General features: G+C 36.7%; 1 protein-coding gene and 1 pseudogene across 1 annotated transcript; both read left to right on the top strand.

Annotated features, from left to right (window-relative positions):
* The first annotated feature begins 9,361 nt into the window (after positions 1–9,361).
* Positions 9,362–11,071, top strand: dand5 (DAN domain family, member 5). Its single transcript, XM_051111002.1, has 2 exons — positions 9,362–9,841; positions 10,796–11,071. The coding sequence occupies exons 1-2, from the start codon at positions 9,362–9,364 to the stop codon at positions 11,069–11,071; spliced, it is 756 nt and encodes a 251-aa protein (XP_050966959.1).
* A 26,940-nt stretch (positions 11,072–38,011) lies between these two features.
* LOC127170305 (nuclear factor 1 X-type-like) lies at positions 38,012–143,188 on the top strand (annotated as a pseudogene).
* Positions 143,189–144,179: the final 991 nt, after the last annotated feature.

The following is a 144,179-nucleotide window of genomic DNA, read 5'->3' as shown; positions in this document are numbered from 1 at the left end:
GCCCTTGCAAATCTTGTTTTAGCGTTCTTATGACCTCATGTCTAGGAAAGGGTTGTTTTCTGCTGTCTGTTTCGCTCTCTCGCACACACACACACACACACGTACACACACATTGATCTAATCTTACGGCCATGTGTCATGTACGGTAATACGTGGGCACACTGGCACAGTTCCAGGCTGCTTGTTTCGTATTTATGCAGAATACCAGAGAAACAGTTGGATGTACCTACTTATTCTTTTTATTTATTTATTTATTTTTACAATTTTCAACATTTTAGAAAGTGAAAACTGCGAAGCACAAGTAGTCAGTCTCAGAGTTGTGGCCAGTAATGTTACACAAAAAACTCAAATAATTATTATTATATATTATATATCATGCATAAGTTGTAAAATGTTATTTATTCCTGTGATGCAAAGTTGAATTTTCAGCATCATTACCCCAGTCTTCAGTGTCACATGATCCTTCAGAAATCATTCAAATGTGGTGATTTAATATGCTTAATGTTACATTTTTTTATGAACTATTTAATAAACATAAGTTTTAAAAACAGCATTTATTTGAAATGGCAATCATTAGTAACGCTTTTATCGATTAAATGCGTCCTTGCTGAATATTTTAAGATTATGCAGAAAATAAATATTCGGTCAAGCGTGTCGAGATTTTAAGGGGTGCTGTATGTAATGTGTTTATATGAGTGTGCGCACTGAAGTGTGCTACGCCTACTCCCTCTTTGTTTTCTGTTTTGACTGTTGACAGTAAGCTGTCAGTAAACAGTAGGTGATGAACAGAAAGCAATTTGCTCGACAATGAAACCTCTTGAGCGTCATTAGGAATTACATAGCAGCCAACCTGTGTAAAATGAAGTATGAGTATGAGTAATAAAAGATGACATGTAGAAAACACACAACACTGCTAATTTAATGCTAACTGTCTTCACTCAATACCTGTTAGCATTACAGATGCAGTGCTTGCTGTAACCAGTAACTTGTTGACAGGAGAAGTCCGATGTTATGTAAAGTCAGCATTAAATCTTTTATTTTCTTTGTCTTGTTACACATATAAAATAATTTTCTTTTTTGCCTTAAAAGAGACCTATTATGCCCCTTTTTACAAGATGTAATATAAGTCTCAGGTGTTGCCAGAATGTGTCTGTGAAGTTTCAGCTCAAAATACCCCACAGAGGAGTTATTATATCATTTTGAAAATGTCAATTTTGAGTGAAAGCAGAAACACACTGTTTTCGTGCATGGCTCTTTAAATGCGAATGAGCTGCTGCTTCCTGCCCCATTTTCCAGAATAGGACTGCGCCTTTACGGTTCATACCATCTGTTTGGTTCTGATTGTCATGTTTGTCGTGCTGAAATCATGCTTAAAGCCATATTAGTTTAAACTTCTGATTAGGTTTGGGTACCATTCACATTTTAACCGGGTATTGGTATCGGTACCTGAAATTTGGTGCTGGTACCCAATTGTACCTTTTTTCGGTACTTCACTCTCGGTGTAATAAAAAAAACGTATATTTCATTGAAAAACTAAGCCCAAAACAGGTTAGTTCTTTTGAGTTTTCCCTCTTTTCCTCCCTTTCCTTCTCTTTTAAATAGCTTGTAAAAGTGCCATGCGCATTTTACTTTCACTTTCAAATAAGAAACAACAAAATACGTCAAACTCATGGAACTTTTTTAACAAAAAAATAAAATAAAATACACCAGTTATATGCCTAATATAAAAAATGACTTAGGCTACACAAAGTTTAAATAGCCTAGGTATAAAAAATGGAAAATCAGCAAACACTGTGGAATCAAATAAAAAACACATAGAACGTTTATTAGCAAAACAAATAAGAAAGCTTTGAGGCATGCCATACATGTTGACGTAAAATAAAATAAAATAAAATAAAAATAAGTTTAAATAAAGTAAAAAGCAGCAAACACTGTGAAACCAAATAAATAAGAAACGAATGTTTAAAAAAAAAACTTCCAAAATCACCTTAGATAAACGGCAAACAACAACAGCCTTTTCAAAATCCAAGCAGGTGCTTTTGCATTTTGTTTCTTATGCACCATCTTTCTTGCTCTTCTTGTCAGTCAGCTCGACTTGCTCAACTCAGTTGATAAATTAAATCAGACTCCTGCTGCTGTTCTGTGATATAAACAAAACCGCGTCTCCACCATTCATATATACAGAGGCAAGCGGAACATGTAGGATTCATATTTAAAACGTCTTTTTGTGCTTTAATGTTCACTGACCTACTTTTACCATATAGCCCTAGAAATGTAACCACGCTTCAGAACAATTTGGTTAGTACCCTTAAAAGTACCAAATTTGGTACACAACCCTACTTCTGATATATGTTTTTCTGAGCGTACACATCTGAAGTGCGCACACAGAAAGCAGCTGTCACACGACATGTGAGTACGAAAAATAAGAAAATTAAAATAAGAATAAAAATAAGAAAACTAAAAAAACTCTTTCATGTCTTATTGCGCTTGAACTGTCAAATACACACAAGTTGATGTTAAAAGCACACAAGTTACAAAAACAGTCGGTTATGTCTGTGAAACTAAACAGCTGAAATCAATCACATGTTTAGATTAGATCTGTGTGGCTGCAGTATAATATACAGTAAATAAATAAAGAAAGAAAGAACAGCCACACCACTGTTGCTTGCGAAAAAATGTTGATGCCATGGGTGAAAACGTGCAGATTTAGGGACGGTAATATTATAATAAGATGCTCTTCCTACATCATGGGGGGGCAAAATCTGTGTGACTCGTTTTTCACATGCTTCCAGAGAAAGGCTTACCAAAACAAAGTTACTGGGTTGTCCTTTTTTACATTTTCTGTGTTGGTGCATGCACTGCAAACCTGATTATAGCACTTAAACACAGAAAAACACAGAATTTCATGTCTCCTTTTACAAGCATATTTGCTAGTATGTAGAACATTCTGTTTTATAGACAGAAACAGAATTGTTCAGGACCTATCTTTCGTAGTTTTTAAAATATAAACTGATTGTCTTTGCATGTATGTGATGTTGTCTCTTTCAAACTTCACAACCCGTTTTTCACCGTTTTTTTCTGGGAATATTTGGTGGAGAGGTCAAAGGTCAGGCATGCTGAGGGAGTCAGTGACACTCCATCTCAAAAACCACAGTGGGCCTTACTGATAATTTTCTGCCTCCTCCCTGTATTGTCTATAAAAGAGACAGAGAGAGAAGTACCACTTTTATTTTCAGGAAGGAAACACATCTGTGGAACTGTAACAGAGACAGAAAAGCGGAATCTGTCAGGAACATTTAAATATAGATGCCCTTCGCTCCCAAAACACGCACATACGCCCACGTCTATGCCATTTCTTCAAAACATCAGTCTCCTCGAAATTACTCAATTAAAATACTACAACAACTACTATGATTACATCAGGGTACAAGACCTCAAACAATTAAACATAATGAGCTCTCTTTAAATCATAATACATAATAATCATCATCAGTGTTATAATCATGCAATAATTTTCAAGTGGGCTGTGCTCCAAAACAAAAAAGAAAAACAAAAAATGATCTGAATAAACCGGTGTAAAACCAGTATAAATCCAAAGAGAACTGTTATTTTTCCATCAATATAATATAAAACGATCTGAATTGGGTTGTTTTAAACAGGACTTAAGTGGTAGTTAGACAGTTTTTTCCATTAATTTTCTTGGTTTGTATTTCAAAACATTACTATATAGAGTACTAAACCATGAAACAAACCAACCAGCCTTTATTGCAGTATTCATTTATATGCACATTTGATAGTGTATATCATTTAGCTTATGGCAGGGTTGCCTTAAAACTTAATTATTGTTAATATAGAGATAAAGAAATAAAAATAATTCATAAAATGAATGATTTTTACTTCTGGAACCCTGTTGTTGCACTCTATGTGCAGTTGATCTCTCAATTAAAACTGATGCAAATCACAATAGGTTTTTATTGATGTGGTTATGCCAGACCCCAAGTGACACAGACTTTCTTTGTTGAATCACAACATCAAACCATAGAAAACCAGGCTACATGCCACCACAGAATTCCCCCTTGCTGCGTGTGAAGAGTCAGACGTCTAATGGCTTGTTGTGTCTGAATCCATCTGATAGACAGTTACAGTCTGTTTACTCTACAGCGCTGATAAGAGCAGTCCAGCACACAGACTGTAAAAACGAGACCGTACTCAAGTGTGTATTGATAAGAGAGACTGAGACGGGACAGGAAAGTGTGTGTGAAAGCAAGCACTTGGCTGAAATTGAAGCTGTAATTGCTGGCTGACTGGCTGGCTGACTGACAGATAGACAGACAGGTACACAAAGAGTCAGCGTTGTTCGGGGTTGTTTGCAGACAAACAGGTGTAGTTTCGACTAGACACCTTGCAGACTGTCTCGTCTGGTGGGGCTGGACGATGGTTAAACACGACAGTGGAGAGAAAGTGTAATGCTCAGGTCCGCATACACAGACACACCCGCGGCCACATCCACACAGACACACGCACATCCACATGCCAACACTTAGATACACCCATTTATCCAAAAACAATTACATGCATTGGTACTCTCACATGTAAACAGTACAATAATAGAAAAGAAGAAGTGCCAGTGTTTCTGTGCGAAAAAAAAAGGAGATACGGGTAAGATGTTTACTTGCACAAAAAACCACTCTTAAATCACTGTGTGGAAACAATGATGTAGTGTTTATGTAGGATTATGTGAGTTGCTGCATTTATAATGGCTAGCTTGGGTAGCAACACCACACACAGATTAAAGACAGCCGTGGAAAACACTCAAATTTCCGTAGAAACAAAGGGGAGTTGAGAGACCTTCACTCAGGGTCCTTCCTCGCTAATGAAACTGATGTTTTGTAAAACAGCAAAACCACACTCTGGCTTAAGGGTAATTCTCACATTGCTCAGATATGCATTGTAACCCATCAGGTATGTAGCTGTTTGGTGTGACTGAACCAATGCATCTCTGTGGTGAGCGAATGTAGTAATTTAGTCATTTTCCCATTCATTTTCATTTATAGGGCACAGTAGGCTATTTTTGTTTTTAACAAGAAGAAAAGAAATGATACCACTTCTTTTGTGCTTTTTATAGACATATCAAATCCCTAGTTGTTAATTAAACGTGTAGTAGCAGTACAAAAAAAACAGTAATGATTCAGTCTTTAATTTTTCAAAAATCGCTCCCTGTGTTGAGGAAATTGGCGGGATTCGTCGTGTGAGAACATCTTTCAAAACCTCCATTGTTTTTCTTGTCTCTAAGACAAAATGTGTTTATCTTCTCAATTCAAACTCTAAAAGCTCTTATGTATAAAAGGATACTTGATTTTAAAACTATTTTTAACTTCTCTCGAACGTTTGAATGAAACGCGTCAACTTGGTTCAGCACCGCACCCTAGTGGTAGCGTCTAGTAACAGCTCGTCTTCACATTCGCCTCAGTTTTAAAAAATCGAATAAATATTTGTGAATTGATATTTCTTAATACAGCTCTCAGTGAAATTTAATCTAATTCACAATAAGAGTATCTACAGACCACAAATGCTGGTTGAAAAGTCGTCTCTAGTACTTAATCTACTCATCTCTTAAAGCTTTTACTCATTTGAAAACATTCACTTTGACTCATTCAGTAGTATGTGTTTATTGTGTTCTGGTCATAAAAAGTTGTTCTCCTATGGTAACTGCCAGTTGCGTGTTCTATATGCAAGATATAGGCCACTGATAATGTGAAATCTTGATTTTCCTACCACAGAAAAAGACGGTGGGGTCTTGTGTTGTTTGTTGTCAAACAAATATCTGTATGTTTTATTGTTAAAAGAAGAAGAAGAAGAAAAAAAAAACAGTTTCCGCTAAGGGTTATGTCTTCATGCAATTATTTGGACGGTTGTCATCACAGATGGGTTTGAATGAAGTCTCTTCTTCATGAGTCCCAGATTCGCTGAGTTCCAAGAAGTGTGTCTGTAAACCTCAACTCATTTCCCCCCCTCATCTGATACACACGCACAGACACAAATACTCAAACATAGTCTGCACTCTGTGGTTTGTGGTCAGTTGATAAATAAATGCGCTGCAGCCTACAGACGAACTGGGGAGAGTTGCACACACCTAACACACATATTGACATGAAAAGCCATTCCTAAGAACACCCAGTTTTTTTTCTCATCTCTCCGGTGAGGTTCTTAGAATTGCCAAACCAGCCACAAACACACACACAGCTTTCACACACCACGCTCTAATAAAAAACATTTGACCTCAGATGTTTTCCTGCCCAGCATATTCACTCTGAAATGCATCACTAGGCCTAGTGTATGTACTTACTTATTTATAGGCTTCATTTTCATATGCAGAATATAATTTTGATTTTTGTTATTTTTGATGACCTGAACATGTTTTTGAGAACATACCAATTGCTTTAAATGTCTATGCTCTCAAAAATACAGGTTCCAATAGAGTTTTTTGCAGCGATGCCATGGAAGGGCCAATAACGTGATTTTTTCTTAGTGTAACTATAAAGTGCAATTGCATGGATTTTAGGAGCATGTGTGAGTTTTCATGAATACATGCATGTGTTTGTGTTGTGGCGTGTGTATGCGCTCTGATCAGCATCTCTTCTGTTCTCTAAATCCTCTTCTGTGTTTTGCTCTCTCTAACACAATACCAGCACCAGTTGCCTTCCTGACTCACAGACACATAAAAAGATTTTTACTCTGTGGATACTGGAAAATGTGTTCAGAACACAGAACACAGGAGAACAGAACAGTGTGGTAAGCGAAGAGAAAAATCTATACTTATTGTGTGAAATTGCTATATGCAACCTGGTACATTGCAGACAGGTAAACAAAGGTATTGTTTTGTCAGAATATATGGCTAGTTTTTAATGGCAGACGCTAGACCTCCAGTGAAATAATGGATGAAGATGGAGAAAATGTCTTCTTTCCTCCACAGATAAGACATTTACAGACATTGACCCCTTGTTCCGAATGGCTACCCAAGTGAAAAACAAGTGCACTTCTATAATGGATGTTAAAAAATGGATTTAGTTACCACTTACAGTACGCTTGACCCATCTTTCATACATTAGTGTACTACAAGTGGTAACTTAACATATTTTTAAATACAGAGATAGTATATTAAAAGCACGTATTTGTTCATATTCATGGAGTCCTAAAATAGCACATTTGAGTACACTTACATGTTCTTAAGATTATCGTAAGAAGTACTAAAGAATATTTTTAGTATATGAAGTACAAAATTAGTATGTGTAAATAGTGCACTTTTTTTTCGCCTGGGTATGATTTTGGTTCTTTTAGCCATTGGTGTAACTGCGTTTTATTCTGTTGTAGGTCTCTGGCTCCACCTCGAGGCACCCTCTGTAACTGCATTAGAAAAGTACTATGGCATCTAAACTCAGTTTAGGGGGATTTGAGTGAGTTGCGTGAATAAATAAAATGTTTATTACAAGAAATTTCGTAACACAAATAAAAGAGCACACCTATCTTTTTACCAGTTCTCAGAAACCAAACTTGGACGTCATCAGAGATCACAAGGACGAAAATGATAGAACAAATGCATGGCATAGCATGGTCAGTGCGTGCCATTTGTGAGTCTCTGTGTACTATATCAACCATTTGACCTTCATTCTTAGATCACAGCGTTCCATCAAATATCAGATAATGAAGCCAGAGATCCCAACCATCCTCATTCATTTCTCGGCCAACAGAGAATGTCTGCTGCACTCAGGAGGGTCCAAACCAAGATGAAATTATGAACTTGGTTCCATATTAGGAGCCCTACACACAGGGCAATGGTGAGACACAAAGTCACTGGCTCCACCTGCTGGACACTGAATGCGTGTACACGCAGAATTAGGCTGATAGACTGTAGTTGTTACATATAAAAAAGCCGACAGCTGTTTAAGCCTATCGGGTTTTTGTGTTATCTTTCTCCCACCAGTTTCAAAAGTCATAACATAAATAGAAATGTGCGTAAGATCGGTAATGACTTTCAGTAGCCCATATCTTCTTATTCTTCATGTATAACTGCATTGAGTAAACATGCAGATCAGTAAATGTCAGAAGAAACCTTCAATCACTGACCAAACCAAGTTTTTCCAGATGCATTGTTCTGGTGTTATTTGATCAATATATTTCTTCACATTTCAGTCTTATGTAAACATGCACATAGACTCCACATGTGTCTTATTTTGTTGTATTCAAAACAGCTTTCATCTTATTTTATTCCATGCTGAGAATTTGTTTATTCATTTGTTTTATTTTATGTTCAAAAACAACCAATAACTTTTCAGTGTTTATGTCCAGCTAAAACTGGATTTGTAGTTTGGATTGTGCAGTTGTAAAGGAACACTTTGTTTACGATTCATGAAGTGCGTTGGAAATGAAATTATACGGATATTTGATGAAAGATTTATTTCTAATGAGCATTATTTGGTTTAGTCCAAAATCAGAGTTGCAAATGGAAGTTCAAGTTCATCTGGAGAATCCAGAGAAAAATTAACATCAGATGTGGTTGATCCGCTTCTTAAATTAAATTAATCCCCTTTTTGCTCCGGTTCCGCTTGTTCCCTTGGGAAAGTTTTTTCCAAAGGGATTTTTAAAGGTCGTAAATATGATTCAGACTATGTGTCATGTACAGTGGACCTGAAGGTAGGAAACACTTAACACCTGAGCTCAACATCTCAGTGTTTGAACTTAAGGTGAGCAAGAGCTTCAGTACCCGTGAGAAAGAATCTATTTATTTAGCCATAAACACATAAGTAAGTGATTATTGTGCATAATGTTTTTTTTTTTCGTTGCGAAAACAACGAACAATTGTGTAACCATGTTAGTATTAATGTTCTTGTTTGACTATGGAAAAAATGGTTTGGCTTTTTTTCTTATAACGAATTAAAAAAAGACCGCATAAATGCTGCTTCAGTTGAAAAATAAAGAATAAAATAAAAATGTACTGATATCATGTCAAAAAACTGAAAAGCACACAGCAAAGCTTTTCAGTTCCCACGGCGTGATGTGAGGAGATGAGATGAAAGGTGCACTTGTCACTACCTCACGAAAACTCACCTGTCACTCGCAGCCATTATTCAGACAGGTACAATAGCTATATTCACCCCTATAATAAAGCAATGATGAGCAGTCATCAAAGAACCCGTTGAGAGTATATATTTGTGAGCTCTGGCTTCATGTCTACAACGACAGCAAGGTGACCATACGGAACCTTGGACCACGAGATTCTGCAGCAAGCGACTTTTTTAAACGACAGTGAAAGAAATCGATTTTCGAACTTGTATAGTGTTTAATGTTCTCTAGTTTGGTAAAAATGGCGTTTCAAATTAGCCTTTTTGTTCTGTTGTCAACGGTCACTTTGGTCGGCGCTTTCCCTCGCAGCGCCTTTCAGCGGGACTTTCACCGACACGTCGCGAAAGATTTTGAATCTTCCGGGAACGGACCAGACGAACCTATTCGGGGATCTGTCAGAGTTGTCAAACTAAGCCCTCACTTTCTGCGACGGGCCGCCGGTAGCCACGTGCCGTCCAAAAACTCACCAAGTCGAGGCGCGTTTCCCGCTTTCTTGGCTCTCGGACGTCCCGGTCCGTCAGTCCTGGCCCATAACAAACCTGCGGCCCTGCTGCCTCAGGTGAGCGCAAGCAGCACCAGTGCGGACGCCAGGAGGAAACAGGGTCTGGAGATGTGGCAGAAAGTGATGCACAAAAGCGAGCGAAGCAAAGAGGCCGTGGCGCTACGCATCGATCCCAAAGACATGACCAAACAGAGCTGTGCAGCAGTGCCCTTCACACAGGTAGGCATTCATTCATTCATGCATGCTTTCCATAAAAATCAGCAATGTCAGACGCGTTTTATTTCTAGTCGATTTTGTATATGCGTGAGAGAACGAAAGTTTTTTTTTTTCGTAAGAATGGCGCAGCCATTTGTAAATGTTATGGGTCACGCTTCCAGTCTCATCCACGCCCGGCTATTTTTAGCTGTATAAAACAGCTCGTTTTGCTGCTTGATGTTGTAAATTGGTGTGTGTTATGTATTTTAATGTATTATCTTAATTATGAACACAGTTTGTAGTGCAAACAGTTTTACCATGCACCTTGTTACTCATCTTCTCATTAATTCCCTATACCGGATAATGAACCAGAAGTCTTACCCATAGGCTTTTTTTCCGCATTGAAGAAAAAGGTGTATACTTGATGAGAACCACTTGATTATTAGATATTCTTACATATATTTTTATAACAAATTATATATTATATATCTATAAGTGCTCCCATATAACAGGATACATTTAAGATAGCAATTAAGTAAAATAATAATGTAAATCCTGCAACGATACACTCATTTCACTTGTTTGATCTCTTTCAATTAAATTTCTAATGGAAATTCTCAAAGAAAAATCTCAAACAAAAAAACACACACACATAAAAATTAAAGAAATTATTTTAAAAAGTTCATGTTGCGACCAAAGGAAAAATATAAACAAGAAATTTTGTAGCCTAAATATATTTATAGCTATATAAAATTAAAAATGAAACGTTAAATATTAAGAACGACAACTGAACTGATCATGTTTTAGTCTTCTTTAGAACAGCCATACAAGGTGTTATTATTGTTATTATTAGCATTCAGTATTAAGATGTCTGAAACTGCTTGCTTTAGTTTAAATGGGTATTATATGTAGTTGCTTGTGTATTCATTTATTGTTCGTTTTTGAGTCATATTTTTCTAAACGCTTTTCTGTTCGCAGCGCATAACGGAGGACGGCTGTGAGACGGTGACCGTTCACAATAATCTCTGCTACGGTCAGTGCAGCTCTATGTTCGTCCCCTCCAGCGGAGAGTCTCGTGGACAGCAAAGAGCGCCGTGCACGCGCTGCGGGCCCTCTAAATCGCGATTTGTGCTCGTGCCCTTGCGCTGCGGGACAGAGGTGCGCGAAAGGCGCGTCATGATCGTTGAGGAGTGCAAATGCGAAACTAGCAGTGAAGAGGTCAAAGTTCAGAACACGGAAATGTTTCATTTATAACAGACATTTTAAATTTTTATTTTAAACGTTGTAATATTTGAGTGCACCAATGGTGTGTGTATTTGAGGATTACCAAGCCACATATAATGTGGAAGATTTGTGTTGTGTGTCTGAAGAGTGACCGAAATACGATTCGATTCAGAATGTGTTAAACACGAGTCCTTGGGAATACAGGGAAAATGCTTCTGTGAACTGCCGTCTGATATTCAGCGGTATCTTTGTGTTAAATGTAATGACGATGTTGCTCTTGAGTTCATTTTTTTTAATAAAGACTCCAGGAATTTTATGGTTACCTGTCATTTCATAGCTTTACCGATAAGTGTCAATATTGCATGAAAATGATTTAATTAAAAAAAGGTTCGGTTTGCTCTGTTTATGCCCACCTTTTTCTTCAACGTGGAAGTAAGTCTATTAGTGAGATTTTCAATTTATTATCCACTACAGGGTAATAATGAGAAGAATAACAGCGTGCAGTAAACGGAGAAGCAAAAGGAGCTGTTTTGTACAGTTAAAAACAGCTGGACGCAAATGAGTACGGAAGCCACACCCATACAATTTACAAACGGCCGGGCCCGTTTTTACGGAAAAAGGTGCGGATAAAGAATAATGTGAACTGGTCAAACCTGGCCTTGTTTACTTGACTTCTTCACACCAATAATATTGCGATAAAAGTATATTTGTTGTATTTTGTTGTTGTATTATGGTAATATCAGAGAATTTAATTCTTTAATTTTTGAAGAATGTAATCAGTTAAACTGTACAAAGCAACAAATATCACAAAACATGGCACATTATTAAAATAAAACGTTGTGAAATCAATAAAACATCTGAAAGAAAACCCACAAGCCTGCATGTGTCTGTTTAAATGTCTCCTAATTGAGGAAAATAAGCAGTTCTTTGTAGTTGCTGTTGTATTTATTTAGATGTATTGTCTGCTATTATATTGGCTATATAATGGAAATTCATTAACAAATGGGTGCAATCTAACCTGGGGTATAGAAAATATGAATTGATCGTCATTCAGCTTAGGAAAACAATATAAGCCTAATTTGCTGCTTTAATGAGACTATAGTTTAACATCAAAATGCACTTTAAGTGTTGTTAGACTCTGTTGCTGCCTAATCACTCTTTTCAATACTGTGGGAATCGACATCTCCCTATAGGACAGCTGCACTTGAACGTGTCAGAGACAAATAAAAGTTTTATTCATCGATTTTCCGCCACCTGGCTGGAAAAAAGGTCGAGTTTGCTCATCCTATACGAAAAATCGCCCGAGGGAGAACAAGGGGTGCTTTACATCGGCTTGGCAGTCTGTCAAAACGGCTTCTTACTGCAATTTAAGGACGATGACACCCCCTCTTATGGGATCAGCGATCAACTCCTCGTGTGTGTTGTGGATTTTGCTAGCAGTTCTGGTCTACGTCAGTCTCTGCTTTGGTTAATGAGGTAAATTTAAGTAAATGAATATTTTATTTAACCCAAAGTGGTTCCTCGCGCAACAGATGTTGAGCTTTTTATTTCAGTCGCGAAAACGCTTTAGAGGGCGCTGTTGCCATGACAGCGCTGAAAAAGGCGGGGGATTTTTTTCTTATTTCACTCCTGCCAAGAACCAGAGCTTCGGGAAATCCAACCACCGTCGGTAAGCTCGTTAAAGGTAGACAATGACAACAACGCGAAGCCGCGAGCTGCCTAGTAGTATTTGTGCAAGGCTGATCAAGCAAAGAACGGCGGGAAAATACGCCAGAGAAACGCGCCATTAAAACTGCATTAGAGGAAAGTGGTGTGTGGTTAGTGCGATCGCAACGGTGACAGGAACAGCGTCGTGGGGGATCGGTTCACGGGTTAGATTAAGATGATAATGCAACCCGGGGTGGCATATTGGTGTGATAGGCAACAAGGGAAATTTGGTTAAGGTTTGAAGCTGATATTAATAGAGCATGAACAGCAGTGCAAAAACTAGTAGCCTGCAACTTGTCACTAAGCCCATCTTATTGTGTTTGTTAAGCCTGGTTTAATATGCAGTCGCCCCACACATGCCCAGCACCACATATCTCCTGAGAGTGGACCAGTTGGACTTTTGCATATTGAACCTTTTTAATAACATGGCACTGATTGAGGCCTTTGAAATGCGGACATGGGTCTGAAGCCGGTCCATGGGTGGATGGTGAATTGGTTGGACCTGACAGCTCTAAGCATGGTGAGAGGGGCCACGTTCCTGCATGCCTCAGGGTCTTTAGTGTGAAATGCCAGGGTAAACTTAGAGATGGTACGGTTGCAATGACATGGATGTGGCACGGATGCCCAGGAGCAGCTGGGCAAGGTTGGCACATGATTGCCATTGGGAGTTTGTGCCGCAGGGCACCGCCAGCTTCCAGTGCTTCAGTTGAATCCTACAATTCTCCATTACAATTGTACATTGAGTTGCCTTCAATTCGCGTCCAACCTGCAATATCTACAAAACCCAAAGCAGCTGTAGGGCCAGGGTTTTTATAGATGACATTAATTTGCAGTCCATGGTAGCAAGTTAGCTAACTGTATCTAACTCTGAAGGTCGTGCAAAGAAATACTCTTTATCTTTAGTAGAAGTTAAAGGAATGGTTCATTTAAATGAGAACTGTGTATTTACTTACCCGCATGTTGTTCCATTTCCAATGTTCTTTTTTTCAAAAACGAAACACAAAAGGAAAAATGGTGCTTTTGATTTTTATGCATCTGTCAAGCTTCAAAATAAATAAATCACTACTAAAGTGTCATAAAGGATAGACAATACACTTAGACATCATATTCTGAAGCGAATATGCAGGATCTCAAGATTGCAACTCAAAGCAAGTTTATTTATGTGGCACATTTTATACGCAGTTTTAATTTAAGTACTTATATGGTTGAGGTCAAAAGTTTACATACACCTTGCAGAGTCCACAAAATGTTAATTATTTTTCCAAAATAAGATGGATCATACCAATTTTTTTTTTTTTTTAATTTAGTACTGACCTAAATAAGTCAATAAGTTTAGGGCCTACATTTAGTCCTGTTAGATCGCTGTCTCCATGCCTATAAGATCCAGTATCAGTTTATCCGGTAACAGAACAACTCATCAGCAGGTAGTCTAATACCCAAACCCTGTTAACAGGGGGTCTTGTCTGGTACCCCAAATACCCAAAAACTATTAACAGTCTTCTGTCAGCCAAGAAGTTGACTGAGGAAAAAGCCAGTGAAAGTGAAGAGCAAAGAACTATAGTATAATATAAATGACTATTCAATGAATGAATTAATAAAATGAATATATAAATGAAAAATAAAAGTTGTTCACGAGTCACTTGTTTGTTCTCAACAGTTAAACTGTCTGCTGTTTTCTTTGGGTTTTCAGCAATTTTATGTATTTGAACCCTTTCGAACAACGACTGTATGATTTTGAGATCCATCTTTTCACACTGAGGACAACTGAGGGACTCATGTGTAACTATTACAGAAGGTAATTCAGAGGCAAACACATGCATTAAGAGCCAGGGAGTGAAAACTTTTGAACAGAATTAAGTTTTTTTTTTTTCATTTAGTGCTGCCCTTTAGAAGCTACAGAAGATACTTACACGTTTCCCAGAAGACAAAATAAGTTAAATTTACCCTGATCTTCAAATTCAAAGCATTTTCACCCCCCTCAGTTGTCCTCGGAGTGAAAAGATGGGTCTTAAAATCATACGGTCATTGTTCATTGTTCAAATACACAAAAACGCTGAAAAACCAAAGAATTTGTGGGACTTGAAGGATTTTCTGAAGAACAGCAGGCAGTTTAACTGTTCAGGACAAACAAGGGACTCATAAACAACTATCACAAAAAAAAAAAAAAAAAAAGCAGTATTAAGAATCAAGTGTATGTAAACTTTTGAACCAGGTTATTTTTTATAAATTCAACTATTATTTTCTCTTGTGGACTACAGTACAGTACTAAATAAAAAAAAAAAAAAAAACATGCATTTTGTATAATCCCTCTTGTTTTGGTAAAATAATTAACATTTTGCTAATTCTGCAAGTTGTATGTCAATTTTTGGCCTCAACTGTAGGCATAATAAAGAAGAAACAAAATAGTAAGAAACGCTGCATGTTAAAATTGAAATTATTTAAACAAAAGCCCATAATTCCAGTTTATGTTCATTGCTGTAAAAGCCTCACTTTCACTTCTCATTCACTTTCATGCACATGTACAAAATGCGTGCAATTTTCGGTCTTGGCCTTTGACCTGTGGGATGTGCAAACATATTAATTAGACATTATAGATTAAAGCCTGTGAGATGCAGGTGATGTCACATAACAAGTCTAATTGCATTAATTAGGGTAATTAAGGCTAGACATTTGGCGAAAGCATCTTGTGTAGCCCTGCCTGATGTCATATTTTCCTGTCGTCTGCTTCGCCGTGCCATGTTTCCGAGCTCAGCGTCCATGTGTGCCGGTGTCTGCTGGCATCAGGATAACTGTGTTCATTTACCCTGAGAGAGCAGGAGACATACGCTCTGTTACGGCACCTAGTGAGCTGCCTACGTAGCCCGCGTTTTAAGCCATCATATGTGCGTTCCCAACACGCAGTGTAATTCTTCTGACTTCCTAGATAAGTATTGTTCACAGGGCAGTCCTACAATGCACCGTGATGAACACAAAAAATTAATACAACAAACTGTTGATAGAAAATGTACATTTATGTGTATTTTTATGCTTGATAGAGTATTAAATCCATTGATTGACATCTGTGGTTCCTTGAAGAACCATTATCATCCATGGAACATTTCCATTCCACAAAAGGTTCTTCAGATTATTTTAAATGTTTAATGTTTAAATGTTTATAAAATGGTTCTTTTAAGAACTTATCGCTGGAAGGTTCTTTGGAGAACCAAAAATGATTCTCCCATGGCATTGCTACAAAAATCCCATTTTGGAACCATTATTTTTCAGTGTGGGCACTAAACAGCACAATGTTTTGGAACAGATGCATATAAATGAATTGTATAACATTAGATTTCAGTGTCCAGGAGAGAAACTGTAGAGAAAGAAGATACAAAGTGGAGAAACGATGACTTTCTTCCAGGAACGTAAGCCAGGTTTTAATGGGGAGAAGCTTATTCTTTGTCTTTTCCTCAGCGTTTGCCACATGGCTTTTGAGTGCACGAGGGAAAAGAGGAAGAGGAAATGGAATTCTCTTTAAGAATTCATCACTCTCAGAGATGCAGGAAGTGCCCGCGGGAGCCATTTTGTTTCTCAAATTGTGCTGAGCGGAGTGCAGCGAAGAGAGAAAATCTGGGCACAGATGAGTGTGCATTCTGAATGTCACTCAGACTCCAGAGAGGCTCTAATTGATTTGGGACTTTGATTCTTCGCTCATTGCGAGATCACAATGCTCTGAGAGTGGTAGTGAGCGACACAGCCGTAAGCCTTTAAATGTCTTGTGTTAAACACGGCACAGATGCCGTGCAAAACGTTTTTAAAAGAGCTGTGAGAATGTGGCAGTGGTTGGAATAGCATACTAACATGCTACTCTTACTGTGTTTGCAGTGGTACACACACTCTTAAAAAAAAAGGTTCTTTATTGGCATCTGTGGTTCCATGAAGAACCTTTAACATTCTGCAACCGTTCATAAACAACATTTCCTTAATTGGAAATTTAGCAACACATTCTTAGAACATATTTATTAGTTATCGGAAATGCTAGTATTCCATTCCGAACACAATCTGTGACTTTAAATCTAAAGACAAGTCACTTTGAGTGACGGAAGTGAAGGGCTGGATGTGATTTTCCTACTAGATAGAAAGAAAATAAAAGGTCTGAATGTTTAAAAATAAAATGTTTGAGAGATTTTGGCCTGCTTTATTGCTGGATTTCATCCGCCCGCTGTGCCTAACTCTGCTGGCCAGGCTGGAGCAATCGCTCCACCAGACTTGCAGTGTCTGCATGAAGATAAATGAGACAATTAGAGCTTCTCTGTTATCAATTAAACATCCAGGACGGCTGTTTTACATCAAACACTGCAATTGTGATTCACTGTGAATCCAGATTCTTTTGTTCAGACTCCCATCGGGCACCAGACTAAACTGAGAATGCCAGTTTGAGGTAAATTGTTTTTTTGGACATTGTTATTCGATTTTCATGGCCAATTTCAAATGTTTTGGGATTTTTTTTGTGCTTTGTTTTGGTTTTGCTACTGTGATTGCCTGGAATTCAAGCTCTCGCACACACACATGCACACAGAAAGCGTATATACGGAAGTGGGAGAGGGGTCTCGGGCTACAATTTAGGGGGTGCAGGTGGCGCTAAGCCGGTATGGGCTCTGCCCGCTGTCCCTGCACGATGCCAGCGTGCTGCACGCATACACACACATACACAGATGATGCCAATACCATCTGTCATCGGTGAGAACATCTGCAGCTCAAGGTGCCCTTGTCACCCATAGTTAAAATAACGAGAGGGAGAGAGAAAATACAACTACAGATCTTATTAGGATCAACCAAAATGCAACTCAGCTGAAATAAACCTACATCATGTTTTGGGAATTAAAATTTTAATTGTAGTGTTGATCGCGTTCATCAAGCTGGCCAATTCAACGCTGTTACAAAAGTTATTGTAAGAAACATGACCAAACTATTTTATTTTATTTATGGGAAATATTTTATCCATTTTAAAAATGTTATCAATAAACCAAACAAACCAAAATGCTGTCCCATTTTCTTCTTCTTCTTCTTCTTTTTTTTTTTTTTACATGTTATTAGAGTGTTTGCAGTGTTTGTTGAATATTTGTGGATCATTCTACAGAAATGTCCAATTTTGGTATGGCAAGATAACTTAGACCACATTATTAGATTACTTTGTACACATAAATGACAGCTTAATGACTTTTAATCTTTTTTGTGCATTTATTTACCTGTAAGGAAGGTAACACCAGTGACAATTTTCATAATTTTTTTTTTTCAAAATGGCTACTGCTAGGTAACCAACCACGTGTTGTCAGTCTTGGTATACTCACCAAATTAAGTAGATTAATCCATTTGTATTTTATTTTATTTATTATTTATTTTTTTTACAATTCCCTAACAATAAAGCAGGTCATACCAGTGACTTCGACTAAAAGCTTCATATGAAATCATGAAATAAACGATAAAATTTCTGATAACTGAAAAGACACAGTGGACTTATCATGGGCCTTTCTTCATGGATCTTCAGGAAAGTCAAATGATGTCATCAGTGTGATTTTCTATTTCAAAATAAACAATTTTTGTTAAACGGTCACATTAGTGACACAATTCCAGGAAACCACTATTCATTATATATTTTATATTATTTATTCAGCATTTTGTATGCCATTTTCATTATATATTTGATAGTTATGGATACATATTTGTATTTTAAATGGTAGAAAAACTTGTTTTTGACTTCAAAGCACTTTCCCTCTGTACATCGCTGTGGGGATGAGCAGTTTTTGTGGTGCTTGGAATTCAAAATAATTAATTAAAAAACAAATATTGCTACATTGATAGCTCAAGAAAGTGTAATTGTTCGAAAAACATTATTGTTTCATTTTAAACTTTAAGACAGATATAAAATGTATGCTGATGTGAAATAAAACTAGATTATTTTCTTCCTTTTAAAAAGGAGTCAATAAAAGTTTATTAACGTTCATTAAGTTCATTCACGTTTATTGTCATATATTACCTTACCTAGATATAACACGGCAAGTCTATAATACTGATTTCTGATTTAGAGCTGTCGAGACGGATTTCCCGGCAAACGGAATACTTCCGTCCAGTGTTGCCAAGTCGGCGGTTTTCCCGCGAAATTTGGGCTACTGTTGCCGCGGGTTGTTTTTTATGCGAATTAACCAGGGGAACATAAAAAACGTGTATTTTATCACCCGGAATGAGATTTTTAACGCCATTGGGCTAGTTTTGAGTAGTAATTGGGCGGGTTTTGTTGTGAAAACCTGGCAACCCTGCTTCAGTCATTCGTCAGCTACGTCATGATTCTGTCCACCTTATGCTGCCTTACAGACAACTCCAAATTCGTTTTTTTCCCCTACCTCCTACTTGGAAATAACGTATAGAAATCCGCTTGAAATTGGATATCCGACTTGTGAACTCAGGGCAATTCGGATTTAAGCTAGACGTGTCATTTGAGGTCACTGCTTTAAACGAGCACAATGTGGCGCCACCTTTAAAAACCTAAAAACTTGAAAACTTTACACATTTGGTTTATAATAGCATTTCATGTTAATTTTTCCCAATTTTTGCCATAATTGACACGAAACACTAAATCAGGGGTCACCAAACTTGTTCCTGGAGGGCCAGTGTCCTGCAGAGTTTACCTCCAACTTTTCTCAAAACACCTGCCTGGAAGTTTCAAGTATACCTAGTAAGACCTTGATTACCTGGTTCAGGTGTGTTTAATTAGGGTTGGAACTAAACTCTGCAGGGACACCGGCCCTCCAGGACCGGATCTGGTGACCCCTGCACTAAATGCTCTCTTTTTGTCATGGCCACGTCATGAAGTCAATATGTTAATATGACGTGACTGACTGGAATTCACTAAAGTTTGAAGTGGGACATTTGGGACATTGAAGTGCGACCTCGTCTGGAACGCGGCATGGTCGAGACTTCTGGTTCATTAGCGCTATAGGGAAATAACAGAAGAATAACAACGTGCAGTAAACGGTAAAAGTGTTTGCACTACAAACTAGTGTGATTAATTAAGACAATACATTAAATAATATGGTAAGGCACACCAATTTAAAACCATCAAAATTATCCGCAGAACAGCAAAACTAAAGCCGTAATATTCCACCGTAAGCAAACCGCATTAACTCTTTGACCGCCAGAGGGCTATACATTACATAGTGTCGCTTAAAGCAATTAATGTCTTTAAATTGCATTAAAAATACTATAGCCTAATTAAGATGAATGAATTACAAATGAATAAGTTATGCTTTGTTTAATACATAACTCACTTCTGGGGACAGTTTATCTAATCAAAACAACTAAAATATACACGCTTGACTTTGTCAGTGCATTCTTTTTAAAGGTTCTTAGATATTTTTTGTTCTGTTTCTGTTTTTTGTCCCTTTTAGAAACACAGATGGTTTCTTTTTCATCTCTCTATCTCACACACTGCCTCCCACCATCCGACAGGTGCAGAATAAACACTCACACACACACAGACATTATCAATGACATACGTCTCGTGAGAATGACAGTAGTCCGAGGCATTAAGACTCTGCCAGGCTGAGTTTGGCTCTGTAGGGCGAGTCTTTTGATAGAAACACCTGCAAGATGGCTGAGTTTATCTGTCTTTAACGCCTCTCCTGTCTTTGGCACGGACTCTATAACATGTTGGAGACAAGGAAAACAGAGGAGAGGGGGCTTTTATTCTGCTTAAGGTTAAGTGATTGGTAGGACTGTGTATGCGTGTGATGGGGGTTTTAGGCCTGAATACATCCGCTCTCGTATACGCACCTCCTGATTAAGTGTTTATATGTTTTTGTAAGTGGATATGTGTATATATGACGTGTGTGTGAAGCAGATGGCATGGCTGGGTAACTATGCCAGTCTCTCAAATATATTCAGTGTTGTGCTCCATCTGTGACCCTGCATGCCAAGACCTGGCCTGACCCTAAATCTATCCATCTAGGTGTATGTAAATGGGACTTATATGTTCAAAAAAATCATATTTCTTTTTTCTATTACAAATTTCTTCATAATTGTTTTAATTAACTTTAAACAAAGTTATACTTTTTATTTTGTTGTCTAAGACCTAGACTTAAAGGCATAAACTATGGAAATCTATTATAAAATAAATTACATGTTAAAAAACTGTGATGCTCTTAATAAAGAGTAAAATAAAAACAAACCATAAAAAATGCTGGGTTAAAAACAACCCAGTGCTGGGTGAAATATGGTCAAACCCAGCGAATGGGTTGTTTTGACCCAGCGATTAGGTTAAATGTTTAACCTTTTAAGTCAACTATTGCTTAAAATGACTGTATTTCTTGCATGAAATGAACCTAAAAGGTTAGAAATCAACATTTATTATTATGTTCGATAAGTTAACATTTATTAATAAGTTGAATAAATAATAATTAAATAATAAACCGTTTTTCATATTGCTTACAAATAAATGTTCACATTTTGATTAATGCTCTAGTAATTACATGTCTGATTTTTAATTTACAACCTATTTAGGGTTATTTTAAGCCAGCCATTTAGTAATTTATTTATTTATTTATTTTTTTTTTTTATAAAATTTGAGTTAAATAAAACTACCAAGAGGGTTGGGTTAAACATTTAAGAACCCAGTTGCTGGATTTGTCCATATTTCACCCAGCACTGGGTTGTATTTAACCCAGCATTTTTGGAGAGTAATATTTTTTTATTTGTGTGTGTGTGTGTGTGTGTGTGTGTGTGTTTTAATGAATTAACTTATATTTTCAAATTACTGTCCATAAATTGTGCCCTAATTTCCACCACAAGGAATAATGTCCCCTAATTAAGATTAATTCTTCAGTCATTATGTTGTTGGTTTACTTGTTTAAAAAAATCACTCTTGAATGTCATTCTTGAACGAAATATTTTTTATTATGTGTAATTTGCAATCAAATTGTCAATTTGCTAAACTAAATAATGTGAAAATATTACAACCTACATGAAATATGAGCTAAAAGACCAGCCTTATGTCATCATTTCATTAAAAAATGAAAAGATAATAAAAAAGTTATTACCATCACAGAATTTTACGAAGCATAATTCGTAATCTTAAATTGAAATCAAAGTGGAAATGTTCATGACAAAAATTACTGTTGTACATTGTTATTAAAGTTAAACTAGTGTGAGTGTGAAGAAGAATGTATTTATTTATTTATTAATGGTATTTAATTAACTATTAATAAATGGTCCTTAAAAAGAACCTCTAAATATGAAACGAATCAGCACATACGAACAATTTGACTTCTAGGAGCTTTATGGAAGGTAGTCGATATAACGCCATTTATGTAGCACCTTACACGATTTGCTCCTAAGGAGTTATTCGCCATTAAACAAGAAGAAGAAGAAGAACCTTACACGATGTAGAATAATACCACATATGTGACTTTTCTTAAAACGAGGGGGTTATTTAAAATAATTAAAATAGTAGGTTCATATTTAAAAAAAAAAAAAAAAATTCCTGTTAAAACACTTTTATTTATTAGTTCATATAAAACAGTCAAATATTGTGTTAAATTCTTGAGTCCACTAGAGGGCGCCAAATACTATTTTGAAAAGAAAAGAATCGTCACTGATTACCTAGGCTACTAATAAGGAGCTGCAAAACAAGCAGAAATATCACCCCGTCTCCATTTAGGATTTATGATACTCTGACAAGTGAGTATATGTTGTGAGAACACGACTATACTTCTGAGGGACAATTTAAAAAAAAAAAAAAAACTTTTTAAAGCTCGTAAATCTGTCAAACCAGGTGTTGCTTTTTATCTGCTGATGTCAGTGATAAATATATTCTTCAAAAATGCAATAAAACAGTACAAAATTTGATAAATGTAAGAAGATATTGGAGAAATCTTCTTAAGCCTTTGAGCTGAAATGACTGTTAAGTCTTTCAGACAGTAAACGACGTGGAGTATGTATAGGCAAACAGGGTTATGAAAGTAGATGAAAGATTAATGTAATCTGTAAAAGTTGAAAAAGCATAAATTTGAAGGCTTTTTGACGTTTTAGGGTGCTGTTGTTTGTGTGGTAGCTAATATAATGCGGCCTAGTATTTTCAACATTCTGGGCATCTAGAGTGCCTGAGACTTAAAGGAACCTGGCATCGGTTTTTACAACACACACACACACACACACACAATAGTCTGCTTTATAAGGTGCCCACGATACCATGGCAACCCCCATGTTCTCAGCGAGAAAGGATACCGTATGCCAAATAAATGCCATGGTAACTTAAAAAAGAACAACATGTTGCCCGGCAACCTTTGAAAGTTATTAAGGGAAATAAGTGGGTACAGAGAAATTGATAGGGTGTTAAAAAGAGACGGGGGAGGGGGGAAGAGAAACAAACACGGGGAAAGAAATCTGACATTTTAGTGTATCCTTTTTTTCAGGCCCAAATTGCATCATTGTATCAAATACAGAACGCTGTGATTCTGTAATCAGGCCATGATTAAATGTGTGTGTGTGGACACAATTACTCATTTGTGGTAATCAGCAAAATGATTGTATATGGACATATATTTTGTTGGAGTTTCAAAAGTTTCCCAACAGAGTGTCCCAGAGGTTGTGATACAAAATGTTTACGACTGTGAGTATGGTTGTAAAATTAGGGATTTTCAAACTTTTTTTTAATGCTGATGCGCCTATTGTAATGGGACAGCCTAGTATATGTTTTATTGTATAGAGATCCATTTATAATATGCAGAATACATTTTGTGATATCACAAAAAAAACATGTTTCCAAAATTCAGTTTTTGGCTTTTGGTTTCCATTATACTCCATCAACACAAACTCAGCACACCTGAAAAAAACGATAGGAAGTTAGTCCAACACCACTGTTGAATCAAAAATATAAAAAGATGTAATCGTGCACACTATCAGTACTTGCTAAATATTAAAGTTTATTGTCACAAGCAACGTTTCGGTCCAGTGACCTTCTCCAGGCATATGTATGCTATTAAAGACAAGACAATTTTAAAATATGTTCCCAACCAATGAATGTCGAATGTCAATAAACTCCAGTATTTAGCAAGTACTGATAATGTGCGGGATTGCATCTTTTTATAGTTGCTGTTATATAAAATCCAAGACATGTTAATAAATATTTTATCTAGAAAATATTAAATTTGCATTAAATTAACAATAAACTGCATGTTTTTTCCACCCAAAAAGTTACCTTTTTTTCTACCCGATATTACATTAGACAATTTTTTGTTCAGCGTAATTTTTGTATTTATCTTTCTACAACAAACAGTTCATAGAAACTCTGAACTATGTATTTGAACTATATACAATCATGCTTTTTATGTACACTTTTATTTATTAAGGAGGCATTAAATTGACTGAGTAATTCCATATAATATATGTAATTTAAAATGTTACAAAAGATGTCTATTTCAAATAAATGCTGTTCATTTGAACTTTCTGTTTATCAAAAAAATGTATAATGGTTGTCACAAAAATGCAGCATTTATAAATGATTCACCATTTATAATGATAAACATTTCCTAAACAGCAAATCAGCATATTAGAATTTCTGAAGGATCATGGGACACTAAAGACTGGAGTAATGAGGCTAAAAATTCAGCTTTGTGTCACAGGAATAAATTACATCTTACAACATTTTTAACAGAAAACAATTATTTGAAATTGCAATAATATTTCTCTTTTTTTAAAATCAAATGCAGCCTAGGTAAGAATTAGAGACTTTTTTTTTAAATTAAAATCTTAACACCTTTTAAACTAGTTTATGTGAATTTCAATAAAGAGGGGGTTATTTAAAATAATTAAAATAGTAGGTTCATATTTTAATTTTTTTTTTTTTTTCCTGTTAAAACACATTTTCATTTTTTTAATTTTTCACACCCCTTTCAGTCCCCTGGGGGTCTGCTGACAAGAGTTTGCAAACCCTTTATGAAAGAAACTTCATTACGCTGTGTTGGTGAAAGTTGGTGTGTATTTACATTTATGTGCTTGCCAGACACTTTCTTACCAATGCTCTGGTGAAGGAAAAGTGCATTGTTGTGGTGTGATGATTGCTTGAGCTGATAGCTGGGGGAGCAATTTGAGCAGTAAGACAAAACCACAGCATGCTAATAAGAATGTAATTCCAACAAGACTGTAACACGGCACAATAAAGAAAGTGTCATGTTTTGTTGGTAAGATTAGAGAGTGTGTATTTCGAAAATATATGTTTGCGTCTCCATCTCTCTCTCTCTGTGTGCCTGTGGTTGTAGCTTTCCATATAGCCTGGAGTGATATGGGCCTGGTGCCCGCTCTCAGCTCTCTCAGTATGTGTGTGTGTCCGCTGAGGCGCGGGCAGATTAGACCAGGAACTGCTGCCACAAAAGCGCCCTGTCTAGTGCTCTTTAATTCCTCTAAATTAGCACCTCGCGCCAGGCACTTTACACACTCGCGCACACACTGAGGCAGTGCCATGCTTTTAACTGCCTTGATAATCACAGCGTCAACTAATAGTCTTTCTCTCACACTTTTCTTGCTCGCGCACACACAGACCTTCTCACACGTTTTCACTAACTCTTGGCGTCACAAGGAGTTTTTTCTGTCCTGTGAGACGCGGCTCTCAGTTAGCGCGGCTAATGTGAAGCTGAGAGCGCCGTACGCTCTGATGCCCTTTAATTCACTTACCAGCGCTGAACTAACACAATACCTCAGTAGCTACAACGAGCCAAAGTCTCAAATCCTTTTAACGCATACATTGTGTTACGTGACGATAAAATACAATCTGCCCCGCAGCTGAAAGGCGTCCCGCTGCAAGGTGGATTTTGAAGAAGGCCGGTGAATTAGTTTCTTTGTACTAATACTTCCAGACCATAGAGGGCGCTAGTTTTATCAATCTATCTATCTATCTATTTATCTTACAAATGATGCAGTTAATGCTTAAAGGCTTAGTTCACTTCCTGAATAAACATTTCCTGATAATTTACTCAACCCATGTGATCCAAGATGATCATATCTTTCTTTCTTCAGTTGAAAAGAAATTAAGGTTTTTGAGGAAAACATTCCAGGATTTTTCTCCACATAGTGGACTTCAATGGTGCCCAGTGGGTTGAAGGTCCAAATTGCAGTTGCAATGCAGCTTCAAAGGGTTCTACACAATCCTAGATGATGAATAAAGGTCTCATCTAGCGAAACGATCAACAATTTTCTAAGATAAATATAAATGTATACTTGTCTTAGAAAATTATTGATCGTTTCGTGAAGTCATGGATGCACAAGACGAGCATTTGTGGTTAAAAAGTATATAAATTTAAATTGTTTTTAGCAAATGACAGATAGTTTCGCTAGATAAGACCCTTATTCCTCGGCTGGGATTGTGTAGAGCCCTTTGAAGCTGCACTGAAACTGCAATTTGGACCTTCAACCCATTGATCTCTATTGAAGTCCACTATATGAAGAAAAATCCTGGAATGTTTTCCTCAAAAACCTTAATTTCTTTTCAAATGGGTTAAGTAAATTATCAGGAAATGTTTATTCAGGAAGTGAACTAAGCCTTTAAGCAGTCAGGGTTTTTGCATTATGTGAAAAGGGTCATTGTCCAGGTAAATGGATTAAATTAGAAATGGATAAACAAATACATTTCAAATTGTTTGGAAGAATAAGCAAGACATCATCTGTATGTGCAATGACCATCTTGTAGATAAATCATGTAGATAAAGTTGTTGTCAGGAAGTTTTTGATTTGTTTAACCTTCTTTTTGGACATTTTGTTGGACATTCTTAACCTGTCCTTAAAGGAGAAGTTTGTGATGTTCATGTCTTTCTTTCTTCACTCGTTAAGAAATTATGTTTCTTGAAGGAAAACTTTTCAGGATTTTTCTCCATATAGTGGACTTCGCCCACGAGTTTGAACTTCCAAAATACAGTTTAAACGCAGCTTCAAAGGGCTCTAAACGATCCCAGCCGAGGAAGAAGCGTAACAATCGATTATTTTCTTAAAAAAATAGAAAAAGAAAAAGTACAATAGGTATACTTCTTAACCTCAAATGCTCGTCTTGTCTGTTCTCCAGGTCAATACAGTTAGGGAATGTTGAAAAACTCCCATCTCATTTTCTCCTCCAACTTCAAAATCGTCTGACATTGCTGTTTTACCTTTGTTTGTAAGGGTGTTTGACCCTCTTTTGCACATTCACTTTGTAAACACTGGGTTGGTACTTTTGAAGCAATCTAGGAGGATTTTGAAGTTTGTGGAGAAAACGAGATGGGAGTTTTTCAACATTCCCTAACTGTATTGACCCTTGAGTTTGCGTCGCAGATCTAGACAAGATGAGCATTTGAGGTAATAAAGTATATCAGTTGTAAATAACCGACCATTTCACTAGATAAGACCCTTCTTCCACAGCTGGGAAGCCATTTGAAGCCGCATTTAAACTGGATTTTGAAAGTTCAAACTTGCGGGCACCATAGAAGTCCACTATATGGAGAGAAATCCTGAAATGTTTTCCTCAAGAAGCATAATTTCTATACGACTGAAGAAAGAAGACACAAACATCTTGGATGACAAGGGGGTGACTACATTATCTGAAAATTTTTGTTCTGGAAGTGAACTTCTCCTTTAACTGCTTGTTTGCTGTGTGTAGTGTTATATTGTGTTGTATAAATTTATATGTGAAGCTCAGCTGGTAAAGTCTGGCTCTTCCAATTTTATGGGTTTGATTCCCAGAAAAAATACAGCTGATAACATGCATATGCTGAATGGATTGCAACTCGCTTTGGATAGCATCACCTGCCAGGTGAATAAATGTTTATTGTTGTATTGTTTGATTATCTTTTTTCATGCTTATATAATTTATGTTCATAAAATCTTCTGGAGCATTGGAAAAACACTATATAAACTATTGTACTATTGTTACAGTATTTTAAATCGCAAGACATGTGACCTCAACACAGTGACCCCATGGACGTTCATGCATTTAGAAGATGCTTTTAACCTAAGCGAACCTAATGCATTGCATTCAAATCATATATCAAAATATCTTTTTTTATTATTAAATTATAAATAAAATAACATTAAACTTGCTCCTAAGAAACATGCTTGACTGTGTGTGTGTGTTTGTGTGTGTGTGTGTGAAGCAGGCTGCATGTAGAGATCTATTCACTAATCCCCACTGTCCTCTGCATCTGCACACACACACAGTGCGCTATCTGGGGCAGCAGAAGGTCTGGGCATGAGTTTTGCACTGTTGGCATCACAGCCTGGGCACTGGCACTCATGAGACTGAGAGAAAGCTGGGTGTGGTGTGTGTGCGTCTTTAGTATACTCATGAAATTAAAGGAAGTGGCAAGGAAACTATTGACAGTTAGCATATATATATACAGTAGATGCATTAAATACACACTAAATCACTGTTCATGACTGAGACAAGAAAGAAACACAGAGAAATGCAGAAAAAGGTAGAGTAATTGATTGTTTGGTTGAGAGACAAAGTAATAAAACAACACCAGTCATTTCTGTCACAGTTCTACTGATATTTGTAATCTCTCTCTTTCTCAGAGAGGGCAGATGCCCAGGTCATCCAGCAACAGCTGGCTCTCCATGTGCTGTGACCAAGTGTTGGAGGGCCTGTGTGTGTGTGTGCGTGGTTTCAGCAAGTCATCATAAATATTCATTGTCTCAGTGAAATTTTATTGCCAAATGATTCTCACTAATGCCAAAAAATTAACTCTTTGTTACTTTTGTCCTCATGTTCTCCTCTCTAGCTCTTTCTGTCTTTATATTATAAGCTTCTTTCGAATACATACATTTATAAATATTTTTACTGTTTAAAATAACTGTTTTCTGTTTGAACGTATTTTAAAATGTAATTTGTTCCTGCGATTTGAAAGCTGAATTTTTAGCATCATTACTCCAGTCACATGATCCTTCAGAAATCATTTCAATATTCTGATTTGCTGCTCAAAAAAACATTTATTATTATTGTGTTGAAAACAGCTCAGTAGAATTTTCGATTACTAAAAGTTCAGAAGAACAACATTTATCTAAAAGAGAGAAATCTTTTGTAACATTATAAATGTCTTTATCATCACTTTTTTATCAATTTAAAGCATCCATGCTAAATAAAAGCGTTAATTTTTATAATTTCTTTAAAAAAAAATTTAATTAAATATTATATTGACTCCAAGCTTTTGGTATAATGTGACAAAAGCTTTTTATTTCAGATAAACTTTGGATCTTTCTATTTATCAAAGAATCCTGATAAAAATGTACTCTACTATTTTAAATATTGATAATGAAGGGTCATGTGATACTGAAGATGAGTAATGATGCTGAAAATTTACCTTTGATCACAGGAATAAATTAGATTAGTTAGCAGTTATTTTAAATGGTAAAACATTTCACAATATTGCTGCTTTTGCTGTATTTTGGTTTAAATAAAAGCATACTTGGTGAGCAGAGGAGAATTCTTTAAAAAACAAAAATCTTACTGTTTAAAAACTTTTGACTGGTATGTATAAGAAAAGGGGAAAATACAGAAGCTTTGGATTGCACGTTTTCATATAGGTAAGTTAATGTATTTATTTGTGTAATATTGTACCTTATTGTCTTACTGTTGTTGTTCTAGATCATAAGTTACAGCCTTTTATACCCTTAAATAGAAAGTTAATTCGGTACCTCTACTGCAGTTTGATTAAAGTCCAAAATAAATGCCTGTTGCTCAATGTTCCTTCTAATGATCTTTGACTCTTCAGACATCTTGGAAGATTTTTTTCCTTTGCCTACAGCTGCTGTCAGGAATTCATAAGGTAGAGACCGTAATGGCAGTTGGGACTGTTGACCTAACAACAGCAGATCAATACAGGTATGGCTTATGCAGAAATGAATTCTGATTGATATGATTCACTTACTCACTTAATCAGGCCCAGATGGAGAGCTGAAAAGAAAAACAGCTGAAGCTCACAAAATAGAGATGAAAAATGGAGTAAGAACGAAGAGAAGACAACAGAATCTAAACCTGCAGAAGACAGATGGGGAGAGAGAACAGAAGGGCAAAACAAAACGAAAGATGTAAAGGCCAGGAATTTTAAGAGAAGAGAGACTGGTAAGAATAAGAGTCAAAAGAAAAACAGGCAGCAGAAAAAAAAAAAAAACATACACGGAATTCATCAGGCTTGAATTAAACAGGACGTCATCCAAAAAATGAAAAAAAGAAAAGCGTTTAGAACAAAAGCCTCCCAGTCAGGAGTCGCAAACTCAACAAAACTTTAGCTATAAAATGCGTTTATTAAACTAATTCTTGCATTGTTGCACACCAAGTACTGTGCTTCAGAGCTACAGTCAGCCAAGAGTAAAACAGCCATGTTTACACTGTATGCCCTTGAGTAAAATCTGAATAATGGTTGACAGTGTGCCACCAGAAAGTAAAACAGGACATAAAGTGAAAGAACATGGAAAAATGTCTTTCAGTGTCTTTTGTTTGTACATAATTGAAATTGCTTTATTCGCCTGAGACTTTTGAAGAGTGTCAAACAACATTCAGTATCAGTTTTTATTTAATAAAGATTTGACGTTAATATATTTTATCCTGATGAAAATAGCAATGGAAGCAGACATTCTGTTAAATTGCACAAAATCACTCATGTTTGTAATGAAGGTCATTTTATTTGTATTATAGCATTGTAAGTGTGTGTATGAATCCCTCGCCTCAATCTGTCTTTCTACAGTCCTTTCCATCTCCACATAAATCTGCCCCCCAGAATGCACACCCCCCAGTACAGTTGCTGTCCCGCATCCAGCGATCCTCTTTCACACGCCAATGACCCCCAGCATCTGCCTGAATGCCCTCGGGCTGAGCTCCGAAAGACCCTAAAGAGCCAAAGTCAACGCCCTCGACTGTTCTACAGTGACCGGAACGGTGGCGTCCACCCAGGAGCCCGACCTCTTGCCCCGCAGATGCTTCCAGAAATGAGGTAACGAGGGCCAACCGAGACAATGAGGACGCTCGCTGTCATCAAACAACTGGTTTGTTGATCAACCCCATGCGGCTGACCAGTAGGAGGCAAGAAAATTCATAGGCGTTGGAACAGAAAAATCTTGAACTAAATGAATTGTTCGCAGTGGCAATGTTGTGGTTTTAGCTGTAAGCAAAGGACAGGAGTTAGTCTGTCGCCTGAAGAACAGCCAGGCGTATGCGGTGACCCTAGGCGGATATCAGGGCCAAACACCACGGGCAGTGTGCTCAGCTGATAAGGTCACTTTGTGGTGATCCAGTACAACAGAACATGATTTGGCTTTTAAGGAACGTCCTTTGTGTGGAGTTACTTGGTCCCAGGCTTACCTAATCACAGACAGGCCTCGGGTTAAGATTGAACTTCACCATGATTTTCACCATGAGATGCACCTGGTTTTTGTCGAAGATGCTGTGGTGATGACAAATTTTTCAGCCAACCTTTTTCCTACCTGATCTCATGGTGAAAACATACCAGCAGGAGCTTTTTGCAAGGCGCAAAATACGTACCAATATGTACATATCACTGCAGTTTCCAACAGAAATGAACACTAGAGGTGGTAAAACAGCAAGCACTTGTAAGCGCTTTCGTACACAGTTATGATTACAGCTCCATATGTTTCACTTTCCAGACGTAACAAGCTTGTTTGGTAGCTCAGGCGGCACAGAACTGGACTTAGGATGCAGAATCCTTGGGTACGAATCTCGTGAAAAATCTCACTTGTGATGAATTTCCACCCAGTGGAAATCTCACATCGAATATGTTACGAAATGTACATGGTGGTATGTATTTGGCATCTTGCGAAAAAGTTCTCACAGGTACGTTTTCGTCATGACATCAGGTCGGATTTTTCAGGTTGCTTTTGGGTTATTGCAGAACTTTTTCACAAGATGCAAAATACGTACCAATACGTACATATCACTGCAGTTTCCAGAAGAAATTAACTCTAGAGGCGCTAGAACAGTGAGCACTTGTTATCGCTTTCGTACACAGTTATGATTACAACTCCATATGTTTCGCTTTCCAGACATAACAAGTTTGCTCAGTCGCTCATCTGGAATGAAACTGGATTTAGGATGTGGAATCCTTGGGTGCGAATCCCGTGCAAACATGACTGAAAAATGAGAGATCAAAAACAAGCTAAAACGGCATGCTTGTGATTGCGTTTGTACGCCGCATTTGCTTTTATTATCGGGTAGGTTTAAGTGTAGTGCAGATGGTATGTTATTTTAAAAGCGTCACAGAGCATTGGAGTTATAGTGCAACTCAACGGACATTTCAAAGTCAGAACTGCGGTGACGCGTATGAAACCAACTCTTTTAGCGTCACCCACTGGATATTTCACATTGAACAAGTCACAAAATGTACATTTCGCATCTTGCGAAAAAGTTCCCACAGGTGTGTTTTCGTCATGAGATCAGGTTGGATTTTTCAGGTTGCTCTTGGGTTATTGCAGAATGTGAAAATATCTCGAGCTTGTATTCGCAACAGACCTTATTTCAGGCTTTCAACTAAAAACCCATTCATAATACTCACTGATTTGAGATGATGCAACTGGAATTAGGTTTTGGCCTAAAAAAAAAAAGTACGTCATCCCTGTGGCACACTATATCTGTCCCACCTTTTTAGACGTCAGATACTCTATTAAAGGTTAAGTGAGTGCAAATATTCAGTGCACTACAGTGGCCATGTTATACATTTAACCAAAAAGCTATGCAACAATAACAATGTCCTCGTTGTTCATGGAGCATTATTTCAGTAGTTGCTTACGTAATTGCACTGGAACATGGACACTGTAATGGAAAGTGACACAAATTGAAACACAAATTGAAACATTATGCCCTCACACAGGCATTTTTTGGAAAATGTACCCTGTGGTTATAATGCAGGCTGTGTGGGGAAACCGACGTGTGAAAGGAAAGAGAGATTATTAGTGCGAATTAAAGAATGTGTGAGTGGAGAAAACATTCAGTGTCTTTGTAGCTCTGCTATGAGAGAAATATAAAGAGGTTTGGGTACAAATGTTGGTCATTTTACAAACAAGACTATGCATGTATTCTAGGAGGCTTGTACAGTTGAAGTCAAAAGCTTCAAAACAATCAAAATGTTAATTATTTTACCAGCATAAGAGAGATCATACAAAATGCATGTTATTTTTTTATTTAGTACTGACCTGAATAAGATATTTCACATAAAATATGTTTACATATAATCCACAAGAGAAAATAATAGGTGAATTTATAAAAATGTTCAAAAGTTTACATACACTTGATTCTTCTGTGTTCTTACCTGAATGATTCACAGCTGTTTTTTTTTTGTTTTTTTTTGTGTGATAGTTGTTCATGAGTCCCTTGTTTGTCCAGAACAGTTAAGCTGCCCACTGTTCTTCAGAAAAATCCTTCAGGTCCCACAAATTCTTTGATTTTTCAGCATTTTTGTGTATTTGAACCCTTTCTAACAATGACTGTGTGATTATAAGATCCATCTTTTCACGCACATGAACAACTACTGAACGAAAAATAACATGCATTTTGTATGATCGTTCTTATTTTGGTAAAATAATGAACATTTTGCAGATTCTGCAAAGTGTATGTAAACTTTTGACTTCAACTGTATATTTTCATTTTGCAGTAGTTTGGTGCATGAAATTAAGCCAGTAAGGCAAAAAAAAATGTGTGTTGAGTCACAGCACTAAACCTTCATTGGCATATAATACTGAAAAAGTCTAGTGTTTTTTGAGGTCTACGTTGACGTTTGAACAAACAGCACTTGTGCACGTTGAGGCTGAGGTCACGTATGTCGAAAGCACTTTGTTTCAGATTGCTGTAGACCTGGATTCTGCATAAAGATAGGTTATCCGGACCAAAGCGCCTTCGCTGTGGTCTGTGGCTTTGCCAGAGTCTGTGGGCTGCCGGGCAAATCTACAGCTATCAGACCACGAGGCCTGTGGTGGTGAACTAGAGATAAACGAACCGCTCACCACACCCCTCACTAAAATTACCACACACACTGCCTTAAACTGCTGGCTGTCACCTGAGGTGATCCTTTGTGTAGAAAGGCAAAGTGTAATCCTTTTTCTAAAGGTTTGTTGTGCCTTTAAGGCACCTTTTAAAAAATATATATATATTAATATGATGTGGCTGAATCCTTTGCATTAAATGCGTCCCACTAGAATTGAACTGTTTTTAAAAATTATGTTCTTTCCCGTGTCGTTTCCATTTCCCACAATAGCAACGTAACAGGATGTATCCGCATGTCCTGCAGTGAATTATAATCTAATTTGTGTCGAAGCTGTCTTAAATCCATTTGCACTTTCTGAAAACGTCCTCTTTTAGATGAGAAAATGTTAAGAGCAGTGGTCGAAGCCAAGACTTGCATTCTTGCCACTTTGTTGCTTGGGAGTAACTGTGTTTTTCTTGGGTTTTCTGGCTCACCCTCTCTCTCTGACTTCCATTTCTCCTCAAAGTGAACAGCAGAAGACCGTTACAGAATACCAAGAAAAGAAGCGGCGGGGAAAGAAAAAAAAAAGGAGAATGTTTTGTAATTCAAAACTGCACTTAGCGAGCCAGATTAAAACAAGAGAGGAGGCTCTTATGGCAGTTTTCCTGTATGTATCACAAATTAAAAAAAGGTTACACATCAGGAGCCAGCAGCTGAAGTCATTGTAGCTGAAGGGTTTTTTTTGGGTGGGGAGTGGGATAGATATTTTTCAGCAATTATTTGCCCTGTCTGAGTGCTGCATTGAAAGGTTTATTACAAAAAAAAGTAGTAATTTTAAATTATTTTTACTTATAGTTTTCATTAAGAGTAATAATTATTATTTTTTTAAATAAATGTAAATACATTTGAAAAAAAACAATTTTGCAAACTGAGTTTTTTTTCATAATATCAATTTATCTTTGGTTTGCTTGTCATCAAATAGGCACATTATAAAATTAAAAATAATATTAATAATATAGTTGTATAACAGTATTTTTTTTTTACATATTCTGCCAATAAAAATGATTCTAATTTAAGGAAAAAAAACATTTGTAGGATTTTTTAAGGGCTGTTTATGATTTATTTTGTGTTGTTTAAGTCATATCTATAGCATTATTTTACTGTGAAGTGTTACACTGGTGGTATTTAGCATGTAGACACTTGCTGTTTTTTTTTTTTAGTTGTTTATTACCTCAGTCGTCATGTGGTCATAGTAACAAAATTTAATGGTTCAAGTAGGAGTTAGGATATTAGTATTAAATAATTAAATGACACCTACAGTTAGTAATTCTATAATGGAAACTCCTAATGCTTGTGACAACATCACTGTTTTACAGTGAAGTTCTGGCAACCACTGCTGCCATTTTTTGCGCAGTGTTAAACAGACCAAATTTTAGTGACCCGTCTTACGTATAAAAACTGTTGATGTCCCTTCAGGTCAGATGCACAGTACAGGTTCGTACAGCCGCCTGTGCTGCACTGAGAGGCTTTTTAACTGTAGTTTATTAGCGCTGATGTCTTGTCTTCTGCCAGGTATTAAAACAGCATGACTCAGCCTACGCTGCATTGCGGTCACATTAAGAAGTCCTGTGGTGAGCAGGGCAGCGCTAGACTCTCATTAACTTGAGCCGTGATTTCAGTGATGCTGAACCCGCACCGGTCTTACTCTCGCTCGCGCTGTGCGAGCGCAATTAACGGCGAGCTCGGTTCGCTCCAAACTCGACCTGGAACGCATTATTCGATCGTTAAAAAACGAAGTTTACTGTTGGTTCTAATTGTTCCGTGTGAAATAGAGCCAACGGGGAAGGTTTCTCACAGAAGTTGCAGTGAGAAGTTTTGTTTTCGGCTCCGTCAGACGGTCGTCGGCCACTCATTGCAATAAACTCACACCGGGCATTTAACATTTCCACAGAATTCGATTATAAAGTGATAAACGCACCTTTTGATGATCAAAACAGAGGCTGAATTATCTTCTCGTTAGCAGTGCATGTCCATTTTATATTTCCACTGTAGACGTCATAATTGTTGCTGAAAATTATTGGGCTTATTCCTCATTTAAATCCCCAGCACAATTTTAAAAAACGACCAAATGATATTGGCCTGTATATGACAATATTTTCGAAGAGATGCACTTCAACTCTGCAGAACTCTTTGTATTTGAGCCATTTTATGTTATGCCTGAAGTTATACTAAATGCTTTATTTTTAGTCATATTTTACTCAATGCATTAAAATATATAGCATATATTTTCCACGAAATTTAAGCCGTTGTCCTTTGGTATAAACTTTTTGGTAAAATACATTAATATATAAAATACATAAAAATGTAGGCTGTTGGATTTAATCAGGTGATTAAATCGTTCCTTCTTCAGTAATAATAATTATCGATAAAATGCGCAACATTAGGTTGCTATAGCATTATTTTGTATAATCAATTTCCATATTTGTTATAGGCTACACTATTTTAAGTGAGAAATTCCAGCTGTACAGAATGGGAATTTTAGAATTTTAGATTATAATTATGGTTCTAAAAATCATCTATTTTGCAATACGATATTTGTTTTGCTTTGTTAAACCTGTGCTTAATTAAAATTAATTAAAAAGATGATCAGCTTTAAAAATTCGTTAAAGCTCTTTAGAAATGTTTTAAAACACAGTACTTAGGCTATGCTTAAAAAAACGAACGAAATCAATGTTGGCCAATAACGAAGGATAAAACAAATCAGTAAATTAGTAATCAGTAAACTAAATTTATATGAAAATACCTTGGCGCCAAATTAATGCAATTTAATTTACATTTTATTTTTTACAAAGGCGTTTTGTTTGTCGTTTCATACTACACAATGAAAGAAGTGCATTAAAAAAGTATGAAATGCCAAATAGTTTTTATTTTGATAAGTTCAGTTTAACTGAATTTAGCTAACGAATATCTGGTAGTGGCTAAAAATAAAAAAGAAATATATCACCAATAAAGTGTGTGAGAGGCTTGTTTAAATATTCTAAGAATTTTAATAATATTGTTTTATTATACCACATAAGCAAATATTAGCATACATTAAGATATAGTCTGTATCGTCATTTGGCCAAATAACAAGAACTAACAACCTGTAATATCCACAAAAACATAGCACATGTACAAAATAAATACAAGTTCTTAAACATCTTGACTGCTTGTCACAGAGGTTGAAGCAATGCTTATCTAAAATCCGTGTCTTTATAGATCATTCAGTTTTCACAAATTTGATCAGAAAACGTTTAAAAAGATAATAATCATTATAAACTATATCAACAAGAGCTATACAAATACAAAGTAAAAACCTGCTGGTATTGTGTTAATTGTAAGTGTAGATTTGTAAGTGAAGAGTCATAGGCCTAATAACCTACTACTACATTTTTATATCAGGTCGTTAGTATTTAGCTAAATAATTTAGAAAACCACAATAGCATTTTATAATTATCTTGTAAACTGAATTAGGCATGTAATGCACAATATCGCTCATATGCAGCACAGGTTTTTCCTTTGATCTGATTGAGGGCGCATGGGAGGAGAGGACTTTTCGTACGCTGTGAAATTACATTGCTGTGAAGAAACTTACTGTTCAAAATGTATCATAAAATGTGTTCATCTAGACTTAAATTTCTGTCAGTGTTCCACTGCTTAAGCACAAGTCCAAAGGACAATAACAGGTCTACTTTGAACCATTAGTGCAATCCTTTTATTTAAAATAAGCAGTGATCTGATGCTGCACCTGTTGGGCGGTTTTCTATTGGAAGGTTATGATGATGCACTTTATTATATTATTGATGAGCTGTTGGTGCTTGTTTGTGGCGTTTCAGAAGTAACAGAATCTGACTGATGGCACGACACACCGGCACTCAGCGGGACACCGGCTGAACGGGACCGTACCTCATGATACACGTGTAGGATACTCGCTGTGTAGGTAGCGAGAACTTAAACCTTCTGCTATTTTTTTGTCTTTTAAATTTGTAAAAAAAAAAAAAAATAAAAAAAAAACACAATTTCACATCGTTTGAAACAACTGGTTACGGTCAGTAACCAAAAAACGTTATCAGTTTAGTCATTATACGCTAAATCTGTACTGTTGCGAACAATTTGCAGTCGCTTGAAGAGGTAACCATAGCAACAGCTGATTGATCGTTAAGTCTCACTATAGCGGATCGTACATCAACATAACCAACAAAAGCTGGCATTATCACGTTGTTGATTTTACACGTCACAAATGTATCTCAAAAAATCTACCGTGTTTTGTTTCAAACGTCTTAAAGATAGTTGACGGTTGGACAACTGCGCTAGGGGCGCCAAAAGACAATTTGGGTTGCGCTAGCCGAACCTCAGCCGATTGCGCCCAGAAAATTACTGACAGAAAGTCTTTCTAAAATGTCGACCCCCCCGAAACTCGATGAATAATTCGCGCACTGATCATCAGCAGGCTAGAGCAGGCAAGCTAGAAGTCTTGGTATTTGTGTACTTCCCGCACTTTTGGTCGTGTTCTGTTTGAGTGCTTTTTTTACCCGTCTATCCCTGTGTGTACAGTCTGGCTTGGTGTTCAGTAATCCGCGCCGTCCATGATTTTCCCACAGCCCTACTAATGCCCCAAAGCTGCAGCTGCCACACCGGCCGGCCGCGGAGCGCCACACGCTGCCAGTTGCTACATTGATCAATAATTTACCAGCTCGACGCCTCCCCGACCCGCTACCCCGGTGCAGCTTCGGGTCGACTGAGGCGACGACCGACATTTACTCACGCGGAGGGGACGTTTATTCTCCCGTGCTTTAAATGCAGCGTCAGTAAGCTTTAGCCAACAGGCAAGATCCCTTCGGTGCGTCTACGGATTAGACTGTCGCAATGTGCACTACTCGTAGCGGTGACTGACTGCAACGGCATTTGAGGACGCCTCTCGCGTTCATCTGTCCGGGAACAGCGGGGGTCCCGTTATGGTGCGGACAGTCGGAGTATCGAAAGAGGGAGATGCAGTCGAGACAACTAGGAACTGACTTCAGGACATAAAGACGAAGAAAATCACTCACTGTCACGCAGAACGTCTTCGCACAAGCAGTTCTGCGTACACCGGCGCTCGCGGAGAATTTCAACCGAGCTTGTGAATTCCCCGGTCGGTGCCGACAGCGAGGATCCATCGCTCGGCCGATGACAGCAGGAGAAATCTATTTTTAACGGAACAGTTCACATTATACGAACAGTGCCCGGGGACGGCGATAATCCATCGTTCCGTAAAGCGCCGGAGAAAGCTTTACTTTTACAGACGGAACAAACTCTGGGAAACAGCCCGACTTGTTGAGTTCTTTTTTCGCTTCCGGTATCACCGAAGAAACCGACTGGTGCACCCGCTCCCTCTCCTCTTTTTTGGACGCTGAAGGTTTTAAAGAAAAATGGGTCTTTGAGGAGAGCTGGCAAATTCCCCTCAACTACAATGGTACGTGCTATGAGAATCAATATCTTTCCCACTGTTTGCCGAAATCGAAGCCAACAGATTTCAAACGCCAAAGCAGCGCTTTTAAGAAATTAATAAACGCAATCTAACTACTCGTCGCGCAGCGATAAAAATTTACTTTCGCCTCTCTTTTATACAACTTTTAGTTTTTACAATAATGTTGTTATGTAGCTGTTTGGAAAGTGCTGTGAAACACTAAATACTTAATTTAGTTTATATATTCTATCTAGCAGGGAAATAATTAATAATAATAATAATTATTATTATTATGATTAATAATAATAACGATTTTATTACTATCAATAATAATAATGGTGATTATGGTTTCTTAAGATACAAAAACATTACGGTCTGTATTAGTCTATAAGACAGTCTCAACAGTCTCATCTAAATTAATGTAAAAAGTAATTGTTTTTTGAATGTCATGAGATTTGGTTGTTTTTTTTTTTTTTGTTTTAGCGTAATTTTAGGTGTACTTAAATGTTAATATTTTATTCAGATGGCATTATCTCTCCAAAAGCAACAGCTAAACTGAAGTAGTCTGAAGGTCTAAATCCACAAGTTCAGTTATACATGCAGTTATGTACATCATATGGCAAAACTGTCTGGCCTATTTAAATTGATATTAAAGAGATGGAGATGTAAAAGACCAACTAACTGTAGCAGAAAGGTTTATATATATATATATATAATTATTTATTTTGCAAGACAATTTCATGTAGGCTATCTATAGTAGACATTTTTGAGGGTTCCTTTATTAGAGTTTGTATTCAGGGGTTTTGCATGTACAGTAGGCCAATGTTGTGATGAACCTTTTTAAGATACTTTTTAAGATACTACTTTACAAGTAGTTTATACTGTCTATATATATGTATATATATATATATATATATATATAAAATAACTATGAGGATGATCTTTTGAGTCAGCGTAGTTTATCTTGAGAGATTTTCAGTTACACATTTTCTTGTAAATGAGCTGTATAGTTCGTGTTATAAAATATAGTGAGCCAGTTGTGTTCTATATAATGAAATTAAAAGAAAACAGTACTTGTGATCCGTTTTTTAAATCTACAGTGTTAGACTTCAGTTTCTGTCTCACACCTGTGTATGTGTTCAGAGGAGCAACTTATTTCCAGTTATTTGTTAGTTTAGGACGTACATGCACTAGTAATTTTGTCTGAATAAATATTTGCACAGCAAGCACATCAGGCTGTGTTTAAATAGGGAATTTTGTGCTTTAAGTCAGACCTTAAATGTGAGATTGACAGGCCTTTGCAGGCTGAAGAGGCTGGATCTGAATATGAAACGCCACATTTGCCTGCAGCAAGCATTTTTTCATCATGACAAATCTTTTCAAAGCGCTGAACATCCTCTTCAGCCAAGCACACCTGTGAGATCCACGCAAGTAAAGAAATGCAAACTAATTCTCCACAAGCGAGGTCAAGCACTCGAGTCAGAATTAAAGCATCTGGACGGTGTGAAGTGCATTCTCACACGCCGAACTCGGTCAAATTAACGGTTTAAATGCGTTTCGCAAACCTGCTCGAAATCCCTTTGGCCCAACTCTGCAGACTTAGTTATGGAGACTCGGCTCAGCCTGTGAATTCCAGAACCGTCTTTTCTAGATTGACTGGTAGTCACAGTGCCAGGGTTGCCATGGATGCAGTGCCCTGCGGTGATTGGTGGACGGCTGCATGAACTTGTTTCTGGGTGTAAACTTCTTATGGGAGGACGTTTTGTGTTTGTGGCATCTGTGTTGGCACATGAGATGCCGTAATGCAAAGCCACCTACCCGCTTTTATTCAGCCCATTAACAGTGATGAACATGTGCAAACGAACACTGCAACACCACTGCACACCTGCATGCACAAATGCTCATGTGTACGTGCTCATAAACTCCTAGTGAATGTGTGCATGCATAGATACACCTGGAACGCTCGCAGAGGCCTTCACAAGCAGAAGACAAGCCGTGAAAGTGGAGATCAGAGGTGCCGGGTGCAAACTGGGGTTGGCGTGAGCCAGAAAACTCATGTCAAAACCCCAAACAGAGCTTTAATAATTAGCAGGCTCTCGTTCATTCCAGATTCTCTCTATCGGTCTGTCTCTCCATCTCTCTCTTTCTCCTTCTGCTATTGCCTCTGAGATGCTGGTGTGAAAAATCACATTTTTCCAACAGTTCTCCCCGAGGTGCTACTGGCAGACACACAGAGAAAGGACGCTTCATCCTTTTATATAGCACTCGTTCTCTCATTCCTCCTCCTTTCTCCTCTCTCTCTTTTTTTTAAAACTCTCTCTGTCTCTCTTTGATGCGGTTGCCATAGAGGACAGGTTTATATGCAGGCTGATTTGGCTCGGTGTTGCCAGCTAGTAAATCATAATGATAAAAAACAATAGTGCTAATAGTAATTGCTGTGTCGTTTGGAGACAAACAAAAGACAAAGAAAAAGGGGTGAAAAAGGGAAAATCAGTGGGACCTGTGCTGATTGTTCTCGGGCCAGCTGGTTTTTGAATGTGTGGAGGATGGCCAGGTGTGTGTGTTTGTGAGTGGGAATGTTCTTTGTAAAGTTAGCAGATACATATAGACCCTGGGTTGGAGGGGATGAATAACTGTTTCTGTACCTGTGTGAATTATTGTGGTTTTGTCTTTTAAAATTGTGTGAAAGGAGTTTTTTGATTAGAAGAGGCTAGAAGTGCTATTGCTCATATTTTGGGGATTTTCCAAACTCCTAACTGTATTAAACTTTGGTGTGTAATTTCGATGTGTTGTTACGTTTCTAAGAGGCTCCAAAAAGCCTTAAAGCAATAAACAATAAATTATAAACTTGAGGGGACCCCTACGCTATAAAACAAATTCAGGAAACATATTACTTATAAATGCATGGATGTAAGTTAAAAATTCTAATACTGATTTAATTAAACCTTAGAAATTGCAGTTATTTTGATGTTGATTATTATGTCATCTTAATACCATGTGTAATTTAAACTCAAATTTCTGTGTTAATTGTTTTTTTTTTTAAGTTGTAGTAACTTCATGAAATTGTCAGTGGCTTATGTTGAAGTTAGTTTTTATTTTTAATTATTTAAAGTAATTTTACATTTTTGAGTAATGCTTTACATCGTTTTTTGTTTTTATATATATATGCCAGTTATCAAGTCACTCTAACTCAGTGTAGTTTGTTGGTTGAACATAATTTTATTAGCAATTATTTGTAATGCAAAAAAAAAGAAGAAGAAAAAAGTTGCATAAGTGGTTTTTGTTTAACCAAAACATTTTTTTGAGTGTAGGGCCCAAGAGCCATTTGCCAACAGCTTAAAGGGATAGTTCACCCAAAAATTAAAATTCTGTCATGATTTACTCACTTTCATGTTGTTCCAAACATGTTGGATTTTATATGTTCTGAAGAACATGAAAGAGGATATATTTTAGGGGGAAAAAAGCCTTTTGGTTTTGTCAATACAGTGGAAACCAATGAGATCTAATGTTGTTTACAGGTTTGGAATAACATTAGAGTAACTGATAAGCAAATTTCCATTTTTAGGTGAACTATTCCTTTAAGTGACCACCCAACTGCATAGCAATGCATTAACCAGTTTAACACGGACGTTAACCCCTCAAATTTCCTGTGTTGATTTTCAAATAGCATTGGCTCGTCCAATGACATGAGTTTGGTTCCGGGACCACCGGTTTGTCCGAACAATAGTCAATGAGGGCTTGAAAGTAGTTTGAAACAGTCATTAATTTTGCAGTTCTGTTTGGCGCTGAAATTACACACTTCACTCTTAAACTCCAGACCACAAAAGTGTGTGTCTGTGTGTGTGTGTGAGAGAGAAACTTCAGATTTCAGGAATTTAACCACTTAAGCATTCCACTAAACCACAAACGTATTGCCATATGCCTCCAACCCATATACACCTCTCTCTCGCTCTCTCTCTCTCTCGCGCTCTCCCTCTCTTTACCCCATAAGGACCTATGGAGGAACCCCCTCATTTGATTCCGTTATTCCCACCAATTAAACATTTTAAACAAAGAGCTCTATTTATCAGTGAGAGCGAGGAAACTTGTCGTAATTAACACATTTACATACATCTCCATTGACTCCAATTAGGTCAGAGGCTCCCAGAGCCGCTTTGAAATGTCCCTCTTTTCTCTGTGCGCTTCGCCTCTAAAATGTTAATTAAGAAGAGGCTTGAGATTCTGGCTGAGGGCTGGCCATATGGGCCCTGCATATGCTCCATATGCATACAGCCCATATATAATTAATAGGCCACTACAGAAAATAGGAGCTGGAGATTCCTCCTCTCGAAATAAGGATAATAGTGAAATTCAGAGTTCCTTCAGGCGCCAACGTAGACTTCTGTTCTCCATCTGTGGACAAGACAAATGAACGGATGATCTCAGCACGCCGAAATACACTCGACTCGAGTTTGTTCAGCTGGATTGTGCGGCCTGGCCTCGCTCGCGGCTTTAATTTGCTGGTTTATCTTAGGGGTTGAGAATCAAGTCAATTAAATTAAGAGAAATCGAATGAGTCAGTGGAACGTTTTCCATTTTCTGCTTCGGTTCAGAGCGATGGGAGCCATTGGAAAGAGCGCATGGTGAAATCTGGTTAGCTGATTTCCTGGAACACGAGAGTAATCAATACCCTGAAACTAAACAAAAGTAAACACTTGAGTCAATCAATACCTAAAATCCATATTAAGAAATCCAACGGAGAACGTTCAGAGTTTGTCAGGCATTTTGACATTTGTGCGAGTGCTTTAAACCTTCCAATTGCGTCACTTTTAGCTAGACGTTCGGGATTTTGGTTAATGCTATTTAAATGACTGTCAGGTTTTTTAAAAAAAAGAGCTGGAGAGCTTCACAAAACATCAGTGAAGGGCTCACCTGCTTACTACTTCTCGCTGCCCCATAAAATGTTCCTTCCCACAGCTTTCGCTCATCAGCTCTTCTGTTTTCAACAGACTGAGTAACGTGTGCTTTTTGATCGTTCTCTTTAATTATGAAAATGTATGTGTACGTTCTAATAAAGCCAATCAGCAATTGTTCCCTGCTTGAATGAGATTTTAGCGCGATGTAGCTGAGACCCTATAAAAGTGAGGGAAAATTGGGAAAGCTAACGTTTCATTGGGTGGATATGAATAGGCTTTGTTATTCACCACTGCCCGAGCCTAGTGCCAATGCCTGGGACTTATTATGAGCAAACTGTGTGTGCGCGTATGCGCTGGAATGGATGTTGATATGTATTTATGCACACAAACGTGTATTTGTGGTTAAAGTTTATTGTTCATATTTGAACATTATTAGTGTGTGTGTAGATGGTGGATGGTTGTTGAATGAGGTCCTGGTTGGCTCGCCGAATACCTGCTGTGGTTTGTGAAATTTTGAGTTTTATGCTTTCAAGTGGTTCCTTTTTCTTTTTCATGAAGATGGAATTGTGCACCACTCTAAATATTAGAGCTTTTCTTGAATTTACAGTAAATTTCAATCTACAGTGAAAATGCTCCAGACAGGCATACAAATCATTATGTGCACATATACCAGTGCTCGAAAGCTTTTAAATCTTGAAATAACCAGTCTTCCCTGCATTAAAGTGCATTGCCATAATAATCATGTTCAGTCACCTAAACAATGTCAGCACCAACTTGATGTGGTTGCATGTTAATATGGATATTACTTCATATATTTAAAAAAAAATCTACTTTGAGTTTTTAATGCTATGTTGTTTATGCTTTTATTAATAGTGTATAGTAATTCCAGAGGTGAAAATGTTTTTTTAATGCATACGCTATGAAAATACTATTTCCGCCTTTTAAATTTCTCATTTAATTCAATATGTTACTTGCCATTTGTTTGTAATCACATTTTTGCAAAATCGTACACAAACATTTACTGTACATGCAGCAAAGGATGCAGTAGCCGGTAGCCACTGATCTGGAGTCAGTGTTCGTTTCTTCCTAAAAATGAAAGTTTGGATCCAGGAAACTGATTTGCGGCGCCGTCCTGGAGTTTCCAAATGAAACGTACAGTGTATAGAGAACATATGCACACATCATGTCTGTGAGCAGAGGATGGTTAAGCTTTCTGCAGCTTTACGAACGCTCCGCCTATGTGCTGTCTGTTAGACTGTCTGCTTGACATACAAACATGATAGACTGGTTTATTCAAGAATTGAACACAAATGGAAAAGCAAAGATAGAGACCATGTGATTGACTGAGGTATGTTCCTCTAAAGCTGTATATTTCAGGCTTTGTGATGCAGCTCTTGGCATCTGACGTTGTATGAGAAGTTTTGTATGATCCTATGACTAAATGTGCTCTATCTGTTTTGTGTTGGATTACAGGCCACAGAATCGTATCTGGTGCATGAAGGTCCCCATCGAGCCCCGGGCATCTCAGAGTGTTTCCTAGTGCCTGAATCCTACAGGGTACAAGCCATTTTCCTCTTTCTGTGTGTGTGTTGTTGTTGTTCATGTTATTTGTTTCTTTATTTTTCTGACTGTACCGTGATGAACTGAACTTTGATTTCTTTCTCATGGCTGATGTAATTAATCTGCTTTCAGGCCAGACTGAGTTGGACTTCAGATTGAGATAAGATGAGTTGGAATCGGTTAAGCAAACTATCAAACTCTGATAAAGCAGAGATATAATCTATAGTGCTTTTGATTAATTTTCTCTTTCATATCCTGTATAGTGAAGAGAACGGGTGTGTACAAGCATCATAAATCTCATCGCTTGTTTATAATCTTGTATGCTGCGTTTATATGTTCATACGGTTAGTGTTGAGAGGAATACTGAGTTTATGTGGAGAAGCAGCTGCAGGAATTATCTACATAAAATATCATCAGGATTATTTAACTGCCAGCCACAAGGGAATGGTAAAAAGCAAAGTGTGTGTGTTTGTGTTGGGTTAAAACCACACACACCGACTATATCGCTTGCATATGGTTCTCTTATGTGAGTTTTAATGGAAGTCTTAGCTGCTGCAACCGCAACTCGACCGTGGGTCTGCTTAACAAAGAACTGGGTGTGTGTGCGTGTGCGTGCATGTATGTATTTGTATGTGTGTGAAAGTATGCGTGCGCTGAAAGCAGAATTGTTTTTTCATTCACCTCATGCTATTTTGTAGAGTAGTGGCTGCGAGATCTGTGTGTGAGGCACGAAAACTGTGGTTTTGGATTTGTGCCTTTCAATGTGGTAAAGCCAACCTGTGTGCCCTTTCTCTGACCTCGCTCTTAACTCTTAATGTCAGTGTTTTTCTTCATGTATATCGGCTGTTTTGCAGATGCATTTTTATCACAGGCAACATGCTGAATTGTTGGGTCTGTCCATGGATCCATGGGTTGTCTCCAGTGTTGGGCAAAGTTACTTTTAAAAGTAATGCATTACAATATTGCGTTACTCCATAAAAAGTAACTAAATTACTTAGTTACATTTTATGGAAAGTAATCCATGTTACTTTTGCACTACTTTTTGTCACCTGAGCTGGGCTTTTTTTATGTATTTTTCATTAAAAAAAAACAAAAAACAAAAGTTATATTTTTGGCAACCGTAAAGGCCCTTTTACTCCAAAAATGAAATTAATAAGCTTGAATGAAGTGAATATGCACCTCGCTCCCAATTTCTTCCCACATGGGGACATGAGAGGTGTGGGTGAATAAATGGGAAAACAAAGTAACTTGCATTACTTTGAAAAAGTTTCTCAGATATTTTCTTGTCAATTTAAAAGTAATGTATTACTTTATTAGTTACTTGGAAAAAAAAGTAATCTGATTACGTAACTAGCGTTACTTGTAATGCGTTGTCTCTGTATTTAGATTTAAAACTGATATTTTTTAAATGAAATGAGTTCATTTCACACAAACATTACTGAAACTTGCTTGTACTTAATAGAATAAAAAGTTACAGTAACTCAAAATCTGATTATATTAAACTGAACTTAAACTGAATGAGTTGCAGCAGATTTCTAGTTCCCAGCATGTATTTAGTGTATTTTTGCAAAGGATTAATTTATAGAGAGATGCTTACTTGTAAAAAAAATATCTTACTATTTATAGTGTTTTCTGTTATGTTTCAGTTTTTATACATAGGGAAGTAATTGATCATCCATAAAAACAAAACAGATTAAATAACTGATTACATGCTTATAGCATCTCAAGCAGGTCTGACGCTATAGAAGAACTGTTTCTGCTTGATTTAATCCATAAATGTTATATTGATCAATGCATACATTTATGTATAGGTTGGTTCAGCAATTTTAAATAATATTTTTGACCTGAATAAGTTTATTTAGATGCTACCATTTTTAGTGCATCAGCCTCAGTCTATTAAAATTCAGTTTTCTCATAAATTTTCTTTATCCAAATGTCAAAAGTCAACCGATTGTAAATCTGTTTTTCATCCTGTATAGTGGTAGTTTCTAAAGCGACTGGTTACCTAAAACTCCATGACCTGTTTTCCCAGATGTTGATTAATCTGTGCTCTGGATTAAACCTGTAGTCCTGGATTAAATTGTGCCATAATTGGTAAGTGTCCTTTGTGGTGTTGGCTTAAGCGGTCTATGAGAAAGCAGTCCTAATAAAAGAGCAGGCTAATCTGCCTCTTAAAGTTTGACAGCAGTGGCACAGCAGAGTTTCACGGCTGGAGAAGGTGCAAGATAAGCATAGTTGAGCATGCCGCTAGGCAGCCTGGGCGCTGTGGTTTGCCACAAAACAGATGTGGATTTAGGAGACCACCCTGCAATACTGTGATGCAGGACTGGGGCCTATAGATGAGTCATAGAATAAGAGAGAGGGGGAGAAAGGGCTTACTTACCTTCCATTAACTGATTGAAATACAGATTGCAGCAGTGTTGCACATGGGGAGAAAAAGTATTGCTAACTGAAAGCTGTGTTTGGAAAGGCCGCTGGCGCAAAGAATGCAGTCAGTCCTGCTGCCATTGAACAACCTTTGCATATTTCCTTGGAACTGCACTGCTTCTCAAGTTTGTTATTTTTAATGTTTTAGTCATTGGTGACTGATATACACACAATGCGCTTTTGACAACACAAAATTGCTAAAAAATTACATTTTACACAATATTTGTGACCCTGGACCACAAAACCAGTCTTAAGTAGCACAGATATATTTGTAGCAATAGCCAAAAATACATGTATGGGTCAAAATGATTGATTATGCCAAAAATCATTAGGATATTCAGTAAAGATCATGTTCCATGAAGATATTTTGCAAATTTCCTACTGTAAATATATCAAAACTTAATTTTTGAATCGTAATATGCATTGCTAAGAACTTAATTTGGACGGCTTTTTTTTTTTTTTTTTTTTTGCACCCTCAGATTCCAGATTTTTAAATAGTTATATCTTGGCCAAATATTGTCTTATTGTCCTAACAAACCATACATTAATAGAAAGCTTATTTATTCAGCTTTCAGATGACGGATATATCTCAATTTCAAAAAACTGACCCTTATTGACCCTTATGGTTTTGTGGTCCAGGGTCACATTTACACAAAATATGCTAGAAAAATATTTGAAAAAAATAATATTTCTATTCATTGTTCATTTACAAGTCAGTTGCAAGATTTTGAAGGTGAAATACCACTCAAAACTGACCTGGAAGTATTGCTCTGTAATTCATTTCAACATGTGCCAATAGTAAATGATATTATTGCATACTTCGGAAAATTGTGTGAAGTTGTGGCAGTAAAAATGTAAAAATTGCAGCCTTAAATGACATGGGTGTACTCTACACAAGCTTTGTGTATTTCACCTTTTCTGACACTAGATGTATGCACGTCTTTTGCAAGATTGTGGAGAATGAGAAACTCCCTAACTTTTTCATTAAATGGGAAAAGGAGGAAGGGGGAGAACAAGAAGGAGAGAAAGTTTTTTTTTCCTCCTAAAGTTTGAGCTTTCACTTTCTGCCTTCGAGGCGGGGTTAGCGGCGAGAGCAGCATGGAGTAGGCGCAAGGGGGGACGGCGAGCAATTGCAATGCTGCAAAGCGGCGAACTTCCACTCAACTTCAAAACGCGATTCATTTCCCGCCTCTGAGATAACTATGTACTCTCCGTATTGCCTGACACAGGTAAAATGCCTTCATTTAATCAATCAGTCGTGTCTGTGTGTCCGGATGCTGCGTTGCAGAACCGCTGCCGTTTCTTGTCTTCTGTGTTGCTGCTTAATAAATGCATTTCAAGTTCTGCGTTGCGCTTTTTAAAACCGTATTTTCGGCCGTGCGTTTATTTCCAGCGTCCAGCTAAAGCCGCGGTATGGTTTCGGAACTCTTGTCGTGCGTTTCATTGCACATGGGATCGAAGAGAAAATGGCGCTTCTCCCAAATCTATTTTATATAAAAGGAGATGGGGTTTGCCCGGAGAGGAAGCGCGACTGGCATCGTAAACGGCTCGAATTTTCGATGTCAAACTGTAAAACGTTATGCTCTAATTCTTTAAGTTGTTTTCCCAAGCTGTGATGTTTCAGGAGATGACCCGACGGTGTGTCCAACAGCTGCCGTGCATAAACGTCTCCGCGCCCGAGTTCAGAAACATAAAGTGACACTGATACCTGTCCTGAGTGAGACATGTCTCCAGAATACGTTATATGTGCATTTTGCTCTCCTGTAATAGTTTGTATTTTTAGTAGGTGAATGGACTGAGGAGAATACAATGTGTTAAAACGCGTTTACTTCTAATGTGAAAGAAAAGCATTTTGACGTTATGCATTAGGCTATTATATGCATGTACATCTTATGATATGCTATTTAAAAATCTTTTAGAAGTTTTCTAGTACACCATGTTCATTCATAATTTATGAGCCTTTTTTCATAATCTTGCTGGCAGCTTGATTATATGAAGCGGTGATACGCCTATGGGCCTATTATAGGGTATTTTTATGCATAAAGATCTTGTTGTTTGCGCAACACATAACAAATATCAAAATAGCAGTGATGAAATGACTTTCAGGTTTACAATTTAATTATTCCCTTCAAAAGATTAATGACAGCAGGTTGTTACAGGCCGAGGTGCAATCCGTGCAGTTCCTTCCAAATTGACGGCTGACTTAATTTACGGTCACCAGTCTTTGAAAAACATTATTCTCTTGTTCAACTGTCTGTATACTTGGCAAGAAGTAAGATTTTTGCCGTTAGAAAATATTTCACTAAACGTACTTAGTTCACAACAAAAAGTTTGCTTTTATTTGTTCTTTGTTTACCTGTTTTTCTTAAAGATACTCGCTTTCATTGTTTGTCTCAGACATAATGCTTAAAAATGAATAAGCAGTGTTTAATGTGTTAGTAGTCTTAGTTATATTTGAGCACAAATGTCTGTTTTGGAATTTACAGCCTGTGCCCGACGGCCTACACTTGAAGCCTTTTGCACAAGCAGTATTGTTTTTGAGACGCGTGTATTTTAATAAATAATTCAGAAGTAAATTGAAAATGTATTTGCAGTCGTGTGCCATATATGCGCGCAGGGGCTTGTTTGTGCTTCATTATGTCGCTTGAAGGAGTCGAGCCGCGGCGGCTGGAATCTCGTCCATCTCGGAGAGCCTCCCTCGCACAGTTTGGCCCGGTTTTGTGGCAGTCGCTCTTTCTGGCTGTTAAATATTCCTCTAGCAGACATTCGACAGGTCTTTAAAAGAACTTTCCTTTAGGCTAGGACATAAGTAATTGAATTCTCAATAGCTAATGACCCGAAGGCGTACGTAAACGTATTCTCTTCTTTATAATTTATTTCTTTCTTAATTTTTAGAGGATTTTGGTCTTGGCTTTAATTTCTTGGCTGCAAAATAGGCCTTTCTCCTTTTCCTCACACGGCAGACTGGGTCACGCCAAACTGTCGCTGAATCCAAGACGTCTACTGGTGTGTCTAAAATAAATCTCCTTTTCTCTCATTTTGCATAGTCGACGGCTTTTGTTTTTGTGGCGAATAATTGTTTTCTTGCTAATTGCGTTTTTGTTTTTAAAGCAAATACAAGCTAGGCCTTTTTTACAATGTAAAGTAGGCCCAAACGGGAAGCCGTTTGTACGTGCCCGCAAGCAGTATGCCTATTATTTTTAAAAAGGCACATGTGTTTCTCAAAAGATAGGCCTGTGTGTGTATATTTGTTTAAAAATACTAAAGAAAATTAAAGTGTACAGTCCTGTTCCAGGGCTGCTTGGAGAAAGCTCTGCTTCTGCATTGCGCGGCCTAGTCAGCGCACTAATTCAATCGTGCGCACTTAAGTCTTAAGCTAGCTATAATGAATTGGCTATATTCCTGTTTTACTGTGTTTATCTTAGTTTTATGCTGTTATGAACTAACAGTTTATTTTTTAAAGGTTTTGTTTTTTGCTTAGTACTTCTGCAGCCGTCAATTCAATAGTTTGAATATTTCAATATTTGATTTGCGCAGTCGGCGAAAAGGGCAATTGGTGGAGATCCAGTTAACAGTGAAGAGTAAACAAAAGGGTCAATGGCAAATAACGTTATAGATAAAAATGATAATGCTTTCATAAATGCAATTTCTTGAAATGTTCTTTATTCATATAGGTATAGGCTATGCGTTTTAAAATAAACATTTAAAATATTTAACAAGGTCAAAATATGCACTATAGGCTTCAGATGCATATATTTAAAGGTAACTCAGCTTGACCTGAACTGTTGCCCATTTATCAAAAGGTCAAATTATATGATTTTTGTAGATATGTCCTCTGTTTTATGGCTTTGTTGTCATATGACAAAAATGGATACACACCACACTGACTTTGATTTAGCAGACAAGAGTTTTTAATTATTTAAATTTTAAAACAAAATTGCGTAGTTGCAAAATTTCCATTAAAATTTTTTCCCCGCCTAGCCTCAGAAAATAAATCAAACTGACACATTCATCATATAGGATGTAGGCCTACTTTTAAGTAATTTTTGGTATCGTTTGCAAATGTGAAAGATTTTTTTTTTTCATAGTGAATCCGTTTCTTTGGAAAAGTATTTTGTCTCAGGATTTGATCAATTGTATAATTAGCAATTATTACGTGTAGATGTTTATCCTTTTAATTGTGGCAAAGTGTCTCAGACGCACCTAAGTAGGGAGTGCGTGTGAGCAATAAAGGCCACGGCTTACGAGTAAAACCCCAAACCTTTATCACCCTGATTTACTGCGTCCTCGTCTTAAATCTTTCATCCGGTGCTGGCATTAGCTCGACTGTGATTTTGATAGCGGCGATAAAAGATTCTTCAAACCTGCAATCGCGCCACGTCGTGCGTGTGTTAAAAGGAATCCCTCCTTTGTCTCTTGTGGCTTTAGATGCGATTCAGATTGCAGGCTGGATAAATCTTGCGGCAGGCCACGTTTACGTGGAGTCAAAACTTGGGTGAGGTTTGGCGGTTTATGGGACGTTTATGTGCCTTCAGAGAAGATGGAGACAAGGGGAGAGAGGGAGGGAGGGCGTGTGTGTCTGCGCAGCCGATGGATTCCTGTCCACCAGCGCGGATGTTGTCGATCCCGAGAAATCCTCCACTAACTCTGTCCCGAGGTTTGTGTAGTCGTCTTTTTTATTTAATTACGGTTAATTATTAAAATAAACGAGGACGCATACGGCGCGGCAACAAATGTAAACAATAACTAATGAATTATTAACGTTGATAAAAGGTTTTCTGGAATGGCCCGAACAGGTGGGGAATCTCAAGCTTCCTACGTAATGGAAGTTAAGCATGTGTTGCCAAATGTGCCGCGGTGCAAAATGTCGTTTGGGGAGTCTAAAGGCCTCAGCAAGGGGCTTGCGTGTGTCTCAGGACAAGTGGTTAACATTAATAATGTATTTAGAATTTTTCTACATTTTTTTCCCCCTTTTTCCAGCAAGGGTCTCGGATTTGAGGACATTGTGGGTTTAGCCCTGGGTGATGGTGTTTAGTTTAGCAAGTGCACTTTAATATGTGTATTCACAAAACCAGTTTTGAAATTGAGATTTATGCATCATCTGAAAGCTGAATAAATAAGATTTCCATTGATGTATGGTTTGTTAGGATATGACAACATTGAGAAAAATGCCTTTTAAAGTTGTCCAAATGAAGTTCTTAGCAGTGCATGTTACTAATCAAAAATTAAGTTTTGATATATTCACGGTAGGAAATTTACAAAATGTCTTCATGGAACATGATCTTTACTTAATATCCTAATGATTTTTTTTGGCATAAAAGAAAAATCGATACCTTTGACCCATACAATGTAGTGTTGGCTGTTGCTACACATATACTCGTGCTACTTTAGAGAGGTTTTGTGGTCCAGGGTCATAAACAATAGTTATGTTTAAAATATACTACACTCTCAAAAAAAAAAAAAAAGAACTGTACAAAACTGTGCAAAAGGTTCTTTATAGTGGAAAAAATGTTATTTGGAATTTTCTTCATGTTTAAAAAAAGGATTATTTTAAAAACAATTTACTGAAAGGTTCTTTGGGAACCCCAAATGGTTCTTCCATGGCATCGCTGTGAAAACGTCATTTTGAAACCTTTTTAGGAATGCATGTTCAGGCATAAATGTATTGACAAATAATGGAAATATTTGTGCACATTACTGACAGAGTAAATGAGAACTTTGCTTCAAAAAAACAGTGAGTCTGCAATAGTGTCATTGCGTGTTAAAGGGATAGTTCACCCCAAAATGAAAATTCTGTTATTAATTACTCACCTTCATGTCGTTCCAAACCAGTAAGACCTTAATTCATCTTTGAAACACAAATTAAGATCGTTTTGATGAAATCTGGGATCTCTCTGACCCTCCTTTAATATTTTTGTGCAACAAAAAGTATTCTTGTAGCTTCATAAAATTACGGTTAAACCACTGATGCCACATGGACTATTTTGTTGATGTTCTTGGTACCTTTCTGGACTTTGAACGTGAAAGGACCCTTGCTGTTTACGGAGGGTCAGAGAGCTCTTGGATTTCCTCAAAGATATCTTAATTTGTGTTCTGAGGACTAACAAAGGTCTTATGGGTTTGGAACGACATGAGGGTGAGTAATTAATGACAGAATTTAGATTTTTGGGTGAACTCTTTAACTTGCACTGTCACAATCGTTTAGTTTGCTTGTCTTTCCCACCACAGTGCTCTGACATTTTTTTGACCTTTTTTTCCCCTCTATTGTCAGTCTATATTTGATTCTTTATATTGCAGATATCTATCTTGTTTGACAGCATAATTTGCACTCTGAATGCACCCCTGCTCCAAATAACATGCAACGGTGACTCGTTCTGAAACTAATGTTGGGTTAAATGGAGCAATTTCTATTGCACTGTTAACAAACCTATATTTCTAACGTATCTTTCTTTCTTTGTTTAATCAATCATTTGCTCTTATTTACCGGGCTCAATTGAGCAGTGAGAATGCGCTGCTTGGGCGATTTGATTTTGACCAAATAGAGCATTATTCCTACATTTGGTTTCAGATAAGCCTTGTTTGGTTCACCTGGACTGAAGTGCTGCTTTTGGCAGGCCTCACTCTTCGCTCTTGATAGATATTACAGCTTTCCTAAACATAACACAGCAATTTAACGATGATGACAAATGCTGTTTTCCTACCCCGTCTACCTATTGAATTTCCCCTATAAAGGTCTTTTTGGGACACGGCTCTGAGGGAGGAAGACATTGCATCAGACATGCACATTAACTACTCTTTCCTCCAGTTGTCTTGCTCAGCCTGGCAGGGAAGTGGGTGAAACGGGAGGCTTTAACTGGGAGAAAGTGTGTGGGAAATGCAGAATGTAGTTTTAGAAAGCAGGAGAGAACAGGTTGGGATCGAGGTGGCAGCCCTGGGGAATACCATTAGATCTCCATCATAAACACCAAAGTCTAGCTTTAAATTGTCATACTCAATAAAACATGCACTGTTGCACTGAAGCAAATAATCATCAGATGTACTGATCAAGCCACAACAAATCAGCAGCAGAAGCATCCCATCAAAAAAACAGAGCGTCTGCAACATTAAGTGTTACTTTGAAGTCTTTGGCTCCGTTCAGGTGTCTATCAGAGGACAAATTGTTAATAGCTTCAGATTCCTCGTGCATGAATCATTTTAAAAAGGTGCAATGGTGTTCCTCCCTCGCAGCCCAGCATGACCCTGCTGCAGTTCTGCTGGCATAACTGTTTGGTGTGGTAACAATATGCAAAGTTACGTTATATTTATGTTCCTGGCAGACGCCGTCTTACCAAAGCGTCTTAGAAAATACATGTGCTGTGTTTTAGCTGGCAGCTAAAGATGCAGCTCAAGAGCCGCAATGCAACCTCAGGTTCTAGAAAGAACAAACGTGTCAGCTGTTATAGTAGAATAAGTTTTGCGCTCTTAAAAAAGGTTCGTTATTGGCATCTACCGTTCCATTATGAACCTTTAACACCTATGGATCCACTGAAGGTTCTTCAGATTATTAAAAAAAAAAAAAAAAAGTTTCTTTTAACAAATTTTCTTAAATGAATTCTACTAGGTCTACTCTTTCATGGACACCAGGATGAGTTTTACCCATCTTTCTCGTATTTTTCCTTTCATTTCACAGTCTGTGCTTCGTTCTTTAGACTTTCTTACATCTCCATCATCCGTCTTTTATTAACCGTGCACTTTAGTTCTGTAGTCATGGTGGAGACCAGCCTGCACACATACTGTATGCACACACAAAGCCAAGCACATTTTACTCAATATGTTGTCATAATCACTTCACTTAGCGCAACCGTGTAACAATGGCGTCTTTCACAGCGGTGACCGCACTCTTGAATTTGTCTCCTCTCTTTTTGCTCATTTAAAGAGAACCGGCGTTCTGGCCCAATGCTGTTGTAATTCGCTAAAGTTGTGTGTCTTTCATTGGCCAGAAATAACCAACTTCCACTGAAAGGTCATGGTCATATTGGGGCCAGCACAAGCATATGGTTTTTGCTTTTATGCTAGGTCAAGCCTTTTTTTTCACTGTTCATAATTTGACTTTAGGGTGAAAGACCTCAGGGTGAGTAAACACACCATGACTTCAATCCAGCCTATAAAAAATTGTTTGACTGGCTTTTGTACATAAAATCAATAAAGGCACTATTTTATTTTATTTTTACTTCACAATTTTTTTTATTATTATTTTTATTACATTTCTCTTTTAATTTAATTTTTAGTTTTCATTATTTTTCTTTTTTTATTTTACTTTGTCCATTTTTAATTTATATATATATATATATATATATATATATATATATATATATATATACTTTTTTCATTTTAATTAATTTTAAGATTTTTTATTATTATCTTATTATTATTATTTTTATTATTATCTTATCTTATTATTATCTTATTCCTGATTGTTTTACTTTGTCCATTGAATTTAATATTTTAATTTAATTTTATATTATTTAATTTAATTTTATTTATTCCTTAACTATTTTTTTTATTTTGTATTATTTTTATTCCTGTTTATTTTATTCCTTTTAATTTTTTTATTTCATATTATTCCTTTTGATTATTTTTTTTTTACATTTTTTTTCTCTTAATTAATTTTTAGTTTTTCATTGTTTTTATTCTTGTTTGTTTTTCTATTTAAATGTAATATTTTTATTTTATTTTTACTCATTTTATTTCTTTTTTAATTTTAATTAATTTTTAGTTTTTTTATTCTTATTCCTGTTTGTTTTACTTTGTATTACTTTGTAATATTTTTTATTTTATTTTATTTTATTTTATTTTATGTCTTTTACTTAACTAATTTTATTTTGTATTTTTTTAGTACTATTTATTTTATTCCTTTTATTTTTTAAAATTCTATGTTATATTTATTTGTATTCCTTTTTTTACATTTTCTTTTCATTAATTTTTAGTTTTTCATTATTTCTATTCCCGTTTGTCCATTTAAATTAATTATTTTTTTCTTTTTATTTTATTCCTTTTTAAATTTAATATTTTATATCATGTTATTGCTTTATAGTTTTCTATTCTGTTCTGTTTTATTCTATTCTATTCTATTCTATTCTATTCTATTCTATTCTATTCTATTGTATTCTTCCAAGTCTTGCAGGCAGCTCCTCATATTTGTACCACAGTATGACTCTTTAGGACGGCAACTAACCACGAAATGTGAAAGAAAAGTCCAAGTGCTACACAAGGGTTTTGCAAAGGGCTTTCAGCTGACGGCGTGTGTGAGTATGTTTGATGAGCCCGTGCCTCTTAGCGTAGGTGAAAAATGGAGGGTTTAGAGCAAGTGTTTATAGTAGCACAGTAGCTGAAGAGGCCTGCTGTACCAATGGGCCTAAGACACTCAAGGTCGATTATTTCTGTCCTACAGGCTGCATGTGTGTGTGTGAGACGCGTGTATTCAGTAGGCTCAGTTGGCATCTATGACCGCAGCTCTGCCACTCTTGTTTATTTTGAGTAGCGGTCTCCACTGTAAACTGTGTTGAGTATGCTAATAAAGTAGCTTTTTTGTTTTGCATCTACAAAACGTGCATGAACGCAAATTCCTTGCACGGTTGCCGTGGCTTTTGGTTGCTCCCCATATTGTTGTTTGGCCTTTGGAATGGAACATGCGGAGAAGCGGACTGGTGCTGCACCACAGGCTCTGTCAACAAACCTTAACATTACAATACTTTAACCTGCCGAGGAACATACACAGAGAAAAAGAGTAAGAAGTGTGAATATGTTTGCTTGACGGCAGATGTATTTTTAGGAAGTATGCAACATAACACTCAACGCACAGATCTTCCCAAAGTTGTGCAGAATTTTGCATTGCTTTGCTATGAATGCTGATCTGCCATATTCATATGGGCTGTGATCTTGGGAAAAATAGAGCAATTAGTCTTTTCTGTCGTTTATGCAAACATTCCACTGGAGCGACTGTTGAATGTACACACATGCTCCAGGCTCTTGCCATTTGTGAAGGTACAGTAGGCGCTCGATATGGTATGGCAAGATTTATGAATTGATTACAGTCTGTCAATCCATCGACAAACAAATTAATGCTATTTTAGACCACGGTTGTTTTATTTTGACAAATATTTGCTTTATTCATGTCTACAGGTCATTTAAAATGTCAGATACAAACACCAGGTTTTGGCTCTGTTCTAAAATCTAGTGAGCTACCTACATAGGCAGCTGACTTAGAATCTCATCAGCACTTCTTCTGTGCGTTCCAAAGTTGATAAGATTTTTATGACTTTGAAAGAAATCTCTTTTTATCCTTGAGGCTGCACTTATTTGATCAAAATACTGTAAAAAAACAGTAATAATCTGAAATATTATTTCAATTTAAAATAGCTGTTTTTTATTTGTATATATTTTAAAACATAATTTATTTCTGTGATGCAAAGCTGCATTTTCAGCATCTTTACTCCAGTCTTCTGTGTTACGTGATTCTTCAGAAATCATTCTAATTTAATCTCATTTAATAAATAGATTTAATAAATCACTTTTTATTAATTTAATGCATTATTACTTTGTAAAAACATTCATTTCTGACCTCAAGAACAGTAACTTTTTTTCTGGCGTCTTGCTAGGGTTTGTGACAGAGCCTCTACCGCCGCCAGCTTTCATGCATGGATGCAGTGAGCAATTAACATTCACAACTTAACTGCATTAATAGCGAATATTTCATTGTCATCTTGTCGATCTTGTTTAGAGCGGCCGGCGTGTGAGAAATGTGCCGCTGCGAGCCATGTGTTGCCTGACCAAGGTGCGTCCTGTAATCCTGTGTAATCTGGCTCTGGTCTATTAGCGATTAATTGATTGCAATATCTAATCTGAACGGACTATTATTTATGATGGTTATCATCGAAATTGCCCGTAATGGCAGATAATTATGGCCAGATGTGGTCAATGTGAGATTAGCTTTTAAAGTCAACACACATTACAGTAAACCATCACAGATGTGTAATATGCACACACACCCTCCCCCCTAATCTAAGCATCATGTTTGTGGAATGCAAGAACATGCGCAACTCCACTTTCTCCTAACCTCAAATGAAAGACATTACCCCTTCTAAACACAAACACACACACCCATACACACACTGCTCTCTCCAACACTAAATTTATGTTCATTGTCTTTATTTATACGAAGAGTTCAGATGCAAAACCAGCTAAAAGCCATCTCGGTCTAAAATGAGATAATGATACTGAGTGAATGCTCCTGACACATATTATACGTTCATCAAATACTTTTACTTTAAACTCGCTAAGTTCCAGCCTCAGCCCAATCAGAAGTGCCAGTCCTTACATAGAAACCTATACAAAGCAGCCAGAAAAAAATGCTAATTTTAAAGAAATACGTCAGATGGATTTAGAGGCATCTGAACTCTTCATACAGTACTTGTTAAATTAATAGTACCTCTTTAATTTTACACTAGCATTGCTTTTACTTTGTTTTTCTAAGCTATTAGAAGGTTCCATGATGTTAAAGGTTCTTTTTGGAACCATAGATGCTAAAAAGAACCTTCACTTTTAAAAGTGTTTTTTTTTTTTTAAAAATAAAAAACTAGACTTGCATTGTAGGAGATGCCAGAATATCACAGTGATTTGTAGGTGAACCGAGTAGCCACCTCGCATCCATCCAGAACACCTCAGAATTATGTTGGCAAATTTTGCATTGACAGACTTTTAAACTTCTGTCATGGCAGTAAAGTGCACTAAATTGAACACCTTGGAGCAGCTGCTGATTGTTGGGGAAAATTACTTTCAATTGTGCCCCTTTTTACAAGATGTGTAAGTCTTAGGTGTCCCCATAATGCGTCTGTGAAGTTTCCATTCAAAATACCCCACAGATCATTTTAAAAATGCCTATTTTAAGTAGCTCGTACCTCAGGTACTCTGTTAAAAACATCTTTTTGGTTTTAATTATCATATCTATCACGCTAAAATTATGCATTTTAAACCATATTAGTTTAAACTTCTGGTATATGGTTTCATCCGAAGCGCGCGCTCACAGAAAGCGGCTGTCACGCAGCATGCGAGTACTAAAATAAGTTCTCATTCATGTCTTATTGCGCTTAAATTGTCAAATACATACAAGTTTATGTTAAAAACACACAGGAGTTACAAGTCGGTTATGTTTGTGTTATATTAGATCTGTGTGGCAGCAGTGTAATATATAGTAAGTAAATCAATAAATCCACTGCTCTTTTGCCTTCTCTGAGGCTGGGACTTTAAATAGTGTTAGTGTTTTTTCACAAGCTTGGAAAAAAAAATTGTTAAAAAAAAAAAAAGCTTTAAAAAACAAATTACTGGGTTGTCCTTTTTCACGTTTTTTGGGTTGGTAGTTGCCGACCCGGTTACAGCAGTTAAACACAGAAATTTTCAGATTTTCATGGTATGTCCCCTTTAAAACGAATGCATTACAATATTCCATTACTTCATAAAAAAAGTAACTGATTGCATTACGTAGTTACTTTTTATAAAAAGTAATGCATTGTTACTTATGCGTTACTTTTTGTTACCTGGGCTGGACCTGCTTATTTGTTAGTTTGTTTGTTTTTATATAACAGAAAGGCCAAAAGTTATATTTTTGGAAATGGTAAAGGCCTTTTCACACCATGCTCATTGGAAATATGTGCCTCTATAAACATTTCTGCAAAATTGAAAAAACATACCTATATGTACGAATCACTATAGTTTCCAGTTGAAATGAACACTAGAGGCAGTAAAACTCTGACAACTTTTATTCTTTTACACACAAAGTATGATTTTTGTTTCGGTAGGTTTGGTCAGTAGCTCACGCGATACGGCAGTGCACTTGAGGGATGAAGAGCTCTGGTACAAACAAATGTTCGACAAAACAGCTCAAATTCAACAAGATAGAGCATTAACCTTTAGTGACACTAACTGGATATTTTAGTTCTGAACAGCCGCAATACGTATCTGTACTAACGTAATAAAAATGTGCTACGGTGACATGTTGAACATGTGTTTTAGCGCCACTTTCTGGACATTTCACTTTGAAACTGCCACGAAACGTGCAGTAAGGTAAGTAATTACATTGTTGCAGAAATGTATGTAGCGGCATGCATTTCCAGTGAGTCTGGGTTGGGAGAGCTGTAAGTGAATACATTAAAAAAACAAAGTAACTTGTGTTACTTATTTGAAAAGGCAACTCAGATATTTCATTGTAAATTAAAAAGTAATGCGTTGCTTTACAAGTTACTTGAAAAAGTAATCTAATTATGTAACTCACATTATTTGTAATGCGTTACCCCCAACACTTTGAGACAGTTTTCTTTCAATTTTGAAGTAGAATGATTGAATTTCTTTGGGGAAAAAAAGTACTCCAATAACCTATTTACAATCTCTAAAACCAGTTTTTTTTTTTTTTTTTTTTTTTTACAGTGTAGGTAATGTTCGATCATGGCTAAGGTCATGGTTTGGGTTTATGAGACTGGTTGCAGATTAGCGTCAGTGTCGCCGTCACTCTGTGGATTTAGGGAGGAATGTGGTGAAATGGGAGGGATGGTGGTTTTTAAACGATTGGGGAGAGCGATGGCGGTTTTTAAACGAGTTCAGGGAGGGATGGTGGTTTTTAAAGGCGTGGAGGAGGTGATGTTTATTGACTTGCGGACCGCTGCAGCCATAGAGTGTTACTTGGAAGAATGGATGGCAGCGGTCCAGGTATGGAGAGAGACACGTCACATTTGGTACAGTATGAGCACATGTGTGCGATTTAACACACAAAACTAATCATGCTTTGTAACTTAAACAGGAATGAGATCTGGGAGAATGTTAAAAAAAGAGCAAAGTAGAGAAGAAAAAAAAAGGTCTCACGTAATCCCCCTGTGTTAAACAGATGTTTATTTTGTTGTTGGGTGTTATAAATGGGTGCAGGAGAAGTGGTGCCTGTTTCCTTTTTGGGAACATTTACATGGTTTAACTCACACACTTGGTGTATTCCAAAGCCTAATGAGTTGCCTATGTAGCCAGTATTTTAAGACATCAAAAACTGCAAAATGTAAGTCACTGTGCCTTCTTTCGGTGAAATTAATGCAACAGTGAGCACATCTGTCCAAGTCAATGAAAGAAATGTAAATTTATAAATAAGTTTACTATTCATTCAGTTTCAAATCAGTGAATGATGAGGTTTCAGTTAGGATGGTGCCTTAGAAGGGAGCTCCCTATATAGACAATTCTCAGACATACTGAGATGTGTGTAGATGCCTTTTGGCAGCTGTGCAAAATTTCTGTCAGGGTTTCTAAATTTATGCCAAAATGTGCAGACACAAAATACAATTGCAGTTGGTTTCCACAGTTTGCAAATAATGCACAGCTGTTTATTTTCTTCTCTCTTGTTCCCTTTGGAGGTATAGGATTCACGATTCGTCAAAGCGCAGTATCATCACAGCTGACAAATCTCTCCAGGCAACTCGAACCAGATTTGTTGGTAAACTACTGTACGTTGTGCCAATTAAAATGATGAACTGTGATTTCTGTTTACGTAAGTGAGCTAATCAGACCACATCTGTAAACAGACGACTGCTGTCAGTGTTATTGCCCATCTAAACTCATAAAACAAAAGAGCAGTCAACAAAATTCGAAAGATTTACAACTGAGCTGCAGTTATATCTAATGCAGTAGGTAGTACAATATACCATCTTAAAGGTGCAGTGTGTAATTTCTGCGCCACAAGTATTCTGTTTACGCCGCCTGACTGAGCCTGACGTAACATCAACAGTGGGTTTCCCTATTCATTTTCTTCAGGGAAAAGTTTTCTGTTATTTTAAACAATAACTTATAAACCTTTAGAGACAGACTTTTCGTGAGTTACAAGGCTGTTAATCAATGGTTTATGCCTGCATTATTTCAGCTCTTTTTTGTTTTTAAAGGAGAAGTACACTTCCAGAACAAAAATTTACAGATAATGTACTCCGTTGTCATCCAAGATGTTCATGCCTTTCTATCTGGAGTCGTGCAGTCGTGGTTTTTTTTGGAAAACAAAAAAATACAAAAACATTTTAGGAATTATCACCATATAGTGGACTTTAATGGAGCCTGCGATTTTGAATGTCCAAAATGCAGTTTCAGTGCAGCTTTATAGGGGTCTAAATGATTTTGGCCGAGGAAAAAGGGTCTTATCTAGCGAAACGATTGGTCATTTTCTAAAAAAAAGTACAAATTTATATACTTTTTAACCTCAAATGTTCGTCTTGTCTAGCTTTGCCATGCGTACTCTGTGAAATCTGGGTTAATACAGTTAGGGCACGTCGAAAAACTCCCATCTCATTTTCTCCTCCAACTTTAAAATCATACATGGCTGTTTTACCTTTTTTTTAGTAAAGGGCATTTTTGCATGTTCACTTTGTAAACACTGAGTTGGTACTTCTGCAGCGATGTAGGATGATTTTGAAGTTGGAGGAGAAAATGAGACGGGGAGTTTTTCGACATACCTTAACTGTACTGACCCGGAATACACAGAGTACACGCAGAGCTAGACAAGACGAGCATCTGAGGTTAAAAAGTACATAATGACCGATATTTTTGCTAGATAAGACCCTTCTTCCTTGGTTGGGATCGTTTAGAGCCCTTTGAAGCTGCACTGAAACGGCGTTTTGGGCATTCAATCTCATTAGCACCTTTTGAAGTCGGCTGTATGGAGATAATTCCTGAAATGTTTCCTTCAAAACATGCATTTTTTTTTTTATGAATAAAGAAAGAAAGACATGAACATCTTGGATGACAAAGGGGTGAGTAAATTATCTGTAAATTTTTGTTCTAGAAGTGAACTTCTCCTTTAAATAATTATGTTTAACAGTGAAATTCATGATGAAAAACTACATTACCCATGATTCCACAAAGAAATCTCTACCAATCAGAGCACTGCAACAAGTCAAGCTACTTAAATATCCATGTATATATGCATATTTTGCATTAAACTTAAAATGTGTTGTTTCTATATCTGTAATCGACATCTTTAGGTCAGCAGTGTTATATTTCCCTGTCATTTTTAATTTGATCATGTTGTTAACAATGCTTTGTGGGACTGTAGTTCTTTCCCTCATTATACTTTAAGTTTTTCCAAATCAAATTTTGTAATGTGATTCACCTCATAACAGTTTATTGATTATATCTCTGAATAAAGATGTTTTTTAAATCTGAATTCTGGATCCATGGCATTAAGCTGTGGGTGGGGCTTAGGGTTGTTTCAGGCTGCTTTTAGCCTTATCCTGGTGTTGTGCCTATTTTCGACCCCCGCCAAATTATTACCCCCTCTCATTGAAATCGCTACCTGAGTGCCTAATCCTAACCCCACCCCTAATCCTAACCCCTGCCCCACACCTAACCCTAAACCTACCAATACTAGAAGGGGGTAGTAATCTGGCGGGGGTCAGAACTGGGCACAACACGGGCAGTGAAATTAAGTAATTAATTAAATAAATCAGCACGATGATATTGTGTATTGCGATCTCACAGGCTGACTATATGAAAATTCAGCATATCGCCCGACACTAGCGGGACTACCTGTTTGTTTGAACAGTGGCGCACAGAGGGAATGTTCGGGAAACTTGTTTGAAAACAGCCATTAATTCTGCAGTTCTGTTTGAGTAGTTCAGTTTCTGTTATTAAAATATCAGTCACTGCAGCCACTAAATGCCTCAGGCTTCCCAGTGTCTTTCTATTCAGTAAACGGGACTCAGTGAATCAGGTCCGTAGCGGCGGTGTGACTCGGGCCGTGTGGCGCGCTGCCAGCTTCCAGCCTCACTCCCGTGATATGTGTGTTTAGACTGGCTTTCACTGAGGTGGTAAAATCCAGACCTTAACCTGAAGGCATAGCACAGTCAGTCCTCTGAGTTATGCCAGCCTTTCACCAATGCCGCCCACCACAGGAAAGAGAGAGGGGCAGTATTTAAAGGCTCGCTCGAAATGTTTTGGCAGGGATGTAATCGTGATCTTGGCATTGAATGCAGGCTCAGTCTAAGGAACTGGGTCATGTTCGGGTTAGCACTTTTTGCAGCGTCTGCTCGCGTACTCTCAGAGAATTACTAAATGAGCTCAATATCTGGCAGCGCTTGACGACGCTTATCGTTACTCTTGAGCCGGCCGTCAAGGAGCCGAGTTTTATGTGCGTTTTATAATTCGCAGAGGAGTTTGTGATGATGTCATCAGCTCATTACAGTTGGCGTCGGATCAGTTGATTCATGAGCGTTTCGTAATAGAAAAAGATCACAGGATATTGGTGGAGGCATGTTCGGGGATCAGTAAAAGATGTTAGAGTAATTCTACCACCGAGGTCAGATACTCAACCTGAGCATTAGCATGAGCATGGTGCTATTTTATCTGTAAGATAAGGGGCCAGCTTTTTTTCTTTTATTATGTTAACATGTTGTCCTTATCTCCTCCATTGGAAGCACTCGTTATTCTCTGTGTACAGACTCAGGTTCAGGTTACACAGCTCAGGGGCCACTTTTAGAAAATGCACAGTGAACAAAATGACCTGATAATTCATTTGGGTTTAAAATATGCAGCAACCAACAATTGAGACGGTGACCGGATGCCATGTAAAGGTGAACATAAGCATCTTAATTTTCTCCCGACACAAGACCCGCTGAGGATGAAGTTTTAGTAGTTTTGTGTTTGGTGGTAAGGTGCCACTGAATAAACACACAAAAAAAAAAAAAGAAGAAGAGAGGGTGGGGTAAGAAGTGCTTATTAGCATTTAAAGAAACATGCACCAAAACAGGATGCTGTGAACAGGGCTACGTTTCCAAAAAGCATCGTAAGCTTAGGTACATTGTAGACCCTTTTGCGATGCTTTTGAGAAAAGCAGCCCAGAGCTGTTTTTGAGAACAGGGTAAAAAGGTGTTGCTTTACACAACCATTGAGGAATTTTAACCAAAGTAAGTTACAGACATTCCATGAAGACCCGAAAGAATCATACCAACTTGTGGAAAATGGACATCCAATGTCCCCTTTAAGACATGAATCAAACCAACGAGCTCTGATACGAATCATGATGATTTGAAGTAAAAGAAAGTATTTTCGCAATGCAGAAAGATGTCAAAGTGTAGTAATATAAACCTGTTGACGCGTGGTCTTTAATTATGAGTATAAAAATGGCTTTATTTTATTGAGTTCATAATAAATGCAAAATATTCAGAAATGTACAAAGTACCCATTTAATGGTGAACAGAGTGGGTGGTCACGTCTCATTTTTTTGCGATTTCTTTTTCTTGGTGGTCTGAGTAGTGTTGTTTTTCATGGGGAATTTAGCTATTAAATATGTATAAGCCACAAGTAAGTGTGAATTCATCACTTCTAGAAAATTCATAATCTGAGCTCATTGTTGTTTTATGTGTTGTTCCTAAAATCAATGAAAAATGATGAGATTTGTACTTGTGGAACCTTCTTTGTGCTCTGTTATATATAGCTCGATCTGCCTTGTATTTTTATCAACAGCAAAACAATTGATTGTTAGTTGGGCCTTTTTACAGAAGGTACTTTTATAATGGAAAAGGGTTCTTTAGATTCTTCAGAAATGGTGTTTGTGTTTTTTTTCAAAGGTTCTTTGGGGAACCAAAATAGTTCTATGGCATCACTATGAAACCTTTATCTTTCAGAGTGCAGGTCATTTCTTGAAAGACGCTTTTCATATTGTCAGAACAGTATCACTGAAGTGATTTTAAGATGGAAATCTTAAGTAAATTTTTTGAATACTTAATATTAAGACAAACAAATGGACTATAATTGATGTGTACATTGCAAAACCTACATCCTGTCTGCAATGCAAACAAATGGCATGCACAGCGTGCTATCAGCAAGCACGTTGCAATAAAATCCTATTTGTCTATTTGTGTTTTGTATTGTTTTGCATGATACAATTCAAACTGTGACGGCTCACAATATAAACATAATTTGTTTTTACAGTTGTGCTGTAGATTCAGTAGCAGTATTTCAGTAGTGTTCAGTGCACATCAGCAGACATAAATCATTCTTTTCCAGTATTTTTTTCCCCCCTAAATCTTGATTTCCAGCCCTAATTACTCTAGCTGGCTAGTGTGAGTGTTTTCTTTCATTGTATCTGAGAGGTAAGGCCTCGGGTAGAAGCATTGATATGCACATATTGGATTTCTTAAGGGGATGCGAAGGAATGTTAACCATATTATCCCATTTAGAGGCTCTTCAGATTGCCAAGTTCTGTCTTGGGATCTCGGGTCCTTCACTGGTGTTCTCTGTGGTCGTAGTCCTTTGGAATGCATCTGAATTGTACGGTTGCCAGATATTATCGGTTCGATCAATGTCTCATGCTCCTAAAATGCACCTTGCAGGGTTTAGGTATTTTGTTCATCTTATCTGAGCGACTCAGGAACTCAGAAACACAACACTGTGCGTTTCGTACAGTCTGTTAAGGGGCCGGGACAGGGCGTTGTGTAATTTTTACTCCCAAATTCTGTTCTCTGGCATGCATCCATTGCCACACCCCATCAGCATTTAAAGAAGTCGTTGTACAGTTGTTGATTTTCAGCACAGGAACTCAAAGTGCCGTGAATGTACCCACAAAGGGCTCAACTGAAGAAACCGGATCAGGCCCTTGGGTACTGCGGCGAAGAACTTCTCTGTTCTTCGACCGGACAAATTGTGCATTGAGCATTGAGACTCTTAATGGAAAAGTTTGCCTTAAATGAAGATTCTTTCATCATTTACACATCTGAATGATTGAAAAAATATATAATATTGTTTCTTTCATAAAAGACGTACTGAAAAATCTCTTTAGCATACAATGGTTTCTACTGAAGATGTGGTTTGGAGTGGCTTCGAATTGTTATGAATTATGACAATTCGTTTTTCTGGTGAACTAGTCCTTTAAGTTTTATTATAGAAGGGTTGTGTTTTGGTTAACCAATGTCGAGTCCGTCTCACCAAGCTAGCATTTTTCTTATGTCCATAGAGATTCCTCCCTTCCTCAGTTTCACTTTTTCTCTCATATTTCCACCCTTTTGGTATGATTCATTTTAAAGCTTGCACATGCACACTTTAACAATGTTTTTTGAAGTTGTAAATAAAGCAAAGATTGTTGGATTATTAGTAGTTTTTCTACTTCAAACGGTCATCTTTAATTCAGTGTTACTTGCTGTTTCTTATGTAATTAATGCAAGACATTACGCATAAACATAATGTAATTTTGTCATTATAATGAAATTTACTAGCAATTTCAAAATGAAAAACATTTCCAAACCAAATTTCCTTTCAGTGCAGTTCAGACTAGCTTTAAAATCGAATATATATGTGTATGCAGCATCAACGATAAACCTCCCAGCAGTATGAAAAATCAAGAAGCAGCAGCATAATTAGTCCTGAATGTGTTTGTAGAAGAGTAAGCGGGCCAGCTCTTTTTATTTATGTTTTGTGAGCGTACCTTCCCACAGGTGTCAGGGCCATGGGACCTGAGCAAACACGCAGGCCAGTGTAGCCAAATGGAGGTCAGGTTCTAGCGTGTGCGCTGGATTTATATCTCTGCGCTCTGGAGAGAAACTCTGGTTCCAAAGACAAGATGGAGGAAGAGGCGTGCTGTAAAATAACTCTAAATGCCTTTTAAAATGCTTAATGGTAACTGTTTCTGTGTATTTCTGAAAAACCTCTTTGTAGCTTCCTCTTTAATTTGTGTAAACTAGTTACCTAATTAGTTTAGCTGCTAATTACTCTTCCTCATACTTAGAGGTTTTTCCAACATGCCTATATTAAATTTGTACTAGAGACATAAGGAGATACCATCATGCTGCTTTTTTTTTAGCCAGTGAATTTTAGTCAGTGAATGATGAAATGGATAAAACAATATCATATGTGAGCCTGGGCCACAAAACCAGTCTTAAGTGGCATGGGTATATTTATAGTAATAGGTGTCAATACATTGTATGGGTCAAAATAATTATTTTCTATTATGACAAAAATCATTAGGATATTAAGAAAAGAACATGTTCCAGAAAGATGTTTTGTAAATTCCTTACCATAAATATGTCAAAACTTAATTTTTGATTAGTAATACGCATTGCTAAGAACTTCATTTGGACAACTTTAAAGGCGATTTTCTCAGTATTTTTTTTAATTTTTTTTTTGCGCCCTCAGATTCCAGATTTTCAAATAGTTGTATCTCAGCCAAATACCGTCCTATCCTAACAAACCATACATCAGTGGAAAGCTTATTTATTCAGCTTATTTATTCAACCCTTATGACTGGTTTTGTGGTCCAGGGTCACAATTAAATGGATGAACCAAAGCCATATCTATAGAAAAAACACACATTTTCCTCAACTTAATTTATCCTTTTAGCTTATGATTTTCTTTGTACAGCATTTACTCTTTGTTTCTCTTGATTCTGTCCATCCAGTTCCCTCTAGGTTTTGGTTTGAGAGAGCACAGATGAGGTGGTAATACCTAGGCTCTTTCTGGCTCTGGTTGTGTCTTTAAGGCTCTCTAAAGAACTCCAGCTGTTTCAGATTTAGTTTCCAAGCTTTTTTGAGTGGATGATGATGATGAGAATGATTGTTGTGCTTGTCATGAGAAGAACAACTACTATTTATATATCATATATGCTCCTGTTACATATGTAAAATATGCTCCCAAGACACAAAGAAGTGTCATTAACTTTTGGGTAGAACGCTAATGCACTTGCGACATGCCAGTAAACACACAAACAACACTTTCTCCCTCTCACTTATAAACACATGCATTCTTACCCCAGCTGCAGTATGCGCACACACACAGGCACACACACACACATTCCCTCCCCCTGGATTAAGCTTACTATAATGGGAAAGCCCTCAGTGCATGCAGTGTTACCCTCTCATTACCACTGCACCTGTCCTAAACTGACAGAACTAATGCTGGACAGCTCTTAATGAGAGAAAGCGGCTGACAGATGAGACAAATACTGACAGAGAGAGAGAGTTCACTGTCAAAAATGAAACGGAAATGATTTCTGAACTTGTAATGGCATGCAGTGTTCTAAGTTTCAGTTTTTTATAAATTACCATTTAAAAAGTTCAAGCTCTGTTTAAGACTCTTCCACTCACCGTTTATTTGGTCAAAAATACTGTAAAATTGTGAAATATTATTACAACTTAAAATAGCTGTTTTATGTTTTATATATTTTAAAATGTGATTTATTCCTGTGATGCAAAGCTGAATCTTCAGCATTAATACTCCAGTTTTCAGTGTCACGTGATCCTTCAGAAATCATTTTCATATACTGATTTGGTGACAGTAAATGTCTTTTGTTTGTTCTTGGTTCTTTTTGTGTGTTATTGTATTGTTTTCAAGTGACAAGGAAAGTGAGAGAAAGTGATATTAGGGTCTTTATTTAGGCTTTTTTTTTAGATTTAATAATAAAATAATTGCATTTATTGCAGAAAATGTCTGAGACAGGGCAATTAATCAGCTGATATTCTGCCATTTGAGAATGCTATATTTACAAATCACAGTCTTATCAATAAACAAACAATGTTCTGGTAAATTTTGTGTAGTGTGAACATATGTACCAACCACTAATTAATAATAATTCATGAAGTGATTTAGTGAAAACTCTTTAACCAGTGTCTTTTTCTGTCACATACTTGTATACACACTCCTCAACAGCTCTATTTTCTCTTCAACAAAGGCATTTCCTCATAGGCATTGTAGCTCATTGTGCACATGTGTGAGCGTGTCATGCAGCTAGTGGCCATTCACTGTAACCTTTGCCATTGTAGTGTAATTACATCCAGTCATCATAGAGCGTGCGTGAGTGTGGCCGGTGAGGCATTTGTGTTTTGTCTTTTGTGTTCGTGTTGTTGATCTAGGGCTTGCATGGCTACTCGTTTTCTCTAGTCATCCAGAAAAGTAGTGGACTAGTCAGCGAGCCAATGTTTACCTTATGTAAATGTGCTGCCATGCAGCTGCAGAGTGTGTCTGCGCAGCTGACATGTGGAAGTCTAAATCGACAGGCCCAAAGCATTGACTAGTTGTAGAAATGATCGACTAGTTGGTACAATCCCTTGTCTTAAGATGGTGTCAATCCAAAGGCTGCAGTTTACTTAAAGGGACAGTTCACCCAAAAATGAAAATTCTGTAATTAATTACTCACCCTCATGTTGTTCCAAACCTGTAAGATCTTCGTTCAACACGAATTCAGATATTTTTGATTAAAGAGAGCTTTCTGACGTATTCAATTCCCAGAAAGGTAGTAAGGACATCATTAAAGTAGTGAGTTTATGAAAGTACCACGATGCATGCGTTGTTGTATATGAAGGGTCAGAAAGCTCTCGATTTTCATCAAAAATATCTTAATTTGTGTTCCAAAGATGATCTAAGATCTCATGGGTTTGGAATGACATGGAAGTGAGTAATTAATGACAGAATTTCCATTTTTGAATGAAGTATATAGTCTATTTGCACTGTGCGTTTCAGAGCGAAGAGCAGCACTGTGTTCATTTACACACATGCAGTGTTTTCAGAGCAGCTTCTTATGAGCTTGCATAAATGCCAATGTTTTGTGGACAAAAGTTACAGCATTTCGACAGTAATATGCCAAAATACAAGCTTGAGGACCTGGCTAAGATGTAAGTTGGGTTTAAACATTTGAAAGAAAGATTTTAAGGCATAAATATATCTAACTTTTTCTTAGTTGGTTCGTGTGAAAACCACGACCCTTAAAGGGAAAGTTCACCCATAAATTAAAAGTTGCTGAAAATTTACCTGCCCTCAGGCCATCCAAGATATAGATGAGTTTATTTCTTAATCAGAACAGATTTATCAAGCATTGCATCGGTTGCACACCAATAGATCCACTGCAGTGAATGGGTGCTGTCAGAATGAGAGTCCAAACGGCTGATAAAAACCTCACAGTAATCCACAAGCAATCCACACCACTCCAGTCCATCAATTAACATCTTGTGAATTGAAAATCTGCATGTGTTTCAGATACAAATCCATCATTAAGACTTTTTAACGTCAAACTGTTGCTTCTGGCCAAAATACCAGTCTATGTAATTCATATCAACTCTTCCTCCAGTGGAAAAGTCCATCCCCTTTTCTTCTCTCACATGAAAAATCACCAACATATTTCTTTAGAACAGTTTTGGACTGTTTTCGCTTGTAAACGGCGCTTGTGCATATTTCACTCCTGATTCAGACAAGATGACTTTGAGAGAAGAGAGAAGTGTGTGTGTGTTTTGTGTTTACAGTTGAACTGTTAGTGGAGGGTTTGTGGGTATTTAGTGCATGTTTGTCAGTTTGATCTTTGCACAATTACTGTAAACACCCTTAATGCAAATGCGAATGAAATAGCCCTTTAGCGTGTGTTAATGAAGAAGTGTTTGCTGTGATGTGACATAACAATACAGGCTGGTGAGGAGATAGGGTTTATATAATCTGTGCATAGAGTGAAGAGTGAAGATTTCCCATAGAAAGATATGGGACACCACAAGTTGATAGCATAATTACAAATTAAGTGACAATGTAGGGGATGTAGAGTCAACACAGGAAAAAAAAAATAGACTTAAGACATGACCCGTGTGTGTGGGGCACGAGAGACGAGAGAGTGAAGAAAAAAGATGGAAAGAGAGATAGAGTGGCAGAAAGACAGGAGGTGGTGGGTGCCTCATTTGCATAAAGGGTAGGGCACAATGCCCAGTTTAGGAGAAGGGTTGGCACTTCGCCTCGCCGAGTGGCGGAGGTAAAGAAAAGAAAGAGAATAAAAGCGAGGGTGGAGGGGTGTGCGTTGGAGAGCTCAGAACATCTCTAGTTTAAACCTGGCACTTGGCACTGGAGATGCTGAAATATCAGCCATAATTACATGCAGATATTTACAGGTTGTGATTGGAAGTATATGCAGTCGACTTCCTCACGAGTACCGGGGTAATTCTAGGATGCCAGTCTTGCGTTGAGTGCGAATCCAGACAGCGACAAATAATTAATCTCTTCCATGTAAATATGAGTTTCTATCGTGAGCAACTGACCGTGATAAAGCATTTTGTTAGTCGCTTGGACGTGTGTGCAGTGTTTTAATGCGTAGCTCCGTCCATGGTTGCATCTCATTTACATTGATACATTTGATTTTGGTTGCATTTTATGTTGTGATTTTACTAGGATGGAAAGTGGACGGTCTTGCTTGAGGATACTAGTCTTGCCGACGCCTGAACTGAACGAAGATGAACTTTAAAGTAAGGTCAATGTTGAGGGTGAAACGACGCTGATGTAGCTACCAGAGTCTTGCTTAGCTCTAATAGATCCGCTGAATCAAATCACCCTATACATGTAAGGAAACACACCATTTTTTAGTTTACAGCACCTAGGGCTGTTGCAGAAATGGGTGCGATTTCTGGAGACAACCATTTTTATAATATCTTTTAAGTAGTAATTCCTTACAACATCTATTTGAGTTACTATAATCACTTATGACATTTTAACAAATAGAAATGTGGCCTGTGTAATTTTATAATTTGTATAATTTGATAATTAGATACAGTTGTGAAGGTCAAGACCATTGTGATGGGCAGGTCAAAATCAACACTTTATGTGGTGAAAGGATACATATATTTGTTTAAAACTACATTATTTTCATGCTAGGTTCATTTTATGTACAAAAGTAGTTTATTAACGGTGTCATAGGTCTGACAAAAATAGAAAAAAAAAACACCTACTGTATGTTTATCTTTTGCTTTTAATAAAAGGTACTTTCCCTGCACCTGTATCAAAACGCTTTGCGTTTTAATATTAAAAACAGTATTTGCTGCCTTTATGAATCTTCTTTCTCTCTCTCTTTCTCTCTCTCACACACACCCTCTCTCTCAGAGGGGAGAGTGCAGTTCGCTCACAGTAGGCAGTATCAATATTTAGTGTGGTTGGGCAGTCGGAGCGGTTGTATTTAGTCGCTGCGTAAGCGGCTCAATGCTGTGGTGTCACGCCGTGATCGTCTCGGCATTTTTTCCAGTTAACACTTCATGGGTCTGCTGACTGATCTCACCGACCCAGTCCAGTTCTCTGATACACAAACATGTTCACGCGGACGGAAACACCTTCATTCATATGATGTATGCTTCTACTTTCATAACGGTATTTAAAAAGCGTCTCTAAATAGAAATCAGTGTTATTCTTACAGCCATGCTCATGTAATAAGACTGACACCTGGTCAAACGCTAATACGGTAAATTAGAGTATCTAACTCGCATCTAAATAATTTAGTGTGTGTGGTATTGAATACATTTCAGGGGATAGACTTGTTTGAAGGAAATATGTTGAGATTCGTCTTGTGCAAGGTCGTCTTTTGGCACTCCTATGTCAACTAATTTTTTTCTATAATAAATCTATAATAAAGTGAAAAATAATGATTTTTTTTTTTTTGTTTGTTAGAGTTCTTACGCAAAAACCTCAAGCTGCACACTGCTCAAGCTGCGATTTCTGTGAGCATCATTTTGCCGCCAGGTGAAAATAGGCGAATTGAGTATTTCTGTGGTAACTGAAAAATTACAAAAACCTAACATATATATTGTTTGTAAAATCTGTTTTTAAAAATATGTACTTGTAAGACTGCCAACATTTTGTTGTGACATCCTTTGGGTTGGTCTGCTTGTGTGGCAATCTGAGAAACCTCAAACGGTGCCTTAGGTGTTTTTTTTCCTTAAGCAAAATGCGTCTCAACACCTTTTCTGTATGCATTAAGAATATTTACCCGTGGAGCTCAAATCACATAAATTACTCCCAGATTTTCACATCTTGGAAACGCGTCCGTTTAGAAAACTGAATTAATTCCACATAAAGCACCGCAGAACTCCAAAAACACCTCTTAGCGAACGGTTGTTTAAGCCGTTTCTGATTTGTAAATAATAATGTTTATTTATTTATTTGATCCTCAGGTTATATGCTCTGGTTAAAAATATTAACTTAGGCTACACGAGCTGCCTGCTTTCTACTTGCATAGCCTTTTGTAGGCTTGACGAACAAATATTATCTTATTTTCTAGCTGAAGCAGTATATTTACGCAAGTTATTTAGTCTACATGAGAGACAAATTATCAGTTGATGTAGCAGACCGACACATTAAATTAAAGTCATCGATCACAGTTTAGGTCGCAGGTTAATGATTTTTCTGTTTTAAAACTTGCTGAAATATGTTTGAACCGGTTGTCCTTATAAATAAAAGATTTATTGAAATTTTAAATAGATGGTTATTTGAACATTAAATAGCTTAATATTAGTAGTCTATGTTATACGAAGAAGTTTTTAAAAAATGACGGTGTAAAAAAGAGCTTTTCTTTTTGTCAACGCCCTAGTCTCCCTTGAATTCAGTCCAATTTGGCAGTGTACTGAAAAGTAAAGAAATTGCTTATTAAATTAATTTTGTAGATAAAATATAGATAGTATACCGGAGGGATATGTAAAAATTGTTTTTAAAATATTTTACTGCCGTATTTTGATTTTCCATTGTTAAATGGAAAATGATGAGACGTTATTGGGCAGGTTTCCAGCTCCTGGAAATATATGGCAGGCCTGTTTTCTTTGATGATATATTCGATTTCGTTTTTTTCGATTTTTGTCGTTTAAAACTAGAAAAACAATAATATTCAATAAATGTGCAAATTATGGTGGTGATGTGATCTATACGAATAGGGTTGGCCTTTTATACAGGATGAGAAAGTGATCTTTTTTTTCCTCCTGTTGTGAATGTATGTTCATACATGTTTCATTATATTTTGTGGAAAATATTTCTTGCAAAAATTCCCTAGTTTCTCGGCTCTCCCGCATCAGCCGAGCGAGTGTCCGCTTCAATCCATCCGCAGCCTTTTTTCTGTCTTGCGCCTGAGCCCGAGCTCCCGCCAACGCGATTTAAAAAAAAAAACCGTTAGAGGTTTACAGGTCCGTCATTTTAGACGATTAGGAATATATTGTTTCTAAAAAGGAAAGGAAAGAAAGCAATGTAAAATAATAAAACACATTAATTTTAAAAGAATAGACTGAAGGCCAGAGGTAAGGTATATTTTTTATAAGACTCTGTTGACAAGGAATCATTTTTTTTGTCGTTGTCATTGAGTTTGTTTCGTTACCCGACGTTACGTAAAGTAAAAAGGTTAGGCTACTTTTGAGTTACAATAAAGCTCGTTTAAAGGGCAACCTTACAAACTAAAATCTTTAAAAATGACAAATATAAAATCCTAAAACATCAGAGTAGAAATTTGATAAAACTCATAAATGCTGCAGGACACTTAACTTTGATGGGGTTTGTTTATACTGCATGTGTGGTGTATATAGAGTAACAGGCAATTTCAGCACGGATTCTGGAAATAGTGTGTGAGTGCTGCCGATTTTTCTTTTCACAATCTCAGCCTTTTTCTCTCTTTTTTCTGGAAGAAGTAGGCCTTGCTATACAGACAAAAACACACAAGCAGTACGCAGCAGAGTGAGACGGCCTTTCCTAAAAATCTCGCTTTTTTGTCTCGTTCTCAAACTTTTTTTTTTATCTTCCTCTAGCGCTCTCCTTTTTTTCTTGCGTAAAACAAAGGTCGCTGTTTAGAGAGGAGAGTGTCATACAAAGATAAGATAGGCTGTGGTATAAAAGAGTTTCAATAAGGCCATTCGGCAGTGAACAAATCCAGCAAGCTTGCGGGAGAACATGAGCAAACGCTGTTTTATATGCCGTTTATGGCTTGCATACTAATTTAATGTCATGATAACAACACAAAGTTCATGCTGTCATAAAGTTTGCTTCATCCAAAATTATGTCAGATTTCCTGCAATCATTCAACCAATAATTCAAGCAGGAACAATGAACGTGTTATACTGACACTTTTTCCCCTCAGGTCATTTAATGTAGACATTTTCAAACTCTTTGTTTGCAGACATGGAAATTATTTCATGGAAATAAATGTGTCAGACACAAAATCCTTGTAGTCTGTCAAACCAAATCAGATACGAACTGTAACAACATGCAGAATGATTGCAGTTTTGCCTACAAAATGTAGGCAAAACAAAATACCAAGACACCTTGTTCTGCACACAGTCAACTGATATGAATTGTGTAGAACTTTCTTTTAATTTGGATTGGAATTATGCAAAGTAAATTGCAAGCCAATGGAACATTCACAAACAAAATAAAACACCAACCTGACACTCGGCTTTGTTTGTTAGGAAACGCTGCATTTACATAGCAGGCGCCTACTGGCAACTGCAGAATAGTCTGCAGCGAGCTGCTTTGAGAATGAGGCCGCTTCACCCGGTGGTCTCGGGATAGGCCTGCTGGTCGCCCTAAGGTGTCGCGTCGCCCTGAGAGAGTGGCATATGTTGCGTAAACTCATTGTGGGGATTAAACCAGATTAAATCACTTGATACGAATCTGCTCAAGCTAGCGATTTCCCTGGCTCTGTCTATGGATCATAACGGATCATTGCGAACAGGGATTGACTGAATTCCTTTAATATGCTGTATATGTGACCCTGGACCACAAAACCAGTCGTAAGTCACACGGTTATACTTGTAGCAATAGCCAAAAATACATTGTAGGGGTCAAAATGATCAATTTTTCTTTTATGCCAAAAAATATTAGGATATTAAGTAAAGATCATGTTCCATGAGAGAAGATATTTTGCAATTTTCCTACCGTAAATAAATCATAACTTAATTTTTGATTAGTATTAGGCATTGCAAGAAAATTAATTTGGACAACTTTAAAGGTGGACAATTTTCTTCAATTTTCTCAATATTTTCATTTTTTTTTTGCACCCTTGGATTCTAGATTTTCAAATAGCTGTATCTCGGACAAATATTGTCCTATCCTAACAAACTATACATCAGTGGACACATTGTATAAAAGATACATTATCTTTCAGATAATGTATAAATCTCAGTTTCAAATAATTGACACTTACAACTGCTTTTGTGGTCCAGGGGTCACATGTAGTTTGATGCAGGATTTAATCATTGAATATTTCATGTGCTATGGCTCAGGGCCAGTGTGAGAGAGTTTCAGGCCGGTCCATGTGTTGTCATTACATCTGGTGTTCGTTGATAATGTATGTGTGCCTTTGCAAACTTAAACATTTGGTTTTCTGTAATGCATTGCATATTGTTATTTCAAATCCTGCTGATTTAAATATATAAACATGGTAGCCGGCTAACTTATATGAGGACGTTAAAATTTCAAGATTGATTTGCACTAGTCTTTGATGCATCAGTTAGAATGGGTTCAAAAGAGTAAATAAACCACAGTATTTTATTGTTCTCCTGTACAATGATGTTTATAAAAATGTAGCCATCATGGAGTTTTATTATAGCTGTATAAATTCCAGCTTGTTGGTAAAGAATACGTAATATTTAATAAAAAAAATCAATATAAACATTTTTACATTTTAAGTAGGTTTTTTTTGAGGTTGGGCTATTATATGGCATTTATATTATTTTTAAATTATTTTAAATAAATATATTTCTTTGGACCAGTGGTTGGAATGGTGAAAATACTGGCAGGAAGTTAATCATTGAATTTTGCGATAGTGTTGATGTTTTGTAAAAAGCATTATGAAGGGAATAGGGATAGGGATAAGAAACAACTATTAATATACTTTCCTATAAAAGCTTTTTAATGTGAAAAACTTTTACGCTGTAAGAAAACACTCATATCTAACTTTTTCTTTTTGTGTCCAAACATTCATATCTGATCTTGTCACATCCTCAGAAAAAGTTCAGAGAGTGAATGCCGTCCTGGTTTGCACTAGGTCTCTCTCTTTGCTCTTTGTTTGTGTGCCGAATCTAAAGGCAGCTGCTGGTCTGTAGCGTCTGCTGGGAGTTCTGGCCCACACGTTCACACGCCGCTCAATGGAGGGAGGGGATGGGGCAAACGGGGACACTGCTGTGCGCTCGCTCGATGGAGGTGATGGCAAGTGTATTGGTGAAAATGGCAAAAGTGCATGTTCGCATCTGAGCTCGGTTCTTGAAGACAAGAGCGGGAAAATGGAGGTAAATTGGGGTGGGAATGGAATACGGGTGGCGCCGCTGATTGGCGCATGTAAAATTAATGTGCTCTGGACTTTGCAGTTGCACAAGATAGGAACTTGTTAATTTGGCAAAGTAAGGAGCCAACCCACTGACCGAACCCTACACTGCCCCCCCCCTCGCTCTCTCGCTCCGTCTCTTTCACCCTCCCTCCGTCCCTGCCTCCCTCCCATTCAGCCCTTCAAGCGTGCGTATTGGCTGAGCGATCGGGCACCCGGTGCCAAATAGGTGGGCTCAGCTTCGCGCTGGCACACTCTGAGGCAATGGATAGGAAAAGAGCATGGAGAGGAAGAGAGAGATAGAGTTGGAGAGGAAAAAGGGGAAAAAAAGAAGCTTCTATCGGGTTTGCCAGCGGTCGTACGCGCTCTTCCAACATTGATTTGGTTCTCTCGCTTTTTTTTTTTTGCGCTCTCCATTCGCTCTTCTCTACCCCCACTCTGTCTCTCTCTCTCTTTCTCTCTGTCTATCTCCCATTCTCTGTCTATCTCTCGCTCTCTGTGAGTCGAATGCAGAGCACGCATATCTGAACAAACACCACTTACTGCTTTGCCAAACATTTTTTCTCTTTGTTGCGGTATTTGTGTATTTATTTGTGTACGTTTTTTCTCTAACAGTGAGTACAATACTTTTTGATTACGAGCAATTTCATTGTCCGCTTTCTTGTTCATATGTAATATTTAATTTTTGGTTTTGGTGGCTGGCAAAATCCCCATTTTGTATTTTTTTTTTTCCCTCTCATTTTCCCCTGTCTTGTGTATTAAATATTTCTCTCTTGCATTTCTTGTTTTTGTATCTCCAGAGCTATGTCAATGTATGGCTCCTCCAAGATTTTCTGAAATTTTCCTTTTGTGTCTTCAGCTGGACATTTTTACAAAATTTTAACTTTTTGAATTTTTTTCAGTTTTTTACCTTTTGCAACAACATAAAAAAACTCTTGATATCGTGCACTAATAATCGGGGCATGTAGTGTCGAGTTGAGTGCGGAGAAGACATTTCACTGGTTTTTCCACTCCGTATCGGCCAGCAGGGTTTATGATGAAAGTGCAGAATGGTAACTACAGACGTTTTATTTAGTTGTTTTGCTGCATGTCTTGTGCGTTTTGTCTGTGGCGTGCTGCTTCTGTGTTTGTGCCGTGTGGCGATGTAGTTTGGATCAGGACCTGCGGTAGCAGGGGTTGGTTGTGCGGTTTGGCACAAGCGACAGCGAGCAGCTGTTGCGGACTCTTTACGTCTGTCCCTCAAAAACATCATTGTCTGTTTTGAACTGAGAAAAGGATCTTTTGAAATACTAAAATGTCAGGGTAAAAAATGCAGGAGAAAAAAGTGAGGTTACTTCTTTTTTTTTTTCTTAATAGCATGTCTGTAGTTTCATTATATACTTTGGTTAGGATTTTTTGTTCTAAATTCTAAATTAGCATAGCATTGTGTGTATTTACGCGATGCTTATGACGAATGTTTGTGTGTGTATGTGTGTGTGTGTGTGTGTGTTTGTCATCCTGGCAAACACGCACTCACACGTTTCCCGTGCCTTCCTTGACAAAGCGCTGCCGAATCATGCTCCGAGATTCTAACGTCTTCTCCCCTTCCCTCCTCTCCTCTTCCCTGCTTCCCGTCTCTCCCTCCCTTTCTCCATCCCTCCAGGATGAATTCCATCCCTTCATCGAGGCTCTCCTCCCGCACGTGCGGGCGTTCTCCTACACCTGGTTCAACCTGCAGGCCCGCAAGCGCAAGTACTTCAAAAAGCACGAGAAGCGCATGTCCAAGGACGAGGAGCGCGCCGTCAAAGACGAACTCCTGGGCGAGAAGCCCGAGATCAAGCAGAAGTGGGCGTCGCGGCTGCTGGCCAAATTGCGCAAGGACATCCGGCCGGAGTTCCGCGAAGACTTCGTGCTCACCATCACGGGGAAGAAGCCGCCGTGCTGCGTGCTGTCCAACCCCGACCAGAAGGGCAAGATTCGCCGCATCGACTGCCTGCGGCAGGCCGACAAGGTCTGGCGCCTGGACCTGGTGATGGTGATCCTGTTCAAGGGGAGCCCGCTGGAGAGCACGGACGGAGAGAGACTGGTCAAGTCCCCGCAGTGCTCCAACCACAGCCTGTGCGTGCAGCCGCACCACATCGGAGTCTCCGTCAAGGAGCTGGACCTGTACCTGGCCTACTTCGTCCACATGCCAGGTCAGTGGGTTACGCTCTCTTTCTCTGTCCTACGGCTACTGATACTTGAACTTGTTTTTTTTAGAGGGCTCAGAATTCAGGGTAAGATGACACCCACATAATCACCATCACATCCAGCACACTTATAAACACTTGCTTTAAGCGTCTCTGTTCTGCAGCCAGAGCTGAAATTACGCTTCCAACAGGGTTCCCACGGTCGTGGAAAAATCTGGGAATTTTAAAGTTGTCAAAAATCTAAAATACATGCAAAGATATATATTTAATTTATAATGCATTTGGCTGTGCTCTGTATGAAAGAAATCCTATCAAACGGCATTCGTCATTTTGGAAACATTTGTACACTAATAAGAACTTTTTAAAAGTGATTTGTAGACATAAATAAAACTCACAGCATTTTTAAAAATCTTGCAAATTTATGTGTTTAATTTATAATCTTTTTGGCTGTGCTCTGTGTGGAAGAAATCTATCCAGCTGCATTCAAATCTCAGGATGATTTTGTGCTTTTTGGAAAAACGTTTGCACTAACGAGAAAAAAAAGTTGTGATTTTTATGCATAAAAAGTCATAAAATGTCAAGTCATTTCAAAAAAGCATGCAAATTGATGTATTTAGTCTATAATCTCTTTGGTTATGCTCTTTATAGAAGAAATCCTATTGAACTTTGTTCAAATCTGAATGATGTTGTGCCTTTTAGAGACGTTTGCACACTAATAAGAACTGTTTTTGAAAGTTGTGATTTGTAGACCTAAAAAAGTGCTGCATTTTTTTAAAAAATCATGCAAATTTATGTATTTAATTTATAATCTCTTTGGCTATGCTCTGTATGGAAGAAATCCTACCCAGCTGCCTTTCAAATCTCAGGATGATTTTGTGCTTTTTGGAAACACTTTTTACACTAAAGAGGAAAAGTTGTGATTTTTATACATAAAAAGTCATAAAAATGTAGTTTTTAAAAAGCATGCAAATTTATGTTTTTAATTTATAATCTCTCTGGGTGTGCTCTTTATAGATGAAATCACATCCAACTGCATTCAAATCTGAATGATTTTGTGTCTTTCGGAGACGTTTGTACACTAAAAGATTAATACCCGACATGTAAACGTAAATCTATCCCAGAAATGTAAAAATACTGATACATTTTTGCCATTTCTCATAGTATTTCATGAGGTGTTTTCGTATTTTTTTGTGACGTGTTTTATATAAATAGCGTGTCGGTTGTATTCACTAGAAAACACAAGACGGCTGGCCTTTTCAATTCTTCAGTGCCATCTTGTTTTCTCATTGGCAGTGGTTTTAGAGTCGTATCCTTTTGGAGTGCGTGCATGTGTGTGTGTATTCGTGGATAAGTTACTAGCACGGTCTCATACGTTTACTGCCAAGCAGTGTTTCTGACACGGCTAACACTCTCTCTGACGCACACAAGATCTGACTAGCCAAACACTCAGGCCAACAGCTCCATAATACTGTGATTGCAAATCTGAAATTGCTTTCTTGCCCTCTTGCTAATTCATTTTCATTTTGTAGTACCGCAAACAAACCACATGTATGGAAAAATGGGCATCTTTTCAGTTAAAAACATTAAAAGAGCCATTAACAAAATATAAGCAGCTGAATTTGAAACCAGTCTCTCGTTCAGCGCACGCTCTGGTTCGCTCCGTGCCCAGCAGGGTTGGCCATCGCGCTGCCCGTTCAGAATGTTTGCTGCTGTGCTGCGGTCTTATCTTATCAGGCTAATTCCAGTGTGCACTGCCGCTTTTATCAGGCTCCAAATAGCCTCGCCGGAGACTGGCACCCCGCAGGGCAGCCGCGCACAATCCCGGGGCCCGTGGCATCCTGTGCCAGAGCTCAGGGGGCCTTTCTCAACCCCAGACGCACACAGTCCCCATGTGCTGCTGTGGTTAAGGGCATTCAGTCATTTTTTTAGCCATTATTTTGTTCTTGATTTCAGTGGTGCATTCCTAACTAACACCACAATTATCCTAATTTGAAATAGCCTGACAGTTCAAATCAGGTATTTGTTGCGTGTGCCAAAAATCTCTCTTTGCATTCTTTGTCTTGAATGCTACAGCTCAGCTGTTTATTTAATTTGTTGCTTTGCCTTGTGTTTGTTTTGTCCTTGCGATTGTTTATTCGCAGCACAAACTCTTTGTTTATCACGATTAAATGTGGCCTTCGTTGTCACTCTCAAAACGAATATTCCTCTTTTGTGTCCATAAGAAAGAAAGAGAGAACAAGAGAAAGGACAGCTACAGGAGTCGCTACAGTAATTGCTCTAGTTGGCACTATTGCAACGCCGTTAGTGCGGGAAGATGTGTGTGTGTGTTTGTGTGAGCTCAGGGCACTCATTTTCATCTTTCTTTTTTGCCGTTTTAAAACACAGAGACCTACCCGTTCACTTTATAAATGACACTTCACTAACCTAAACCAATTTCTTTCTTGTCCCTGAAGAGCTCACGATTTTTCTTCTTAAAAGCTTTCCATTTTACATGCCTAAAAAATGGATTGCCAGAGTTTGAACCGAGGCCCGAATCTTAAACCACTACCCTGTGCTTGACAGGGTTTTGGGATTCGACTCGAAAATGTTCCGTGCTTTGCTAAATTTAGGCTTATTTTTCTGTCTTAGGATGAAGTGTGAAATGAATTGTTTATTTATACAGGACTCTAAGCAGTAATCCAGGTGTATTGGAGATAAATGTGTGTTAAATGGGTTTCCATTAAGAATGGTGATTATGGGGAAAGTCGTCCTAATGGAGGGAAGTGGCTTTTGGGTAAGGAGAATATTAATTTTATATCCAGGGCTTTATTGTTAGTGCTGCTAATATATCATTATTATGAGAACATAATTTAAACTTTTCCCTACTTTAACACCCCACACAGGAAATTTAATATTCGACCATTGAAGAGGTGTGAAAAATGTGCTTTCTGCCATTTTGTGCATTTAACTGCAGCTTTTTAGAAATAAAAAAGCCTGTTAAATCAGAAAAATCTTAATAAAACCTCCATCCAGCTAATGCGTTTATTTTTTCTGAGGCTTCTGTATTATTTTTTTTTAAAAAGCATCATTTTCTAATTATGCTTAATTAATTGTTTTGAAAAAACGTCAAGGCTTGACCCGTTTCTGAAATGAGCACATGTGTAAGAGCATGCAGTAGTGCTTTCTCTCTGTCTGGATGCGGCATTGTGGGAGTGTTTTGTTTGGAAATGAAATGTTTGGAATAGCTGTTAAACAGATTATTTCAGCAGTCGTCATTCACTTAGAGCCAGTGTACATAACGCGTCTCTCTTTCTTTCATCACTTTTTCTGCTTCCAAGTGCCTCCTCTCTCTTTCTTTGTCGCTCTTCCTGTCTTCCTTGCGCTTTCTGAAAGCCTGATAGACTGTTGAAATGAAAGGAAAATCCACCTCCTTGGGTCATAGGTCATTTTTTTGTGGAGAATCTCCTCGCGTCATTTTCCGTAATCCAACATTTGTCCTATATTTAGAGCCGCGCTCAACTCTGACTCACCTGGGTTTATTGCTTAAATATGCCACTGCAGCGCTAATAAGCTTTTGGCATTTCTTGACTATTTTTGTGATCTTTAGGTCTTTTTATTTGATTCATTCCAAGTAAGATGTGAAGTACAACCGTAGAGCTGCGTGTTACTCTGGGTTTTACTTTCTCAGCTCCCTACTCACCACAGACATTTATGGGCTTTTTAAGAGCACAAAGGAAGGATTGTAAAAGTGAAACATGTTAACACAAACAAACCGGTATCAGCTCTACTGAACGAGCACCTGCTTTTAAACTCTACATGAGGGACAGACAGAAAAGTAAAAACGAGAAAGAGTTTTCTCTTCTTAGTAGCTGCCCTTTCTTTTTTTTTTCTTTGTATAAGTGTCAAACTTGAAATCTGTGTGACCAAGATTGTGCCAGACAATATATTGAATATTTAGTTTATCTGAGATAATTTAGCTTATGATATATTATTTATAAAATTTCTTTCATAACCCATATGGTATAATGAGAGCTCTACAGTAGATTGTTTTAAAATGTATTGTCTGGTAAGTTCCATTCATTCCTATGAATCAGATTTAAATTTTCAAAATCAGAATCAAATTTTTATTCACATATTTATTTATTTATTTATTTATTTATGCAGTCCTTTCATGCAGCTTTTATGCATTAAAATGGTTTATATGAAGGTAAATGCTGTTTAACATGTTAAATTGTTATTTTGCAGATAATGCTATATAGAATTTTTCTTGTTAATTCAAAAACCAATGTTAAAAACCAATGTTAAAAACATGCATTGTTTCACTATTTTGAATATATATATATATATATATATATATATATACACACACACACACACACACACTCTTACACTTTTTGAATATAATATACATTTTATATATATTGCTTCTTTAATATATTATTTATATTATTTTATATATCAGTTTGCTCTGAAAATGAATAATATTCTAGATGTTTGAAACGGTTTAATTAAAAAAAGAGAATAAATTGTAAAATAACATTTTCTAATATTATCAGAAGGCTGAAAAATGTAAACCACAAATGCAAAAGAGTGTTTGTGTGTGCCTGGAGAGTAAGAGAGAGAGACAGTAATGTGGCCCACTCACAACGACTCTGGTTACGAGTCAGAGAACACAATGCCGAGCTCAGTAACAGCGCAGGCCTACTCATTACACACACACACGCAAATGCAACGCAACAGCGGCGGAAAGTTGAGCCATAACTCCAATCTATAGGAGTAGAAGTTCTGCATTAGTGCAGTTAGATTGAATTCTCATGGAGCTCATTAGATAAAACCTCTTTAGAAAGAGGAGAAAGGGATGATCGAGATCGCCGAGGGGCGAGAGAGAGGGAGACGGAGAAAAGGCGAGGGAACGGGGGCAGCCTCGTCTGCCATTTTTTGGCACCATGTACGGTGAGCTCTATGTAGAAGGTGCCAGAAGCTCATCGCTGCCAACCTCTCTCCCTCTGATCCTTTCTTCCTCTCCCTCTCCCTCTCTTTTCACCCATTCTCTGCTGCTCTCTCGGGGGGCTCAACCCCAGCGTCGCCCCCGTCGTCTTGATATGTCCTCCTATTTTCAGCTCAACAGTTACGTCAATTATTTTTTAATACAATTAGATTTTTGTTTTGCATATTTGCGTGGACGTGTGTGTGTGTGGAGGTGGCGCTTGTTTGCTTGCTTTTTTCTCGATCGACTTTGTAGGACATCGAAGACAGTTTCTTTTTATAAGCACAGGCATTTTCATCCGTCTCATTAATAGGACTCGGAATCTGGATTCTGATTCCGCTTATCAATATTGGTTTCTAAATGATTCCTTAAATGATTCTTTGGAAGAAATTTCTCTTTGAAAAATTTAAATTTTTGACCCTTAAGTAGCACGGGTATATTTGTAGCAAGAGACAAAAATACATTGTATGGGTCAAAATTACCAATTTTTCTTTTATGTCAAAAATCATTAGGTTATTAAGTAAAGATCATGTTTCATGAACATATTTTGTAAACTTCCTACTGTAAATATATCAAAATGTAATTTCTGGAAACGCAATATGCATTGCTAAGAACTCCATTTGGACAATTTTAAAGGTGATTTTTCTCTCTTTTTTTTTCTTTTTTTTTCACCCTCAGATTCTCAGATAGTTGTATCTCAACCAAATATTGTCCTTTCCTAACAAACCATAAATCAATGAAAAGCTTATTCAGCTTTCATTAATGTTTAAATCTCAATTTAAAAAAATGACCCATATGACTGATTTTGTGGTCCAGGGTCACATTTATGAAGGTAAATTGTAAGTCTGTATTTATTAATAATTAATTTAATAATTAGTATTTGGTTATATACTAAAAAACATTGTAGAAAGTTTAGTGAAGATGACTTGCTTGTTCAGTGAGTCAATCAATTAATTTTGAACAATTCACTGAATAAAGGAGTCATTAGATTGAATCAAACTCATAAATATTAGTCATTTTGAAGCGTTCATTAAAGGTGCACTTAATTCTTTTTTTTTTTTTTTTTTTTGCAGCATTAATGCAGCGTTGTGCAAAAGCTTTGAGTTAAATCAGTTTTCTGATTCTATTGAATCATATTTTATAGATTCCAAAAAGCATAGATTTTTTTAAGTGTACTATAATCATAGTCTTTATTCATTCATTTCAGGAGTAAAAGTGTATGATAACGGGATGATTACTAAAATAAAACAAGTAAAGTATTTGGTCATATGATATCAAAATGTCAGCCCTAATGTGAATGAACATTTAGCACTGTTTATAGTACTGTAAAACTTTTTATTGTGGAAAAAATGACTTGAGTGCACCTTTTGAATGAAACTGGCTTCTAAGAGTTAATAAGTTGCAAATTGAATTTTGTATGTTTGTCCATTTCTTTTGCTGTGACGCTGTGCGTTCTCATTTAAAAACCAAAACAAACACAAGTTTTTCAGAATAACCTGAGCTGTTTCCTAAAGGTCAGTTTCTGTCGTTCTCCCATGGGCGTCCTGACTCCAAACTTTTCCTCTTCCAGCAGATGCACGAAGGCCACAAAACCCAGCAGCTCGTCTTCCTCTGTGAAAGGCCGAGCCGTCATAAATAAATTCTTTCTGGTGTTACTTACCGCATGCGAAAGAGAGAAGGTGTTGTGTTTTTTTGGAGCTCCTAGTAAGGGAAAACGGTTGACAAGCACAACAGAAACACAGCGAATCAATTCTGGCATGCGTTCGTGTGTAAGGGAATAGGCCTGGAAAGCAGTTTGGACACAGATCTAGGCCGCCCGTCTCGGTGAGCGGGAAAAAACGCAGAGAACAAGGGATGAAACCGGAGAGAAAACGGCAAGGAACAGGGGGATGGGATAACAAGGGAAAGAAAGGCTGAGTGTGTGTGTGTGTTTTTCATAATAAGAGTGTGAAAAATAGGCCTGTAAATGAGAGTGTGTAAAGCTTCATGGCTCTCAGCTCCAGAAAGCCCCATTCATCAGACGGGAGCATCTTCCCGCTCTTAAAACAATGAAAGGCAAACCCCCCCTCTCTCTGTCGGAGCAGAGGAGAGTCTGTCATTTGTTTACAGAGATAACAGGATAAACGAGAGAAAGACAGAGTGCGAGAAATAAAGTGTGTGTGTTTTTGTGTGCCGAGACAGAGGGCCCCTGTATGCCACCGGATGAAGTGATGGTGGGATAGCGCATGATTAGTATGTTAATAGGCAAATATAAAGTGTTTGTGTGTCTGTGTGTCTGTGTGTGTTTGCATTAGATCACTCCGGGCCTTATACATATGCATCAACATACAGAAGCGTTTTTGTTTGTGCATATGGGTGTGCTGTGCTCTCTGTGTGTGCTTAATTATGAGTTCACATAGAAGAATCGGTGTGTATTTGCATACGTACATGTTTCGGCATACATTTAAGAGAGCGTATGTGTGTGTGTGTGAGAGAGAGTGTGTGTTCGGGCCTTTGGCACCTGTTGGTCTCTGTGGCGTTCAGATTTCTGTTTTTCTCTTTTTACATACTTCTTGGTAAACGCTATTCTACTTTTATCTATAAAAAAAAAAAAAAAATGATCTGACAAGACATTTTCTGTTCTGTTCTGTATGTGTTGACACATTTTTGAAAGAGGCTTTAGTTACATCACAGCCTTTAAATGTGATTTTGATCCTCGCTGATTGGTTGCAGGGTAACAGGATAATCATCTATGTTCTGGGTTTTTCCCCTAGAAGAGAAAAGACATTTATTGTGAGCTGGTCATATAGTGATATTCCTCAAACACTCTGGTTAAGGATTGTTTTATTTTAAAATTAGTGTGATTTAACTATTAAACATTCATGTATTTTTATATACACAATGTGAAAGTAGTTGAAAAAACCCAAGTGTTAAGGTTTTGCAATTAATTCATCCAAAAGTATAGATCATTTCAGCCTTTTGAGTAATCTCTCCATTTGGTTTTGGTGAACATGTAGTTTTTTTTCTTTTTCATTTATTTATTGATTTTCACACAGAATTTTCAGCATTCAGAATCTGAAAATGAATTATTATTTGCATATATAACGTTTAAAAGTTTGAAGTTGGCAAGAAGTTTATTTAATTAATTAATTAATTATTTTAAAAGATTACTTTTCTCACCAAGGCGGCATTTATTTAATCAGAAATACAGTAGAAACAGTAATATGCTAGTTGTTTACAATTTAAAATAGTTTCTATAATTTTTATATTTTTTTTAAATATTTTTTTTTTAATTTTAATTTAATCATTTTATTTGATTATATGTTAAAATGTAATTTATTCCTTTGATGCAACGATGAATTTTCAGCAGCATTACTCCAGTCTTCAGTGTTAACGCAGAATTTTCAGCAATCTGAAAATGAATTATTACTTTCATATACACTGTTTAAAAGTTTGAAGTTGGTGAGATTTTTTTTTTAAAGATTACTTTTATTCTCACCAAGTCTGCATTTATTTAACCAGAAATACAGTAAAAATGGTAATATGCTAATTGTTTACCTTTTAAAATGGTTTCTATAATTTTTACATTTTTTAAAATATATTTTTTATTTTAATTTAATCATTTTATTTGATTATATGTTAAAGTGTAATTTATTCCTGTCATGCAACACTGAATTTTCAGCATTATTACTCCATTCTTCACTGTCACATGATCCTTCAGAAATCATTCTAATATGCTGATTTGCAGCTCAGGAAAACAGTTGCTGCTTCATACTTTTGTGGAAACAATACTTTTTTTTCGAATTCTTTGCATTTATTTAAATTCACTTGCAACATTAAAAATGTCTTTACTGTTACATTTAATGAATTTAATCCAACCTTGCTGAATAAAATAATGTCGTGCCAATCTCAAACATCATTATATAATCAATATATAAAACCTAAACAATTTTTTTTTAATTTTTCCCCCTTTTTTTTGTAAGTTAACAACTTTTTTGGAAATATGTAGTTTTCACCATGAAGTCTGTGACAGAGTTTTCTAACAAAAAACTCTGTGGCAGAATGACAGCGGTCCCACACAAACACATGCTCCGCCTCCACAGTCCGTTGGCAGTGACGGGATTGGATCTGATTTAGGCTGGTGTCATGGCAACCAAATAACCCAACATACCTTGTCTGGGCTCCATTCAGTGTTCTATAAGGCCAACGACAGTTCACATGGAGTCTGTGGCCGAACCTTGGGATAGACATCATTCCTCTCAGATGGGTTTTAAGGGTAATATCTTAAGTACCACATCAGTAAGAAAAAGAAAGGGAGAGAGAAATATACATTTACAAATATAGAGAGGATTTTCAGCGTCACGCATATTTATGTCGCATGGCTAGTTGCCCGGAGCTGCCTCCTACACGTGAGAAAGAAAGAGAGCGCGTCCATAATAAACGACTGTACAGTACTCTATTTTGAACCGCGCCATTCGTCTCGCATGAATATTCAGCTGCATGCATATGATTTGCAATCTTTCTGTCACATTAAAAACCCTGCAGCTATGAAGCAAATATCCATCTGTAGGCCACGTTTAGTCTCAGAGCCAAACTAATACCACCTTACGCTATTCACACGAGCTCTGGATTTCGTCGGAGCGCAGAAACATTTATTTATTTCACTTCTGCAGTCTTTCGCCTTTTGCAACAGGCACTGGGACATTTACATTCATGCACACACACATTGTGCAAACAAAGATAGTGGTTTTGCATGGCACAGTTCAAGGATTTTATTTGGTTTTCTGTAACTGCAAACAAATTGGAATATCTGCTCCATCCGCTGAAAGCCAAATATTCACACTGACCAGAAAGTTCTCAAATCATTTGTTCAAAATACAGTTGCACTGACTGTGAATATTTCTCATTTGTGCATTATTATATTCACTGTATATGTGGAGATAATTAGCATAAACACTTCTATGTTTCTGTATACATATAGACTGTTAGGTGGTCCCCAAAAATGTAGGTTATTTTAGGGTTTACTGTCCTTGTAGAGGCATTTTGTGAAGGAAAACTTAACACACTCCTCTACACACAAGGCCTGTATGCATGTGTATGTGTGCAGGAGATCTGGTCAGGAAATTTTAGTATTACAGTATAAGCGTTTGGCTTTAAATGATGCTGAGCAATGTTTAAGCATGCCACACACACACACACATGGAGTATTTCACATCTGGCATGGAACATGTGCTAGTCTTATTTGCAGAATACACACACGTAGTCTGGCTGACTCCTTAAGGTAGCATATCACAGGCCTTGCTTGGGTGTTCAGAAGGATCCGAAGATAAATGTTGTACATTTTATTATATAAAATAAACTGTGCTCTCTATATTTCCCTCCCTGGACTGTATTTTATATTGTCTATACGTAAACTATTGTAAATTTTGATCAATTAAATGTGTCCTTGCTGGTTAATTTCTTTAAAGAAAATAACTGTAGTGTATTCTCAGCCTTCAGTGTGTGTTTGTATGCATATAAAATATGCAGTTTTGTGTTTTATTTATTTGCGAAAGAGTTAGAGTTTGGATTAGGGTTAGTCTGTACAATTTATAATTAGCTTGGCTGGAAAACAAAAGATGTCTTTTAGACAGCTAAGTAAACGTGTGTGTGTTTGTATAATCTAATTTTTCACCTTTGGTCTTGGAGTGGATCCCTTGATTAAAGGAAGTGAAAGTGTTTAAACACATACAGAAAAACTCAAGAGTGATATCTGGATCATGTGCTCACACGCTGTGTGTGTGTGTGTGTACTTGTTTTTGCTACATTGTGGGGACCAAATGTCCCCACAAGGATAGTAAAACCTGAAATTTTTGACATTGTGGGGACCGGCCTGCGGTCCCCACAATGTTAAAAAATGATTAAAAATAGTAAATGATGTTTATCTGAAAGTGTAACGATGCAAACATGTTTTCTGTGAGGGCTAGGTTTAGGGTTAGGGTTGGGTTAGGGGATAGACAATATCATTTGGTCAGTATAAAATCTATAGAAGTCTATGGAAAGTCCCCACAATTCACAAAAACAAACGTGTGTGTGTGTCTGGGTTTTTGACCTCTTAACTGTGCGTTTGTGTCTGTCAGTGTATTTGTGTCTGTGTGCTGATTAGGATTAACTGCCTTTTTATCTTCAGAACTCTTAATCTCTCTCTGTCACATTGTCTTTGGAGTTTTTTTTCTCTCTTTGACACACATTCAGGCGTTTGACGTACTCACACAGGTGCGCATGGGTTTGATATGTGCAAAGAGCTTATTGCAGTGCCTGAAGGTGTTCTGTGTAAGTGAAGTTGGGTCATTTGAGGTTGACATAGTTTATGAGGAGGGTGTGACTTTATTTAGCAAGCTAATAGTGAACTTTTGAGCATGTATGTAATGCAAGACAAATACAATATGCAAAATTCTTTTAACGGATATCTTGATATACTATATTCATAACCTTAGTTTTAACAATTATGACAAGTCCATTCTTTTAGTACAAACTTTAAAGTGCTTAGTTATAGTAAGAGTTTTATTTTAAATTGTAGAACAATGAAAGTTCTAGCACATTACTCTGAGTTGAGTTGGGGAACGTTGTTATTACTATCATGAGTGTTCTAGAACTTTGAGATCTGGAACATTTATTTGAGGGTTCTAGAACATTGAGTGCTACATCGTAGCGTTTATTATTACTGTGAATGTTCCAGTAAATTACTCTGAGGGGTTCTGGAAAATTACTCTGAGAGTTCTAGTAGTGGTTTTAGGACATTATGAGAAATATGGTGTGTTACTTTGAGGATTCTAGAATACTGAGTGCTGTAAAGCGGCATGAAATATTGCTCTGAAGGTTCTAGAATACTTCAGAACATAAGTCTGAGAGTTCTATAATACTCCAAGGGGTTCAGAACACTTGAAAACATAATTCTGAGAGTTCTACATTACTCCAAGAGTTCTAGATTATGTGAGAACATAATTCTGAGAGTTCTACATTATTCCAAGGATTCTAGAGTGCTTGAGAACATAATTCTGAGAGTTCTACATTACTCCAAGGATTCTAGAACACTTGAGAACACAATTCTGAGAGTTCTACATTACTCCAAGCAACATAGAACTCTCAAGAACACAATTCTGAGAGTCCTACATTACTCCAAGGGGTTTAGAACACTTGAAAACATGATTCTGAGAGTTCTACATTACTCCAAGCACTCAAGAACACCCGAGAACATATTTCTGAGAGTTCTACATTATTCCAAGGATTCTAGAGTGCCTGAGAACATAATTCTGAGAGGTCTATATTACTCCAAGTGTTCTAGAACGCTTGAGAATACAATTCTGAGAGGTCTACATTACTCCAAGCACTATAGAACACTCAAGAACACAATTCTGGGAGTTCTACATTACTCCAAGGGGTTTAGAACACTTGAAAACATGATTCTGAGAGTTCTACATTACTCCAAGCACTCAAGAACACCCGAGAACATATTTCTGAGAGTTCTACATTATTCCAAGGATTCTAGAGTGCCTGAGAACATAATTCTGAGAGGTCTATATTACTCCAAGTGTTCTAGAACGCTTGAGAATACAATTCTGAGAGGTCTACATTACTCCAAGCACTATAGAACACTCAAGAACACAATTCTGGGAGTTCTACATTACTCCAAGGGGTTTAGAACACTTGAAAACATGATTCTGAGAGTTCTACATTACTCCAAGCACTCAAGAACACTCCAGAACATAATTCTGAGAGTTCTACATTACTCCAAGGGGTTTAGAACACTTGAAAAGACATTTCTGAGAGTTCTACATTATTCCAAGGATTCTGGAGTGCCTGAGAACATAATTCTGAGAGTTCTACATTACTCCAAGTGTTCTAGAACGCTTGAGAACACAATTCTAAGAGTTCTACATTACTTCAAGGGTTTTAGAATGCTTGGGAACATAATTCTGAGAGTTCTACATTACTCCAATGGTTCTAGAACACTTAACAACACAGTTCTGAAAGTTCTACATTACTTCAAGGGTTCTAAAATACTTCAGAACACAATTCTGAGAGTTCTAGAGGTCAAGTTGAATGTATAATTCTCAGATGGGGTGAGTGTAAGTGTTCAGTGTGTGTGTAACTGCAGCTGTCACCAGAACATGCCTGTATGTGTGAACAGACTTTCGTGCCTGTAGGACTTGAGCACATGGGAACCTCAGTATTCTTTAGTAACTATCAGAGCTCAACAGGAGGTGATGGATTTTAATCCAGTGTTTGATCACACACAGATCTGAGTGAGGAATTCTGAGAGCAGAACACACACACACACCACCCCTCTGAATATTTACAAGTCACGGCTTGACATGGAAGGAAGTCAGACGGAGAAATAGAGAACTGGAAGGTTAAAGGCTACAGTTAAAGATCTGATGAGAGAAATCAGAGACCGAATTAAGAGAGGTAGAGAATGTGACAAGCACTGGTGTCAAAGGAAAGCGCTGTGTTTGTGTGTGTGTGGTGGGTTTTCTAAGGTCACAGTGCAGAATATCACACTGGAATGTGGAATGCTGAAACACTGCCAACACAAGCACATCAACTACACACACACTGTACTCTCTCTCCACTCCCCCACTCTTGACTCAGTCATTTGTGTTATGAAAAGTGCTTTAGTACGTGCGTTATGTCCAGTCTGAGAGCTCTGTATACGTTATACATTAGACACAGTGTATCATACACACATACTGGATCAGACCGTGTGTCAGCCACATGCTCGCACTGCGAGAGCCCAGGACTGCTCTTCATTTACAATATTTCTCTCTCTGCTGTTTGTTTACTTTGCAGGTAAATCAGATGGTGCGCGCACACACACACACTCACACATTTGTTTGATGTTCTCCAAGGGCTCCGGAGACTCGCTGTATTTTTTTTCTTTCCCATTGGCACAAGCCAAAATTTTGTGGTATAAAAAACAGCAGAGAGCGCCTTTAAAAAATAAGGAGAGATGAAGGAAACGGTAAAAAAGTGGCGTCTCCTGCCAAGAAAATGTTCCATGCGCCCTTAATGTTATAGCCAAGGAGGAATACAAGTCAGAAGGCACATTTGCAATCGATTTAGTATTCACAGAGCGAGCTGTGAAGCAGAACGTCTCTGGACAGGTAGGAAAGGTACGAAGGATTAAAGAGAGACTCAAACTTTGGCGTTTTAAAACATTTACTCATACTAAATGATTTAATCATGCTTAACCTTTGTGTAAGAAGTGTAAGATTATCATCTATTACACTACGAGCACTGGACACAATACACAAGTACCCCAGTTTAAAATATAAGAAAAGACTTTAAAAATAATACTTTGGAAAACAAATTAAAACTTTCATTCAGCAAGGATGCAGTAAATTGATCAAATAAATATATACATATATTTGAAGACTGAAGTAATGGATGTGGAAAATGCAGCTTTGCATCACAGGAATAAATTGCGTTTAAAATATATTAAAATAGAAAACAGTTATTATAAATTGTAATAATATTTCACAGTATTACAGTTTGTGCTGCATTTTTTCTTAAATAAATTGAGCCTTGATGGGTCAAAGAGATTTCTTTCAAAAATATGAAATATTCACACTTTTGAATGATAGTTTGTATTTGTGTTTTTGTACGCTGTCATGTAAGCTAAATATATATCATGAAAAACAAATTCAGTCAAATGCATCTTTTGACCCATGGTGCACATGTGTAATATAGGTATATGTGTGTATTTGAGTGTGCAGTGGTGACGTGTTTTCTCCGTAGGTTCAGCATGATGAAGATTTTCCATACCGGAGCGTCAGATAGCTCCACATCTGAGAAAACTATTCTTTCCGTGTGCTTTTTCACTCTTTCACTCACTCTCTCCATGTTTTCTTACCTGTGTGTGCGCATATGTGTGTGTCTTTGTGGGTGTACTCGCTGTAGGCGGCTCTTAACCAGCAGGGGACCACTGGCACCACAGCGGCTCCTTGTTTGGACTATGATTGATTCTTGCAGTTCATATATATGTTTATGTGTGTGTGTGTGTGTGAGAGAGAGAGAGAGAGAAAGTATGGTAGTGCTGCAGAAGATAGTGATTGTGCTTTGGCCGTCCCAGATGAGAGTAATTTATACCTGCTCACATGCTCAGAGGCTTAGCAGGGTCTAATGAAATCATCGGAGGGGGAGACATCTGAGAGGAAATATAGCAAAGTAAAACCTACAGCCGGTTCTTTTCTATATAACATACCGCTTTCATTTTTTCTGTTTGGACTAAGAGCTTGGAAAAAATGACTGGAAGGTCGGAAAAAAAGGAGAGTTATAATGTACAGCGAAAGAGAGAAAGAAACTCTATGCTGCAACTCCATAAAGGATACAAATAAATAATTCCTCACTTGTGAAGTACATGTGAGACACTATACTAAAGAAAAAAAGTAGAAACTATTGCTTCTACTATATGATATTTTATAAACTGTAGTCATGCATAATTGTCATTTCTCCTGGCTTTATGGAAAAGTTGAGTTGAAATGAATATTTTAGGTTAAAGAGGTCTGCCTAACAAAAGAAGTCTGGGAAACCAAGCGTGATGTCTAAGATGCTGTAGATAAACAACAAACGGGACAAAAGCAACATGCTCGAGCGTGAGTGTTGATGGTCTGTCGGCTTTAATCAGAACAAGTGTGTGTGAGTGCGTCTCAGTGTCACTGATGACTGGCAGTGTCATCCTTCCCAACACAAGATGTCTTTCTCTGGACTGTGCCGTCCACCAATCACACATTTGTGCCATTTGTTTTCATTGCAGCACATTTCTCACTGTACCCGTCCTCGTCTGCAGTCTCTCGCAGGAGTGACATCACACACACAGAAGCAGGAGGGTCTGCATTACTTTCACTGTTTGTCTTGCAGTTTAACTCTTTAATGCTTCTTTTAGCTTCTGTAAAATTGCTGTTAAATTGCAGTCAGAAAGGTTTTTTTTTAATGCATTAAATTGATCAAAGTAACAGTAAAGACATTTGTGACTGGATCTGGGAAAACCCGTTGGACGTTGCACTAGGACGTTTTTTTAGGTTGAATGTCAATTTTATTGGTCAAAATGAGGTTTTCATTAAATTATTATTCTGTGACATCTTGTCTATCATTTCTGAAAATATCTCACCAAAATTCACTTGTTTAGTGCAGAAAAATAGCGATTTATTGCAGCAAGCAGAAATGACTGTGTCTTTCTCTTATGTTAAGAACTTGCTGCTGAGGTGCTTTCCTTTAACACCACAAAAATAGTTAACCTATCAAAATAAACCACATAACATATTTAATGTTTCAATGCACATTCCCTGCCAGTCCTGTGTACATTACGGCATGCAATGTTTTTTATTTATTTAACTTTTAATGTCGTGAGATGGCGGAGTGCAACAACGCAGTCTGAAGTACTGTAGTTGCTCACTTAAACGATCTTACTCGTCTCAATCTGCTCAATCTTGGTGATGTCAGTGCACAAAACAGTGTTATAATAGACCATTTCACATCCAGAGATAAAGGATCGGATGATGAAGTTACTAAAGAGGAGGAGTCCGACAGTCTGTTTTATGCACAGTGTGCGAACAGTTGCGCTGCGCTCGCTTTTCTAAATGTAAACTACAAGGTAGGCTGCATTATGCGTGCTAAACATCCATCTAAACATTCGTAAGGGGTGATCAAAAGTTCAGAAAACAGACATTAGTCTGTTTGTGTAATGATGCAGTTTGGCGCTCTTAGTTTTAGCTCTCATTGAACGTGTGAATTGAAAGTGAAAGCCGTCTCACTTTAAACCCGTTTTTCTCAAAATTCCATTTCTGAAAATTATAGCTATCAGCCAACTTAAGATAGCCATAACTTTTGTTATGTTCAAGCTATATAAACAGTTTTGGAAAAGGCTTGAACACAGCTTTCATATGGTAATAAACCCTACAAAAGGTAAAATTTCACCATTTGTTGGGTTTTCCTAGATCGCATCATTACAAATGATTTCTATTTCAAATAAATGCTAGAACTTTTTGAACTCTATCAAAGACTCTTTAAAAAAATCTGTCATGGTTTCCACACAAAAATGAAAAAGCTAAATTTGATCAAATAAATCACCTGTTGAGGTGTTTCTGTGTCATTTACTTATAAACAGAACCTGTCAAAGTAAATTAATAATTTGCTTTCACATTCAAAACACTTATAAGTGTTGAAATCAACTGATTAATAGTCTGTTAGCATGTTAACTGTCAGAGCAAAACAATTTCTCTGTTGGTATGCACACATTGGATGCTTCTAGAAGGGTATTCTCTGCTAACAGTTTACATAAACCACATGATAATTACCTCTAATGTTCTGAGGGGAAGACTTCTTGCCCTCTGGAGGGTGATATAATTATACAGAGCTGTGTGCAATTATATTACGGATCGGTTGATTTGTAAACAAACCCTAGTGTTGATCTCTTCAGAGTACTGGAGGAGTTGGTATTTAATTTATTTGACAATAATTCAATTATCCTCAGACATTGTGATTGAAATGCGTCTCTCAGAGCTGCTGGGATTCTCAGCGGTGATACAGACTAAACAAACTCTCTAAACTGAGCTTCAGAGGGCAGTTTGGAGGAACTGTTAAATGTTAACATCCTCTTGACAATTAATATAAACAAGATGCAAATATGGCTGACGTCACACAGCTGTCCACTCACCCTCACAGCTGCTCGATTTATAGACTCGCTTAATCACCCTGCTGTTGGATTCCTGCTCTTCTTTCCCATGTGTTCTTTTAACAGACTTTTAACAAGCCACGATTGTTTGCGATCATATTAGGATGCATTATGATATTTCTCCCATTTAGCCACCACAATGCATTCCCAATACCCATCTTAACCGAAAGTCTAATCATTTTGTTTTTCCTCAAACTCGGAGCAAGAAGGCAAGAGGTTGTGTATTTTTTCAGATCTGTGTGTTATGTAATACGGTGTTGTGTTAGTGTGAAAGTAATCCCTCGCTCTTGTTTGAAGAGTGTTTCCCTGGAGGCTACCGAGGCATGTCGTGAGGTCAGAGGTTAATACAACAGCACGTGTGCGGGTCATGCCGACGTGTGTTAACAATAACAAGCTCAAGGTCAAAGGTTAAAATAGCTGTTAGGCATGACAGCTCTGTGTGTGCGTGTTAGGATAATTACCACATGTCAGATTTTTACAAGCCTTTACTAGATTTATGCATTTTCTGTAGAAACGCAATGCATGTTGGTGTAAAACTCCCCACTATTGTGCTAAAGTGTTGCTATATTGTAGTCTAGGGTGGGTTGGATTGTTGCTAAGTGGTTAGGGCCCATCTACAAGTCTCTATGGATATTCTGGTACCTAGAAGTGGCTTGGGTCCCTCCATCATTGTGTGTCTTTTGGCAGTTTTTTCATCTGCCAATTTGATTGGTTAGAACAGAAATTCTCAAACATTTCAATGCTGTTTCGAAGGACTTACTTCCTAAAATATATAAGAAATATATGCAGCTACTGTGTGTATTTTAAACCATAATGAACTAATAATAAAAAAAAATCATAAAAAATATTTAAGATATTTTGTGTAAAACATTTTTTGGAATGTTGTTCCCTTTCTACCCAGTTAAAGTTATAAACCATAAGAGAAACATGAAACTATTGTCAATAGAATTAATATAAATGTCTGACCAGTTTTTGGATGTAGGTATGTGAATTTACGTTTTTATTTTAATTTTTTTAATTTGTTTATTTTATTTACAATTTTTGTTTTTGCACTGAATAGATTTAATTGTATTAATTATTTTTTTAATTTGTTTACAATTAATTTATTTTGATTTTAGTTCTGGGCAATGATTAATCGCGTATTAATTGCATCCAAAATAAAAAAAAATGTTTATATATGTGTTTATTTTGAAAATATATACATGTATTTACATGAAAATATTTATATTAATAGAATTTATATTATACATAAATATAATATATAAACATGACATAGTTTTCCTAAATATATATGCATGTGTGTGTATTTATATATACATAGTGAATACACAAAATACACACATAAATTATGTACACAAAAACTTTTATTTTGGATGTGATTAATCGGAATATTCTGATTATTTTTTAATATATATTTTATTTTATAATTTATTTGAACACCAAGTCACCAAATGGAATAGAATACAATAAGAAACGTCTTAAGAAAACAGAATGATGTAGTGATGTGGATTTATTTTTATTTGTATTTATTTATAAACGTTTCTGCTGACCCCTTAGCACTGACTTGTGTACCGCTTGGGTTCCCTGACAGATGTGCCAAGTTTAAAACATAGGGTCATTTTTAATATTTCAAAACATTAAATACTCTTTATCTCACACACCCTTTTAAAAGTTCAGTTCTGTCTCTGTTCATTTATCTTTGTGAGGAATATTTATTTGTTTCATTTCTTCAGGGACTCATGTATATTTTGGCTTGATGTTGAACATCCGTATCTCTATCTAGTCTCTCTGTTCTCTCTCTTTTTATGTGTGTTTGTAATATGTTGCGGCTCAGATTGAAAACAGATTTCTCAAGAGCCTGCACTAGACAAGATTCCCCTCACACACATGCACACACACACACACACACACACACACACACGCACACACACGCACACGCTCCCATAATTGCACAGTGTGTGTCAGCTTAGTGCCAGTGGTTTGGCACTAGATTTAAGCTGCATGTGTGTTTTAAAAGTGCCAGCATGCCCAGTGTTATTTTTTCTGTATATCCTCTCAATCCTCCCAAATGATAGACTCCACCACAATCACGCAAAATGTGTGTGTGTGTGTCTGTGTTGCGATTCGGTCTTACCTAACTGTGTTAGGATGTTATTTAGGTTGAGCTCTGATTGATTGAGATTTGAGTTGTTATGTAGCTAAATCCTCCATTAAGAGACTAAACACCCTGTAACCTTTTGACCTCACGCGGACATACAAAATCCCACACTTATTTCAGAACCAGAACCCTGCAGACCCACAGCAGATCAAACATCTCAGATAACCTCAAAAATCACTGGTATGACTGCAGAAGTGATGATTTGTTGAGCTCTGGCCATGTAATGTGTCATCAGTAAAGATGCTTAGTGACTCATGAGAGATCAGTGCGATCAGTCAGTTGTGTGTGTGTCTGTAAAAGGGCCAGGCAAGAATTGATATAGGCTAGTGGAAAGTGAAGATAGGGATTTTTTTTTAGGGATTTTACAGGTGTAAAGACACAAGGATGTGAACACAAATTTAAAAAGCTTGATTGCACATGTCCTGAAAGGTCAAACTGCATTTATGCATGTGTTGTTGTGTTGCATTCTCAAAGTTGCCACAAGAGGCGCTATAACAGTGGTGTAAATTGATTATAAATCGATTCTATCGCCTTCTCTTTTCTCTATTTTGTTTTTAATGTAATGATTTATCATTTTAATTTTATATTTAATAAGAGTTAAGAAATCAGTTGAGGAATCAACAGAACATTTAAAAATTATTTATATGTAAAAAAGTGGATATAAGTGGGTATTGGCACAGTTTCTTTAGACTCTGAGGTAGTCATAATTTCATATAATCATATTTTCAGCATAACGTCTGAATTAACTAGCGTCACATGATGTATCGCCATCTGCAGGTGATTTTTTAAAAATTTTGTGTTAATTTATATCTGAATGGGTTTTTAAATCAATAGTTTTAATGGGTGAGTGATATTGGTGTGTTGCAGTGTGAAACAAGTGTGTTTGGAGGGGGAACCATGAGACGTCTGCCTGCTGCATTGTAAGAGTGCGTTTGTCAAGGATGAAACATGAAAGGAAATGAAGGAGTGTGAGATTTGGACATGTTGAGAGACTTCTGTGGTCTTGCTATTGGCAGACAAATGTTTTCATTTGTCTACTCGCGCTGCAATAATATAACCATAACTAGAAAGAGAGAGAGAGAGTTGGCTGAAGACGACATTAGATATGCGAGCGCCAGAGAACTGTCTATTCTCATCCTCCTGTATTCATTTACTTCTTTTACCATCAGATATGTGTGGGAACTAGAAAAGCTAGAACTGAAAGTAGTTAGCTACACCATAAATTATTAATAAAGAGTAGATAACTACACTGAAGCTATATGTTGGAGAAGTAATATGTTTTTTTTTTATATGCTTGGCTGTAAAGTTGTGTCTGCAACATAATGTGACAACAGTTACTAGTTTGGAAAGAAACTATTCTAAGAAAAAAAATTAGAATCGCAAGTTTGAAGTTTGGAATGAAAGTTTGAAAGTTTGGAATTTTGAGATGTAAACTCAGAATTAGGAGAAAAAATATCTGCATTGTGAGATAAAAAGTCGGATTTACCCTTTTAATTTTCTCTTATGCCGCAAAGAAGCTTTCTTTTTAGTAGTTAGGTGGTCTTATTACTTTAAGTATTTATTTACTCCCCATTACCACATTGTTCTCAAAGAAAGAGGTGCTTTAATGTTTTGATTTGCTTCTCAACTCTCATGCCACTTTCAGTAAATGTTTCATTGAAAAGAGAGTATCATTAAGGCATGTCAGCCACAGGACTATGAGGCAGAACCCACATTAAAGTTCTTCTCTAGCAACGGTAAGCAAGCGTGACCGGCCTATTAAGGCTAGACACTCAAACACGGCTACAGGATCAGGGCACTGACACATAGACTGTGTAATATTTCTCTGTGTGTGTGTGATGGGGCATCAAAGAGTCTGGAGGAAGTGTATTACGGGGAGCTGTCAGCGCAGACACATTCTCTTGCTCTCATTCTTACACACACACACACACACACACACACACACACACGTCACATTCAGGTCAGTGAGGATACGGTTCCTGCTTCCTCTTGTCTCGAACAATGGAAGCTCTATTACGGCTCAGAAATATTTGGAGAGAGAGAGTTTATTCAAAAACTTGTGTGCTTACAGTACACACAGAGAACATACAAATAAACTTTTCTACAACACTTTCTTCCTTGTTTCTTGCTTTTTTCTCTGCAAATATAGTTCCTCAGGCAACATAAACTATTGGAAGATGTTTGAAAGAAGTCTCTTCTGCTCACCAAGGCTGCATTTGTTTGATCAGAAATACAGTAATATTGTGAAATATTATTATAATTTAAAATAACTGTTTTCCATTTGAATATATTTTAAAATATAATTTATTCCTGTGAAGCAAAGCTGAATTTTCAGCATCATTACTCCAGTCCTTAATGTCACATGATCCTTCAGAAATCATTTTATCTATAATACTATTATACTTAATTTTTTTTTATAAACCATGATCATTTTCTTTCAGGGTTCTTTGAATAATAAGTCCAAAAACAGTGTTTATTTGAAATACAAATCTATTTCTGTTGACATTATGAATGTCTTTACTGTCAACTTTAATGTATTCTTGCAGAAAATTATACAGTAGTCAACATTTGAAGTGGATCAAAACCTTTCATTAAATGTGTCCTAAAACCAAAAAGAATACCTTTTCTTGTCTTAGGACAACTTTGATGAACTTTTATTGATGCACTTCAAATGCTGACTACTATATATTTGACCCTGGACCACAAAACTAGTCATAAAGGTAGAAATTGTGATTTATACATCATAAGCTTTCCACTGATGTGTGGTTTGTTAGGATAGAACAATATTTAGCTGAGATACAACTGTTTAAAAATCTAGAACAGGGTGCAAAAAATTCAAAATATTAAGAAAATCGCTTTTAAAGTTGTCCAAATGAAGTTCTTTGCAATGCATATTACTAATCAAAAATGAAGTACCATATATTTATGGTAGGAAATTTATAAAATATCTTCATGGAACATGATCTTTATCCTAATGATTTTTGGCATAAAAGAAATATACCCGTGCGACTTGTTTTTGGTCCAGGGTCACACATTTCTATAAAAAAATAGTCTTACTGACCTTTTAAATAAATAAAAAAATTAAATGCAAGCACTTTATGTAAAATAAGTGCTTCTTGGTTTGCAAGTTAAGTGTTGCATAAATGCCCTAATATTTTTTGTGGCCACTGTACGTACCATATTTCAGCAAAGGCGATTTGCACCCTAAAGCGATTTTCCTAAAGAGATTAGCAGGCTTGCGGTGTTCTATTGTAGATAGTTTATCTGCAAACAAAACAATTGCTCTATTCATCCTAGAATCTGATTTGATGCTACTAGGTGCAATAACAGTCCTGGACGCAACACACATTTAGTCCTTGCCCTCTCTGACTGCTTTGCTAGTGTAAGATGATTTCTGTGTCTACATGTGTGTGAGTTTGTAGTATTTAAGGCATATGTGTGTCATTTTCTCTATATATTTATCCTTTCTAGAGCTATAAGGCTCTTACACGCTGGCGGACTAGCATTTGGGGATGAGTTCAGTAATCACATGCACCTCCTCTCAAAGTGTGTTTGTGACTGCAGGGTATTATGATATTTTATAGCTAAACCTACAGCAGATCAACGGCTACAAGCCATGAAGTATTAGACTGAGTGACTGGCTGTCTGCAGAGATCAAACCCAAATACACTCGCATAGATTCAGTCTGATATGCAGTGTGCCTGAGCAAAATGAAAGGGATAATAGTGTAAAAGAAGTGCATATCTGTGAGTTTTTGTCTGTCCAAACCATCCCAGAGTCCTCAGGGAGTCTTGAAATATTAGTGAGGTAAAGAGAAAGACGTGTAGGAGAAATTGAGTGCAATTCAGTACTAAATGTGTTAATGGGTCCCAGCTGCTCTGATCGGAGAACCAGAGATCTCAGAGTTTCAAGATTCCAGAATTCAGGGTCACTTTTGTTCTAGAACTTTCTGTCCTGTTATTTAGCAGAGATGTCGGACGGAGTAATTAATTTGTAGAATGAAATTACTTCAAGTCAAAGCTAATGAGAAAATGATGAATCCTTGCCGGCCAGCTAAACACGTGCCAGAGCACATTTTCTAACATTCCCGTACCTAAATCTAAAGTGACTTTACTCTCACAGACTCTTCGGCATTTCAGCTTCTCCGAAATGATGCAGTCGATCATCTTTAGCAGGTTTAGCAGTCTGATAGTGTGATAGTGGCAGGAGAAGTGCAACCAAAACTCATTCTTCACTGTAAAAAACAAATTGTTGAGTCAACGTAAAATATTTTGTTACCTGGCTGCCTTAAAATTTTAAGTTCAATCAACTCAAAAAAAGTTTAGTCAACTTGAAATGTTAAGTTACTAAGTGACAACTTAGATATTTAAGTTTATTCAACTTAAAATTTTAAGTTGGGTAACAAGCCTAGCTTTTAAGTTTAACAAATCAAATTTTTTTAGTCAACTCAAATAAGTTATCACCTAGTACAACTTAACATTTCAAGTTGACTAAACTTATTTGATTTGACTGAACTGAAAATTTTAGGCCACCAGGGTAACAAATTATTTTAAGTTGACTCAACAAATTATGTTTGTTTTTTACAGTGCATGTGGTTTCAGACCTGAATAGTTTTACTTTTTCCAAGAAACACAAAAGGAGAAATTTTAAATGTAATTTTGATAGTGCAGGGAAACATTTCCACATACACAGACATAGGTAATAATAAGAAAAGTTTCTTGAGCAACAAAATCAGCATATTACACTGTAAAAAACAATTTGTTGAGTCAACTTAAAATAATTTGTTACCCGGCTGCCTTAACATTTTAAGTTCAGTTAACTTAAAAAAGTTTAGTCAACTTGAAATGTTAATTTGTACTAAGTGACGACCTCGAGTTCATTCAACTTAAAATTTTAAGGCAGCTGGGTAACAAGCCCAAATTTTAAGTTTAACCAACCAAATTTTTTGTCTAGTCAATTCAAATATCTAAGTTTTACTTAGTACAACTTAACATTGCTAGTTGACTAAACTTGTTTGAGTTGACTGAACTTAAAATTCTAAAGCAGCAGGGTAACTAATTATTTTAAGTTGACTCAACAAACTTTTTTTGGTTTGTTTCTGAAGGATCATGTGACACTGAAGACTGAAGCGATGATGGTGAAAATTCAGTTTTGCTTTACATGAATAAATTCAATTTTACAATATATTCAAATAGAAAGCCGTTATTTTAAATATAATATTTTTGGTGAAATCAATGCAGCCTTGGTGAGCAGAAGAGTCTTTTTAAAAAAAAAAAACATTTGAAAAAAAATTTCAGACCCCAAACTTCTGAATGGTGGTGTAGGAATAAACAGACAAGGATCAACACCCAACAGTACAAAAATAAGACAAGTCAATAAATAAGCAGGACACTTGACCATCACAACCTCTCACGAGCCTCAGACAGACCCTGTGTTGCTCTCTGTCTCTCCATCTGATTTCACTTATCTGGCAGTTTCAGTCTGAAAGGATACTGATGGCCTAATAATCCCACTTTCCTGCAATTATCTCTTTTTTTCCCTCTCATTCCATCTTCAATCCCTCCCCCTCTCTCTCGGTCGACACCCCTGATGAAAAGGGGGAAGCGAGCGGGACGCTCTTCTGTAACAGCGAAGTGTGTGACAGAATTCCTGCGCTCTCTGTGAGAATCTGCAGATGTTGGTGTGGCCGACAAAAATACTAGTCCATGAAAAGAACAGCGGATGGAAAAGGAGAGGAAGAAAAGGAGGGAAAACCCAGCGTCTCGGCCGCAGGGTATGTGCGCTCGCTGCCAGTGAGGTGAACGCCACCCAACTAAAACAGAAAACTAAATCACTAAGCAAATGTTTAGATGTCTGAGCTGCATCTGGAGTTGCAAACCGAAAGGTTGGACTGCTGCTACTAGTAGCTGAAAGAAAATCAAATCGCATAGATCAGATCAAATTAAGGAATACATCTGAACTCTGGCAGCATTAAGGGAATAGTTCATCCAAAAAAATGAAAGCTTGGTCATTATCTGCACCTTGGTGGTGTTACAAATCTGTAAGCTATTAAAAGGAAAAGTTTTTTATGTAGTTTATAGTGACCTCATCTGTCAAAAAGTATTCATTAATACATTTTTAATGTTTTTCTGTCTTTTAATGTTCTGTAATGTCTCTTTTGTGAAGTCAAATTGTAAAAAAATTAGTAGACAGTTTTCTATTTGAATAGATTTTAAAATGTAATTTATTCCTGAAATGCAAATCTGGATTTTCAGAAGCATTACTTTAGTCTTCATTGTCACATGAAAGAAATCATTCAGAAATCTCTAATATGCTGATTTGCTGTTCAAATGAACAACAAAAGTTTAAAACATAGTAAAAGCAAACTGCACGTTGCCTGCGCTCTGTTTCAGTCAAGCCGTTTTTTAGAAGTCGTCATGCTCTGGAAAGCGATGTGTAATGATATATAGCGCTGGCAGTGCATGACATCTGGGCTTGTAGGTGTTTCTGAGAGGCGGTCTGTCCCGCTCAACCCCGAGGGCTGCTGAGGGCGGGAAAGGAGCCGGTTCATTTGAGGTTATTGTGATTCGCTTCATGCCAGATGATAGACAGCACCTGCCTCCCAGCTGTGCTCTACTGGCCCGAGAGTCACAGAGTTGATGCATCTGTGGCCTGTTTCTGGACAGAGCAGATGTCTCCTCCTCTATTCCTCACGTTGAACATGAACCTCACTTCCTGCTCGCTTCTGGAAAAAAAAAAAAAAAAGGAAAAGCACAAATTATTTAAGCATTTAAAATCTGGAGCTAAGCATTAAAATACGTAGTGTTTCTGACTGTTAGATCAAAATTTTGGAAGTCTCTTCTGCTCACAGAGGCTGCATTTATTTGATCAGAAATGCAGTAATATTGTGAAATATAATTACAATTTAAAATAACTGATTTCTATTTAAATATGTTTTAAAATGTCATTTATTTCTGTGATGCAAAGCTGAATTTTCAGCATGTTTCCTTCATTCGTGTCACATGATCCATCAGAAATCATTTTACTGCTATTATTTATTATATTATGATGAAATAACAAATGTCTTTACTGTGATTTTCAATTAATTTGATGCATCCTTGCAGAACAAAAGTATTGATTTCTTTAAGAAAAAAAAAAAAAAGGGGTAGTGTATCTGTTTGTTAAACACAGTAATGATATGCACCAGGATGATATGTGCCAAAAAAGGATTGGACCTAGAAAGAGAAGTTTTAACAAAAATACAAGCTTTATATTTATAGAAAACACTGACCTAACAGCTACCAACTACAAACTTTTGGTGTGATGCAAATGACTAAAATTAATGCGTTGGTATTGACTCATTCGCAAATTCTGGTGCAAATCCCAGTAGGTAAAACTGCTGGCATCATTGTTCCTCATTGATCACTATGTCAGCTATCATAGCTTCAGGGTCGATTTTTACACCCGACACACACGCGTACTAGTAACTTCAGGGATTCGCTCCCACTTTTAAATACGGTTATCACACCAAAACTTTGCAGTGTGTACGTGGCCTTTGTTTCTAACTGCAGACTCCCTCTGATTCAGCCTCTCTCTCTCTTTCTCCCTCTTCCAACGTTTCCCCTTTTTTCCACATAAAGCTGTTTTTCATAAACTAGCCTGGAATAGCAGTCCCTGAGGCCGAGGCCTGAAACACTAGCTCTCTCTGAGCTTTCTCTCTATGTGTGTGTGGAGGCTGAAACACTAGACTTTTCTGAGCCGCTGCCAAACAGATGCAGTCACTTGCAGTTCCACTAGAGAAACCTTCATGGCTCTTTCTCTCTCGTTCTCTTTATTTGTCTGCATCTCGAACCCCCATTCTCACATCAGGCTCTGTTTGTGACGAAATTTGAAAGACTACCAGTTTGCTGTTTTACGATCACTCTGCAACTCCCTAAATAACAGTCGTTCATACAAAATGATTTGGACGTGAAATTGCACAATGATTTTGAAATTGATTTGTGGTGTTTGCTTAGGCAATCTTCGTATCCTTCATCAAACTGCAATAATTTGCTCCTATTCAGAAAAGACTTTTTTTTTTTAGCTGCTGTCACCAAGTCCTCTTAATGTTTATCCCCTTCCATGCCACCACTTTTTATGATTCAATCAATTTTAAGTGATTTTTTTTTTTTTTGTTAAATATAGTGATTCTGTAATATTATAGCCATAATATGTGACCCTGGACCACAAAACCATTATTAAGTAGCACATGTATATTTGTAGCAATAGCCAAAAATACATTATATGGGTCAAAATGATCAATTTTTCTTTTATGCCAAAAATCATTAGGGTATTAAGTAAAGATCCATGTTCCATAAAGATATTTGGTAAATTTCCTACCGTAAATATATCAAAACTTAATTTTTGATTAGTAATATGCATTGGTACAAACTCCATTTGGACAACTTTAAGAGCAATTTTCTCAGTATTTTTATTTATTTATTTATTTATTTATTTTTTTTGCGTCATCTGATTCCAGATATTCAAATAGTTACATCTCGGCCAAATATTGTCCTATCCTAACAAACCATACATCAACGGAAAGCTTATTTCTAAATCTTTAATTTCCCAAAATTGACCCTTATGACTGGTTTTGTGGTCCAGGGTCACATATGGAAATAAAATGGGTTACAAAATGTGTCTCAGGTGTATCTAGCACAATTTTATTTATAAGTTATGTCATGCAGGCTTCATTTTGGAGGGTGTAATATTTTGACTTGGACCTGTCAACCACATAGTAACATTTTAAAAATCAGAAAACTTTAGGGCTACATGATTTTAGTCTTCACCACAATTTAATTTAAGGAACATTGTTTGCAATTTAAGCCTGCTGGTTAATAATCCTGACAATTATATATATATTTTTGTTCATATAACAATTTTTTCTTGCATTATGATTGGGGTTGCCAGATGTCAAGAGTTTAAATCTTAAACGCACACATTTTTTTAATCAGTGTTCTAATTAATTTTCCCAATCTGGCAACCGTCCACATGCAGTAATTCTGATGAAATGCAAAAAGTAATGTCTTAAATGTGAAAAATAATTATTAATAAATGCGATTATAGTTTTTAATCCAAATAATTGTGATTATCAGTTTAACCATTGTCGTGCAGCCCTGCGGCGTTGCAATGCCTGTGCAATCACCCAAATACACTCTAGCATTGTGGTGACATCTTTTGCATGGGTGAACACTACTCATATTTTCTTTAGGATGTGAAAATTTTATTTAGCATGTTTGCTTTTGGTTTTGACTTTCTATCATTTGAAAGGCCTTCTCTAAAGCCTGGGACCGTCTACTCCACGTTCCTCAGACCGGCCTGCCTCGTGTCAGGCAGCGTCTGAGAAGAAAAAGGTCCCAGATCAGATGAACAGTGAGAATCTAGATGGGACAAGCTCCTCCTCAAGCTCCTTATCTCATTTAATAAGATAAAAGCCAAACCACACACACACACACACACTGAGCTCAGGTCAGCACAGAACAGCTGGTCGTTAGACTCTGACCTGCCCTCCCTTGTCAAGATGTTTATTGTGTTGTGTACATTTACACTCGGATGTTTGCTTTTTTTATATTTGGATTACGTAGGATTCTGGGAAAAGCTTACTGGATACTGTAATCACGTACTGAGGTTTATTAGTGCGGTAGCACTAAAGGATCATAGCGATAAGTGCATAAACACGCATGCATGCATTTTGCCCCAATTTCTGGTGGATAAACTTATGCGAGGCCTGTGTATCCATGCGTAAAAGTTTCTTCCCGCATCCAGCTGTCACGATTGACAGTTCGCTAACCCTCCGTGACCTCAGATGACCATTCAACCCGCTGCACAACACGCACTCATGACATCATTGAGCATCTGTGTGCTCCAACTACACAATACACAAAGAACTGCAAGGCAGGCAGCTCAGGGGGCGGGGTTTGGATCGGAACCCCCATATGTCATTGGCCTGTGCGTTCGGGTTTCAGCTCTGCGATTGGCCGGGAAAGGAACCCCACCTTCCACATGCAAGCATGTTAGGTATCTGGCTCTGTGACTGGGGGTCAAAGTGTATGTGTGTTCATGTATCAGTGTGTGTCTTCTGTCTGTTATTCTGTTTGTTCTCCTCCTCTATTAGTTGTCTGTTCGCTCTGTTCTCTTTGTCTAGATGTATGTTGTGTACTCCTCTCTTCTCTTCACTTTCCTTGGCAACAGATCCCGTCTGCCTTCCCCCTCCTAATTCTCTCTCCCGGCTTTTTTGGCAGAACCTTCTGTTCCCAGACCTCCTTCGGGCTCTTTCTCTTTGTATCACTTTCTTTCTCTTTCTATGGCACAAAGTGGCATTTTTACATCATATGATCAGTTCAGTGGATCTCTGTGGCACCGTCCAAAAAGATCTGCACATTTTTCTGAAGATCAAGAGTGGTGGCCTGAGCATAGCACACTGCTTTGCTAGGGTGTTGTTAGCACTGAAAAGTTTGGGAACAGTAAGATATTTTTTTTTTTACATTAATAGTTTTATTCATCAAGGATGCATTAAATGAATCAAAAGTGCTAGTAAAGTCACTTAGCAAGTTAGAAAAGATTTATATTTTAGATAATTGCTTAAACATTTTTTTTTAGGATTCATCAATAAAAACTAATTATACAAAACTATTAAGCAGTATAACTTTTTTTATAATAAAAATAAATCAAATCAGCATATTAGAATAATTTCTGAAGGATCACGTGACACTGAAGACGTGTAGTAATGATGCTGAAAATTCAGCTTTGATCAAAGGAATTACATTTTAAAATGTATTCAAATAGACAAAGGTTATTTTTATTATTCTAATAATTTTTCACAATATTTACTGTATTTTTGATCAAATAAAGAGACGTCTTTCAAAAACTAAGGGTATTTCGGTAGTTTTGAAGTGTAATTCTTAGGGTTAGGTGTTTATTCAAATCACTAACTTTGAGTTTGAAATACTAATAGCAATGATTTACACAGAAAGCATCACTAAAACCAAGCAAAACTAAGATTTTTACGTACAAACTTGGAGGTTTATCATGCAAACTGTAAACATGCACTACAAAATGTTGATAATTATGCTCTAAATGTTGAAAATCAGGTTAAGATGCCAATGTGTGTGTGTGAGAGAGAGTGTGTTTTATACCTGGTATCCTGTACAGCCCTTAACACACTGAACTATTGTGAAGCCTATTTAACAGCCACATCCTGTCTGGGTCACGGGGTGTTCTGAGGACACACACTCGCACACATACACACGAATGGATGTACATCCTGCTGATCTCATAGATTTAGCAGTAGATAGTAAATCTAAGAAGCGTTATCAGTGTAGTCCTGTGTTTGCGTTGCATGAGAGTGTGTTTATGATATCATTTATTGGCCTTTCGCTTGTGCCGTTCGGGGAAAGACAACCACAGCGATCAAACCACAAGTGTCAACAAACTGTGTTTATTTTTATTGACACTGAAAGGTGATGTTTGTTGATGTGAAATTGCACACCTGTGACTGCCCTGAAATGGCCCAAATCGCATCACCTGCTGTCTCCAAAGCTCTAGGGCTTTTCGCTCTGCTGTTTACACATCTGACTTCCTCACTGCCCTGAGGAGCCCCCCTACTGGGCAGAATGAGAATAGACTTGTGATAGGTAAACCTTAAACAATTATGTCCAGTGCTAAAAAGTGCTAAATTATAATTAGCATAAAAAAAATATGTCTTCTTTTTTTGCATTATTGCAGGTTTTTACATAATTCCATGTAAATCAAGAGTATTTTTCCACTGAGTGGTTCAGTATTGCACAGTTGTGCACATGTTAAGTAGCACGGGTGTATTTGTAGCAATGGCCAAAAATACATTGTATGGGTCAAAATTAGAATTTTTTCTTTTGTGCCAAAAATCATTAGGATATTAAGTAAAGATCATGTTCCATGAAGATATTTTGTAGATTCCTTACGGTAAATATATCAAAACTTAATATGCATTGATAAGACTTTCATTTGGACAACTTTAAAGGTGATTTTCTCAATACATTTTTTTATTTTTTTCCCCTCATTATATTCCAGATTTTCAAAGGACACTATTGTCCTATCCTAACAAACCATACATCAATGGAAAGTTTATATATTCAGCTTTCAGATGATGTATAAATCTCAAAATCTCCTTACAACTGGTTTTGTGGTCCAGGGTCACATTTTACAAATAAATCTAATATTCAAGAGTTTAATGTCACAATAATGTATTGTTAGTATTAATATAACATTAAGAAAATCTAAATGTTTTTTTACTCTGTGGCTCAAAAGCTTGGTGGTCTGTAAGATTTTTAATGTTATTTTAAATGAAATCTCCTGTAATCACCAATCTGTTTGCTCAAAAATACAGGAATAACAACACTGCAAAATATTATTACAGTTTAAAGTAACTGTTTTCTATTTGAATATATTATAAAATGTATTTGTTGTTGTGATGCAAAGCTTAAGTTTCAGCATCATTACTCCAGGCTTCAGGGTCACATGATCCTTCAGAAATCATTCTTGAGAAACATTTATTATAACTATTATCAATGTTGAAAACAGTTTTTTTGAAAATCATGATAAAATTTTATTTTCAGAATTCTTTTATGAATAAAAAGTTCAAAATAACAGCATTTATTTATTGTGAAATTCTGGAATTTTAGAACACTTTTTAAAAATCAATTTAATGTGTCCATGCTAGATGAAAAACAAATTCTTACCAAGTCCAAATGGTTTGAATAGTATGTAAAAATAAATATGATGTAAAAATGTGACCTTGAATGTGACCAGACAAAATAGTGCAAAACGGAACTGAATCTTTCCGTCTTTAGGTGATTATTTTCACTTCTGTGGATTTGAGTTACACAGTGTGATTATTATTCCAACTTCCGTTTCTTTCTTTCTGTCCATCCATCTCTCATTCTGTCTTTGTGGACGAGGGTCCTCCCGGGGTTCCTTTGAGATCTGATGTGCCCATCTAATCAAAAGCTTGTAAAGAGCCCAAATCGCATGTCGTCTTTAGCCAGGGTGTCGCACGCTGGTGTGAGTGTGTGTTAAAGCTATTTATGTCAGCACACTGATGGAGACGCTTGGATTCATGTGTGAAGGATGCATCTTTATTTTTTCTGCTCTCTTCTCTTGTCTCTCTGCCTGTGCATGTGTGTGTCTCTCTCTCTCCATTCTTTCTATGTGTGTGTGTGTTGGCAGACTCTGGCTGCAGACGGGCACACAGATGGGTGACAGGCTGTGCCGAAACCACTCTCACACACCTGCTCCTTCATACGCAGACTTACACATGCATACATAGAAAAATGTACACACACAAATGCACATTGAAAAACAGCTTGCTTTTAATGAAATAACCTCACAAATGAGTTTACGTTCGCTGAGCTGCTCCCCAAAGCTCTTCATGTGTAAGTGCAGACAGATGTTTGTCTCGGCCGACTCTGTAACTCCCGAGCATTCGTAATCCACCCGCGGCCCGGTACCGCACATATATACGGATGTCCTCCAGCTATGAGATATTTCTCATCGTGACACTGAGCTCGGGATGAGAAATAAATAATTAGAGCTGAAAGAAAGCTGGAGAATGATGACTATTGACTCATTGGATAAATGAGTGCGGAGAGCCGCGGAGTGAGAAGGCGGAGGGGATTAGGGCGCTTTGGAACACTTTAAGAGCATTATGGATTAAAAAAAGGTCAGAATGTTTAGCAACATAATGCTAAACCTCTTAAGCGAAACCCAACTGCATGCTGATAAACGGGGACGGAGGGAGGGGGCGACGAAAAAGAGGCTGTATGGGGTTTAACATCTGTTTGGGTCAGAAAGAGAGAGACATGTTTAAAAGAGTCGCTTTATAGGCACAAACATACACGTACCTAAGTCTTTATGAATTTTAGTAAGAAGGACGTGGACATCTATGGACATCTACTCACACGTAAGCATTAAACTTGATGCAACGTGCATCAAATTTCATTTGATAGCTGCAGCGGATGGAAAGACTGTCTGTGAATAATTTCATTTTGAATAAAATTACAAATATTTAGACTTAAGTTTTAGTCTATTCCTCACACAAAGCTGTCATTATGATTTCAGAAGTAAATGTAGCTTACAATTTATACAGCCCACTTTTATAAAATCTAAATAAATTCTATATAAAGTCACCATTTTTGGATGACATTGAAGTCACAAATTCTAAACATTATTACGTGAAAATGAAAAATTCTCCTTGCCGTTCTGTGACTTTTCTATGGAACACTACTGTTCAAAAGTTTGAGGTTTAATTTTTTTTTTTTTTAAATAATTAATACTTTCAATTAGCAAGAAGAAATTACATTGATCAAAAGTGACAGTAATGACAATTATGTTATAAAATTTCAAATAAATGCTTAAATCATTGTTTTGAACTTTGTTAATAGGAAGAAATGATTCTTGAGCAGCAAATCAGCATAGTAGAATCAGGATCATGTGACACTGAAGACTAGAGTAATGATGCAGAAAATTCAGCTTTACATCACAGGAATAAATGACATTTGAATTGTAATAATAAAGTTAGGTTGGGGTTTTAATCAGTGTTAATTTTGACAGCACATTTTGATTTAGTCTTATTCATAGTCTTTTGAGTAAAATGCCATTTAGTTTTAGTCATATTTTAGTCATCTGAATTGTTTTTAGTTTTAGTCGACTACATATCATAAGATTTTAGTCAACTAAATCTGCTGTATGCATTTATTAAGCATTTCTCTAAAATGACCAAACTCATTGTATAGGTTTGATATTAATGTTTTATCATGATAGAAACAGATTTAACTTCTGTGACACGCAATCTGTCTTTATATTAAAATTTAATAAAAAACACTTCTCATAAAAAAAAAAAAACAAAAAAAAAAAAAAACAAACAAAAAAACATGGACTTCTTTTCAATGACATACCAATGGTTATATAGGCTAATTCTTTATAAGAACTTGTTTACAATATTCTTCATTCTTTCTTTCATGTATTTATTCATGTGAATAAATTTAGATGAATCTTTATTAGGGCTACTAAAGTGATTCAGTCTGTCAGTCTTTCTTTTGTTGCTTGATTAACATCAATGCCACTGACAATAGCAACTGAATTGGCTGCTGTCCCTTTAAATCCGACTGCACGGATGCAATGTAATGATTAATGATACACATCCGATAGTCTCCCAACTGTTTACGGTTACCTAAGACGTAACTGAGTGTGTTTACGTAAAAACTCATCAAAACTGACAGTTCAACATCATTTCGTGTGTATTTCTTTGTTCACAGAGGCACTGCTTCGGTGTGTGCGCTCAGAAAACTGGACCGAATTGACATTTTTGAACGTTTTATGAGACGTGCAGCAAATGTATGCTAGCTTATGTCCTGACCCGCCGGATAGGCTAGATCAATAGGCTATGATACAGTTCACATATATGCATCTAACGTCCTAACTGTGCAGCAGATTCAGTCTGAATTAATCTTTTCCCAAATCGTCTCTCCCTAACATTTTCATCTCATTTTTAATCATTGATGAAAATGTCAGTATATTTTCGTCATAGTTTTTGTCATTCAAACAAGTTTTTGTTTCATTATAGTCTCATTTAAATTGGTGTAGAAGTAATTAAAATTGTATTTTTCCCATTTTGGTTGGGTCTTTTCTTAAACCATTAAGTTATCTTTTCATTAATGAAAATTAAACACATTTTATTTTTTGGCAAATTAAGGGAGATTTACTATTACAATGAAAATGTTGAAGAAATATCAGATGAAAAGACAAAATATTTCAAGGCACTCATGTAGAAAAAAAGCCTTTAATTGACTGGGCTAAATCATTAAAACAATTAAAAGTGTAGATCTACACGTTTCGGCTTGACACCCTTCTTCAAGATACACATCAAAAGCTCAAACAAGTATTCTTGTTGAAGAAATATTGTTTGATTATTCCTTAAGAAGTAAGGTTTTAATCATTTTAGAAGTAGTATTACGGACATTCTGCTGAACAATAGTAATATATTTCTGCCACAATATCTTCAAGTTAAACCAAACTTTTATTTTGACAGGTTGCAGTGAATACTTTGAAGATATAGTGCTAGTTTTACTCAAATGAAACGGTAGAATACTCATGAAGTGACTCTCAGAGCAGTTCTGGAGATGTTGCTCATGTATTTGATTTAACTGTAATGACCCACTTTTGATTAATCCATCCAAACTTTGACAAATTCCATGACATTCTGTTAAACTGTAAATTCTGTTTTTATGACTGGATTCCGCAATTCCGTCCGTGTTTTCATAGAGCCCTATAAACTGTGTGAATGTGTAACTTTTGACATTGTGTCAACATTTTGACTTCGATACTACTACTGAACCAATACTATGAAAAAAACATAGAACAACAGGAAAAGTAGATCCAAATGGAGATCATAGTTATTTTATCTGTTAAAACAAAGCATTCATCCCCCCTTTAAAAAAATACAAATAAAATAAAATAATAATAATAATCACATACCAGTGCCACTACACAGGATTATGGTGAACAACTACCGAGCCTATGTAGAGATCTTTGCTGTATTGGTAAGTTAGCTTAAAGGATAAAGCCAAATCTGATATCATGTTATAGTAATTTTATTTCATAACAACAATTTATATCATGACATAGTCATTTGTTATTTTATCTTTGTTATTAATAATAAGAATCTAGATGCAAGTAACAAACTAAAGGAATACTATAATAAAACAAAGACACAAATGAAATAATGGCGGCCCTATGAAATGTTTTATGTTTTCATAAATTCCATTTAAATTTTACTAAACTCTATTTTAAAGCTTGTCTAATCAATTGAAATCATGAAACTGGCAGAATTTAACAGCAATTTGTTAAAGGTTTAACAAAAATTACATATTTTCAGGGCCCTATGAAATACATTTTATTATTAGTTTTGTTTTCCATTAATTTTCTGGATTCTATTTTAATTGTTTCATTACATTTTAATAATCAAAAGCATGTCTGATGAATTTATAAAGGATTATTAGATCTGATAAAGCATTAATTTATTATAAGATATTTATTTCTTTTTTTCCAGAAATACTGTGTTGTATATTTACAATTTTTTTGGTAAATATTTTTTCTGGTAAATATTCCTTAAACATTGTATTAATAATATTATTATTATTAGTAGTAGTAGTAGTACTATCTTTACATTAAGTAATATATTAATATATTTCTAACTGTCAAGTTAAACCACTTTTATTTTGACGGGTTGCTGCGAAGACCTTTAGGGTCTTCATTATAATGACGATAGTTTTCCGCCAAAGAAATGGTAAAATGACTCTCAGAGCAGTTCTAGAGATTATGTTCATGTGTTCATGTACTCATATATTGAGGTGGCAGAGGCTGAAAACACCGCGGGCGTCACACGTATGTGTGTAGTAAACAAAAACAGCGTCTGCGCCCTTCACTAACACAGACACGCAGAAATACGGCTCTCATTAAAATGCATTCTTAAAATATCGGTACTAGTAAATTGCAGAATCGTACCGTTTTTGAAATCAGGGTATTTTAATACTATTAAGTACTGGTATATCGTGCAACACTAGTATCAAAAGATCACAAAGTTCACAGATTCTGTCGTTACAAACGTGAATGCCTTTTTCCCTACATGGGGCTCAAAAGGAGTCATTTTGAAGAACATCCCAGCTGCTCCTTTCTCTGTATTGATAGTAGAAGGTGCGACCGCTGCTGCTGCCAAGCTCAAAAATGACAAAAACGTGACTGTTTTGAAAGAGTAGTACCAGCCTGGGCTTCTTTCGAACTCGCAGTGAATTCAAACAGTAGCCGTTGCTCATCTCGCCGGGAATCTCCAACACTCATCGAGACTGAATGACTCGCGGACGCTTTGTGGCAGCGCTTTTGCTCTCAGCGTGAGCGTCGATGAGCTCAAACAGGACTTGGGATGCTGTATGCCATGCGAAACTCAACCTACTGTACACATTTTCCAGCCTTGTTCATGGGTTTGGGCCTATGTTTATCCTGTGTGTGTATGTGTGTGTCGTCAGCTAGCAGGAATGTGTGTGCACCGCCAATACTAAGATGGCTGCCAAAGACTAAAATGGCTGCCAGGACTCCAGAAAAAGAGAAAGAGAGAGCGAGAGAGAGGGAGAGATGGAGACAACACGCTAAATGTAGAGAAAAAATAAAACCGTCTTGCTCTTTCTCCTCCGTTTAGACTGCTGTTCTTTTGTTTGTGCGAGTGTATTTGTCCTAATCTCTACACACTCTATCAAATCATGCTGGCATGAGCCAGTGTGTTCCCTTATCACCTAGAGCCGCCCGATAAACACCTCCACAAACACACATGCACACGCAGCCTGCCATAAACTGTGCTGATAACGCACACTTTCATGCATATGTACTCGCTTCTCATTTTCTCTCTCTCGTGTTCACACGGCTCGACAATATCTGCTCGCAGTGTCCTTGTATCCAAGTGCCTAAACATCACTGAACAACAGTAGTAATTGAACGTGAGCCATTTTCTGCCATTTATATGCATCTTTTCTCTGTCTCTCAATGCAGAATCTGGGCAATCAGACAATTCCAATCAACAAGGAGAATCGGACATCAAACCCCCACCAAACGGTGAGAAAAATACATCACATAGACTTAAACAGTATTATACTAATCAGTAATATGGTGAAATATTATTATAATTTAAAATAAATGCATGCTTTTGAACAGTAGTGTAGTTTGTTGTATAGCAATATCGACAACTTTTTTCTGAACTCAAGTTACTTGATATTAACATCTTTGTATTTATGCATTATATTTTGATGCTTGATGCATGTGGTACTGGGCTCTTATCACAGAGCCCAAGTTCCCAAGGCGAGGAATGTGTTTAGTTTAGGAGTGTGAATTTGTGTTGTTTCTACAGGACATCTGAGTTTTCAGGACTGCTTTGTGACTTCAGGGGTGTGGAACGTAGCCGAGCTGGTACGAGTGTCTCAGAGTAAGTGCCAGTGTTTTCTTGAATCAACAGAACACTGCAAAAAATATGCAGTGAATGAATCGCTTATTAATGAATCAGTGCAATGTTTGGTAAAAAAACTGAATCAAATTGTGGAATGAACTGGTCAGATAACTCACATCCTCACTGAATCTTTTCAGATGACTCACCTGTTCACTTGAATTTATTGTGTCCGACTCAAATTGCTCATTTAAATCACGTAATTTGTTAGGTTAATGTATCTTAATCAGTTTTAGAGTTTTGTTGTAATGTAACCTGGACCACAAAACCATATTATACATATTGTAGCAATAGCCAAAAATACATTGTATGGGTCAAAATGATAGATTTTCATTTTATGCCGAAAATCATTAGGATATTAAGTAAAGATCATGTTCCATGAAGATATTTTGTAGATTTCCTACCATAAATATATCAAAACTATACCAATCAAACAATTATTGATTGGTAATATGCATTGCTAAGAACCTCATTTGGACAACTTTAAAGGCGATTTTCTCAATATTTAGATTTTTTTGCACCCTCATATTCCAGATTTTCAAATAGTTGTATCTTGACCAAATATTGTCCTATCCTAACAAACCATACATCAATGGAAAGCTTATTTATTTTCAATAAATAATTTTGTGGTCCAGGGTTACAAATCATTAATTCGTGAGCAGAAAAAAGTGCTGTTTTGGTATTGTTAATTTTTAAAAAAAAAAAATTTAATATATTTATTATTTTTTTCTTTTATTATATTTATACTTTTTTATTTTAAGTTTAGTTTATTTTTAGTCACTTTGTTGTCATTTTTACTTCAGTTTTAGTTTACATTATTTTGGTAGTTAAACTAAACGAAAATGAAAAATGTTGCCTTTTTAAATGTATGTTATTATTTCATTTAATGTTTTTTTTATTTCAGGTAATGAAAATGTTTTTTAATGGTTGTAGTTTTATTTTTATTTTTAGTTTATGACAATAACCCTGGAAAAAAGCTTGCCATTGATAGGGTAGTCTGCAAACAGAAAAAAAAACCTGTAGGAGACACTAGTAAACACATCTAACGTTCATTTAGCATAGATTTAATCATAACTTCTCTCTCTCTGTTTTACGTTTCAAAAGTTTAGACTTTTCGCATTTCTCTCTTCCATAGCCCCTGTTGCAACAGCATCAGGTCCTAATTTCTCTCTTGCGGATCTGGAAAGTCCCGGTTACTACAATATCAACCAAGTAGCACTCGGCAGACGTTCACTTGCCTCTCCTCCATCCACGAGGTGAACACACACACACACACACACACACACACACCCATACGCCTGCTCTTTGTGCCCGTTTCAGTCTCTTTTCAGTGGAAATCTGATCTGTCTTGCTCTCCTTTTTGTCCTTCCTCCTGTTTCCCCTTTGTCTGTCGTTCCTCTTGCGCTGTAGGTCTGAGGTGGAGCTGTACGCCAGTCTTCCTCGGAGGTACTAAGTCTGTCAGAGTCGTCTGTATCTCTGCACTTTTTCTGTGTTTCTCTGTATCTGTCTACGGGAGTCTGTCACGGGGATATTGGTTAACCTCTTTCGGTCTCTCTGTCTCTCTCTGTAGCTCTAATAAGCGTAAGTCTATAGATGACAGTGAGATGGAGAGTCCTGTCGATGATGTTTTCTACTCCAGTCGTTCTCCGGCCGGCACCAGCTCCCAGTCCAGCGGCTGGCCGAATGATGTTGATGCAGGTGAGCATCACATATACACACGAATACGCCTTTTACACTGAAATGGTGCTGATACCAGAGTCTGGACACTTAGCGGTCATTATTGAGAACCAACCTACATCTCCACTCGAACGAGGACTTCAATGGCTGTGCCTACAAACATGGTGTTCAAAATATGGTGCTTAAAGGAATAGTTCACCCAATAATTTAAAAAATTGCTGAAAATGTACTCACCCTCAGGCCATTCAAGATGTAGATGAGTTTGTTTCTTCGTCATAACAGATTTGGAGAAATTTAGCTTTACGTCACTTGCTCACCAGTGGATCCTCTGCAGTGAATGGGTGCCGTCAGATTGAGAATCCAAACAGCTCATAAAAACATCACGATAATTCACAAGAAATCCACACTGCTGCAGTCCATCAATTAACGTCTTGTGAAGCAAAAAGCTGTGTTTGTAAGAAAGAAATCCATGCTGCTTTTGGCCAAAATAGATCTTTCTTTAAAAAGTCTTAAATGGTATAACAAAAGTCTTAACTGTCATTTAAGAGGTCTTACATTTGGGGACGGAAAAACAGAAACCATGCACAGCTGGTGTAGTAAATACACCAGAAAGTGAATCATATACATTTCAAAATAAGAGTCCTAGTTTATAATTAAAAGTCCTGCATTATGGATTAAATATTTTTTTTTAATTCAGTGTAAACTCCACTGCAGGAAGAAAAGAGTAAGAACAGGTCTTAAAAATCTTAAGTTGAATTTTTTTCTGTTATTGGAAACAAAAATTATGAAAATAATATAGCTGGGGAATGATTAATTGCGATTAATCGCATCCAAAATAAAAGTTTTTGTATAGATAATATATGTGTGTGTACTGATTATGTATATATAAATACACATGCATGTATATATTTAAGAAAAATGTTATGTTTATATATTAATATAACTATATTTAATATAAATTATATGAATATAAATATATACTTTTTAATACATGTAAATATTTTCAAAATATATATTGTATGTGTGTGTTTTTATATTTACATAATAAATATGCATGATACACACACACATATTTTGTACACAAAAACTTTTATTTTGAATGTGGTTAATTACGATTAATCGTTGCCAGCACTAGTTTATATAAATACACACACATGCATGTATATATTTAAGAAAAATGTTATGTTTATATATTAAATATATTTATATATAATATAAATGTTATGACTATAAATATACATGTAAATATTTTCAAAATATATACTGTATGTTTGTCTTTATATATAAATGACAAATATACACAGTACACACACACACACATATATATTATGTACACAAATTTTATTGTGGATGCGATTAATCACATTTAATCGTTGCCCAGCATTAGAAAATAACTTAATTCTAATATTAAAAATTTTCAATGCTAAAGGAATAAATAAAAAGTTAAATTATATTGTAACATGAGTGATTTTGGAATGGCATGCTAGTGGTTTCCGTTATAAGGCCATCGAGAAGTCAGTGTAAAAAGGTTTTTGAGCCTAAAATCCTTTTCATCAGTGGAAATGTGCAGAATGGGGCCAGACTGGGTATCGGTATCATATCGGTGCAAAAGGCATAAATTGCACTATGTTCATGATATCAACACAATGTTTTCCCCTTCTTCCTCTCTCCTCTCGTGTTAATGATTCCCTTCTCCAGTTGCAGTGCAGCACCATTTGACGAGTGTTCAAGACAGGAAGATAAAACATGAGAATGATGGTGTGCAGTTTCCTTACCATGGTTAGAATACATACTACACACACTTACACATGTACACAAGTAGTGGGAGTAGACAGGTTAGCATCAGGAAAGCAGGGCATCAGATGTCGACCTTGAAGCTTAACATTTTTTAACCTTGTTAAAGTTATGTTTAATGATGTTATTTAGTATAATATGAGAGGTTTACTGTCAACAGTGGGTGCTTTAACCTTTGGCAGTATGTTAGACACTAAACTAAATGATCGCTGTGGTCACAATCAGCTTATAGTGTTGGAAGAGCCCAGATGGGACAGTCGAAGTCAGAGCAACATACACGCAAACAAACACTGAGAAAATGCACTACACAGGTGCACCTTCTGTCCACGCATTAGCCACACACACGTACACACACTCTCAGTCTGTGTTCTGGTCCCAGATGGCGCTTCCGTGTATCTACAGTAGTGGGAGACATCTGCTCTGCGTTTGTATGTAAATGTCATAATCTGAAAGCAATGCTTTTCATTTCAAACCTTTGAGCGGTTTTTAAGAAAAGGGCATTTTAAAAGCATTTTTTTCTTATGTTGTCCATTTATAATGTTAGTGAAATTTTCAAGCACAGGAAGTATTATTTAGTTGTGCACGATCATTTTTCGGCCTCTGTCTGACCCAAACACCATGTTAACCAGTGGGTCAAGGTTTAGTTAGTATGGTTCAAAAGAGAATTTTTTTTTAAAATACAGAAATTAATACTTGTATTCTGCAAGGATGCATTCAACTGACCAAAAAGTGACAGTAAAGACATTTATGTTATGTTAAGACATATATGTCACAAAAGTTTTCCATTTTAAAAATGCTGTTCTTTTAAATGTTTAAAAGTATCAAAAGTATCACAGTTTACATTTGTAATAATAAGAAATGTGACGCTGGACCACAAAAGCATCCATAAGGGTAATTTATTATATATTTTATATATTATATATTTCATACAAAAATATATATATATATATATATATATATTTTTTTTTTTTTTTTTAATTATATTTTACAAAATAAAATTGAGCCTATTTTTGGGCCTTTGAAATTGTTTGCATTGTGACTGTTTTAATGATAATTAAGCAAAGTTTTGTCCCCAATTCACATTAAACAATTTCTAGTCATTATTTAATAAATAATGATAAGAATAATAAACAGTGTTGGGGTTAATACATTGTAATAAGTAACAAAAGTTACATAATCAGATTACTTTTTCAAGTAACTAGTAAAGTAACACATTCATTTTAAATTTACAATGAAATATCTTGAGTTACATTTTCAAATGTGACCCTGGACCATAAAACCAGTCGTAAGGGTCAACTTTTTGAAACTGAGATTTATACATCATCTGAAAGCTGAATAAATAAGCTTTCCATTAATGTATGGTTTGTTAGGACAATATTTGGCCAAGATACAACTATTTGAAATCTAAGAGTGCAAAAAAATCAAAATATTGAGAAAATCGCCTTTAAAGTTGTCCAAATTCATTTCTTAGCAATGCATATTACTAAAAATTAAGTTTTGATATATTTACAGTAGGAAATTTACAAAATATATTCATGGAACATGATCTTTACTTATTATCCTAATGATTTTTGGCATAAAAGAAAAACAGTTTTGGCCCATATAATGTATTTTGGCTATTGCTACGAATACACCTGTGCTTCTTACGATGGTTTTGTGGTCCAGGGTCACAATTTTATTTATTTTTTATTTTTTTTAAAAAAACAATAAATCAGCATATTGGAGTGACTTCTGAAGGATCATGTGACGCTGAAAGTTGGACTAATGATGCTGAAAATTCAGCTTTGCATCACAGGAATAAATTACATTTTAAAATATATTTAAGTCGAAAAATGTTAATTTAAACTGTAATAATATTTCACAATATTACTGTTTTACTGTATTGAGCAAATAAGTGCAGCCCTGGTGAGCAGAAGAGACTTCTGCCGACAACAAATTGTGAAACAGGAATTTAAGTGCACTATTAATTTCAAACATGCCGGATGTTGTCAGAGGGTCCCAAATACTATGTAAATGAAGCTTAAAAACTGAAAATGAACTAGCTGGCATTCGTAAAAGTTTCATAAATGTTTTGCACCGAGAATCTTTGAATGCATTATTTTTATAGTACATCAAATTCGTTTTTCAAAAGAAGCAGGAGGCGAGAGTGTGTTGTGTGCATGTGTACACATTTTGTGATAAATATACATATACAGACTTAACACTTTCACACGCATTTGCACACTCCCACACACACGGGTGTTCTCTCTGGCGCATACACACATGCGAGAACAACAAACGCACTCAAAAGTGAACTGAGAAAAGGGAATTAAGCTGAAATGGGATTTAATGCCTTGTAATGTAGAGAGGAAAAAATAGCATCAAACTGAAGTGAAGTTTAAGCGTGTGTGTGTGTGTGTATGAGTAACACTAAGCAATGGGTGCCAGGAGGAGTCTCTATCTGTGTGTGTGTGTTTTGGTTATCTTCCAATTATGAGCCATCCCTGCTCTGTTATCACTTTCTCCTGCAATTTCTCACCTTTTCATGTTATTTTCATCTCTCTTTCATCTTTCTGGTGATGGATTGAACCAGTTGAGGTGTTGCTAATTTAATAGTTAAGGAACACTTACTGAAGACTACGGCCGGGTGGTTTGATGCTATACGCATTGTGCCACGGTAGAAATGTGTCAACGTTTGTACAGCTACAGGCTATATTTGCATGGCTATTTGTGGACAGCACTGCTTTACGTTATTTACACATTAAGGACGGCAAAGAAACGTGGAGGAATGTGAAAATGCAAAGCAGAATGTGACCTAAACAAGTCAAGACGAGGACTAACTTGTCTTTTAAAGGAGTTGTGAAGCTGAGTTTAGTTGTTTACGCTTGGCAAGCAATGTTGCAACTCGTTCACAGGTGTGTGAATATTGGATATTTGCAATGTGGTTCATCCAATCAGATTTTAGAGTCAGAACTAACTGTTTTGTAATAGGTATTACACTGTTTTTATTTTTTTAATTCAAGTCTTTTGTACTATTAATTATACTATTTTAAATAATATTTAAAATATTAGAACTTGTCAGTGAAGTTCCAAATCAATAGGGAAAATAGTTATTAAAATATTTTTTAAAAAAGTTAAAATTATAGTAAAATAATATAATTCTATTCTATTTATTACATAATTTATATAGTTTTTTTTATATTATAACTTTTTGATCCAGTTCCAAGGAAATGGAGAACATAATCAACTATGATATTTCTTTTATTTAATTCACTAGATTATCCCCAAATTACCAAGTAGTTCCTAAAATATAAACATTGTTGTTAAAATTCTACCAAAAATGACCAGTACATATTGTATCGCTTCAAAAACCAACAATGATCATTTAAGGAGTAGTTGAATTAGTTAGTTGAGCTAGTCAGCGAGTGTTTGATTGGTGTGTGCTGTGCCCTGCTGCTGTTGTTGTTGTTGACGTGTGGTTTCTGGCAGGGCTGTCCTCTCCTGGGTCTCTAAAGAAGCCAGCGGGGAAATTCGATTTCAGCGCCCTGTCAGCACAGACGAGGTCCCCCCGAATGGCCTTCACACACCACCCGCTGCCCATGCTGGCAGGCGTGAGACCAGGTGAGACAGACACACTCCAGCAGGGAGAGAGAGAGAGAGAAAAAGAGAGACAGAATGGAGGGGGAAAGGAGGGATTTAAAGTATTAGATTGCAGCGTAGGCTTCTGATTGGTCCAAAAGTCCCATTATGGCACCACACTAGTCCAAAATTGCCCTCGGTGGCATTCGATTGGCTCTAAACAGTGGCGAGTTATTGATGGAGGCCTATGATTGGCTGGGCAGAGAGACAGCGAGAGTAAGGAGCTGCCACAGTTTATGAACGACACCATCCATCCACGTTCCCTCTTGCTCTCCATCTTTTCCTCTCTTCTCTCATCATCATCATCATTTCATCCATAGCTTTTACCTCCATTTCTCAAGTGTGTGCTTTCTGGATGTTCTCTCATGTTCCTTCAATCGTGTGACCTTCATTTCATTTGAAGCAAATTATGCGTCACTGCATGTAGATATCATATGCTCCTACTACCAGCTATGGAGTTTTGTCCTTTGTAGAGGACATTAGTTTTTAGCGATTTCACTGAGATCTTACATGTCACCATTTTAAGTCTGGATGTTCTGTACAGAGCACTTTCAAGGCTTTTCAGAGATACCAGATGTTTGGAAGTTTCACCATGACCACTCCCTCTCCTTGGCGTTTAAAAATGGCTGACATTAATTTAGTGATCAAATTTAACACCCTTATGGAAATATGATAATATTTTGTAATGCTCATTTAAATCTGACTAATTTTCAAATTGTTTGTTATAAAACAACATCTCAGGAACATGTTATGACTTTTTGTTATGAAACAGGACATCACTGGGACTTAAAGCATGTTTATTACACATTTTGGGAGACGCAACAAGTGAATAGGGAAAGAAATTATATTTCAGTATTGCTATGAAATATTAGATATTATTATGAAAATCTTGCCAATTAATACTCCCATTATTACACTTATTTTTTCGTTATATGTTGCCCCAAAAACACATTAATATGGAAATTAGTTTATAGATGCATTGTTTATAATGGCCATTTTAGACACATTTTGCATAAAGAAAAATGGTATATTCTATGTTTCATAACATAGTTGAGAATCATCTTTATATAAAAATTGGTATAAAAATAAAATTTGATTTGTGATTTAAAAAAAAAAAAATTAAATATGACTTTTTAAAGTCCTAATGCCCTCTACAGAGGATGTAGCATAACGTATGAATAAAATATTATTCTCAATTTTCAAAAATTGTATTTTTCATTTTTTTTTCTTATGCTCTAAACAATGTAATGACAAGAAAAAATATTTAAAAAAATTCCTATGATATAAAAGATGCTCTATGAAATCCTGTGCACATGCAATGAAGTTTGAAAACTCTTGTTTGGGTTAAATAATCAATTCTTATCTAATTTTTTGGTTCTCTTTAACAGTTGTTGAATGTGCATTCTTGTGTGGATGAAAACCATACTAAAATACATGATAGTGTTTCTTGCACCACTGTTTAGCTGTATTTGCTACTAAAATCTGTGTAGCCAGTGTAGTCTAGTTCCCAAACAAATGACTCTTATGAGTCGGTTCTTTTTAGTCAATCAAAATTAATCAATAAAATCGATTCGGAGCAGTAGGACTTACTTACTGAATCTTAAGTTATTAATAAATTATTTCTGACTCCACAATACATTGAAGAATACTGTTGTTGTTCTTAAGGTGTTTTTTTTTTTTTGTGCTTTAGTTGCCGTTAAACTATAAACTCAAGTCTTTTGCAGAAATCATACTAAATTATTTCTGATTTGTTATGTCTGTTCTGTTGAAATTATCTTTTATCTGTATCTGTAATAATCTGTAATCCACAAAAATGTACATTTCAGAATTCCAAAAAAGAATCAATAATGAATCTGCATCAAAAATATCAAATTGGAACTAGAATCCCTACTAAAAGTATTCGCTGTAATGTGACATTTCCTCCATTCCCAGGATGCTGATACTGCTCTCTGTGATGAACGGTGCACATTTAACAGTTAAACAACAGTGTGCAGAGCTCTCATCTGAGCTCACATCTCAGCTGATTTGCTCATTTTGTTCTCATTTCAAACGTTCTCATTTCAACTTCCTTGTGAATTACCAGCGACTATTTGTGGTCGAAGAAAAGAGAAGGAGAGGGACGGAGACACAAACGGGGGAAGCCATGAGGGAACGTTTAGAAAGCTTCCCAATGCGTAACAGATGCGTGACCGAGAGAATCGTATAAAAACTGTACGTTTCGCTCTCCTCGTTTTTAAAATTAGTCAGCGAGCATGTTGCTTGTTATACAGACATGCTGTCATTCATATTGGCACAGGACAAAATGTGAAGGAGAGCATGTGTATGTGGGGGATGATGATCGGGGGGTGGGGGAGTGCTCTTATCGGGGCTCTTCTTGGCAGGCGCATTCGGAACGCCATGAAAATCCCGTCAGTAAAACGACGATGATATTCAGAGGCATTAAGACCGCAAGTCTCGCAGGCCGCTCGAAACGTCTCCGTTCCCACCCAAAGGAGAGCCATTCAAAGCTCCCTCCCGTGTTCTCCCTGACGTCCCGGATGTTTAATCCCATCCGACGGCCCTGGGAAAAGCGCAGAATCGCTATCCGTTCGGGTCCGGCTGCAGCCGGCGAGCCCTAATCAAGTAAAGGTCAGCGGGACAGAGAGCGGCGGCTTTAAATGGATTATACGTGCGTGTGATTATGGAAGTTTCTCTCCGGCAGACGCTTCTGGTTAGAATGTTTATGTAGAGTCGAGACAGTGGAAAAAGCAAGGTTTGCGTTAGGCCGGGGGACGAGCGCAGACTGCATGCACATGCGAGAGACGTTCTCGCTGCCGTTTCTAATGCGTTTGTGTGAGTTATGGATGGATGTTGGCCGCTGTTGTGAAAGAGATACTGTGGTTTGCTTTTGTGAGTGATGAATAACTCTGGTGGAGATTGAGAAGATACCATTTGTGTTTGTGTGTGTGTGAGGGCGTTTATGAGTGCATTTGCGTGTGTGTGTGTTTGTTGGCACCCCATAGCGCCTGGCTCCTGCCCAGTACCTAATGAGATTAAGAAGCACCAAAAAAAAAAGAAAGACTGAAGAAAAAGAGGGAGTTGGAGATAGACAAAAAAAGGGACAGGATGAGATAAAGACAAAAAGGAGGATGCTGGAAATGGCACTTAAAGAAACAGTTCAGCTAAAAATGAAAATTGTGTCATTTACTCATCCTCATGTTATTACAAACCTGTATGACTTATGTGCATCATAAAAATAGATGTTACGCAGAATGTCCAAGCTGCTCTCTTCCATATAGTAGAAGTGCATGGGGACTAGAGCTGTCAAGGTGCAAAATTGATTAAAAAAAAAAAAAACAGCACTATTAATGTAGTACATTCTTCATTCAAACTTACGTTCAAAATTTAGGGTCATTTTTTAAAGAAATTAATGTTTTTATTCAGAAAGGATACATTAAATTGATTCAAGGTGACAGTAAAATTTACAAAAAGATTTGTTTAAAAAAAAAAAATGCTGAATTATCTATTTATCAAAAAATCCTGAAAAAAGGTCTCTGTTTCCACAAAAAATATGAAGCAGCTCAGCTGTTTTCAACATTAATAATAATAATAAATGTTTCTTTAGCTGCAATTCAGCATATAAGAATGATTTCTGAAGGATCATGTGACACTGAAGACTGGAGTAATGATGCTAAAAAAATTCAGCTTTGCATCACAGGAATAAATTACATGTTAAAATATATTAACAGAATAAACTGTAAAAATATTTCACAATATTACTGTTTTTACTGTATTTTTGAGCAAATAAATGCAGCCTTGGTGAGCAGAAGAGACTTCTTTCAAGAACATTTTAAAATCTTACTCACCCTAGACTTTTTAATTAAACCATTTTTTAATTAAACATGAGATCTGAGAGTCTTTTAAGAGGTTTCCTTTAAAAAGTCAGTTCCTCACAAAGCTATGGTATAATAAAATGTACCTTTTTGGACCCCCAATCCCCATTCATATTCATTTTATGAAAAATACCTGTGTAAATGAGGATGCATAAATGTCAAATAAATAAATACTGTCAAAATGTTACTATTCCATTAAGGTTAGGACATTATTTAAAGAGGGACAAAGTTTATATGAGCATACACACAGATGCTAATACACTGTGTCTCTCTCACACACTTCGCTCACTCTTTCTCTCTCTCTTTCTCAGGGAGTCCGCGTGCCTCAGCATCTGCCCTTCATTTCCCTGCTCCCTCCATCATCCAGCAGTCCAGTCCATACTTCACCCACCCCACCATCCGCTATCACCACCATCAGGACCCGCTCAAAGAGTTCGTCCAGTTCGTCTGTGCTGACGGCTCAGGGCAGCCGGGGGCACAGGTAACACACACGCGCACACACACACACACGCACACACACGCACACACAGCATCATGATTCACAAAGCACCAGTGGACACACGCACACACACGCTGACACACATCTCTGCTAAAGTCCCTCTCTCTTTCTCCTCTCTTTCTTTCTCTTTCTCTCCATTATCTAACACTTGACAGTCTCTGTTTTTCCTGTTTTGATTTCAGTTTCATCACCTCATTTGTTATACAAAGTGTCATGAAACTCTAAAACACTTTTTCGAAATGGAAATGGTAGTATTAATGATTGCACGTCATATTTTTCTTCCTCTGGGTTTAAAATCAAGAATTCATCATATGGATGTGATGTGAATCTGTTACCAACTTGAAAATGATCTGAAAAGTGGTGTGTGATGTATTTATCAGTATATCAGTATTCAATTATATTATTTCCAAAAAAAATAAGGGGAAACTTAATTCATGAAAGTCACAAAAAAAACTTCACAAGACTGGAAATATTATGATGGTTTTATGTTGTTTTTGTAGCTCAACAGCCCCAGTACCTACTGTTATTGTATGGATAATTGAAAATAAATATTTAATTCATAATAACTGCATTATTGAATATTATTATTATTATTATTTTTAAATATTACAAGTAGTTTTTTTATTAAAAAGATTTTTATTAACCTTATGTAGCTTGGAGAGAATTGCTAATTCTGCCTTTTTTTTTTTTTTTTAAAGAAAATGCTATTACAAGATTTTATGAAATTTTACGGCAAGTTTAGCAAACACTTCTTGGATTTTTTGCGAAACTGATCTAATCTAAAACGGAATGTTTCATGACACTTTAGTAACTCAGTGTACCTGTTTATTAATTTTTAAATGTCTTTGTACGTTTGTAACATTTCAATCTCACCCTTCGTGATTGCACGCCTCCACATTTCTGTATTTGTGTGAGTGTGTGTGTGTGTGTGTGTGCGTGTGTGCCTCTTTCACCCCCTCACCATCTGTATGTGTGTGTGTGTGTATCTGCAGCCTAACGGGAGCGGTCAGAACAAACTGCCCGGCTCCTTCTTACTGCCACCTCCTCCTCCTCCGGTAGCGCGGCCGGTGCCGATGCCCCTTCCCCTGCCCGAGCACAAACCCAGCCACACACACCCCGAGAGCGGAGTCGGCTCCCCCGGCCTCGCCCTGTAAGTGTCCGCTCAAGCACCAGACCCACCAGAGCCCTGAAAACGCCCCATTACCGCTGCGCTGAAAATAACTCATCAACTCTTTGAGTGATAGAAACACGATTTTTGAGGCCCGAAACATACCCTACGCAAGTACGCAGATACTATTGACGTTTATAACTAGCTATCTGGATAATAAAGAACAGGTTTAGTGCTATAGCTATTTTAGGGAAACTCTCGTGCCCCCTTGAGTAGCGAAATTTGTTAACGCCACAATATAATAACACACACAGATCATGCATTCCTGTTTGCATACTTGCGTAAAGTATATTTCTGGCTTTAGATGCCCTGCTCTTCTCCATCTGACTTTTTTCCTTTGTTCATTTTTCTCATTCTATTCCCTTTTCATCCTGCTTTTTCATTTATTTATCCGATTGCAATCAGTCGCTGACTTTTGCAATTAAATGGGGATGGAGACACTCCGTTGCCTCTCATTGGCTGAAACAAAGCAAGAGCACCAGCCAATCATTCCCATAGATCAGCCTCCCTCCTCATCACTCTCACTTTTCATTTTCCTTTCTTTCTTTTCTTCCTTCAAGAGATCAAATTCAGGGCAGCTGGCATGGACTCCAAACAAACAAACAAAAAAAATGACGCCCCACATTCAGCGAGAGCGCATTTCCATTGACACTTCAAGCTAAATACAAAAAAGAAATGTGTGTAGACGTGCAGGTGAAGGGATTTGTAATGTGTCTGGCAGTGTGTGAGAGCGGGCGGCACTGGGTTGTGGGTCTTTGCTTGGGATGTGTGTGTGTCGGGTGCTGTCAGCAGGGCGGGTGGGCAAAAGGAGGAGCCTGGTTGAGCAAACCTTTGAGAAGACCATCCCTTCCTTTTTTCCCCTTCTCACACGTGAATGTTCTTTTTCTTTCTGTGTTTTTCTCATTCGTTCATTTCATATCTATGGAATGGTGTATCGGTCTCAACCTGTTGTATCCCTCCATTTTTTTACCTTCCATCTTTCGGTGCTTTTATACACACAGCAGCCGTTTTCAGTCATATTTAGACAATCACACACATGCAAACACATTCAAACACATCTGCAAACATATAAATGCTTTTCATATCCCATGGAGTCCACTCCGCAAAACTGCCCTGAATTTGAAATTTGAATTTGAAAGTGAATTCAAAAATGTTTGATTTTTTTTTTAATTTTGTTGTTTTCAACCAAAAGTCATTTTCTTTTAGTTCAAATTCTCAGTCCCACCCCTGTATTCCCACTCCCATTACTGTATTGATTTTGAAATTTTAAAAGGGTAAATGAATTTAAAATTTTGCAGTTTTTCATCATTTTTTTTTTTATTCAAATCCCTGATCCCAAACTGCAGTTTTTTTTGTAATTTTGCTATTTTCAACAAAGTCTGTGTCTTTTCCCAGTACAAATTCTCCCTCCCACCCCTGCACAACTGCCCTGAATTTGAAAGTAAATTCAAAAATTGTAATTTTGCCATTTTCAACTAAAAGTCTGTTGTTGTTGTTTTTAACTTCAAATTCTCCCTCCCACCCCTGCAGAACTGTCCTGAATTTAAAATTTAAATTTGAAAGTGAATCAACATTTTTTTTTAATTTTGGCATTTCCAGGTGAAAATCTGTTTTTTTTTTTTTAAGCTTAAATTCTCCCTCCCACCCCTGCACAACTGCCCTGAATTAGACATTTGAATTTGAAAGTGAATTAAAAAATGTTACAATTTTTACATTTTGGCATTTTCACCTGAAAGTCTATTTTTGTTGTTGTTGTTCAAATTCTTTCTCCCACCCCTGCACAACTGCCCTGAATTTGAAATTCGAAAAAGGGAATTCAAAAATGTTAGAATTTTTTTTAAATTTTGGCATTTTCAACTGAAAGTCTGTTTTTTCCCAGTTCAAATTCTTCCTCCCACCCCTGCACATCTGCCCTGAATTTGACATTTGAATTTGAAAGTGAATTTAAAAATGTTTGAATTTTTTAAATTTTGTTGTTTCCTACTGAAAGTCAGATTTTTTTTTTTTCTAGTTCAAATTCTCCCTCCCATCCCTGCACAAATGCTTTAAATTTTGAAAGTATAAGTGACATTTCAATTTTGGTGTTTTTCACCCGAACATTTTTTCAATCAAATCCTTGATTCCAAACTGCAGTTTTATTCTTCACCAGCCATTTATCAAAACACAAAAGCGTTAGCTCATACTAAGCATGCAAATATATGGTTTTCATAACACTCCAAGGAAAATGTTCTATAAATCAGTTAATGCTGGTGTACCGCTTAGTACTGTTAAAGATTTCTGTGCAACCAACGGTGCAGAACTGAATTTAAAAAATGATTTCAGACATATTTCAAGCATTCATCCTGTCTGCCGTTGGTCCAAGAAGGACTGTAATACCTAGAGAAATCTATCCATTAGCATCCCCATTCATCTCAATGACAGTTTTTTGGCTGGAGCGCTTGCTTATGTTTGATTATGGGTTCTTAGTGCCAAGCCTTTCAGTAGTGAATATCCTAAGCTGTGTCATTAAAGGCAGCAGAAGCATAAAGTCCGTTATACTTTTCCAAAAAACATTCGCTCAACATCAAAACATCCAATATTTAAGAATATTTTTAATATTAGTAACATTCCAATCTGTATATTCCATCCCTGCTGGTTAGTTTTAAAACATACTGGCTGGTAAACTGGAACTTTTCAGTGTAAAAAGACACCGTTTGCCCTCATATTTGTGTAGTTTCGTAATCAACCAGCAGGTGCTTGGCCAATGCAAACCAGCCAAACCTTGACTCCTTGATTTACGCGAACAGATTGCAATCCCATTTAGTGCCACAAATGCGCACTTCACCTTTGTCATTTGTTTATTTTATATTTTAGTGCCAGTAATTAAAATATAAGCTTCATGTTGAAATCTTTACAATGCAAACACAAACATCACAGCTGTGAATGCTGACGGATGTGTGTGTGTCCCAGCAGCATACCCAGCGCCAGGCTCCACAGCTTCCAACAGGTTTGTCGGCATCGGATCACGGGACAACAACTTTCTGAACATCCCACAGCAGACTCAGGTATGTGCATACATGCAGATTTACTTTAGGGACATGTGTTGCATGCTCTTGATTAGCCTACCACAGATAATGTGTGTATAAACAAATGGGAAACATGTTTATAGTAAATAGAGTTTCAAGTGAAGCTTAGCAAGCAAGCCGCGGAGCATTTTGTCCATTTTGATTTCACTCAAACGCAAATGCGAGCTGCTGCACATTTTTGCGTTTGGACCCTCGGGTCTGCTTGTCTGGTAGGCTTCCATTGAAAGTGTATTTACTGTAAACGCATGTCCTGTTTGTTTATACACACTGAGGGTTGAGTCTTTGCTAATCAACATCACGCTAAAGATGTGGTGCGTTCACATTAAGTTGAAAATACCCTCGAATATTCCTTTAAATTGAAAATAGCAGCCTCTTCAGTTTGTCCATCAATCATGTGTTTTTGATCAGCGAGTATCGTCGGTCTGAGCACTGTTAAGTGCGTGTGGTTGGTAGCAGTCAGCGGCTCTCTGGGGGTTTGCCGAGGGACACGCTGCTCATTTCAAATGGATTTTGTGGCCGTGTTCCCACTTGCACCAGCTACAAAAACCACAAGCACTAACAATAAGACCATACACATGGAAACAATTGTTTCCTCCTCCTTCTCCTCCTCCTCACTGATTCTAAAACCAAATGTCTTATGATTCATCAGATTTATTATGTAAGTAAGTAAGTATGACTTTACACTGTCCTCTTTTTTGTGTCATAAAGTCCTGCATACACATTTACACACTTGCGGTGTCCAGAATGTACTTTTTGTCTCATCTGTTCGTGGCAGTTTGATTTAGGAAATCTACCACCAATGAAAGTCTATTTTGCATTACTTTTAGTATGATTATATACACTAACTTTCTATGTTTCAAACTTTTCAAATTTGGGGTCAGTAAGATTTTAGATGTCTTTTAAAAGGCGTTTCTTAGTCTTACCAGGACTGCATTTATTTGCCTTTATTTACAATTTAAAATTGCAATTTATATATAATTTATATACACTACCAGTCAAAGGTTTTTGAACAGTAAGATTTTTAATGTTTTTTTCTTCTGCTTATCAAGCCTGCATTTATTTGATCCAAAATACAGCAAAAGCAGTAATATTGTGAAATATTTTTACTATTTAAAATAACTGCTTTCTATTTAAATATATTTTTAAATGTAATTTATTCCTGTGATTAAAGCTACATTTTCATTTCACATTACTCTTACATAGTCTTCAGTGTCACATGATTCTTCAGAAATCATTCTAATATACTGATTTGCTGCTCAAGATTTGCTGCTGCTGCTATTATTATTGCTATTATTATTATTTTTTTTTTTTTAATTTTTTATTTTTTAATTTTTTATTTTTTTCCCAGGATTCTTTGATGAACAGAAAGATCCAAAGATCAGCATTTATCTGAAATAAAAAGTTTTTGTAACATTATACCATTCAAAGGCTTTTTTGGAAAGAAATTATAGAATATTATATTTACTTATATACTTATATTTAGCAATGATGCTTTAAATTGATCAAAATTGATGATTTATAATGTTACAAAAGATTTCTATTTCAGATAAATGCTGTTCTTTTTCAACTTTCTATTCATCAAAGAAACCTGAAATTTCTACTCAGCTGTTTTCAACATAATAATAATAATATCAGAAAATCAGAATATAAAAATGATTTCTGAAGGATCATGTGACTGGAGTAATGATGCTAATAATTCAGCATTGAAATCACAAGAATAAATTACATTTTAAAATATATTCAAATAGAAAACAGTTATTTTAAATAGTAAAAATATTTCAAAATTTCTGCTCTACTTTGGATCAAATAAATGCAGGTTTGGTAAGCAGAAGAGACATTAAAAATCTTACTGTTCAAAAACTTTTGAGAATTACTGAATTATAGCACAGGTTAATATGCAGCTCTGTCACATGAGATTAGCCAGTTAAACACCACCTGTCACAAATATGTAAAAGGACCCTTTGCGATTTTGTTTGTGTTCTTGTCTTGGTGGCTTATTGCAAAGAATATTCCCATGTGCTACCACATGGAGTTTTGGAGGGAAAAAACTCTTAGATGCATCCTAGTAAACTTCTGTTTACGTTTCCACCGAGGGAAAAAGTTATTAGTACAGAAAAGTTGTTTTCTTTAACTCACATCATTTCTATCAGTGAGAGTCAGACTGTCTGACTGTTTGTACTATCCTGTTCATTTTTAACATACTGAATGATGAGTAAACTGTTTTTAGTCTAGTTCACGTGTGTTAAAAGTAGTTTTAACATGTAGATCTATGCAAGAGAGAAAGTCTGACATACTGAGGAGAGAAAGAGAGAGAGAGAGAGAGAGAGAGAGAGAGAGAGAGAGAGGGTGTCACGTCCCGACTGTCTGGTTGCCCTCAGCAACCAGACATGATGTCATAGGTAGTTGAACATGAACTTCAACAGGAGAGAACTTAAGAAAAAGGATGGACAGTACTACTGAGGATTACAGTGAGAAAGACAGAAAGATAATATGAGTCCCACAGGGATCCACAGATTTCAGAACTTCTAGTGAGTCGAAACATAAGCAAACTTCTTAGGTCAAGTATTTCTGTTTAGATACCATCTAAACACTATATTTATTCAAGCTAAATCCAGCAGGGAACAATGTTAGCTTTGTTTAACCATTCATTTTGCAGCTGGAAGCAGTGACATAAACGCAGCAGCGCAGAGATTTCTGAGCTGGTCTGTAGTAGTAGTGTGAGTGTTTATTATTGTGTCCACTGTACTCTAGTGGTTATTCTGAGAACTGTCACAGTGCACTGATAAAAATGTCAAACTGTCAGGAAATGTCAACAGCGAACATTCTTTTGAAGTGTTTGCATATACTGTTCCAAAATCACATGGCTTTCTGCCTGAAACCAGGAAATATCAAAGAAATTTTAAAAGACTTCCAAGACTCCAAAAGGGGTTTTATGAACACTACTATTTACAAGTCTGCATTTATTTGATTAAGATGACAGTAAAAAATGTGAAAAATTATTACAATTTCAATATATTTTAAAATGTAATTTATTCCTGTGATGCAAAGCTGATTTTTCAGCATCATTAAGTTTTCAGTGTCACATGATCCTTCAGAAATCATTCTAATATGCTGATTTGCTGCTCAAAAACATTTATTATTATTATCAATGTTGACAACAGTTATGTTGCTTATTTTTTTATTTTTTGGAAACCTTGCTTACCGACATTATAGAAGTCTTTAATGCCACTTTTGGTCAATATACAGTCAAACTAAAAATGATTCAGACACCAGAGATAATTTTTTTATTTTTTTTTACTAGTGGGTGCAGGACACTATAGTTTATTTATGTAATTGAGGACAGCGAAATAAACTGTGATATATTATACCCATAAATTTTTCATACAGTGGACTACCAGTAAAATTGATTTAAAAAAATTTGAGACCAAAAATTATTCACTTAAGTTATTATTATAAATGATAAATTATTTACTTATTCAATTATCACCTGATCTTGTTTTGCTCAAGTGTTTTTTTTTTTTCTTTTATGCAACCTTTATACACCACAGACTGAACAAAATTAAGCATTGCTTGGTAATTGGTCAACAAAGTATTGATCGATGTGTAAATATTGTCATACTAACAGTAATCCTTATATCAAAGTTATCTGACATTAATAAAGATTAATTTGTTCTGACATAATTTCTTGTCATATTTTATTACCATTTTCTAAACTATAGCGAATAAACTGATAATGTGAGACATGTTGAAGGTGTCTGAATACAGTTTGGTTTGACTGTCGTGCATCCTTGCTGAATGAAAGTATTAATTTATACTAAAAAAATAAATAAATACCTGACCTCAAACTTTTGAACACAGTCATTATTTGCTGAAAACTCTCCTCTCAAAGAGTGTATTTAAAATCTCTTGCAAGTCTGTGTATATTTATATATTACACATTTTTAATGGCAAATAATTTCTGCTAATATTTTTCAATTTTGGGACATGATTATGAGTAAATGAACATAATTATTATTTTTTTAAGATTAATTGGATAGAAAACTCATTTATTCAGACATTTAAACAGGAGTGTCGTTATGAAACATTAACTGAAGTTATTTTTAGAGTGACTCACATTCATTTCCTTTTCTTACAGTCATGGTTCCTTTGACGAGACTTTTCATGAACCACACAGACACAAATCCACAATGAAAACTGGAAAAGGAGTCACAAAGCTAAGTATGGAACTTTCCCACATGCCCCCCTGTAAAGTCTCACTCACACACAGACACACGCACAAATACACACACGATTCCCCAAACCGCTGACACCCTCTTTGGGATGAGGGATCTGGAAGACTTCAGCATTACCCTGCCAGTCTGGACAGCTCGGAGAACCAAACAAAGGAACGACGAACCTTCGTCATGTTCCCGAGACATCCAGAACAGACCAATCTCATTTACCTTCCTTGAATTTATTCATATGCCATGGCGAGGAAAATCCATCTCTTCCCAGTCAGAACTCTATTTAGAAATTGAAATCATCGAAAAGGGACATTTGAAATGGACATGTGACCCGGATGATGTCGGACACGTGTGATTGGATGGAGAGACTCGGCTGGAGCCTTCTGATTGGCTCGGGCTAACGCTTCCTAATCTGGATTTGCTGATTTTGGTGACGCCCTCCAGTGCAGTGTGAACTCGGCATCCTCTCGCTGTTTACCAGATGACAAGCAATAGACTGTGAGCGAAACAACAGATAACACTAACCGAGTGCAATTCAACTAAACGTATGCACTATATGATTAATGATAAGGGATGACAGAAGCTTTTGGCCTTAGATTTGCGATGTAGAGTCAGGCTACATGTTCGTAAGGTAAAACACACACAGATGAGTACCAGCAGAGCAATACACACACACACACACGTCAGTAACAGCACTACACTGAGACGCACATCACAGCATCATATAGACAGGAATGGGAAGGGTCAAGCACGAGTGACCTTAATGTCAAGCTTGTGACTCAACGATCATTTTTCGTTTTGTAGTGTTTATGAATTAAAAGGCCAGTGATTTGAGTCATAAAACAGATTCGCATGAACTAATGAGTGTTTTGGCGCATCCATCGCTGACCTCTTCGCTACCATCGATCAATCGGAGTGCTTGTGCATTGATATCCTACAGTACACAAGGGCTTCCTCTGCTTTACTTTGCGTTTGGTTTTGCAGTACTTTTTGGTGAATATTAAAAAACCTTTCCAGGTCATATCACCCCAAATCCAAAATTTTAAAATTACATTTTGAGAAAAAAAAAATATATATATATATATATGTATATATATATATATATATATACATATATATTATTTAAAAAATATCTGTTGTGAAATTTTCATGATAATGAAGCCTTTTTTAATCGTAAATTCTCATTACCATAATCCCTAAAAAAAAAAAATCTAATTTTCATTATCGGGCTGTAATAAAAAACAATTGCTTCATTAAAAATGAACTAAATGCATTACTGCATTACTTTTTGTCACCTGGGCTGGTTTTTGCTTATTTTTTAATAATAAACCTGTATGGTTTGTTATATAACAGACACTGTATGGGTCAAAAATTAACACTTTTTCTTTTATGCCAAAAATCATTAGGATATTAAGTAAAGATAATGTTCCATGAAGATATTTTGTAAACTTCCTACCATAAATATATCAAAACCTAATTTTTGATTAGTAATGTGCATTGCAAAAAACGTAATTTGGACAACTTTAAAGGCGATTTTCTCAATATATAGATTTCAGATTTTAAAAATAGTTGTATCTCAGCCAAATACTGTCCTATACATCAATGGAAAGCTTATTCATTCTGCTTTCAGATGATATATTATGACTGGTTTTGTGGTCCAGGGTAGCATGTAACTCTGATATTTCGTTGTTTCATTTTTTGAAAATTAGAAATTGTTTAATGTGAATTACGGATAAAAAATGTGCTTGATTGTCATAAAAATATTGTCGCAATGCAGACAATTTCAGTGACCCAAAATTTTGGCAGATATTCTCTTTTGATTCTGGGATGTGACCTGGATATGTTTTTGTGACATTCACCCATTCACTTGTGTTTGTTTTCTGGTTTTGTGCGATTTTTAGTTTGCATAACATAGCTGCTCCTGTTCCTGAGGATCGGACTGCATGTGGAATTGTGCTTTCCCAGGTGTTTTTTGTTTTTAGAGTAACAGCTCTCTTTCAACTAGAATGTGACTAACAAACAGACAATCTCAAGTTTTTTCTTTTGGAGCTTCATTAATTAGATGTTTTGGATCGCTATTATGTAGACAGTGCTCTGCCCTTCCTGCCAATCACATTTTCCATCACTTTACAGTTTGTTCATAACTTTACTGCCGCTTTTTTTTTTTCTCCACTCCTCAGTTCACCAGTACAGCCTGACTCGCACGACAATCTTCTCACGGCTGCCATTTCATTTAGCTTATTAGCACAGTGGTCAACTAAATACATACATGCACACATACACAAACATTGCACTATGACACACACCCACTTCCTTAAAGGACAAAGGGAAACCTTTAAATTCAAACCCCTCTATCAAACATGACTTTACAATATGTACCCTATTTAAAGAACAAGCGTATTGAACTGAAAAAAGAAAACATTTGAAACCACTGACCTCACTAAATAACTGGACTGCCTGGCTGTCAATCACATTGTCAGGGACTCTGATTGGCTGAGAGCTGACGATTTCATCATCCACTTGAAACACATCAAAGTGCCTCGGTGTCCCCTTTACATGCAATTCAGGGTCTTCACTTCATGTATAAGCTACAGAAAATATGTACAATATGTATCATGGGCTTGGCGCAAACAACATATGAGCAACTGCAAACATCATATTTATAGATAGATGTTATCCAGAACATATCGTACTCATACTGTGTGTATATATATATATGGACATATGTATAGTTCTTCCGCTGTGAAATGAGCTCTACGGCAGTCTAGTTATTTTTTGACCTTTGACCCGAGTCAGTGACGTCCAAACATAGTAATGCCACAAACATCAGATCATCTCGGCAGAACTGTCGTATCAGGTCAGCGCAGATCAAAAACAGGACACAAATACACCTTCAGAACAGAAACCAATTTTTCAGAGAAAATTCTCTTTGTTGAAAAGTGTTATTATTGAGAGAAAAAAAAAAGTTTTATGTGGACTGAGCCGTGTGCAATGTGTTGGGTAGATATCTGTGTTTGTCTTCAGATTTTTAAGAAAGCGAAGCAAGTGAAAAAAGAAAAAAAAAAGTTGAAGTCTGCAAGCTCCTGGACTCTAAACACGAGGGCCATAAGAATCCCAGTCTTTGTAAGCGTTAAAAGCGGGGAAGTTAATTTTTACTTTTCATTTATCTTTTTTAATGTTTTATTTGTAAGCTTTTGTTTTTAAACTATTTTAGGGGTGGGGGCCGAAGGAACGATTTTACAAAGCAAATGTATTACGGGAAAAAAAAAAAGAAGAAAATACTGGTGCTTCTGTTACTCATACGCGAATAATACCACACCAGAACGACTGTTTCTGACGAGACAAGTTTTACGAGCCTCTGTTTCTCTCTTCTTCTCTTTTGTATTTACTAAGGGGGGTTCAGATTTTTATATATATATTTTGGTTCTGACAAAAGGCATTTTACTACAACCTTTAAGAAAGCAGTGCCCCTTCTTACTCCTTAAAATGTCTAGGTGCATTCAAGTCATGTCAGAAAGATGGTATTTATGAGTTGAACGCACATAAATGTATTACAGTGTATGAATTATACATTTTGCTATGGCGCTCTCAAGCAACAAATCAGTGAAAAATACATCGCGGAAGAGAGGAAACGACAACGTGCCGACAAACAAGACAGAGCAGGTTACTTTAGGTATGAAACAAAGTCTCAGCTTTCAAATTTAGTCATTTTTAAGAAGTTAAAACAATAAATACCCTATTGTGGCTCTTCAACGTGTCGTGACATATCGCTGTAACGCCTCAGTTTAAGCTGCAACCGATCATCTCTTCCTTTTTACTTGTTATAGAGTGAAAAAAACGTAAATGAAGCGCCTTCATAAATTAATAAAAACTTGAAAAAAAGCACAAACACACCTAAAGGGGATTTAAATACACTTGACAACCAAGCAACTCGTAAATACGAACATCCCAGGAAGACTTGAATGCACAGAAATACCGAATATGCAGAAAAGCATGTTTTGATTGGAGGAACGGCCATGATGAAGCATCACGATTGAGAATTCAGCAGAGGGTTCGTCACAAGCAATCAGATCACATTCGCTCCAAAACTCAGCTTCATTTAG

Source organism: Labeo rohita, chromosome 1, assembly GCF_022985175.1.
Source record: "Labeo rohita strain BAU-BD-2019 chromosome 1, IGBB_LRoh.1.0, whole genome shotgun sequence".
NCBI classification, from domain to species: domain Eukaryota; kingdom Metazoa; phylum Chordata; class Actinopteri; order Cypriniformes; family Cyprinidae; genus Labeo; species Labeo rohita.
The sequence above is the reverse complement of the archived record's forward strand: the minus strand, read 5'-3'. Positions and strand labels throughout refer to the sequence as shown.

Bases quoted from the DNA above. Each gene is read 5' to 3' on its own strand.
- dand5 (XM_051111002.1), top strand. From the start codon at position 9,362: ATGGCGTTTCAAATTAGCCTTTTTGTTCTGTTGTCAACGGTCACTTTG. The intron at 9,842-10,795 runs GTAGGCATTCAT...TTCTGTTCGCAG, and splicing joins CAGCAGTGCCCTTCACACAG to CGCATAACGGAGGACGGCTG.